This window comes from Rhinolophus ferrumequinum, chromosome X, assembly GCF_004115265.2.
Source record: "Rhinolophus ferrumequinum isolate MPI-CBG mRhiFer1 chromosome X, mRhiFer1_v1.p, whole genome shotgun sequence".
Classification (NCBI taxonomy): Eukaryota; Metazoa; Chordata; class Mammalia; order Chiroptera; family Rhinolophidae; genus Rhinolophus; species Rhinolophus ferrumequinum.
This window is the reverse complement of record NC_046284.1, coordinates 26,102,280-26,246,458: the sequence shown is the minus strand read 5'-3', so window position 1 is coordinate 26,246,458 and position 144,179 is coordinate 26,102,280. Positions and strand designations below refer to the sequence as shown.

Here is a 144,179-nt window from a genome sequence, read left to right as displayed (position 1 = left end):
CTTAATAAAAGACAGCTCAAAGGCTTTGTCTTCCTATTTCCTCTCTCATGAAGAGGGTGTCTGAGATACCACAAAGCACCCTGGGATGAAAGTTAAGAGGCCTGCCTGTTAATCTCTTCTCTACTTCCTGGAGTCTTCCCCTTTCTGAGACTCAGTGTCCCCATTTATATAGATCATGAGGCAGGACAGGTAGAGTGGAGTCATGGTTTTAAAACTTTTTCAGTTTGGAGCACTTTCTTTAAACAAAATCTGATGTAGCAGCTCAACATGTAAGACTGTTGAAAGTAAAACTGTTCTAGCCCCTCTCCCTTCTTCAGAGGTTCCCCCAGAACCACCCCTCGCGGCAGCTCAGATTCCCCTTTAAAGATCACTGGGTTAGAGCAGTGGTTTGCAAACAACTGTTCATTAGCATCCCCTTGGGGGGTTGATAAAATACAGATTGTTGAGCCCTACCCCCGAGTTTCTGATTGGGTATATATGGTGCCGAGGATTTGCATTTCTAACAAGTTCCCAGGTGATGTTGGTCCAGAGGCCACACTTTGAGAACCACTGGGTTATATTATACCTTTGGCCCTTTCTATGATTCATGCTCAGTGGTTCAATATTTACATTAATCTGCCTCAGGTAGATTATCTACAATATTCAAGCACGGGAGAGCAGCTGCCACTGTGTCTGGCACATAGTAGGAACTCAAAGATGGTGAGTGGGATCTAATTCTAAATGCCCTGCCTATAAGTCTCTTTAGGCGTAAAGTCATGCTAGCAACTGACTGGACAAGGGATTGACGGAAGCATAAGCCTTTCCTTTAATGAATCTACCATGGGCCCTTCACCCCCCAGGAAATAACACCCCCACTACTTCCACCAATAAAGGTTATTCCATGTTAAGCATTATCTTTTCCAGACATTTTCTTTCTAGGTAAACTCCCTAGGAGGGAGTTGGCCATTTGGTCCCTGATCCCTTAGTGTTTCTCAGATGTATTCCCCGTATGTAGGGAGCACAGCCTCTATCCTCTGTGAGTTCTTCCAGGGCAAGGACCTTATCTGTGTCATTCGTCCCAGTATTTGTCATGGCGCCTAGTCCAGTGCCTGGCACAGAGTGGGCACTCAATATAAGTTGGCTGAATAGAATAAAGAAAGCATGAAAGCCCCAACTGGACCCAGCCCATGCAGGTCACCAATCACCCTATCATGTCTGGCTCAGAGCACCCATCCCCAGCCTCTGGTCAAGACTGCTCACTTGGGAACTTTGGAAAGGCATATGGGTAGGGGATTTTCCAGCCACATTCACCTGGGATGGCTGCCCCAGAGGTCTTACAAACCAGCTTCAGGGATGTGTGGGGCCTCCCATCCCCACATCTCCCTTTTCAGCCTCGCCACTTTGTTAAATAAATTGGCCAGCCAGGTGCCTCAGGCGGTTGGAGCTCGGTGTTCCTAACTCCGAAGGCTGCCTGTTCGATTCCCACATGGGCCAGTGGGCTCTCAACCACAAGGTTGCCAGTTCAATTCCTCGAGTCCTGCAAGGGATGGTGGGCAGCGCCCCCTGCAACTAAGATTGAACACGGCACCTTGAGCTGAGCTGCCACTGAGCTCCCAGATGGCTCAGTTGGTTGGAGCTTGTCCTCTCAATCACAAGGTTGCTGGTTTGACTCCCGCAAGGTATGGTGGGCTGTGCCCCCTGCGACTAACAACAGCAACTGGAGCTGAGCTGCGCCCTCCACAACTAAGATCGAAAGGACAACAACTTGACTTGGAAAAAAAAGTCCTGAAAGTACACACTGTTCCCCAATAAAGTCCTGTTCCCCTTCCCCAATAAAAATCTTTAAATTTTTTTTTTAATTAAAAAATTGGCACTGACCCTGGTGACAGACTTGATCATTGCCCTTTGCTTCGTGATTGTATTAAGTGACTGCCAAAGGCCTGTTCCTGAATAGTCAGCACATTCCTCAGGACTGTGAGTGGGAGCCCATCTGCTCTGGGAGCACTTCCTTTCTTTTACTGTGCTATTTTGGCTTCAATTTCCCATTTGGACAGCAGCATCTTCTAGCCGGTGGCAAAAGGAGAGGGTGGAGAGGAGTGCTACAGTCTTCCTTCATTTCTCACTCATTTCCCTGGTCGCTCTGGAAATAAATCAACAATAATCAGACTATGTGCTAGGCACTGCGGTAAGCTCTTTATATGTTTACATGCACTTAATCCTTCTAACACCCCTGTGAGGAAGGTACATATACTACCTCCATTTTCCAGATGGGGAAACAGGCGCAGAGAGGTGAAGCGACTTATCCAAGGTCACAAAATATGTGATAGAGCTGGCATTGAACCCAGGCAGGGATTTAACTCTGGAGGCTGAGATCTTCCCCATTGGTTCTATCACCTTGCAGGGCTTGGATTCCTGAGTCTTTAGATCTGGGCCCCGTGGTATCTGTGGCCATGGCCTCTTTCCCCTTTCACTGTCTGCCAGCAAGACCTAAAGTCACTTGCATTAAAAATGGGATTCCTTGCATAGCAAAAGGTGTTTCCCGTCCCTTGCCAATGACCCATTCATTTAATGTTTGAACTCCCAGATCCTAGGCCAGCAGGAGAATGTGGGCTTTACCATATGGGTAGTTGCAAGGAGCTTATGTAATAATGCAAAACAGCTGCTGGGAATAGAGTACTCACTCTATGCTCTACTCTTAATGCATTGCCTCATTTAAGTCTCACAGGAACCCTTAAACAGGTTTCAGGGAGAAACTGAGACTCAAAGAGCTCCCAGCCAACCACAGACCTAGCACTTGTGTACTTCATTGCTACACTAGATGTTAAATAGCTAGGTAGCCTTCATTCAGTGTCAGGCATTGTCTAAACACTTTCCTGCATTGATTCATTCAATCCTCACAACCCGATGAAGTTGGTTCTATTAGTAGTTCTATGTCTCCATTTCACAGATGAAACTGAGATATGGAGAATTCAAGTAACTTGCCCAAAGTCAAACAGCCAGGAAGTAAAAGATCTGGGATTTGAACCCAGAATCTTAACTTAGAATGTTGGATCCCTGGTGTATGCACTTAACCACTAAGCTGTGCTACCTCTGAGCATTAAGGTCACCTCAGGGCTCTGGAGGTGTCATGTTACCATAACCCCCTCTACCGCTTCTTCTTCATATCTCCCTGCTATTCCAGGTGGACTTGATCTTCCCAGTAACCATAACTGGAGCCTCTGGAGTCAGACAGTCTTGAGTTCAAATTACAGCTCTGCAACTCACTAGCCATATGACTTCTGTTTCTCTCTGTGCCTCAATTCCCTGATCTGTAAAGTGGGGATGATAATGGCAATGACCTCATAGGGTGGTTGTAAGGATTTATATCAAGCAGGGTAGATTCCCCCATTTCCACCACTACCACCTTTTCTCCAGACCAGCCCCAGCATCCTGCAGGGGGAAATGATGCTTCACGCCCTTGCACTTATCAGTCTTGCCCTCAGTGTCTGTCTTTTCCTGTCCCAAATGAAAGGCAACCTTCAGTTACAGATTCTTTAGGCTTTTCAACACTTGGTGATTACAATTCCTCCCAGGAGATCAGAGAAACCCATTTCCCTAGCATTCTAAGCCAGGAATTCTATTGTCATTTGGTAACTCAAACATTACCAAGGTGACCCAGCCCATCTCCTTTCTTCCCCACCCATAGTATAGGCAGAGAAGACTCAGCTTCACTGAAACATACTCCAGCAGCACCCCATAACCAGAGTCTCCCAGAGAGAAATTCAGATCAAAGAAAATCAGCCAATTCAAACAGCATTTGTTTGGAATCTGAGAATTCCTTGCTATACCAGTAACTGTGGAAATGAGACTATTTTTCTTGTCTTCTTTACAGAAAGTGTTTAAGTACTGGGCAGGGAATATAAATTATTCAGTATCTTTCCCCACCTTCTCATAATTCCAGTCTCTTCCAGTTGTATAGTGTCTTAAGCTCAGTGGGATAGGATAGAGTATAGGGCTACCTATAAGCAGGCAGTCAGGACTAGAAAAAGAAGGCCCTTTGCTAAATTCTTCATTCATAGGCTAAGCCATAACCCTGGCCACTGACTGCCCTTAATCTCGTTCACAGGCTGAGTATACAATTGCAGAATTAGGTAACTTGAACCTAGAGAGATAAATCAACTTGAACTGCATCGCACAGAACCAATGGATTCTCCATCCTAGCCACATACTGACCATGAACTTCAGCCCATATTTTTAGCCACAAAGGACAAGACTACAAGCATGTGGATACATCAGTGCAAAGGAATCTCTATGGTATTAGTAAGGTTTCAACTCAAGGACAGGTGATTGGGCAGCACAACTTTGTCTCTGAGGGAGAGCCCACTCTACCGGTCTTCCCTGAGTGCTGGGGCTGTTAAAAAGAATTCTTGCCTATGGAGAGTGATTTGAACGATGAGAGAAATCGATAAATTGCTCTCGAATGCAGTTCAACCTCACTTACTCAAACTAATTGGAGGTAGCCCTTCAAATTAGTAAACTATTTGTATTGTAGGTTATTTGTAAAGAAATGAAGCTTTATTGCTTTGAATACTTCACAGTAACTCCAAGTAGACTAACAAATTATAGCCTAATCAAGGTCTTAGGAGACTTAACTCAATGAAATTAAAAGAATCCCCAGCATCACCCACTTATATATAAAAGGTGCTGCCAAAGGAGTGACAACATTTGCTGCCTTGAAGTATGGAAGCTCAATGCATGGAGCCCATTTATGTATATTCACATGACTCTGCCAGGAGTGGACGAATTAAAGCCAGGTAAGACCCAAGCCATCCCCATTTTGTACTCATGGAGTGTCTTCTCATGAGCTTTTACTGTAAAGGAAACAATCGAAGTGACCATAGAAGTAGCAGGTGCAATTTTTCCACTGATGGCATAAAAGATAGTTTTTAAATACTGTCACTTCCTTTCATTTTCTTTCCTAAGAAGACATTAGGAAAAATGTTACCATCTCAAGTCAAGTACCTCAGTGCTTTGTCAAAACCCGGAACAAACATTAAGGGGAAAAAAATCTGAAGGTTGAGGAAGGGAAATAAACAAGAAGAGTAAGTAAAGCATGAATCATTCATTACCACCTGATGGCTCTTTAAAAATAAAAATAAAACGTGGAAGGAAATAGAGTCTGTGCCACAGTCTGACATTTTTCTAGAAAACCTGGCATGACTCTGCCCTTTTATTTCACAGAAAGAACTGACCTGTAGCTTCTGACTTGGATTACCTTTTCCTTAAGCCCTCACAGAGCTCAGGGCTGGGTGACGATGTTCACCCAGCACCAGTGCCCACTTTTCTGCTGGACACTGGCAGTGGGGACTGAATAAGTACATTTTATTTGCACAGATTTAATTACTTACATCGTGTTTCTGAAAGATTTTGAGGTGGCTTACAACAATAAAATAATAATAAAATAGAAACAGAGAGCCAGATCAAGGGAAATATCAATACAACTTTTAAAACTCCAGTGTAGAAAAGACCCTCAAAGGCCATATAGAGCTAATTACAAGAAGTTGGAAAGAGCAGAGTTAAGATTCAAATTAGCTCAATCCAATGGACCATCTCCTGAAAGAGCACAGGTTTCCCAGATGCACCTCTCTATAAGTGTGATCTTGGGCCTGATATCTAATGTCTGTGAGCCTCAGTTTCCTCATCTGGATGATTAACCTAATAAATAGTATCTATTTCATAAAGTGTTATAAGGATTAATTGAGATGATGTCTGTAAACCACTGAGCCCCAGTGTCTGGCAGAAGACACATGCTCAATAAATGGTAGATATGAGAACCAATATGAAAACAGCTTCACATTGTGCAATACAAAGCATTTGCCCATACTGGGATCACATTTGATCCTCACACCAGCCAGGACTTGGGCCCAGGATCACAGAGAAGAGAGAGCAAAGAAAGTGGGGAGTCTTTAGGGAAAGTTTTCTGCAGGAGGTGGATCTTCTTCCATTGGATCTTCTTAAGGCCAGGTAGGATTTGAGGAGATAGAACTGAAGTACAGATGAGGAATGAGATGGAAGTGTATAAGAACAGTAAGAAGACCCTTCCTACTAGAGCAGAGGGACACGTAGGAAATAAGAGTAGGGAGGGGAGAATAAGGCAGGATTGACTCGTGGAATTGCTTGACTCTGGCCAGATGGTGAAGGAATTTGGACCTCATTTAACAGGAAATGGGGAGTCATTGAAAGATTTTGAGCAGGTTGAGTAGGGGAAGGATATGACATGTTGAAAGGGATGTTTTCAAAGGTGGAGGCTGTTTGCTATTGCTTGCTATGTGCAGGCTGTGGTTGGAGGTTGGGAGGAGGCAGAGACTGGCATTCCAGCTGCAATGACCCAAGGAAGAGACAGATGGTGAGAGCTCAAGCTAAGCCAGTGGGAATGGAGACAATAAGCAATTCCCAATTCCAGTTAAGGGCACTTGAGAGGGAATGCTTGGCAATCAACATATTTCCCTTCTAGACTCAAAATTCCATGAGGATAGGGACCACGCACACCTTGTCCATCACTTTATCCCCCAGAATCTAGTATAGTGCTTGGTACACAGTAGGTGCTCAGCAAGTGTTGAATGAATGCGTTCATGTATGCCTCCATACAGACAGACGCTGAATAACAGTTAAGAATAGTTGCTGGGTCAACAATAAGCAATGGGGCGGGGGGGGGAGGGAGCAGACGTCTCAGTTGGGTAGAGCGCGAGCTCCTAACAACAAGGTTGCTGGTTTGATTCCCACATGGGCCAGTGAACTGCGCCCTCCACAACTAGATTGAAAACAACGGCTTCAGTTGAGCCGCCGGTGGGTGACCAGTTCACTCAGTGGTTAGAGCGTGGTGCTCATAACCCCAAGGTCACCAGTTCGAGTCCCACGTGGGCCAGTGAGCTGCGCCCTCCACAACTAGATGGAAAACAACAACTTGACTTGGAGCTGAGCTGCACCCCCCCACAACCAGATTGAAAAACGACTTGACATGGAGCTGATGGGTCCTGGAAAAATACACTGTTCCCCAATATTCCCCAATTAAAAACAAAACAAAACGAAAACAATAAGCAATAGTACAAGGAAAATAAAATAGAAGATTACCCAAAAAGTCCCACTGCTTTAACTGACTTTCTTTTACTGTCTCTGGACAAATACTGACAGTCTGGTGTAGGAAGATAGCCCAGGAGAGAGCCAGAGCACGTTGGGAAAGATGCCACCTAAAGTAGAAGACATATCGGCATGCATGCTCTGTAGGTAGCACACCAACCACACAACCCCAAACAGTTCACACAATATATGGACATCACGAAGAAAGTAAATTATGGATGAGAGATATTTTAAATGGGGATATTTGCCTCAGTTAAAAGAATTAACTGAGAATTTATATAAAGTAGCAGATAGCCTTGCTATTACACTTAATTTAAGACTAGGATATGACTTACTAAAATTGGATTTCCATCCAAGACAATGTAAAATAATGATAAAAGCCCTGACTTGGGAGTCTAGAGGCCCAACCCTTGGTCTAGGTGAGTAGCAGAATGTGGTGGTTAATAGCACAGGTGCTGGAGTCAGGCTGCCTGGGTTTTTCATCCTGGCTGTACCTTGGGCAAATGGCTTAGCTTTTCTGAGCTGCAGGTTCATTATCTATAAAATGTGATAATAAAACAACTGATTCTACCTCATAAAGTATTGTGAGGGTATGTAATGTGCTCAGCAGTGCCTCTAGGGTCTCAGTAAGTGTCGACTTTTACTTTGAATCCTAACTATATGACCTTAAGCAAGTCATTTCCCTACTCTGGGCCTTGGTTTCCTCATGAACCTGAGGCTTCTTTCATCTATACCTTAGGGATGTTGTCCCTACCTGTACTACAAATTCATCATTGAACACACATAAGGGTTCCTCTAACCTCTAGGGTCCCCATTGATAACTTTGGCCTTACAAGGACAAAAGTTATTGGGACTCTGAGATAAGTGAGAAGGCCCAAATACATACAAGACTAGGATAGATGCACTTTTGTTAATATAGTTTGTAAAGATCCCAACTCATTCACACAGCTCCCACCCTTACATTCTAGCCCCTTTTGCCCCTTGCAAGCTGCCCTATTTCCTTAACCATGTTCATCCCAGATCCTAAGGAAGAGCTATCCCAAGAGCGCTTCTCTCCTCTGGACAGCTTCCGCAGCCCACTCTGTATTTGGAATTAGAACCCCAAATTCTTCCTTTAGGTTTCTCTTCCCTATGACTCCAGCCCGGAAACTGCAATTGCATCAACCTCTGCTGCCCTCTGCTGTGTGGCTCCAGACATGCTGACTCCAGTTGGGCAGGTTACTTCAGCTTCCAAGCATCTGTCAGTTTCTCCAGTCCCTAGGTGCCACCCTGACCTCAAGAATACAATGCAGATGTCTTCTGCAACATCTACGTTCAACTCTAATCAATATAAACACAAAAGTAATCTTTCCTATTCAGACCCGACATACCCAAGCTACAGCTGGTGTGGTCCATGAGTTTAGAGCTGCTGTCTTCAGCAAAGAAGAACTGCTAGAGTCATCCATGAAGGAGGCATCCATCTAAGCCTCCTTCTTGAAAATTCAACAGTTGTTTTTGTTTGTTTGTTTGTTTGTTTGAGCATTTGCTGTGCACAGGGCACTATGCTAAATGTTGCTCTTGCATTATCTTATTGAATCCTGGCAAAAACCTTGCAAATAGATAAAATTATTGTTATCTGTATTTTACAGATGAAGAAACTGAGACTCAGAGAAGTGAATGTCTTGTCTAAGGTCACAGAGCCACTAAGTGTCAGAAGTATGGCAATAGCCATAGACACTAACTGATTTGTCTTCCCTCCAAACTAGCTCCCGCACCATGGCCAGTGGTTGAGAACACAGACTTTGGAGTGAGCTCTGAATGGCTCTAGCAGCTTACTTTCTTTGCTGAAGAAAACAGCTCTAAACTCATAGACCACACCAGCTGTGGCTTGGGTATGTCAAATATTAATATAGAAGACTGTGTGTGCATTTGTGCTGATTAGGGGAGAGTACAGATGTTGCAGAAGACAACCACAATGATCTTTAAATGTATTTAGGAGGTGGATTTGACAAAATACGGTGACTGCATGTGAAGGCAGTGGAGAGGTAAGGGTTAGAAATTACTCTCAGCATTCTGGCTTGGACAACTGGGTGTACAGGGTTGCTAATTGTTGAAATAGGAACATTGAAGATAATTGGATGAGGAACATGTTGGGGGTGTGGGAAAAATTAAGAGATCCATTTTGAACGTGGTGGGTGTGAGCTAACTAGGTGGAGAAGGTCAGTGGGCAATTAGTTTTATGAGTCTAGAGATCAAGAAGGAGGTCTGGATAGCATCAACTTATAGATGGGTGATATTTTTTTTCAGGGAGAGTGAGATGCAAGAGTAAAGATGGGGGTGACACTGGAGCATCAATATTTAAAGGGAAGGCAGAACCAAAGGAGTGTAGATACTAGATGACTAAGAAGGAAACATGGATACAGGAGGAAAACCAGAAAAAAAATATCAAGGAAGTCAAAGGAAAGGAACAGTTCTACCAAATCAACTACCACAGAGAGGTCTGTGCTTTTAAAATGATCCTTTAGATTTTGTCATTAGAAGGCTGTTCTGGTTATTTACTGTTATGTTTTTAAAAGTCACCCTAGGGTCAAGATGGTGAAACAGATAAACGCTGTGCTTACCTTCTCTCACACGCACATCAAAATTACAACTAAACTACAAAACAACCATCATTGAAAATCGCCTGAAATTTTGCTGAACCAAAGTTGTACAACTAAGGACATACAGACAGACACCTATAGACTGGTAGGAGGGGCAGACACACAGAATGGGCTGGTCCGACACCCACGTGTGACCATTTAAAATAGGGAGGGATATCTCGGCTGCAGAGGTCCCTGCCAAAGGAGCAAGGGGTCCCAGCACCACATCAGGTTCGCCAGTCCATGGTTCCAGTGTGAGGAAGAGAAGTCACAATAATTTCTGGTTGTGAAAACAAGCAGAGATTGTGGCTGAGTGAGACGGAAGGCGGCGGGAGTCCCAGGCGTTGCACTTAAAGGAACCACGCATGGAATTACTCACTGACAGAATCACTGGCTCTAAGCTCTAGCATTGTGGCAGCAGCTGGAGAGGTGACAGAAACATACGGTGGGGGGTAGGGGGTGGAACTGAGTTGTCTGGCTTCAGTAGGAGGGCTGGAGGGGCAACCTTCTTCTGAACGGAGGAGCTGGTGGAAGCCATTATTCCTTTGTTGAGCCTGCCCCTCTCCCTGCATGCATATGCAGGCAGACACCATATCTGAGTCTCCATCAAGCTGGCTGAAACCATTGGTTCACCATGCTCTGGTGATTCTAAGACCATGCCCTACCCAACTTTCAGGCACAACCAAGCTGCTTCCAGTGGTTTTTTTCATGCAAACCACCTGCCTTGGCTCATGATGCAGACATTCCTAGGGTCTTTCAAAGGTTCAAGGAACCTAGATAAGCAGTTTCTGGCTTGAACATATCCCATAACTCTGGCTGAGCAACGCTAAGCCCGGCACTAGCAGCAGCCAGCCTTCGTTCACAGATTGGCCTCTCAGTGCACTTCCAAGAACAGAGCAGGCAGTGGTCATCTGTGGATTGCTCTGTGGCTTCTGCTGGGTGGCCCCAGTGCGACACGAGCTGCAGCTGAACTTGACTGCAGCTGGTCCCCTCCCAGGTGACTCTGGGGCTGGCGTGCCCAGTGGCCAGCTTTGAAATGAGCTGGAGCATCACCCAGTCACCTCTGAGGAAGACACACCCAAGGGGCTGACTGGGCAGGCACCAGAGCACTGCTGAGACAGATCCTGCTCTGTAGGGTAAGACCCTGTACCACAACTCCTCCACTGTAGTCACTGCCAGTTTTCGTAACCAATAAACTGAAGGGTCAATCCCTCCCACTGATGTGCAAACAGAAACCAAGACTCAACTACAAGAGGAAGGCATACAACCCACATAAGGGACAAACCTGGAATGTATGGCTCAGGTGACCAGGAAGACCATGCTACTGAACTCCACAGCACACCTACTACATAAGGCCACTCTACTAAGATCAGGAGACATAGCAGCCCTACCTAATACCTACAAACAAACACAGGGAGGCAGCCAAAGTGGGAAGACAAACAAGCATGTCCCAAATAAAAGAACAGAACAGGCCATGACGTCATAGGAATGGCGGCAGCGGGGCGCACTTTCTGAGTTCTCCTCCGGATCTTATTACAAACGGGACCTACAACCCATCAAAGAACTCTTTGCTCATCACACAGAACAGCTAAGAGACTCGGGGATTACTGGAAGCTAAGGATTACTTGAAGGTGCACTAATTGAGTGAGCAGGGGAAGGAAGGAAGGGAGCAGAGTGAAAACTCGCGGGCTGCGGTGGCATCTGGGCCCGCGGCGGAGGCGGCGGCGGAGAAAACCGCAGTGGCACCGGCAGTTCCAGGCACGCAAGGGATCCCAGGGCAGAACGGAGAGCACGGAGACCAGGAGAACAGCTAAGAGACTCGTGGAAGGATTACTTGAAGGTGCGCTAATTGGGCGAGCAGGGGAAGGAAGGAAGGGAGCAGAGTGAAAACGTGCGGGCCTGCGGCAGGGTCCCGGCCGGCAGCGGCGACGGCGGCAGCGAAAACCGCAGTGGCACCCGCAGTTCCGGGCACGCACGGAATCCCAGGGCGGAACGGAGAGCACAGAGACCAGGAGGTGGGCTCTTTCCCTGCGTCCCACGGCTGATTTCTCCCGCCGGGAGGGCGGATAGTGGGCCCTAGGGCGGACAAAGAACACAGACTCCATACCTGGGCCCCTTCCCCCCGCTCTTCCAATCCTACCCCCGCCCTTCGAGAGACTTAAACTGGCCCCTGAACTGAGGAGTAGTGTCAGATTACAGAGGAGCCGTAGTAGTGCTCAGGCTCTGGGAAGACTGACAGGCAGCCCTGACCCAGGGAAGAGGCTGGGAAGAGTGTGATTTTGGCTGGGCTAGGAGAGAAGAGTCTCTTCCACCCCTAGCCACCAACTTTTCTGGCCTGCGGGAAGAGGGTGACGCGTGGCTGGGCTGGGAGAGAGAAGACCCCTCCATCCCCAGCCCCCACCCTTTCTGGCCTGCCTAGGGCGGGGCAAATGCAACGGCCGAGACACTCCCAGGGATCAGCAGTAAGTCAGACACAGCTCTGGGCTTTCAGCAGCTCAGAAATCTCCCACCCGCACCCCCCCCCCATACACACACACACTGAAGAAGTGCCCTAAGACTCAGGAGTACTGGACACGGGGCTGGTGGTGCTACTCTCAGTGTGCATATGTGCAGGCAAGGGCAGAAACTGCACTGACTTTGTAAAAACTATCATCCAGACCCCTCAGGCCCACGCATTTAAATCTACAGTCCCAAAGTTACTCTGGGCACCAGGTGACCAGCTCTGCCTGCGCAATAAGCAGGGGGCACTTTGGTACAGCACAGGACAACCTGGACATTATACTTGGTGGGCTTAAGCCAAGACTGTCACTGCTTTTTGTTTTGCTTTGTTTTGTTTTGTTTTGCTTTGTCTTTATATCTTTGATATCTTTGCCTGTGTCGAGTGGGGGATATCGGGTGTTTTTACATGGGAATGTATTTGATTTTTTTTCTTTGTTGTTGTTGTTGCTGTTGTGCTTGGTGATTTGCTTTGTTCTGAAACTGCCCTACCAGGGCCCAGCTTAAGAGGCACAAGATTCGACATATCCAGAGGCCAACTCCAGACCAAACCAGAGTACTACCGGGTTTGACCTACAAGTCATACACCCAGAGGGAATTCTCTGCAGGCACTAGAGCCCATAGAGGCCAAACCACATTTAAGTGGTCAACCCTCACGCAGCAGAACGCCCTGCGGTGGGCAGAGCCAAATCTCACAACCAGTCAGCCTAGGAGTTAACCCCTCCTACTCACAAGCAAAAAGCAATTAAAGATCTTCTTGAACAGGACAATATACACAACACAAGAGTCACCTTTGGAGCACACACAGAGGAGAAGAACGACATAGTGCAGGTAAAATATAAAGGACACATCCTACATAGATAACCTAGCAAGAACTAAGAACTGTGGGGGATCTACCTAATACATCATAACAAACACAGAGTCAGCCAGAATGGGGAAACAAAGATACACGTCCCAAATAAAAGAACAGAAGAAACCTCCACAACTGGAACCAAATGAAGCAGAGGTAACCAACCTTTCAGAGACAGAGTTCAGAACACTGGTGATAAGAATGTTTAAGGAGCTTAGAGAAGACATAAAGAAGGATGTAGAAATCATAACGAACAACCAGTTAGAACTACAGAACACAATTACTGAAATTAAGAACTCACTTGAAGGAATTACCAGCAGGTTAGATGAAGCAGAGGATCGAATCAGCAACTTAGAAGACAAGGTAGCAGAGATCACCCAAACGGAACAACAGAAAGAAAAAAGAATAAAAAACAATGAGGATGGCTTAAGAGACCTCTGGGATAACATCAATCGTAACAACATGCGCATCATAGGAATACCAGAAGGTGAAGAGAGGAAGCAAGGGATTGAGAACATATTTGAAGTAATAATGTCCGAAAACTTCCCCAACCTGATGAAGGAAACCAACATACAAGCCCAGGAAGTGCAGAGAGTTCCAACCAGGATAAACCCAAACAGGTCCACACCAAGACACATTATAGTTAAAATGGCAAAGCTTAAAGACAAAGAGAGAATCCTAAAAGCAGCAAGAGAAAGACAGAGGGTTACATACAAGGGAACTCCCATAAGACTATCAAATGATTTTTCTACAGAAACATTGAAGGCCAGGAGGGAGTGGCAGGAGACACTCAAAGTGATGGAAAACAAAGGACTACAACCTAGATTGCTTTATCCAGCAAGGCTATCATTTAAAGTTGATGGAGAGATAAAGAGCTTTCCAGAAAAAAAATAAGCTAAAGGAATTTATTACCACCAAGCCAGCATTGCAAGAAATACTAAAAGGACTTCTGTAAATAGAAGAAAGATCAAAACAACCTAACTACAAATTTAAAAATGGCAATAACTATGTACCTATCAATAATCACTTTAAATGTAAACGGATTAAATGCTCCAATGAAGAGACATAGGGTGGCTGACTGCATAAGAAAGCAAGACCCTTGTATATGCTCTATACAAGAGATTCACCTCAGAACAAAAGACACACACAGGCTGAAAGTGAAGGGTTGGAGTAAGATATTTCAGGCAAATGGAAATGAGAAAAAAGCTGGAGTTGCAATACTTATATCTGACAAAATAGAGTTTAAAACGAAGAACATAGTAAAAGATAAAGATGGGCACTATATAATAATAAAGGGATCGATCCGACAAGAGGACATAACCCTAGTAAACATCTATGCACCCAACATAGGAGCACCTAAATATATAAAACAGGTACTGACTGACATAAAGGCAGAGATCAACAGTAACACTATCATAGTAGGGGACTTCAACACACCTCTGACAACAAGGGACAGGTCTTCCAGACCTGTCAATCAATATGGAAACAACAGCCTTAAATGATACATTGGACCACTTGGATCTAATCGATATTTTCAGAACATTTCACCCCAATGCTGCAAAATACACGTTTTTCTCAAGCGCACATGGAACATTTTCCAAGATAGACCATATGTTAGGCCACAAAACAAGTCTTGATAAATTTAAGAAAATTGAAATCATACCAATTGTCTTCTCTGATCACAATGCTATGAAATTAGAAATGAACTACAGGAAAAAAACTGGAAGACACACCAATTCATGGAGGCTGAATAACTTATTACTAAATAATGAATGGGTCAAGCAGGAGATCAAGGAAGAAATCAAAAGATATCTCGAGACAAACGAAAATGAAAACACGACGACCCAAAATCTATGGGATGCCACGAAAGCAGTCCTAAGAGGGAAATTCATAGCTTTGCAGGCCTACCTAAAGAAACAAGAAACATCACTAATCAACCATTTATCTTCACACTTAAGGGATCTGGAAAAAGAACAGCAAAATAAGCCCAAAGGGAGCACAAGGAAGGCGATAATAAAAATCAGAGCAGAAATAAATGAAATAGAAACCAGAAAAACAATACAAAAGATCAATGAATCCAAGAGTTGGTTCTTAGAGAAGATAAACAAAATTGACACACCTTTAGCCAGACTCATTAAAAAAAAGAGAGAGAGGACCCAAATTAATAAAATCAGAAATGAAAGAGGAGAAGTGACAACAGACACCGCAGAAATACAAAAAGTTTTAAGAAATTAGTATGAGCAACTATATGCCAACAAATTTGACAATCTTGAAGAAATGGACAATTTTCTAGAGTCGTACAACCTTCCAAGGCTAACTCAAGAAGAAACAGAAAACCTGAATAGACTGATTACCACCACGGAAATTGAATCAGTAATCAACAATCTCCCAACCCTGGACCAGATGGCTTTACAGGTGAATTTTACAAAACGTTCAAAAAAGAAGTATCACCTATTCTCCTCAAGCTCTTCCAAAAAGTCCAGAAGGAGGGAAGACTCCCAAACACTTTTTACGAAGCCACTATCACCCTGATCCCAAAATCAGACAAAAACACCACAAACAAAGAAAACTACAGGCCGATATCTCTAATGAAAATAGATGCAAAAAATCCTCAACAAAATATTAGCGAACAGAATTCAGCAATACATTAAAAAGATCATACAGCATAATCAAGTGGGATTCATCCCTGGTATGCAAGGATGGTTCAACATCAACAAATTAATTGTGATACACCACATTAACAAAATAAAAAATAAAAATCACATGACCATATCAATAGATGCAGAAAAAGCATTTGATAAAATCCAACAGCCATTTATGATAAAAACCCTTAAGAAAGTGGTAATAGAGGGATCATATCTCAACATAATAAAGGCCATATATGACAAACCCACAGCTAACATCATATTCAATGGGGAAAAGCTAAAACCATTCCCCCTAAGATCAGGAACAAGGCAAGGTTGCCCACTATCTCCGCTTCTATTCAACATAGCGCTGGAAGTTCTAGCCACAGCAATCAGACAAGAAAAAGAAATAAAAGGCATCCAAATTGGTAGGGAGGAAGTAAATTTATCATTATATGCAGATGATATAATACTATATAGAGAGAACCCTAAAGACTCCACCAAGAAGCTACTAGAGCTGATAGATGAATTTAGGAAAGTAGCAGGATACAAAATTAATATTCAGAAATCAGTTGCATTTGTATATACCAATAATAAAACATCAGAAGGAGAAATTAAAAAAACAATCCCATTTACAATTGCTCCAAAGACTATAAAATACCTGGGAATAAATTTAACCAAAGAAGTAAAAGATCTGTACTCAGAAAATTATAAGACACTGAAGAAAGGAATGAAGGAAGATATAAATAGATGGAAACACATATCATGTTCATGGATAGGAAGAATTAATATAGTTAAAATGTCCATACTGCCTAAGGCAATATACATATTCAACGCAATTCCTATCAAACTACCAATGGCGTTTTTCACAGAAATAGAACATATAATCCTAAAATTTATATGGGACCATAAAAGACCCCATATAGCGTCAGCAATCTTGAGAAATAAGAACAAAGTGGGAGGTATAACAATACCTGACTTCAAATTATACTACAAGGCTACAGTAATCAAAACAGCATGGTACTGGCATAAAAACAGACACATAGATCAATGGAACAGAATAGAGTCCAGAAATAAATCCATGCCTATATGGCCATTTAATCTACGACAATGGAAGCAAGAATGTACGATGGGGTAAAGACAGTCTATTCAATAAATGGTGCTGGGAAACCTGGACAGACACATGCAAAAAAATGAAGCTGGACCACCTCCTTACACCATATACAAAAATAAATTCAAAATGGCTTAAAGACTTAAATGTAAGATCTGAAACCATAAAATACCTGGAAGAAAATATAGGAAGAAACTTCTCAGACATTACCCGGAGTAAGATTTTTACTGATATATCCCCTCGCGTGAGGGAATTAAGAGAAAAAATAAACGTGGGATTATATCAATCTAAAAAGTTTTTTCACAGCAAAGGAAACCATCAATAAAACAAAAAGGGATCCTACTTAATGGGAAAAGATATTTGCCAATGATATATCTGATAAGGGATTAATATCACAAATCTATGAAAAACTCACTCAACTCAACTCCAAAAAAACAAACGACCCAATTAAGAAATGGGCAGAGGACTTGAAGAGACGTTTTTCTAAAAAGGACATACAGATGGCAAACAGACATATGAAGAAATGCTCGACCTCACTAACCATCAGAGAAATGCAAATGAAAACCACAATGAGATACCACCTCACCCCAGTCAAAATGGCTATCATCAATAAATCAACAAACAACAAGTGCTGGCGTGGATGTGGAGAAAAGGGAACGCTTGTGCACTGTTGGTGGGATTGCAGATTGGTGCAGCCACTATGGAAAACAGTATGGAGGTATTTCAAAAATCTGAAAATGGAACTACCCTATGATCCAGTAATTCCTCTCCGAGGTATCTATCCGGAGAAATCCAAAACTCCAATTCAAAAATCTTTATGCACTCCTATGTTTATTGCAGCACTATACACAATAGCTAAGACATGGAAACACCTGAAATGCCCGTCGGTAGATGAGTGGATTAAGAAACTGTGGTACATTTATACAATGGAGTATTACGCAGCCATAAAGAAGAAAGAAATCTTACCATTTGCAACAACATGGATGGACCTAGAGAACATTATGTTAAGTGAAATAAGTCAGACAGAGAAAGATAAGTACCATATGATCTCACTTATATGCGGAATCTAAAGAAAAGAATAAGTGAATGAACTAATCAGAAACAGTTTTGGAGACAAAGAGGAAAAACTGAGGGTTGCTAGATGGGCGGGGGTGTGTGGTGGTAAGGGGGAAGTTGAGGGGATTAGAAAACAATCAGTAACCACAAGATGGCCACGGGGTTTTGAAAATTAATCTGGGGAACGTAATTTAGTGGTTACCAGAGGGTAAGGGGGGGTGGGGGGTGGGAGATGAGGGTAAGGGGGATCAAATATATGGTGATGGAAGGAGAACTGACTCCGGGTGGTGAACACACAATGGGATTTATAGATGATGTAATACAGAATTGTACACCTGAAATCTATGTAATTTTACTAACAATTGTCACCCCAATAAATTTTAAAAAATAAAAAGTGATGGTTCAAATGCCCTGGCGTTTACTCATTCATCCAACAAATATTATGAGTGCCTAGAAAGTGCCAGGTAGTGTCCTAGGCTCTGTAATACAGCAGTGAACAAAATAAATAGTGTACCTGCTTTAATGGAGCTTGCATACTAGTGAGAGAGATTCACAAAAAACATACAAACAGATATATAATATAGTATCAGGTAAATGTTCTGAACAATAAGTAAAACAGAATAAGGGGATAAAAATGACACAGGTTCTGTTTAAATAATGAGATCAAGAAAGGCCTCTCTGAAGAGGTGACATTTGAACAGAGATCTGAATGAAGTAAGATGAGCTATGTTGATATCTGGACAAAAGAGCATTCTTATTAGTGGGAACAGTATGTGCAAAGGCTCTGGGGTGTGAGCATGCTTCACCTGAAGATGGAGATTAGCAGGATCGTTATAGTGGAAGGACAAAGGGACAGGAGAGTGCTAGTAAAAGAGAGGTTGAATGATGGGTTTTGTAGTTTGGACCAAATAGGGAAGGAAATGAGACCAAGGGATGCTGATAAATGGAGAGGAGGAGCATAGGGTAAGTGACAGGAAATTTCAGTGAAGTGAAAAAGCAGGTGTAATATGAGTGAGGGAGAGAAGACTATCACCACAAGGAAAAGAGGATGTGATGAGAGAATGAGAGACTGGGGTTCATATTATATCAGAGAACCATGATCCCAGCAATGATGAGGCCCAAGATGCTGTTTGTGGTATAAGAGGTTAAGGAAGAGTGGAGAAAGGGCTTTGAACTGAGGGACTTTGAACGTGAAGAACTAGAACATGATATGAATCTATTGGGGAGAAACAGCTCTGAGCTGGTCTCCATGGTCCTCTACATGACTGGGAAAGTGTCAGGAGGCAGATAATGGGAACTGTGACAAAGGCAGTAAAAGAACTAATAGGGAGATTCCACCTAGCAGGGGGAGGGATTCAGGGAAAGCTTCCCAGATGCAGTGACACTTAAGGAGACTTGAAGAAGAAGGAGTATGGAGAGTAAATGTTTCTAAAAGAAGGGCAGTGTGGCTGGAGTGACAATGGTGAGGAGAGAGGCATAAGATGAAGGAGAAGTAAAAGGATTAGGCTACCAAAGAGATCAGATGGTTGGGAGAGTACTCAAGAACCACGAAATGGAGGTTTGAATAGAATCGACTGGAACCTTGGTGAGCCACAATGCTGCTCTAGCCACTCATAATGCAAGGTTTTTCTGGGGGCAGCACAGGTTTGTGACATGACTGACTGGGCTTAGGACTCAGCCAGGGCTCAGGGTCTGACTCAGTCTATGCCCACAGAACCAAACCAAGCTAACTGAGGCTTCAGCCTGGTCCACTATGTCTCCCTAACAAAGTTCCTGGGCCGTAACTACCAACTTATTCCATGAGTAGGAGCCATAGGCAGCTGGGAGCTGCTTAAAGGAGCTACTCACTGGTCCCACCAATCACAGCAAAGAGAAGTCCAACCCTCATTGTGAGGGGATAATCCTGCTTCCTGCTGCCTGGCTGGCTGGGTGGGGAGGTCCTGGGTCACATCTCAACAAAGACCAGCTTCCATGTTCCATGAAAGGAACTCTTGCCTCTACCCCTTGGCCACCCCCTACACACACACACACACACACACACACACACACACACACACACACACGACCAATATAGACTTTTTGTCAAAGTGGGGCAGATGTGAGGGAAGGGGTACCCAATAGCACCATGGCAGCCTTCTGGAGGCTGAACAATTGCCCTTCCCCTCACCCCCCATCAAGGGTATTAAGGACATTTCTTTCAAGTTAGAGGCTGTTGAGGTTTATTGTCAATTCTCCACACTTGTGTTGAGCCCACTCTTCACTGGGCTCTGACCTGTATGCTTTGGTGCATGCAAAGATTTATAAAATCAAGCTCCTGAGGTGGCCAGATGGCTCAGTTGGTTAGAGCGTGAGCTCTGAACAACAGGGTTGCCGGTTCAATTCCCACATGAGCCAGTGAGCTGCGCCCTCCACAACTAAACTGAAGACAATGAGCTGCCACTGATCTTCGGGAGGGGCAGCCGGATGGCTCAGTTGGTTAGAGCGCGGGGCTCTCAACAATAAGGTTGATGGTTCGATTCCCGCATGTGATGGTAGGCTGTGCCCACTGCAACTAAAGATTGAAAAAAAAAAAAAAAAAACGGCAACTGGACTTGGAGCTGAGCAGCGCCCTCCACAACTAGATTGAAGGACAATGACTTGGAGCTGATGGAGAAGCACACTGTTCCCCAATACTCCCCAATAAAAAATTGAAAAATAAAGTAAAATAAAAGTAATAAAATAAAAGCAGGGCCGGCCTGTGGCCCAAGTGGTTGGAGCGCCATGCTCCTAAAGCTGAGGTTGCCGGTTCGATTCCCACATGAGCCAGTGAGCTGTGCCCTCTACAACTAAGTTGTGAACAACGGCTCTCCCTAGAGCTGGGCTGCCGTGGGCTACCATGTGCCACCATGAGCGGCCGGTGGCCAGCATGAGTGGCCGTGAGCTGCTGTGAGCGGCCAACCAACGACTGGCGACCGACTGCCTCAGCCGTGGGGAGCACAATGCTCATAAGTGCAAGGCTCATAATACCAGCATGGGCCAGAGAGCTGTGTCCTACACAACTAAACTGAGAAACAACGCTTAAACCAGAGTGCGGAGGGAAGTGGAAGAAAGGGGGGAAAAATAAATAAATAAAAGCTCCTGCACGCAAGGACAGGTGGCATAGGAGGGGAGAGTCAAGAAAGCAGAGGGTTATGGCAAAGCTTTTAAAATAGAATTTCACACAAAATGCTATGGGAGCCTCCATGATGGAAGGATGAATTTGAGATGGAGGTCAGGGCTTGGTGGACGAGGTGACTTTTGAGCTAGTCTCTGATGGATGGAGAGAATATAGACAAGAAGAGATGGGTGATGGGACAAATCAGAGAGGGAGACCTTGACCACTGGGATGAAGAGATTGACTTCAATCCTGATGACAGTGGAAGCCACAGAAGAACTTCAGATGGGAGCAACAGTGAGGCCCAATGGAGGGATTAGGGGCTCTGAAAGCCCCCACACCCAGATTTGAGTCCCAGCTCTGCCACTGGTCAGCTTGGACCTGGGCCAAGCCACTATCCTTCTCCAGCCTGTCTCCTCTTCTGCAGGGGAGGATCCTACCTGTCTCCCAACATAGTTAACAAACCTGATGGAAGGGTGGGAAGGGGTTTTAGAAGTAGCGATAACATGATATGCCACCAGGCTGTACAGTCTCTCAGCCTCTGAGGTCACATCAACAGTTAGATCAGATGCCCCTTTCCCATCTACATAACTGCAGCACCTCAGGCCTCCTTTCAAGATTTCATCCTCAGTATCTTGGGACATCCCCAAGGAGGTGTTTTGCAGCTCTCAGAGCTCTGATTTTCCCGCTGCCACAGGCAGCTCCAGGACATGGTGCTGCCTGCCCATGCCTTCTTGGGCTGCTGTTTACGTCACTGCTGCCAATCTGCCCCGACTGCTGACCTTCCCCTTGACTACTGCCTTCAGTGCCATTTCTGTACCTCTCCTGCCAATGATCACCCCCTGCTGCTCCCCAAGGCTGCCAGAATGCCCTCTGCCATTCTGGCCTGCTGGCTGTCACTTTGTTTCTCAGGCCTCCCTTGGGTTCCTCTCCTCCAGAGGGTCCCACAGCAGAGCTGCTTGGAAGCTGGTCACTTTCCGTGCATTTTCTCAGTCACTCATGAAATGGTTTGTTATCGTGATCTGAACTGTGATTCGCCTACTGTCTGTGAACTGTGGACCCTCACTATCACTGAGTGGGAGAAAATGCCAGTCAGGTAGGTACATTGTGACAGTAGGCATTGGTGCCTGGAGAGGGTAGGCCCAGATCGGAAGGCAGGGTGACAAGCCTGGGGAGGGATCAGGGTGCAAAAAAAGAGACATGAACAGGACATATCCTGAAAAGAACTTCTCCAATTTCAGAATATGACCTTGGGCCAAAAAGTGAGGCAAGCAGACATGGGCTGCCTGTGCAGACTACAGCAAGACTCCAGTGACTTTCCAAACATCTTTAATACAGGAACTCTTGACCATTAACCCTCCCCACCCTGAATCATTGCTTTCCACTTTAGGCCTGTTGCCAACTTGGGTTCAAGTACCCCAAACTGATGACTAAAGACATTGGTTTCGAGATAAGGAGATAAGGGAGGAGCTGAGTGGGAAGGCAGGTGAGGTCATTATTGCCACCCTGGCCAAGACAGGGACCCTGGGGACAGAAACAGAGGGCTGACTACAGTGCAGAGCCTTGGTAGCCTCCGAGACCACCCCCAGGCGGAGTCCGAAAGATGGGGGAGGGATGGATGCCTATAGGTTTATTTGCTTTGACTTGGCACTTCAGCCCAGCTGATCTTGGTATAACATTAACTGCCGTTTCAGCAGTGTTGGATGCCAGGGGCAGAAAGAACAAAGTATAGATGAGATACCTTTGATTTCTAGTTAGGTATTTGGCTCAATATACACTTATATAGCATTGACTCCTCATGGCAAGTATATTCTGAGAGCTTCAAAGACATTAACACACTTAATCCTCATCACACCTCTAAGAAGTTAGTACTACTATTATTACTCCATTTCACAGGTGAGGAAATTGTAGGCTCACAGAAGTAAAGTCGCTTGCTCAGGACCATGCAGCTAGTGGGTGACAGAGCTGAGATTGAAACCCTGGCAGTCCGGCTTCTAGGCTTACTGGTAAAAGCAGGGCTGTTTGTCCTAGACAGCTGTCTTCAGGGTCATCTGCCCCCTGACTGTCTCCCACATGATCCCATCAAGTCGACCTGCTTGCCCTTCAGGATGGCTAATATGGTGCAGAGGGGGAGGGAAGGGCCTTTGAGGGGGGCATTTCCCCAGTTCTCTGGTCTCTGGGAATAACTTCATTCTCAACCTGGAGTGGAGTGAGGAGGAGGCAGGGAAAAGACAGCGGGAGTGTCAGCAGTCCCAGAATCACACAGGGCCCTTGCAGTGCTTGTCCCCAGTCTATCCTGTGAGGCCCTGTGCCTGCCCTCAGCTTTTATTCCTGGAAGTGGAGTTCACTGAAACTCCTCTCTCATTTAGATTCCTCTCCTTCAGGGAGTCCCATGAAGGCCCCCTTTCCTTCTTCAAAATGGTCTATTTTATTGTATTTGGATGGATCCTTTGAAAGCTGCCTTAAACTTGTGGACATAAGCAGAGTGTAAATACGTTTAAAATAAAATAAAAAAGGAATGGGTAGTTTGCTTCTGTGGCCCTCCAGGCTAGGTTAGCACATGTCCATTGGGTCTGTTTGTCTCTTGGAAGTATTCCTTTCTGGCTGAGGATTCTAGAGGGCATTTACTGGGAGCTGCTTTGACACTGGTGCAATGAGCTGTCCTCTGATGCAAAGTGTGTGGTGACAAGCCTGGCCTCAGTTTCTCCACTTCCTCCGTAGGAAGTCATGCTGGTTAGGAGTGACTGCAGGGAAACCAAAGCCCTGTTCTAGAAGCTATGGCAAAAAGTCCATGTCTAGTTAACCAAATTTGTCTTCTGGAGCCCCCAAATTCCCCTTTCTGGGTCTTCTTCCCTCTTCAGTGGCGTCTCTTTATCCCTCCAAATAAACCTTTGGGCCTTGTTTCTTTTCAGGGGTGAATGGCACTAACAGCCCCAAGAGAAGGACAGTCTTCCTCTCTGCCAGTGGCTGGCAGCACTTTTACAGAGTGGGCTCTTCTGAGGGGATCTCATCCCAGCTCAAGAAAGTAACTCTCCAGCTAAACTCATCTTCCCCAAGGGCTGCAGTGGGGCTTCCCAGGAACCAGGGAGAGAGGACGCTGGCTTTTTCTGAGACAGGCCAGCTCGGAAGAGGAGGAACAATAAACATCCATCTTGAAAGAAGAGTGGAACTGTAGCCAGAGCCCAGAGTGGGGGAGCTAATGGGAAACAGCTTGCCAGATGGAGGGGGACAGAATTCAGTAATAGCTGAGGTTGGCTGCTACACAGGGAGCTGGTAGAAGCGGGCTGATTGAGACCAGCTGCTGCTCCTTTGTCTCAGAGATCTTTGGACTCTGCCCGGAGCAGGCCACACCTTACTCCAGGTGACTGGAAGCCAGCAGAGAATTCTCTGCCCATTTTGACTCCTGGAGCCTTCAGAAAGAACAGATCAAAAGGGGACTTTCCATCCATCAGCCTGACACCTCCTCCCTAACGCCAGTCCCCACCCCCTTGCTGTTCCTGTCCCGGAAAGCACTGGAGGGAGAGGCCAGGGAAGGAAGAGACCTGCCCACTCTCCATTGTTCTTCTATTCACTCAGCACCAGCATCTGGAGACTCCATGGCTCTGGCTTCCTGGCGCTGCTGCTCCTGGCTTATTCTCCTCTGTGGTATGTGCATCCCCGTCTCAACCTCCCCTTGTATGCTGGGAAGGCAGGTCCAGCAGGAAAGCAGCTCTGGCCTCCCCTACTGGGCTTGGGAAGGTTTGGAGTGAGGGCTGGGGCCCAGATTATCTCTTTATTTCTTGTTCCCCCTCTCCATCTTGAGGAAGAAGAACCCCAGGGCCAGTCCTTGGGGCCCTCAAGACTCAGGTCAAGTCTGGTTTGGCATGTTTCCATTCCTATCTATTAAAGAAAAAGTGATTCTAGCACTTGTTAAAAAAATAAGGAAGATTTTATTCAAGACTATTGTAATAGGTGCACTGCAACAGGGGAGAAAGATCAGGCTCATCTCCGAATACAGCAAAGATGGCCAGTGAGCAGAGTGAGGGGGTCAGAGGATAGAAACTTCCTAAGAGGAGACATCAAGGGTAGGGAGAATCTTGCTACACTGACTTAATAGGATTCTTGTTGAAGGCAAGCCAAGGTGATCAGATATCAAGGGTAGGGTGTGGGGAATTTGATCAGATATTAAGGGTTGGGGATTCTCTCTAAACTGACTTAGCAAGATTCTTGCTAAGACTGGGCAATGCAGGCCCAGCAAAAACAGGATTGATATGAAGGCCAAAGTCAAGGCCTAATCAAGAAGAGGGCTCGGAGGAGCCTAATTAACTTTGGTCTTCATTACCCCTATGGTGCCCTGCTTGTCCTCTTTGGTCACAACTAAGTGCCCAGCTTAGCATCCTCCACACCCTCTCCACCTCCAGCCTTAGGGAAGCCTCCCTTCCCTTTGCTCTCTGTCAGGAGGACCCTGCTCAGCACCCAGTTCCTGAGCACCTCTCAAGTGCCAGGGCCTGTGCCAGGGACCATAGAATGATTCAGCTGCTGAGCCTGACCCTTGGAACCACAGCTCAGGCCTCAGAGAAAAGCAATCTGGGTGTCCAGAGGACATAGGTTGGCTAAGTTTTGCTTCTCATGTTGGTGTGTTAGCACCTTTTGCCAGAGATCTGTTCATGCAGTAATAAGGATTCATTTTCTTAAATCAACAGTATGCATCTTATCTCCCCCTGGATTTTATGAGACCAAGACAGCCAAGCAGGGCATTCATGATGTTACACCCCTATCCACCCTCCTTCCTCCTGTAGCTCAACCTACTCAGAAAGTAAAAGTATAGTACCTCCCCATACTCAGTCCCTCATTACCCTCTGGAGAGATCCTCCCTAAAAGTTGGGGGGCTAGGCTAAAAGAAAGGACTATCAGAAACCACTGGAGATTCAGGGTACAGAGCCTGTCGGACTTAGTCCAGTACCTAGCATAGAGTAGGTACTTGGGCAATGATCAATGAATACTGGATGACTCTTTGGGTCACACCAAATTTGGGGTAAAGCCCTACCTGGGCCTTAGCTTCCTCCTCTATAGAAAGTAGACAATAATACCCACTTCACAGAGTTGTTGCAAGTATCAAATGAGATGCTATAGATAAATCACTGACTTCAGGGTCTGGCACATAGTAGGAGTTCTTTAATGCTAACCCACCTTTCCCCATCAGGTGACAATGTCTGACTGAGATTGCCTGTCTTATATATTTAAAAATACCAGAGATTTGGATTATAAATGGTACAAGTGGGCCTTGAATTTAAGTTAACCTAATATATAATATGTGATAAAAAACTATGGTGAATGTTTAATTTTTTTTAAATTATTACAGTAAAAGACACATTGGCATTAATCCCCCTCAAAATACTTCCCCTCGTGATAGGGGGACAACCAAGATGGCACAGTAGGTAAACGTTGCGTTTACCTTCTCTCACAACCACATCAAAATAACAACTAATCTACAAAACAACCATTATTGAGACGCACCTAAAATCAAGCTGAACTGAAGCCTTTCAACTAAGGACATGCAGAAGGAGCCACCTCCAGACTGGTGGGAAGGTCAGAGATGCAGAATGGTCTGGTCCCACACCCGCGTGTGACCATTAAAGATTGGAGGGCTATTTCGGCTATAGGTGTCCCTGCCACCCCTTAAAGGAGCTAGAAGTCCCAGCCCCACCCCAGCCCAGGGTTCCACTTCTGGGGAGAGAAGTCCCCATAATTTCTGGTTGTGAAAACCAGAGGACATTGTGACTGAGTGAGACTGAGTGCGGTTGCACTCACAGGCGCTCCTCTTTTTTTTTTTTTTTTTTTAAGATTTTATTGGGGAAGGGGAACGGGACTTTTATTGGGGAACAGTGCGTACTTCCAGGACTTTTTCCAAGTCAAGTTGTTGTACTTTCAATCTTAGTTGTGAAGGGTGCCATTCAGCTTCAAGTTGTTGTCCTTTCAGTCTTAGTTGTGGAGGGCGCAGCTCAGCTCCAGGTCCAGTTGCCGTTGCTAGTTGCAGGGGGCACAGCCCACCATCCCTTGCGGGAGTCGAAACCAGCAAGCTTGTGGTTGAGAGGACGCACTCCAACCGAGCCATCGGGAGGCAGCTCAGCTCAAGGTGCTGTGTTCAATCTTAGTTGCAGGGGGCGGAGTTCACCATCCCTTGTGGGACCCGAGGAATCGAACTGGCAACCTTGTGGTTGAGAGCCCACTGGCCCATGTGGGAATTGAACAGGCAGCCTTCGGAGTTAGGAGCTTGAAGCTCTAAACACCTGAGACACCGGGCCAGCCCCCAGGTGCTCCTCTTAAAGGGACTGCATGCAGACTTACCCACCAAAGAAATCACTTGCTCTGAGCTCCAGCGCTGGGGCAGTAGCTGGAAAAGAAGCAGGGACATATGGGGGTAGAAATGAGTTGTCTGGCTTGGGACAGGGGCTGGAGAGGAGGCTTTCTCCTGGACAGGGAAACTGGTGGAGACCATTGTTTCTTTGTTGAGCTCTCCCCTCTCCCAGCATGCAGACACAGGCTGCCACCATTTCTAAGTCTCCACCATTAGTTCGCCTCGCTCTAGTGATTTGAGACATGGCCCCGCCCAAATTTTGGGCACACCCAGGCTGCTTTCAGTGGTTTGTTCATGCAGACCACCTGCTTTGGCTCAAGCTGCACTTTCCTAGGGTCTCTCAAAGGTTCGCAGAACCCAGACAAGCAGCATCTGGCTTGAGCATGTCCTGTACCTCTGGCTGAGCAGCCCTAAGCCAGCACTAGCGGCAGCATCTTGGCCTCCCAAGGCTCTTCCAAGCACAGCATGGGCAGCAGCCATCTGTGGATTTCTTTCTGGCTCCTGCTCGGTGGCCCTGGGTAGAGCATGAGCTGTAGCTAAAGTAGACCTACAGTGGATCCCCTCCAAGGTGGTCCTGCGGCTGGCGCTCCCAGTGGCCAGCTTCAAAACAAGCTGGAGCATCACCCAGCTGCCTCCAACTACGACACACACAAGGGGTGGATTGGGCAGGCACCAGAGTCCTGCTGAGGCAGATCCTGCTCCATTGGATCAGCTCCTGCACAACAACTCTTCTTCTGTAGTCAAGGCCAGTCCTCACAACCAGCCAGCCCAAGGGTCAGTCCCTAACATTTATGTGTAATTATCAACCAAGGCTCAACGCACACAAGATACACACCTGGAGTGTGTGGCTCAAGTGACCAGAAAGACTATGCCACTGAACCTCATTGCACACCTACTACATAAGGCCATTCTACTAAAACCGGAAGACATAGCAGCCCTACCTAATGCACAGGAACAAACACAGGGAGGCAGCCAAAATGAGGAGACAAAGAAACATGTCCCAAATAAAAGAACAGAACAAAGCACCAGAAAAAGAACTAAGTGAAAAGGAGACAAGCAATCTGTCAGATGCAGAGTTCCAAACACTGGTTATAAGAATGCTCAATGATCTCAGGGAGAATTTCAACAGAGAGATAGGAAGCATAAAAATGGAGATAGAAACCATAAAAAAGAACCAGTCAGAAATAAAGGATACAATAATGGAAATGAAGAATATATTATAGGGAATCAACAATAGATTACATGAAGCAGAGGATCCAGCCAGCAATGTAGAAGATAAGGTAGCAGAAAACATCCAACCAGAAGGACAAAAAGAAAAAAAAATCCACAGGATGGCCACGGAGTTTGAAAATTAATCTGGGGAACGTAATTTAGTGGTTACCAGATGGTAAGGGGGTTGGGAGGTGGGAGATGAGGGTAAGGGGGATCAAATATATGGTGATGGAAGGGGAACTGACTCTGGGTGGTGAACACACAATGTAATTTATAGATGATGTGATACAGAATTGCACACCTGAAATCTATGTAATTTTACTAACAATTGTCACCCCGATAAATTTAAAAAATAAAATTAAAAAAAATTAAAAAAATAAAAAAAAATTTAAAAAAAAAGAAAAAAGAATCCAAAAAATTGAGAATAGTTTAAGGGGCCTCTGAGACAATATCAAGTGTACCAACATTCGCATTATAGGGGTACCAGAAGAAGAAGAGAGATAGAGCAAGGAATTGAAAATGTATTTGAAGAAATAATGACAGAAAACTTCCCTAATCTGGTGAAGGAAATGGACATACAAGCCCGGGAAGCACAGAGAGTCCCAAAAGATAAACCCAAAGAGACCAACACCAAGACACATTATAATTAAAATGCCAAAGGTTAAAGACAAAGAGAGAATCTTAAAAGCAGCAAGAGAAAAGCAGTTAGTTGCCTATAAGGGAGCCTCTATTAAGACTGTCAGTTTATTTCTCAACAGAAACTGCAGGCAAGAAGGGAATGGCAGGAAATATTCCAAGTGATAAAAAACAACAACATACAACCAAGTTTGCTCTACCCAGCAAGGCTGTCATTTAGCATTGAAAGACAGATAAGGAGCTTCCCAGACAAGAAAAAGCTGAAGGAGTTCATCACCACCAAACCAGTATTACAAGGAATCTTAGAGGGACTTCTTTAAGATGGGAGAGAGGTTAAGGATGGGTGAAAGGGGAAGGAATAAAGAAGTACAAGTTGGTTGTTATACAGTAGTCATGGGGATGTAGGGTATAGCATAAGGAATATAGTCAATAATACTGTAATAACTAGGCATGGTGCCAGATAGGTACTAGATCTATCAGGGTGATGGATGGGAATGGGGTTGGGGACAGGGTGAAAAAGATGAAGGCATGAAGAAATACAAATTGATAGTTAATACAGTATGTGGAATATAATCAACAATGCTGTAAAGATCATGTAAGGTGCCAGATGAGCACTGGACTTATCAGGGGGATCACGTCATAGACTCTGTAGATGCCGGACCAATGTGCGATACACTTGAAGAGCTGAAGTAGAATAATACTGAATGTCAACTATAACTAAATATATAGGTATATACAGCCACAGGATGTAGAATACAACATAGGGAAGATCGTCAATGGTATTATAACAACTACATAAGATGTCAAAGGGGTAGTAGCTTGGGGGGTGGGTTATCACTTTATGATGGGCTTAAATGTCTAATTATTATGTTGCTTTGTACACCTGAAACAAAAAATATATAAATAAATAATAAAACAAAAATCAATTATATTAAAAAAAAATACTTCCCCTCGCTTCAAACACACTTATCCCATCATTCTTGTCGTTTTCTGAAGCAGTTCTGGAAGTCCTGTTTCGTGAGTGTCTTTGGATGTGCTCTCGTGGCTGCCTCAATGTCCTGAATCAATTCAAAACATTTACCTTTGATGGTCATTTTGACTTTGGGGAAGAGCCAGAAGTTGCAAGGTGCTAGATCCAGTGAATAAGGTGGATGAAAACACACTGTAATTATTTTTCTGTGATAGAAATTGTCATACCAGAAGCAATGTGTGACATGGAGCCTTTCCGTTGTGGTCACAAAATACAGTCAATGCTGCTGCCACGTGCCGTCCAAGGGAAAGGCAGGGATCTTCAATACAAGAAGTGGTGAATCAAACTTTAGTATCAGTGTGTGACAAGTTTCAACTTGTTCCGTGCAGTCAGTCGGGTGTGAGCTACAGTTGAGAGAAGGTGTGTTTTAAACTGTGATGTAAATCATCCTCCATCATGACAACACTCCGTGTCACACATCGCTTCTGGTATACGGCAATTTCTGTCTAATAAAAACATGACAGTATGTCCACACCCACCTTATTCACTCGATCTGGCACAGTGCAACGTCTGGCTCTTCCCCAAAGTCAAAATGATTCAGGACATCAAGGCAGCCATGACAGTGCAACTAACGACACTCATGGAAAGGGACTTCCAGAACTGCTTCAGAAAGTGGCAAGAATGATGGGGAGTATTTTGAGGTGGATTAATGGCAATGTGTCTTTTACTGTAATAATTTTTTTTTATTTAAACATTCACCATATTGTTTGATCACACCTAAAATTAGATTTATATAAGAGTAAAATGCAGTTGTGGTGTTTACTTAGTGAGATCCTCTAGAGCATTTCTAATAAAATTTGATTACAAAAGTTTAATTTATACACGACTTTTCTAGTTGGGTAGACCCTGAAAAGACCCAATTGGATTAGAAGAAAAAAATTGATTTAATGATCACTAAAACCCATCTAAAAATGACAACCACTTGTCGATGCATCAGGTTTCTTTGATTGTAACCCAGGGTGCCATCCAATTCAGCCTGATTTCCTATGAAATGTAATTATTTTTATCCTCAAGAAGAGTTAGACAGCATCATGTGTTTCAAAGGATGGAGGCCCTGCAGGGATGGGGAAGAGGGTTGGGGAACATGTCCCTGTGCTCTTTAGAAACTATCTGATCTCCAAGTGACCCTGGATTTTTTTTCTGGTTTCTAGCTTATACCTGGGGCCATCCAAAGCCAGTGGACCTAAAAACAGAGGATGTAAGAAACTGTTCAACCAGCCCTCAGGTGAGGCCTTGGCTGGGCCCCGCCCTGGCCCCCATCCTGGCACCCCCACACCCCAACCTGCCCCAGCCCTGCCCCACAGCTCCCATCATCCTCCCCTTCTCCCACTGGCTCAGTTGCTACACTCTCCCTCTTCCAGCCTTTCTCCTGATTTCTGTACTCTGGGGTCACTGTTTCTGATTAACATCCCTCAGGGCAGGCAGCACATTCTTATGTGCCTAACATCCACCCCCATTCCTCCCTCCCACCCATTCTCAAAGCTGGTTATCTACTATAGTCCTCTCTTGGGCCTGGGCAGCCCTGCTAGAGGGAGGGAGGAGGAGCAAGAAGGAGGGCAGGAGACCCCTAACTAAACTTTGGCTGAGTCAGGCAGAGACCAGGAGGAGGATGGGAGAAAAGGAAAACAAAATTCTAAAGGAACAGTGAAGGGGAAGGCACAGAAGGGAGGAGAAAGGGAGACAGAAGGCTAGAAGAGGCAGCAGAAGGGAAAGAGAGGGAGGTCTAGGGTGTGAAGACCCGGAAAAGGCCCAATAGACTGAAGTTGAAAGGTCATCAGCTCCCTGGCTGGAGACCAAAGCGATTCTTTCCACCACCAGAGTATGGCAAAAGAGCTTCTCCAGGCAGGGGTGGGCCAAAAGGTGAGAGCTAGTGAGACCGCCAACAACAGCCACTAAGGCTCAGGAGTACATCTGCTTGCAATGTCAACTTTATGAGACTACTAAGGCAGGTAGGTGGTGGGCCAGCCACACTACCTTTACATTAAAACAAATATGGATGTATTGTGAACCAAAGGCAAAACAAAACAAACAAACAAAAATATGTTTTATATTTTAAAGATAAAGCAGCCTTTATCTCGGAGAGGATCTTTCTGGACAATGTCCCAAACTACTTCGGGTACTCATTTACTCTCCTCTGCCATTGGAGACCAGTGAGTGGAAACTTGAAAAAGTCTCTGGTTGCCAGATGAAATACAGGATGCCAAGTTACATCTGAATTTCAAATAATGCAAAATGTTTTATATAACTATACCCCAAATTGTTCATGGGACATACTTATACTAAAACATTATTCATTGTTTATCTGAAATTCAAATGTGACTGGGTGGTCATCTGTATTTTTATTTGCTAAATTGTCAACATCACCCCCAAGGTATCCAACGAGAGACGATTCCACCAGCCTGACCCAGTGCCAGTGCTCAGATCCCTGTAACTCACCCACACCCCATCCCAGACTCAGGTCCCATTATTATCACAAAGGACCCCTCTCTAAGCTCTTCAATACCTCCATCTCCACTCAGCGCAGGCAGCTTAACCTAGACCAACCTGTAACATCCCCTGCCACCCCATTTTCCTCTCCACACTGTCCCAGCCTACCCACCCAAACCCCTGCCTAAAGAGAAGCTGGTGGCTCCTCCAGCATTACTTTCTCTAAGCAATGTGTGTCTGTGTGTGTGTCTTGGTGTCTTCCTGTCACATGTCAGTACCTTCCAATGACTGCGGTCAATACCACAGCACAGCTTACAGCCCTCCGCGAGCAGATGTCCACCAGGAATCTCTCTGCTTACATCATCCCGGACACGGATGCTCACATGGTAAGGGAAGGCTTCGCCCCCACCCTTGCCCTCTGTGCTACACCTGGTCAGCCTATGAGAACAGGCCACAAACAGAAGGCTGTTAAGACTCCTGAAGGCAGAGACAGGATTTGACAGGCAAAAGGAAAGAAGTGGGGAGCTTAGACACAGGAGTTTGGGGCAGCCGAAAGAATGTAATCCTTTACACTGGAGAGAAGACATTGCCAAATCTTCTTGACCTCAGGCAATAAAACTATAAACAACTTCAGAGTCGATTCTGATCAATTCCTAGATGGCAGATACAGAATGAATGTTTAGGGTACCCTACCCTAGAATGTGGGCTGGGAATTGGACTGGAAGAATGCTAAGCTCCCTTCTAGCACAGCCCTTCCCATAACCTAATGGATGGAACATTGAAATTATCCAGAGCCCCAGACTACGTGAGTTTGGGGTGTAAGCTGAGGGAGAGAGAGCAGACAGGAAACAAGATGGTCTGAAGAAGAACTATTTTTCCCAAAGCAGTTCCCCTGCCTACCCATCCCACTCTTTCCCACCACTGGTTCCACTTCCACCCCATCCACCTTCCCAGCACCAGCCCAGTTGGAAGAGAAGGAATTTTCAGTGTCAGTAAGATTATTTGAATTAGTTTTCCCACCTGCTGGGAAAGGCTAAGAACCTTGGGTAAGTGTCTGAACTTCAGTTTCCTCTTCTGCAAGATGGGAATAATGCAGTCTGTCTCCGAGGATTATGAGGGTCAAAATACAATAATGTGTAAAGCCCTCTTCAGAAGTTATTTATGTTGTACTCAGTGTACTGTGCTAGACTGGGGAGGGAGGGGGACAGCTGGATGGGAGAACCCTTCCAAAAGACATGATCCCAGAACCAAAAGATATGATCCTCGACTGCACAGAATTTGCATTCTGGCTGGGTAGACAAGACTCCCTTGCAGAACAGTCCAGTGCTAGATTGTGGGGTTTAGACTCCAAGAGATACAGTTGCTTAAAGGAAGGGAAGATCCTGAGAACTGGGGGGAGTTCCAGAGGGCTTCCTGGAAGATATTACCCAGCATGCCTGGGCTTGTAGGACTGGATAAATCTGACCAGAAAGAACTGGGATATGGTTGGGAGCCTTCTATGTGGAGTCCGACTTCATGAAGAAGGCTAATGATGGTGTTGTTGATTTCCTAGAACGAGTACATTGGCGAACATGACAAGCGACGTGCGTGGATTACAGGCTTTACAGGGTCTGCAGGTGACAGCAATTACCCTGCTCTGATTGCTTCTATTGTTCGACCCAGAGGTGGTCACAGATACCCTGGCATAGCTGGTTATCAGGAGCCAAGGATCCCAAGACCTAGTGTCCATAGACCCCTTGTTATTCTTTCTGCCTCCTCTCCCCCATCAGGTTCCTCAAGGCAGTCTCATAGCCACACTTCTGCATGAGGCAGACGGCCTTCCTGGTTTCTCTCCCATGCTCACTGCCTCTGCTGCAGCCAGGCCCAGACTAGCCCTCCCTGGGCTCCTTTTCTGGGACAGTTGATACTTCTATGTCTAGCCACGAGGAGCCTGCTGATTTTCCTTCACACAATGGCTCACTTGCAGACAAAGTTTTACTTTGCTGCTCCTTTAAGAGACAGCATTACTCCATATAGCCAAATGAGACACAAATGTAGAAGCCCTTTATGGGGTCCCACCTTCTGAAAGAACCTCCCATCTTAATTCTGGCCCCTTGAATGAATCCAAGCTTCATTTGTTTGATCCTTAAACATTCCTCCCCTCGTCTTCAAGCTGCCTTGCCTTTCCCATCATGGGCCTTTCTCTTTGCCAAAGCTGCTGGGTTTATTTTCTCTGCCTATCCTCAGCTAAGCCACTAGCTTTGTGTCCATATAAGACACTGAGTCTTGATACTGACTACACCATATTTCCTGAGAGCATCTACATGCAGCATTGACCCTTTTGGACTGCCGAAAGCAGACCCCACTTCTCCTGCTAAAAGTCATAACGCTCCCCCTGGGAGAGGCTCTCAATACAAAGTAGAGATGCCTGACCCAGGACACCCTTTCTTCTGGTTTCCATCAAGACTTTCTAACATTTCCTGCCTCATTTCTTCCCAATGGATGAGAGAAACTCTTCCCAGAGACCTCTGTGACATTCTCAGACCCAGCATTGTATTGCACATGCACTAACTAAAACCACGACCCTCACCTTCACCCTTGCCTCCAAGTTTCTCTGTTCTGCCCCAGGAACCGCAGTGGTGACCATGGGGAAAGCAGGTCTCTGGACCGATAGTCGTTACTGGACCCAGGCTGAACGGGAGATGGACTGCAACTGGGAGCTCCATAAAGAAGGTAAAAGGACTCATGGATTTGTCCCCCAAGCCCTGGAACCTGGAGTAGGTTTGGGGACGTACAGGTAAGGGGTGCATGCAAGGCCATGCTGGGTCCCTATGGGAATCTGGGGAAATTCGAGGCCATCCCTAAACTTTGAGTCTGCTATCAAGGAGGACACACATGGCAGGACTCACAGACAGAAGCCTAGTTCGAGGGCCTAGGGCTGGCTCTGGAAGTAACCTCTGTTTTCCTTCCTGTCTTTCTCTCAGTTGGCACTTTTCCCATCGTCAACTGGCTCCTTACCAACATTTCTGCTGGGGGGCGTATAGGCTTTGACCCCTCCCTCTTCTCCATTGGTAAGTTCTTCCTTCAGTCCCTACATTTGTCCACACCAATGAAGGTGACTCAGCTTCCCTAGGATGTAGAAAAGCATATCTTGGTAGAAGAAGTGTCAGAGCGACTCTTTAGAGTATTTGAACTTGTGGTTACAGAATATTTTGCAATAAAAATATATTCATGGATTATGTAGTGAAAATATGTTTAAAAGAACGAATACAGATTTTAAGTCATGAGTGCAGAGATCCAACCTATAAGACTCAGGCAATCATTAAGATCTAGCGGATGAATAGACTAGGATGTACTTAAACCCAGAACCATCCTCTGTGACCTGGAACTCTATCAATTAGGGCACTAGAATCACTTGGTAGCCCTCTTCTGGAATGCAGCGTGGAAGGGTCAAAGGAGTTGAAAGCGATTCTGAGTAAAGAAGCACAGTCCCCTCCCCACAGGAATATAGCTTCATGAGCTCTGGAGCTCCAGCCAACTGGCCAGCCTGCCCCCAAGAATAGAAACATGTACTGAAAGGCTCCCACTTCAGAACTGGCTTCTTTGACAGCTTTTCCAATGGCCTAAACATTACCATTCCTTTGGGCTATGGCATTGAAGCTCAGTTAAAATGGATAGCACCAAAAGAGGGCCCCATAACCATTGGCATTTAATAAGATGAGCTTAGCCAATTGGCTGTGGACAGCATTGGAGTGGGCTAAGGAAATTAGGCTTTGAAAGTGGAAAGAGGAAGGTGAGAGGACATGACCCAGGAGGGCCAGACTGCTTTGACAGGCTCTGGGCAGCTGGGCCTACAGAAACTGAACAGGAGGCAGAGTGGACAAGGACTAGCTTTGCTTGAGTCACAATTTTTCCTGAGGTATAAATGGGCAGCAGACAAGTGACTCCTTCCTGTTTCTGCAGGCTCCTGGGAGAGTTATAACAAGTCCCTCCAAGACTCTGGCAGAGAGCTGGTGTCCATCACAGCCAACCTTGTCGACCTGGTGTGGGGGTCAGAGAGGCCTCCAGTTCCAAGTGAGCCCATTTATATCCTGCAGGAGGCATTCACAGGTGATTCCCCAAGCTAGTCTGTTGACATCATCTAAATACATCATAAAATAACAGCATGCTCTATGATTCTTGTAAGTAGTAACAAAAATCCTGGTAGGACCAAGCTACTGACTGTGAATCAGTGTCTTGGCCACCACCACCCCCTACCTTCCCGAGATTTCTGAATGAGCCCGTGGATTGGGGTTCCTAGGAATATTGGGCAATCTGAGAGGCCCCTTTTTTATATGCAGGTCCGTGCACATCTGTTGTTTGGAAAGGAGTCAAAAAAGCAGGAGAGAAATTTCAAAATAGCAGGTCTGATGAAACAAGTTAAAATTGTGTCCAATTTTCTTTATCTGTTCTGACATAACTTGCAGAATCATTTTTTCTGCATCTCGACACAGTTTTTAAAGAAACTTGCTATCCAAGACTGTTCAATCAAAAATAAAACTCATTTCATTGAGATAAGGAAGGGTGCAGTTATGTCGGGAAGGGGAGGGAATAAAGGGGAAAACCTTCCAGGGACTGGAAGACAATTTGTGTGAGTTTTGTCACAAGTGAGGGGAAGCTGAGCGTTCATGGGCTGCTAGTTGTGCCAGAACTGGGCCAGGAAACCCTTAAAGTTCTTGAGTCTCTAAAGTTATAAAGTTGAGAGAGACTGTCTCCCCAAGCAACTCATAGGTTTTAAAGGACAGAAAAAGTAAAGGGAAGAACATGAAAAGTTAGTTACTCAAAAATATTTTTGTGTATCAGACAATGTAAATTTGCTTTCATTAGCTGTCTCAAAAATGTATCATATCCATAAACCTTGAAAACATAATTCAAAGTGGAAGAAGCCAGTCAAGAAGGCCTCAGATTGTGTAATTCCATTTGTATGAAATTTCCAGCAGAGGCAAATCCATTAAGACCGAAAGCAGATTAGTGGTTTCCAAGGTCTGGAGGAAGGCGGGAATAGGGAGTGACTGTTTAAGGGCTACAGGGTTTCCTTTGGGGATGATGAAAATGTTATGGAATTAGATAGTCTTGGTAGCTGCATGATCTTGTGAATGTTCTTAAAGCCACTGAATTGTGCACTTTAAAATGGTTAAAATGATACATTTTGTGGTATGTGTATTTTATCACAGTAAAATAAAATAAACCTAAAAGTGTATCATATCCAAAGATTTGCTTCTTGTTGAATCATTTTACCTGACATAAAGTGCTTTTTAATGACATTAAGTTATTTATGCTAATCTCTGAGCCCAGCTAGGACTCTTAATTTCTGCCTATAAATTCCTAGCCCTGCCTAGAGGTAGACTCTACATGCATTACAGGGAGCAGGAATAAAAGATGGCAACTAAAGTCCTAGGACCAGGATACAAGCATCCCAGAAAGGGCAGCTCTGCGACACTGAGTTTAAGGACAGGTTTGGAGACTGACAATGTCACCAAGATAGTCCAGTATCTATACAGATTAAGAGTGTGAGCCATGTAGTTAAACAAACCTGGGTTCAAATTTCAGCTCCACCTTTTGTCAGCTATAAGACCCCAGGTAGGTCACTTTGCCTTCCCTAAGATTCAATTTCCTTCTCTGTAAAAAAGGCCAAGAAGAATTAAAACAATAATGTACATGAAGTGCTTTGCCCAGATCTGTGGCTTATTAAGCACTGGGGTTACTGCAGAGAAGAGGCTTAAACATGACCCAGCCCTATCCCTTTTCCCTTCAGCTAGGGCTGCTTTCCTGATCTCTGTTCTGCATGCATATTTGTTGATCAGAAAGTTATACCAGACTTACTATACTCCAAGACACCATCCTATGTGCATTACAAATGTTAATTCATTTGATTCCCCACAACAACCCTATTGAAGTAGATACTGTCATTATGATCCATTCTCATTTTACACATGTGCAAACTAAGACACAGAGGTGCTAACTAATTTGTCCAAGGTCACCCAGCTAGTAATGACAGAGCTAGGATTTGAACCCAGATAGTCTGGGTCCAGAGCCCATGACCCTAACGATTACACAAGTAAGAGTTTGTTCAAACAAAGAGTTCCAGTGCTTTTAAAGAAAAACTATTGCCCTAAGGGAGCACTCTCAGGAACAGAGTGTCAAAGACAAGGTATGTCACTTATGCTTTCTTTGGGCTTCTTTTCTTCTAGGGAGCACCTGGCAGGAGAAAGTATCTAGCATCCGTAGCCAGATGCAGAAGCATCACAAGGCCCCAACTGCTGTGCTTCTATCGGCGCTTGATGAGACAGCCTGTGAGTACATGTAGGCACCTGGGTCTCCCTAGCCCCCAAGCTTCCTGGGCCCTGCAGTGCAGGAATCCTCCCCAACCACCAGGTACCCACCAGTTCTGTGAGCTCTGTGGCCATGTCCTGTGAGAACTAAGAAGGGAGGGGACAGGAGATCATGTCTGCCAAAAAAGGCAACCAGGAAGCCCAGGGCAAGCTGGGCCAGCCCCCAGGCCCCAGGCCACCAGAGGGATGGCCTGACCACAGCAGCAAAGGCTTCAGTCTCATGAAAGGGAAGAGACCCAGCAAATACCCCCCAGCAGTCTGGCCAGGGCACTCACACACCCAGTGTACCTATTTTCAGATAATCTGGGAACCCATTGAAACTATCTGCATTTTTTGAGAGAAAGGGTCCATAGCTCTCATCCATGCCACAAAGACACCCCCACCCACCCAACGACTAAGAAACATGCAAAGGTAGATGAAGCAGGTGTGCTGCTTTCAATTTTGGGGCGGCCAAAGCAAACAGTGGGGCAAAGGTGTCAGATGGGCTGGTCTCACGCAGCTCAGTCTCATAAATAGCCTCCATCAATCCTCTTCTCCAGGGCTCTTCAATCTTCGCAGTAGTGACATCCCTTATAACCCCTTCTTCTATTCCTACACACTGCTCACGGACTCCTCCATCAGGTATGGCTTTTCCTTGGCTTGCTATGGCAGACTTCCTCCAATTTCCACCTCTCACTGAGGCACCACTTACCCTGTCTCAATGTGCAGCCTTCCCACAAGCTTGGAACTTTTCCTGACATCTTGACACCTGGTACCACTTACTCCAAATCAGGTCTGCTCAGCTCCCTGACCTCCAGCAACAAAGGGCCTCTGGTCCTTTGATTGTCCTTAGATACCCTCAGGACCTTTTCAATCTTGCCTCCCCACCCAGATTATTTGTAAACAAGAGTCGCTTTAACTCCGAGACCCTGCACTATCTGAACTCCAACTGCACAGGCTCCATGTGTGTGCAACTTGAAGATTACAGCCAAGTCCGTGACAGTGTCCAAACCTATGCCACAGGAGCTGTGAGGATCTGGATTGGGACCAGCTACACTATGTATGGGCTCTACAAAGTGATACCCAAGGTGGGTTTGCCATGCCCCAGCCCAGGCCAGGCACTGCCCCCACTCTAGCCCTGGTAAGTCTCACCTAAAGTGGGGCCACAGCTCCTCAGCCATTCAGGAAGTTGTTCAGTTGACAATGGTGCAGTGAATCCCCTTCTAGGCCTCCCTGGGAAGAGAAGGATGAAGAAGCCAGATGTCTGTCCACGGAGAGCTCAGAGATTGTCAAGGAAGCTAAAGGGAGTACAGCCTGTTAAAGCAGAGGCTTTGAGGTTGCCAAACCTGGGACTGAGTCCTGGCTCTGCCCCAAAATGGCTGTGCAACAACCTTAGACAACTGACTTAGCCAAGCTGGGCCTTTGTTTTCTCACCTGTAAATGGTGATAAGAATCCAGACCTCAGAGGAGTTGCTCTGAGGAGCTTTAGAGGAGATAGTGCATGTAAAACCGAGTGCTCAGTAAATGGCAAATGGTATGACATGTGCAGGAAACTCACACTGTCAGAACAGCCCATCAACTGGCTGGGGCCAAGCTCTTATCCGTCTCAGAGCACCGGTGGGATCCAGGGGCAGGAAGGAATGGAGGAAGGAAAGGAAGAAGGTTAAGCTGGGCTTGGAAGACTAGGAAAGACTTGTACAACCAGATATCACACAAGGAAAGGTCATTGCCACCTGTCGTGCAGGGTGTCATGCGGGGTCTCTGGTCCCGCTCCCCACACAAGAACGCAGGATATGGCTAGGCCAAAAAGGAACACCCAGAGAGCCATAGGTAGGGGAGTCATACCACTATAGTCTTGCTGGCAGCTGGGTTGGAGACACAGGAAGCAGGAGCCACACTGTCTGCAACCTGCTGTCCACTTCTCTGCAATCTGCAGCCCGCACTCGGCCGTGCTAACTACAATCCACGCTTGCCAGCCACCATCTTCTTGCTAGCTCCCATTTTCTTTCCTAGCCTAGCCACGGCAGTTATATTAGTGCCCAATGGCTCACTGGTTACAGCTGACGGCCAACTAGCCACAGCTGATGGCCATTTGATCACAGCTGATGGTATCTACTACCTGAGCCAGCACCTTTCTATGTGAGGCCGAGAGACTGGAAACTGCTTTTTGGGGCTCTGTCCCCACACCACCATAGGAACCAGCAAGTCTCCCCTCAGCCAGGCTTTCCTACTAATCCTTTTCAAACACTGCTGTGCCCTGGAGAGGGTTCACAAACCTCTTCCTCTCCGCCCTTGACAGGAGAAACTCGTAGCAGACACCTACTCCCCAGTGATGGTGACCAAGGCGGTGAAAAACAATAAGGAACAGGCCCTCCTCAGGGCCAGCCATGTAAGTCCATGGGTAGGCCTTTTTGGAGCTCCTGGTCTGATGGGTTAGAAAGGAAACCCTGCAGGAAGAGCCTGAAAAGCCCCCTCAATGAAACAGAGAAGTGGACACAGAAATCCTGGGTACCTACCTGTGCTTTACTTCCATACTCCCAGCATGGTACATTGGTTCAAAGCACCCTACCTGGAGCTAGGGTGTCTGAGATCAAGCCCCAGCTCCTCCATTCATCTCCTAGATGGGTGACCTTGGGCAAGTCACTTCACCTCCCTGTTACCTCATATGTAAAATGAGGATCATAATAGTAATCTATAGCACAGGGTTGTCTTGAGGATTAAGTAAATAAATATATATTATACAATATATAAGACACATATAACATTACAATATTAATAATACAGTTGTCCCTCAGTATCCACAGGGTATTGGTTCCAGGACCCCCTCGGACACCAAAATCTTCAGATCTCTTATGTAAAATGGTGTGGTATTTGCATATAACCTATGCACATCCTCCGTATACTTTAAATCATTTCTAGATTACTTATAATACTCAATGAAATGTAAACGTGGTATAAATAGTGATTATAATGTATTGTTTATATCTTGCCGTAGAATTAACCTGGTCATTCACAGAATGTAAAATAATTTATGAGACTCTACTAGAGTATCCAGACAAAAGATTTATTGAAAGTTAAAAAGGGAGAGAGTTCTGTTGGGAACTGGCAGAAGTTTTGCCAGGGCAGTTTGAGAGGGCGAGCGGCAGAGACAGAGGGATAAGATAGAGATACTGGCAAATGGAGTTGTGCCAGGGAAGAGTCCGATGGGGGACAGCTGCACCAATGAGAAGGAGTGCTGGGGTTTTATATTTTTCTAAGCAGGATGTAGGGTGCTTGTCATCTTGCAGGGAGGCACTGCCATTACAATTGTCTTCTCCTGGGAACAGTCCTGTTCCCATCTACCGTGTTTCCCAGAAAATAACAGGGTCTTATATTAAGGTTTGCTTCAAAAGACCCATTAGAGCTTATGTTCAGGGGATGTCCTCCTGAAAAATCATGCTAGGGCTTATTTTCCTGTTAGGTCTTATTTTCGGGGAAACACGGTACGATGGATGTTAGCTTGCAACGATTGGGAACTGTTCTGTTCTCACCTATGATGGATGTAAGGTGCTTGTCAGCTTGTAGGTGCAGTGCTAGCCAGGGGAGTTAGGGCCAAGCGATTGATGTTTAAGCTCACTCCTGTTAGCCCACAAGCCTACTCCTATTAACTCTTTACTTGTCTCATCAATTTAGAGATGAACTTTCTGAATTTGTTCTAATACTTTTTTTTTAATTTATTATTAATTTATTGGGGTGACAATTGTTAGTAAAATTACATAGATTTCAGGTGTACAATTCTGTATTACATCATCTATAAATCCATTGTGTGTTCACCACCCAGAGTCAGTTCTCCTTCCATTACCATATATTTGATCCCCCTTACCCTCATCTCCCACCCCCCTCTCCCCCTTACCCTCTGGTAACCACTAAACTATTGTCTGTGTCTATGAGTTTTTGTTTCTCATTGTTTATCTCGTTCTTTTGTTGTTTTGGGTTTATATACCACATATCAGTGAAATCATATGGTTCTCCACTTTTTCTGTCTGACTTACTTCGCTTAGCATCATACTCTCAAGATCCATCCATGTTGTCACAAATGGTCCTATGTCATCTTTTCTTACTGCTGAATAGTATTCCATTGTGTATATATAGAACAACTTCTTTATCCATTCATCTATCGAAGGACATTTTGGTTGTTTCCATGTTTTGGCCACTGTAAATAAAGCTGCAATGAACATTGGAGCACATGTGTCTTTATGGATAAATGTTTTCAGATTTTTTGGGTAGATACCCAGGAGAGGGATTGCTGGGTCTTATAGTAATTCTATTCATAATTTTTTGAGGAACCCCCACACTGCCTCCCATAGCAGCTGCACCAGTCTGCATTCCCACCAACAGTGTATGAGGGTTCCTTTTTCTCCAACACTTGTACTATTTGTCTTGTTGATGATAACCATTCTGACTGGGGTGAGGTGATATCTCATTGTGGTTGTTATTTGCATTTCTCTGATGATTAGTGATGTTGAGCATTTTTTCATATGTCTATTTGCCATTTGTATGTCCTCTTTGGAGAAATGTCTCTTCAGGTCCTCTGCCCATTTTTCAATTGGGTTGTTTGTTTTTTGTTGTTGTTGAGTTTCATGAGTTCCTTGTATATTTTGGATATTAGTCCCTTATCGGAGGCACTGTTTGCAAAAATCTTCTCCCATTCAGTTGGTTGCCTCTTTAGTTTGTCGATGATTTCTTTTGCTATACAGAAGCTTTTAAGTTTGATATAGTCCCATTCATTTATTTTTGCTTTTACTTCCCTTGCCTTTGGAGTCAAATTCATAAAATGCTCTTTGAACCCAAGGTCCATAGGTTTAGTACCTATGTTTTCTTCTATGCAGTTTATTGTGTCAGGTCTTATGCTTAAGTCTTTGATCCATTTTGAATTAATTTTGGTACCTGGTGACAGATAGCAGTCCAGTTTCATTCTTTGAAGGTGGCTTTCCAATTCTGCCAGCACCATTTATTGAAGAGGCTGTCTTTTCTCCATTATAGGTTTTTTGCTTCTTTGTCAAAAGTTATCTGTCCATATTTATGTGGTTTTATTTCTGGGTTCTCAATTCTATTCCATTGGTCTACGTGTCTGTTTCTCTGCCAATACCATGCTGTTTTGATTACTGTAGCCCTGTAGTACAAGCTACAGTCAGGGAGTGTGCTACCACCAGCAGTGTGTTTTTTTCTTAAGATCGCTTTGGCTATTCGGGGTCTTTTGTGGTTCCAAACAAATCTGACGATATTTTGTTCTATTTCTTTAAAAAATGCCATTGGGATTTTGATGGGGATTGCATTAAATCTGTATATTGCTTTGGGTAATATGGCCATTTTAACTATGTTGATTCTTCCAATCCATAAGCACGGAATGTCTTTCCGTTTCTTTGTGTCTTCTTCAATTTGTTTTAAAAATGTCTTATAGTTTTCAGCATATAGGTCTTTCACATCCTTGGTTAAGTTTATTCCTACGTATTTTATTCTTTTTGCTGCAGTTGCAAAAGGAATTGTTTTTTGTATTTCTTTTTCTGAGATTTCATTGTTAGTATATAGGAATGCAATGGACTTTTGTACATTGATTTCGTAGTCAGCTACATTACTGTATTCGTTGATTGTTTCTAATAGCTTTTTGGTGGAGTCTTTAGGGTTTTCTATATATAGCATCATGTCATTTGCAAAGAGTGACAATTTGATTCTTCATTCCCAATTTGGATGCCTTTTATGTCTTTCTCTTGCCTGATTTCTCTGGCAAAGACTTCCAACACTATGTTGAAAAGCAGAGGTGATAGGGGACAGCCCTGTCGTGTTCCTGAATGTAGAGCAAAGGGCTTCAGTTTTTCACCATTAAATATGAGATTAGCTGAGGGCTTGTCATATATGGCCTTTATTATGTTAAGGTATTTTCCTTCTATACCTATTTTATTAAGTGTTAATCATAAATGGATGTCGTATCTTGTCAAATGCTTCTTCTGCATCAATTGATATAATCATATGAATTTTGTCCTTTATTTTGTTTACATGATGTATCACATTGATGGATTTGCGAATGTTGAACCATCCTTGTGCCCCTTGGATGAACCCCACTTGGTCATGATGAATAGTCTTTGTAATGCATTGTTGTATTCGATTTGCTAGAATTTTGTTTAGGATTTTTGCATCTGTGTTCATCAGAGAAATTGGTTTGTAGTTTTCTTTTTTTGTGTTGTCCTTACCAGGTTTTGGTATCAGGGTAACGTTGGCCTCATAAAATGAATTAGGGAGTACTGTCTCTTCTTCAGTTTTTTGGAAGCATTTCTAAAACTTTTGACCCGTGATTGGTTGAATCCCTGGATATGCAACCTGTGCATACAGAGGACCAACTGTATATAATAAATATTCATAAATGATTAATATATGTTGAAATATTTTGACTATGTTTATTACAATGTATAATCAATATATAATCATATATTATATATATGCATGTATATACATTTACATACATATAATGTGTATAGACATATAAATATATACTTATGTAAATATGTAATAATCATTTTAATTATATAAATCTATAATTTTATATAAAATATTATTATATATATAATTCTTTTTTTATTGGGGTGACAATTGTTAGTAAAATTACATAGATTTCAGGTGTACAATTCTGTATTACATCATCTATAAATCCCATTGTGTGTTCACCACCCAGAGTCAGTTCTCCTTCCATCACCATATATTTGATCCCCCTTACCCTCATCTCCCACTCCCCACCCCCTTTACCCTCTGATAATTCTTATATTAATGATATATGTATTGCTTTGAGCACCACGTGGCACAATCCAAGTGTTAAATAAGTGTTTGCTGTAATGATTTCATCACCCTGGCAAGAGAATTACTCTCTCTTTTGCATAGTCCTGTTAAAATAAGGATAAAGCACCTCATTTTAGAAAACTTTCGTATGGAAAATTTTAAACATATATAAAGGTGGAGAAAATAGCATAATGACCCCCATGTGCCACTACCCAGCTTCAATTGTCATCAAGTCATGGCCAATCCCATTTAGTCTGAAAGCCCACATTCATTACCTCCACTCCCTACCCTCTGCTGCTATGTGAACTTAAAGCAAATCCCAGGTATTATATCTTTTCTTCTGACAACACATCAGTATCTCTGAAAGATAAAGACTCTTTTCAAAACATCACCACACTGTGATCATATAAATAAACATTAACAAGAATCCCTTAATATCATCCAATAACCCATGACACCCTCGGATTCTTAAAGCTCAGCTGATCTTGTCATGCCTGAGCCCTGTCGGAGACTGTTCCTCAGCGGGCTTCTCTGCTTGCCTCACTCCAGGTGCGGGATGCTGTGCCCATGATCCGCTACTTGGTCTGGCTGGAGAAGAACGTCCCCAAAGGCACAGTGGACGAGTTCTCAGGGGCAGAGCTGCTGGATAAGTTCCGAGGGTGAAGGACTACGGCTCCTTTTTGGCTACCTTTTCATGTGGGGTGGGGACAGGAAAGGGGACTTGGTCTCCTTACTTAGAGAGAAGGAAGACCCTCTTTGTATGGGGGGTGCCTCTCTGGAGCAAGAAGTAACAGATTCTTGAGTAGTCCCGGAGCTAGGCAGGGGGTGTTGGATGATATTCTCCAGCCCCTAAAACTTCAAAGGCAACAATGCAACTGCGCCCCCTCGTGTCTGCTTCAGGCATGGGCCCGTTCTCCCTGGGGGAGGCTGACTCAGGCCTGTTGGCGCCTGTACCACTTGAGGATATCAAATTGAGGAGGGGAGTTTCCTGAGGGCACGTTTGGCCCAGGCCATGGGCAAATTGTAGATTTGAGGTGCAGGATGCTGCTCCAGCGCTGGAGGAGTTTTTAAATACAGGGAGCTAAATTTCTTCACTCTTGTTTTACCACGAATACACTGTGAGTCATACAGACCTTGGTTTCCCCATCTGTAAAATGGATGTGGAAAGAGAATGACCTGTATCTACAGTCCCTCCTTCTCTAACCTTGAGTGATCTACAAGTGGCATGTCGGGGCTTGGGAGGATGGAACTAGGAGGTGGGGCTGGGAGAGTCTGGCTGAAGTAGAGGCAGCCATGACCTTCATTTGCCCTTGTTAGGTATTCTGGGCACAGCCCAGCCCATGAGCTCATTCCTGCCTTGTACTTTGCAGAGAGGAAAAGTTTTCCTCTGGACCCAGTTTCCAAACCATCTCTGCTAGTGGTCTGAACGCTGCCCTGGCCCACTACAGGTACTTCAGGAGAAACAATTTTCTAGGGCTCTGTGGGAGGATCCCAGTGTATGTGTAGGGAGAGAGGGTGTGGAGGAGGGAGTGCTCTGGGACCTGAGTCCATATTTAAGTTTTGAAGCGTTTAGCACTGTGGGGCCTGTGGGTGGGGAGTGGAGTTCAGTTGGGGCTTGGAAGTTTCTTTGGAATTAAAAGGCCTGAGCAATTTTTCCCCTAAGAGGCTGGGGCTTTGTGAGCGTTCAGGGCTGAGGGATCTGCAAGGGAGGCAGGGCTGCTGCTGGATGTTTTTCTTTGGCATCCTGTCAGTTATGTTAGTTAATTCTTAAAGTTCACAAGTGCATAAGGAGAAAGGCCCGTTCACTCAGCCTAAACCAACTAAGGCAGGCCCAAATGTAGGCTGGCCAGATGTTTGGCACCACAGAAAACAAACACCTGCAGACCTGCCTGATGAAACTTGTGGGACCAAGCTGACCAGATGCCTCTGCCTTGAATGGGCACAGCAGGCAGAAATCAGACACCCTCCATGGGCCGGCCTGGCCTATCCCAGAATTCCATCCCCGGCATCTCCAAAGCCTTCAGGTGCCTTGGCCCAGCCCTTTCTCCCCATTAGAGAATAGCAGTATAGGAGCTCCTTGGCCCTAACAAATCTTGTTCTCCATCCCTACCCTCAGGTATCCTTCCTTCCTGTTCCCTGGCTTCTCAGGGCTCTCTACTCTAGATGCAGCAGAAGTTAGAGAAAAAGCAGTGGACTAAGCATCGGGGTCCAGGCCCAGCTCTGTGCCAGCTTTACCACATGGCCTCATGCAAGCTCCTTGGCCTCTGCAGGCCTGTTTCTCCTTATGTAAAAGAAGGTGGCTGCACTGGGTGCTCTCTAAGGTTCTCCCAGCTCCCACGTTCTGGGCTCTTTCCTTTCTCTCCTCCTTGGGGACCAGGGCCTTGCTTGTGAAGTGCAAGATAAACAGATGCATGCTGAGGACATTAGTGATAGAAGCTGAGTATTCTCCCAGGGCCCTTTGGGAGATAATGACTTCCCCAAAGGAATCAGCCTGGAAGCCCAACCTCCAGGGGTAGGGGGTGTTCCTCTGTTTTCACTCAGAATCCCCACCCCACCCAATGCAGGGTTAGGCTGCTCCTTTTCTCAACATCTCTCCCCTTCTCAGCCCAACCAAGGAGCATCACCGCAAGCTATCCTCAGATGAAATGTACCTGGTGGATTCTGGGGGACAATACTGGTACGTAGCTTCTACCCCATCCTGGCCCAACTGTCTCAGCCCAAACACCCTGGGGCCAGCCAAGAACTGGCCAAAGCTGTCCCTTCCTGGGCATAGATTCCTCATCTGAGAAAGAAGAGGCCTGCATTGATTGAGCCTGAGCATCCTTCCCACTTTTACACTTGGGAGGAGGGGGATCTCTGCACAGTGGGAAACACACAGAGACCAAAACAGTGGGGCTGCCCATGCAACACCTCAGTGAGAATCAGTAAAAGACTCCCCTTGCTCAAATAAAATGTTTATAAGCCTACATATTATTACACAGTCTGAACAGCCATGCTTAACAGCCCTACCTAGCTGTACAAACACTACACCTATATTGTCACTCACTCAGGCACACACTGGACATGGCCCATACTCTATCAGCACCATGCATCCTCCTCAGCCCCCTTCCCACCGCCACTGTATGGGTGAGGTAATCATATCAGGTTGGGGGTGGGGGCAGGACCAGACCTCCAAAAGCAATAGGCAGGTAAGAGAAGCAATGTCAGAGGACACCCAGAGCACAGTTGAGACAGGGTACACCCATTAGCATAGGTATGTGTCTCTGAGTAGATATGTGTGCATGTTCTTCTAAGTGCATGCACAACCATGTGTAAGGCACTCTCCTATGTAAGAGGGTACTCTCCCCCTGCACCAGGACTCCACAATCCCTGTGTCCACCTGTGTGCTCTCATTGAAATTAGTACAGAACCATGAAGTGAATAGCATCCCTTTAGATGTGTTACCCTTATGCAGTGCACAACATGAACACCCAGATGTGATGGCCATGCAAAATAGGCTAACCCAATTCCTTCCAAATATGTGACCAATCATTCACTCAGGAGCTGAGCTGAGAATTGCTGGAATATTTTCCCTTCTCATCCAGGAAGCAAGTGGACTGTGGGAAGCTTGGAGTTGGGGAAGGAAGGGGTGTCGGAACTGATGGAGGAGTAAGGAGTAGTTTCAAACAGTTTGCCATCCTCTATACTGTGGAAATGGTGAATGCGCTAATGACAAAGGCATTCTGCATGTTCCAAGTACAGCTCTGGAAGCCAGCGCAGCAGGCACTCAGCCTGGCAGCCTTTCCTAGTCGCAATTGTGTCTCTGTGTGTACTAAAGACGGCCAATGTGCAAAGGGGAAGTGAATTTGTGGGGCGTTGCTGGATTGGGGCACACTCAGAGCAGGGCGAGGCCGGTGAAATGGTCACCTCACTTCCTCTTCTCTCCTAAAAAAGCCTGCCACGTCCTGTGACATGCTCCCAAGGAGGGGTTCCCAGGGCCCTGGGACCATTTATCTTCCCCCTCCCCTATCTGGGGTAGGGAGGTGACCACATGGGCCATCCTAGGGGAACAGTTGCAGCGGGTGGTTGGGAGTCAGAGGTTTTGGCTTCTGGCTTCAGTTTATTGGGACTCTGAACAAATTTCTTCGTCAGATCCATGTTTACAATGGAGAGAACTGTGGAGAGTGAGTGCTTGCTGCAGGCCTGGTTTTACTGAGGCTCAGAGAGGGAGATGGCCTCCTGGCCTCAATTGCCTCATCTGTGAAATGGGGATAATGAGATCTGCTCTACCACCTTTCCCAGGGAGCTGCCCAAAGTGTTATATAGATGGTAAATAATTATCTCAATGTGTGAGTGTTATGATTTCTCTGGACCTCAGTTTCCCCATCTGTAAAAAGGGGACAATCCCTCCTACTTCTCAGAAAGCCTGGAACAAGCCTTGCTTTTAGAGCCAGTCTGACCCAAACAAACCCAGGTTTGCAAACAGCCAAAATGGTAGGGGGCGTGGAGGTGGATACCTTGTGGGGAATCAGGATTGCCTGACAACATAATGATTTGAACTTGATAGCTTTGCAGAGCTTCTTCACACATAGATGCTGAAGATGGGCTTTTGATGATGGCAGCCGTTTTCTTCCTTTCACCCCCCTCCCCACCGCCATTCCATCCCTGCTGCTCAAACCCCAGTGGAAAGCACACAGGAAACACATCACCATGATCCCTACCCCCAGGTATTCAGCAGAGCTGCATATGTTGGTTTTCTTTTTCCACAGGGACGGAACCACAGATATTACCAGAACAGTCCACTGGGGCACCCCCTCTGCTTTCCAAAAGGTAAGTTTTGGATCCAGATTACACCTACCTACCCTCATTTAAGGGACACAAGAAATCACTCCACTAAGAGCCCTTTAATTTTACAGAGGCTAAAACTGAGGCCCTAAGAGGTTAAATAGTTTGCCCATGGTCACACAGTAAGTTAGTATCAGAAAACCCAGTCCTTCTAGCTACTTCTCCAGAGATGTTTCAGGCTACCAACAGAACTCCACAATCTTACCACCTGTGTGCTCTCATTGAAATTAGTACAGAACCATGAAGTGAATGGCATCCCTTTAGATGTGCCCAAGTTTATCATCATCCCATTTCAGTAAATCAATGAATATTTTTTGGTGCTATCTGTGTGCCTAGCCCCGTGCGCAACAGAAAGGAAGAAAAAAAGGCATTCCAAGAGGAGAAATGGCACAAGCAAAGTCTCAGAAGTGGAAAGGAGCTGGAAGTTCTCAGGAAGCAGTGAGGGCTGGTCCACCTAGTATAGAGGCTGAGACCTCACCTATGTGCACTGGTCTGCAGCTCAGACATTATGCTGAAAACAGAGAAAAAACAACACTGGTCAGGCCTCCAGGAGCTCATAGTTTAGCGGGTTGAGTTTGCTGCCCAAGATTGTTGTGCCTGAGATGACAAGAGGGCTAACACACATCACCACAGGGAGTGACCAGGAGAAGGCGTTTCTGTCAGCCCACCTTCCTTCCTCTTTCCACAAGTTAGCAGCCCCAACCAAGCAAGGCTGACCTGCCAGATTATCAGATTCCAACCTAAAGTTAATGCCTTAAGAAAACTAAAGGATGGTCATAATATTGATAATAAGGGCACTGACCTCCCTTTGGGCATTTACTCTGTTTGGAGCACCTTAGCTGCATGAGTCTACCTACTCCTCCCAGCAACATTATGAGCTGGTACTGGGATTGTCACATTAGAGACGAGAAAAGTGAGGTGCAGAGACATTAAAGTTGCTTGCTCAAGGTCTCAGAGTTTTTAGGTGACCAAGTCAGGATTCCAGCCCAGGGAATTTGTCTCCCAAGCTCCTGCTGTCACAGCCTTAGCTCACCGCCATCTACAAGCATCACTGTGAGCCAGCCAAAGAGAAGTACCTGGACTAAGCCCCAGCTTTGGACAGGTCCGCCTCAGCCTCCTCTGGCCTTCTTCCAGAACCTGGGTGACCACACATGAGCATACACCTCCCCCCAGTATCCCTCACAGACCAGGGCCCACACACCTGTGTGTACACAGGCCAAGCAGCTGGAAATGCCCAGGCTTCCCCTCTTGTGTACCACATTACTTCTCCCTCTCCCCATCAGGAGGCATATACCCGCGTGTTGATAGGAAATATCGATCTGTCCAGACTTGTCTTTCCTGCTGCTACATCAGGTAGGTTTCGGAGACCAAGCTGGACCCAGAGCATCATCCCATACATTGTATATATAGGAAAATCCAGACCAGAGAGAGAAAGTGATTTGCCCAAGGTTACACAGAGGGCTAGCAGGCGAGCCAGGCCTTGAACCCAGGTCTCCTGACTCCTAATCTAAGGGTAGCTCAGAGGTGGGGGAAGTTATTATGGGCTGTGGCAGTAATGGGAGGATTCCTGAAGGTAGGTGTCTTGACAGATGGGGAGAAATTGTATTAGAGTCATTGTCAGTCTGGGTAATGGGTACAATGTAAGGTGTGCTGGAGGCAGTGCACTCTCAGAAATCCCTCTTCATAGGCACAGTCCTGGTGGTTGGCTCTGAAATGAGAGATCAAGAAGGAGCAAGGCAAATAGTCTGGGGTCCAGCCACCTGATTGGGGCCATCTCTCTTCCAGGACTAGCAATGGAAGCCTTTGCCCGCAGAGCCCTGTGGGATGTTGGACTCAATTATGGTCATGGGACAGGCCATGGCATTGGCAACTTCCTAAGTGTGCACGAGTGTAGGTATCTCCTCAACACTCCCCCGGGATCCCCTCTCTTCTGAAGGTGGTAGAGCCTTTCACAGTTATGGGAATGACCGAGACCCTCAGAGAGGCAGTGACCCACCTAAGGTTACCCAACTGGTGAGAGGTGATGCTCTGTGAGGTAAGTGAGAAATGCTGGCATCTGGCCACTCCTGCTGCCTGCCTGGCAACTGGGAGGGCCCCAGAGAGAGGAGCAGGGTCAATGCCTAGGGCTGACTGGCATAGACCCTGCAGAAATAAAAGCCAGAGCCAATCTGGTCTGTACCAGCCCCAGGTGGACAATGATGTGGTGGACAAGTGCTGCTAGAGATGCCCAGGGACCCCCACTTACCTGCTATTCCCCTGAGCCTGCCAGTTTCCAAGCTGGTAAGTATAGGAAAGCTGATATTGTGCCTACATCTCCCTTTCCAGGGCCAGTAGGATTCCAGTCCAGCAGCATTACCATGGGCAAGGGCATGTTCACTTCCATCGGTATGACTCTCGGGCTCCTCCACCACTCCCTACCCCAAGACCAGCCCAGGATTGCAGTCTATGAAATATGACAGGCATAGGCACACCCAGCTTCCACTGCTGCCCTCCCTCACCTCCCCACTCCCAGCCCTAAATGGATTATTATCCCACCCTAACCCCAGGCCACCTGCAGCCCATACCCTCATTTTGCCCTTGGGAGTTTGTTCCCAGCTGTACATCCAAGCTCTAAAGTCTCCAATCAAATGCTGGAGTAACAGGACAGTGGCACACAGGGAGATGGGAGTACCTCCAGGACCCAAGTGCACCCTGAAATCTTTCCCGCTGGACTAGAAGGGAGGGTGAGGGAATTGAAGCCTGGCTGGTTGCCACTGGGTTATCAACGAGCATCTAACAAGTGGTGAGTCTGTCCCAGCCACCAGCCAAGGGCAGCTAGGCAGTTGTACCCTGTAGCCACTACTCAATTGATACAGGAAGTCCAGGCTCAAGTCCCCCCACCCTGCTTAATGCAACCAGCAACTCTGTGCCTCCCAGAACCTGGTTACTATCACGACAGAGAATTTGGGATCCGTCTTGAAGATGTGGCCGTCGTGGTAGAAGCAAAGACCAAGGTAAAGTGCCACCAAGATGGGCTAGAGGTTTGGACAGCATGGCAGTGACTTTGGGCTGTGTGTGGGTGGGAGGAGGGTAAAAGGTCAAAGGAGAATGTGTGGACAAGAGTTTATTTGGAGTCTTCCTTAGCTCCAGAAAAATTCCATAAATCAGATTTTCTCAAACCTATTTGCACATTAGAATATTAGAATCATCTGGAGAGCTTTTTTTTTTTTTTTTAATGCTAATACCCAGGTCCCACTCCAGACCAAATGAGTCAATATTCCTGCCCTAAATCATTGGTTTTCAGAACACATAATAAGCACCAAGGGAGCTTGTTAGAAGTAAAGATTCCATATAATAGCAACCAACAAGATAAAATACCTATATACAAACTTTAAAAGACATACATGGAGAAAACATGTACTAAAGGACATAAAAAAGAGCTAAGTAAGTGGTGCTCTCTGAAAAGAAACCTCAAAATTATGATGCCATTTCTCCCTAAATTAATCTATAAATTCAATTTCAACGGTGCTAACTGGATGCTTTTATAACTTCACAAAATGATAATAAAGTTTATTTGTAAAAATAAACATGTAAAAAAAATAATAAACATGTAAAGATAGCTACAGAGCTAGGAAAATTCCAGAAAAAAAAAGAGCAATAAGGGAAACTAGCCCTCTCAAATATTAGTGTGTGCTATGAAGCTACCATAACTAAAACACTGTAACATTGGAAATGGGAGAGACAGAAGTAACAGTGGAACAGAAGAGGTAGCCCAGAAATAGATCCTAAATAAAATGGGAATTTAGTTTATAATAAAGCTGGCATTTCAAAACAGTAAAGAAGAGACAGATTGTTTAATAAATGGACGGGGGAACAAATGGCTAATCATTTGGGGGTGGAGATTAAACTAAAGAACTTCATTATTACACCAAAATAAAATACCAAATGGATCAAGGTTTAAATGTGAAATCATAAAAGATCTAGAAGAAAACCTATGTGAATTCATTTATAATCTTAGGGTGGAAAAGGACCTTTCTATGCAAGACCCAGAAGCCATGAAGAAAAAGATTGATAATTCTGACTAAGATCTTTTTAAAAGACTATATGGAAACAATACCTTAAATAGTCAAAAGATGTATGACAAGTACAGCACATATGTCAAAGAAAGGGTAAACGTCCTTCTTTGTACCACGAGCTTTTACAAATCACTAAGATAAAAATAGGGAAAACAGAAAAAGACAAAGGACATGAAGAGGCAACTTAATAAGATCAACACAGATAGATGGTCCATAAACGTGAAAAGATGCAATTCATAAAGAAATACAAATCAAAACAACAATAGAATACCATGGTTCACCTATCCGATTGGCAAAAATGAGAGACTTTGGTGATACACAGTGCTGGTGAGTTTGTGGGGAAACAGGCACTCCCAAACACTGCTGGGAGAAGTACAAATTGGTACAAACTTAGTGGAGGGCAGTTTGACAATATTGAAATTCCTGTTAAAAATGCCTGTACTTTTTGTTTCATCTTTCCCTCTGCCAGATATATGCCTTCTGGATATAGTCCCAAAAGTTCACCAAGACATTTATACACAATGATGTTGATTATAGCATTCATAGTAATAGTTTAAAAAGTGGAAACAGCCTAAATATCCATCACTAGTTAAATAAATCATCATCCGCATACTATAGACCCTTGTGCAGCCTTAAAAAGAACGAGGTGCATTTCCCTGTGCTAATATGGAGTGCTCTCCTAGGTCACTATTGAGGTGGGGAAAGGGAGAGAATGTGCAGAAAAGTGTATGATAGGATCCATTTTGCATGAATTTTTAAAATATCTACATATATAATATATACTGTACATACCTAAAATTTTTTCAGGAAGGAATGTGGTCAGGGAAGAGACTTTCAATTTTTATTGGGTATATTTTTGTAGTTTGAATTTCCTAAGCACACACATGCAAGAGCTGTCTGGGAGATGAGAATTGTGGGCTATTTTTTCTTTTTTGTACTTATCTCTATAGATAGATCCATCGATAGATATGTAGTTAGAAATAGATAGATAGATAGATAGATAGATAGATAGATAGATAGATAGATAGATAAATAGATAGATAGATAGATAAATGATGGAGATATAGATACAGATTAAGTAGGTAGATAAATAGATAGACAGATAGACAGATAGATATAAAAACCTAATACTTATCTGAAAGTTATTTAAATGTAGGTTCCCTGCCCTGCCCTAGAGATTCTCACTCCAGTGGTCTGTGTGTTGGGCCCTAGAATCTACACATTTAACAAGCTCCCTACTATGTGCTGTGTGAATGCCCACACTTGGAGAAATACAGACCCAAGCCTAAATTTAGGAATCAGGAGGGAAGCACCAAATACAGGGTGCTAAGTGATAGAAAGGGGGGTGGCCAAGGGCATTGTGGGAGGCTCAGGCCTCCCCTGAGTCTTGGGTTTGACAAGATCAGTTCCCTGTGCCCATGGCTTCTGGATAGAATGTTGTAGCCTTTCCTTCAGCCTAGCTCTTCCTTGCTCACTTCCTGCTTTCCCACCTACCCTGTGGCTTCTCAGTACCCAGGGACCTACCTGACCTTTGATGTGGTGTCCTTGGTGCCCTATGACCGGAACCTCATTGATATCAGCCTGCTGTCCCCAGAGCAGGTGAGTGCCCCTCAGCACCGTCTAGCCTGCAGCCTCTGAACCACTGCCTGCCTTCTCTTCCACCCTGGGCCTCTCTTTCCTCTGCTCACCCTACCCCAAGACCTTCTGCCCCTTCCCTTCAGCTGGGAGGGTTCACACTGGTGGCACCTGTAGGCACACACTGGGGTATTCCTCTTCTGCTCACCAGAGATCCCGGAGCTTCTAGAAATCCCATCAGACCAGCATGCCCAACCCCAGGTAGTAAACTCTTGGGGAGTCTGAGACTGGGTCTCTGGACTCCGCCATCAATCCCTTCCCCTCTCTGGGCCACAGGCCCCTCTTCTGTAAAATGGTACAATAATGCCTGCCCTACTCACTCTCCTTCCTGGGCCTGACACCCACTTCCCACCCCCATTCCATGAAAGTGATTATGACATTAAACAGCTACTGTGGCACACTGCCTCTGAAAAGCGCTGGAGAATGCCTGTCGCTTGATGATGGCTGGGAACTTATGGGTATCTATGAGATACCTATGGGTACCTGGGCCAAGGTGGGCAGCTGGACTACCACAGCAGGGGACTGGATGGCACTAAGACCTCACTTCTTGGCAGCTCACCCTGAGGAAACCCTTACCCCTCCTACCCTTTGTAGCTCCAGTACCTGAACCACTACTACCAGACCATCCGAGAGAAGGTGGGCCCTGAGCTGCAGCAGCGCCAGCTACTGGAGGAGTTCGAGTGGTTGCAGAAACAAACAGAGCCCCTGTCCTCCAGGGCCCCATGCACCACCTCCTTGGCCTCTGTGTTGGCAGTCTCTACCCTTGCCATCCTCAACTGGAATGTCTAGGGGCCCAGGACTCCCCTGCTGACCTTCTCGCTCAGCTCCCCTCACCCTGCAGCACCCATGCCCCAAGAGCTTCTGCTGGCCCATTGCTTGGAAACCTTTGCCCTCAGTCTCCTTCTCCAGGACCAAGCCCCAGGGAAGCAGGGCTTCTTGGCCCTAGGCAGGCCCCCTCTGAGCTTGTACACCTCACTCTCGGTTCCTAACCCCCAGCCCCAGGATAGGAGAGCCAAGTAGTTCCTTTCCTCCTGTGAGCCCAGTAGGCCTAAACTATAACCTGGCAGAACCTGTTGCTACTGCCCCCACCCCACACACACACACACACACAAAAAAAAAAAACATTATAGGGCAGTGTCTTATCCCCAAGGACTCCATGGCCCTGGGAGAGCCCCACCCTATTACCACCTGATGGATATAATCAGAGCTGTTCCCACCCACACTGGCTCCTGACTCCCTGGTCTCCCCATGCCCTTGAGGCTGCCTCTGGCCACACCTATCTATCCCTGGCCCTGTAATGGACTCCTGGCTGCTGCCCTTGGGCTGAAGGAAAAAGATTGCCTCCAGGTTCCCTGTTGTGCCTGTCGAGGGAGGGGGAGGGTGGCTGAGCAGTCTGGTTGCATACTGCCACCCCAGATCAGGGAGGCCAGCCAGAGAAAGGGCACATACACCAGCCCCCGCACCCAACACGTGAGCCCATTGCTTCTAAACCCTGTGTGGGCTCCATGCCAAATGACAAGATAGGGAGTTAATCCATATGAATTTGGCCATGGGGTAGGAGGGACTGCAGGGAGTCCTCTGAAATACGGCCCTACTTGAACTTGGGAACAGCCTGAGCATTGATGCTGAGTCACTGTCCCATATTTCATAACATGTAGGAGCCCTTTTAACTTTCCAAAGTGCAGTCACAGTGACAAACCCTCCAGCATCATTGGATGACCTGTGTGGCTAGTGTCTGGTTTCCCCACTTTACAGATAAGAAAACTGAGCTTCAGATGGGGTGGGACATGCCCAAGGACACACAGTGTTTGGTTGGTATATGGTGAGACCAGAATGGGCTGGCAGTCCAGCTCTTTTGCCCTTTGGTACATGCAGAATCCCTTAGCCTACCTCCCAGCCCCCTCTTGGTTCACTGAGCCCGCTTTTGTTGGGGGAGGCGGAAGTTTTCTCCAGCCAACCCAGCCGTTAGCCACCTGGGCTCACATCCTGCTCGATGCTTAAAACAGCCTGGCAATGAAGACTGCCCCTGGGTTTTGCATTGTGTCTGCCGTGTTGCTGGGGACTGCTGTTACCTGTGGCTTTTGTGGTGGGGGAGGGCGGGGAGAGGATGAGATGGGGGCAGGGATGTGAGGCTCCCAGAAGCTCAGTTGGGGAGCACATGTCCTTGAGAATGTGCCTGTAAGCACGCGTACATGTACGTGTGTGAGTGTTCCTGTATTCATATACATGCCATGCCCGGCCAACCACCTCCTGTGTTAAAGGTCATGGAGCCTTGTGGAGGGGACGGGGGTGGGGGAGCTTCACACTGGGGGACTTGTCAAATGTGGTCCAGGGAAGTTGGGGCCACCACCTTTGCTCAGAGGAGCACAGTTAGGAGTTGGAGAGAACCAAGTCTCTGGGGCAGAGTGCTGGACAAAGGCACCAGGCAGAGGTGTCCCTCAGCCTGGGAGCACCAGGCCTAGACTGCCAAGTGAAAGGGTGACCTGTGACAGTTATCACCACTGATGCTCACATCCAAAGGCCCCAGCTCTGAGCCATCCTCACGGAGAGCCTCTAGCACCCAACAGTGGGCCTCTGTTGGCTGAGTCATTGCTCCCTCACATGCTCACCCTACAAAGATAGCTACTAATAATAAAATTAAAGGCACCACCACCATTGTCATCATCATCATCATCATCATCACTACCATTTACTAAGTGTTTCATATGTACCAGACACTGTGCTTTACGTGCATTCTTTTTAATTTTTATTTTATTTTATTGTGGTAAGAACACTAAATGTGAGATCTAGCCTTTTAATGTTTAAGTGTAATTATTGCATTTTCTCACTTAATCCCCACAACCTATGAAAAGGAACTTTTATTGTTCCCATTTTACAAGAGAGGCTCATAGAGATTAACCAACTCGCTCAAGGTCACTCATCAAGGAAATGAAAAAAGCAGGATTCAAACCAGTCAGATGACTCTAGAACTCACTCTCAGAAAAGGACAAGTGGTATGGTTTGCACCATTTTACAGATGAGAAAACTAAGGCTCAACCAGGATCACACTGCTGGTGAGCTAAGACTCAGATCCAACTGATGTTCTCTACACTATACTGTTTCCCCAGGGCCTTCCTGCCCAAGCCTTTATCTTTGGGTCCTGACACTTGCTCCTATGGTTCTGGCAGGCCATGGGCAGCAAGAGGGCCCTGGGTGCAAGACCCACTCACAGGCCTTTCAGCCCATGGTGGCTCACACATTCCCCTTTCCTCCCTTCAGTGTAAGACCAAGGGCTCCACCTCATCTCCTCCCCATAAAGTAACTGCTGCTTCCAATCCATCATCTTGAGATTGACAACCCCCGCCTCCGGAAGCATGGCTGCAGCGGGGCTGGGTGCTGCAACACACCCCCCCACTCCTCCCTTCCTGGGCCCCAGATAGCCGGAACACTGACCATCCTGCTTCAAGAGCTTCACTCTGGTTTGGGCAGGGAAACATCCAGGGTACATACAGAGGGGCTAACCTATGCAGGGGCATTTGAGACATCACTATGAACTGAAGATAAATAAATGCCCCCTTGGGCTCTGGTCCTTTTTCTTGAGGCTGGTGGAGGGGCTTACTAAACCTCTCTTTGCCTGCTGATTGCCACTGTGGAGTGAACCATGTGGAAAATCCCCTGTTCCTAAGAGTTAGGATTCTAGGGCTCTAGTCCAGGCTGTGTCAGCTATGTGCCCTTGGGCAAGTCCCTTCACCTCTCTGGTCTTCAGTTATCCTTCCTATAAACAACGTGTACCACCTGCCTCATGAGGTTACAGTGAGAGGCCCGGAAAATCCGGACATGACAGCACTCTATAAAACAGGAAGCCGTACAGGCAAGAGATGACAATGCTATTTGTTGGGCATGCATGACTTCATCCCTTGCCTTACCTTTGGAGGTAGGTAAGGAAAAGGATTGGGACGCAAATTTTATATATAAATTGTCAAAACTAGACAGACTTTTGAGCAAGTATCTAATTTGTGTTTTTCCAGCTCTGCTCCCTAGAGCCCAAGCTTCTTCAGAAATGCCGCAAGCTGCCATGGAAAGCACTCAAGCCAAAAGCAGCCCATGTGGGCTTCCCATCAAATTTTATTAGAAGCAGTTGCTGGGCCAGCTTCATGGGTCATCTACCTGTGCAGTCACACAACGTCCGGTGCTTAGAAGGGCCTGCTCTTAATTTAATGCTCTGCTGTCACCATCTTGAATTTCTTAATAATTTTTGAACAAGGGGCCCCACATTTTCATTTTACACCAGGCCTCGCAAATTCTATAGCCAGTCCTGACTAGCAGCTCCATGACCAAACAAACAAACAAAAAGTGGATCCAGTCCCTTCAGTGTATGATGAGGAAACATCAACAGCAGCCCCGAAATAGGAAGGGACTTGTCCAAGGTCACATTGCCTGTTGGGACCAGAGCTAGGACTGACTATGTGCTGGCTCCTCCCTCACTTTCAGTGGGTGCTTCTGTCACTCTCTTATTGCCTCTGATAAACAAACTAGGGCCCAAAGAGAGCTGTGTGAGGTCACACAGCTGTGACAACTGTGGTGATGATGACATTGAGATACATTTCTTAATGCTTTAAATCCTTTTTGGAATAGGAAAGAGCATGGGTAAGATGAAAGATACATACATACATACATACATACATACACAAAGAGTCTAAGTGGCTCATTTAAAAAATTATTATTAAGCCAGTCCTCTCATGTGCCAGCCAGCTGGCTCCAGGTCTTCATGAGCTGGGACCACAGAAGGGGCAAGGTGGCTACTCTTCACCGAGATAAACCACGTCAGCAGTGAATTTTACCAAGTCACTGGTCACTTCCTCAAATCAGTGATTGGGCACTCTTGGTTCAAAAGAAAAAAAAATAGAAATATGAAAGATTTAATAGAAACTGTTCCCTCCCTCTCTATCCAACCCTGCCCTCCAAGGCTGTCTCAGTTGGGAGTGGGAGGCGCTCTCCAACCCTGCCCAGCCAGCCCTTGCCCTGAGGCCACCCATCTTCTCACTTCCTTGTTTCTTTGTGAAACAGGAACTGAGCGGGTAGTGTAAAATAGGTAGTTGAGAAAGCCTCAGTGGTCCATGGCAAGGCCATGAAGCTGAAAAGCTAATTTCCCTCCCAGCAGTCCCACATAACTAGTTCTAGACCCTCTTGCATATCACACCTCCTGTGTTCTAGAATAGCTTGGGCTGGGGGGACGCTGCCCTTGACAAGGTAGAGACACAAGGCCAGAGGGTCATGCAGAAGATTCAGATGGAGCCCGGATGAGATGTAGAAACAAGTGTCAAGGCAAAAGAAGAAACTCCGAGTGTAAACTGATGTAGTCACCTACCAGGTACCAAGCACTTTCCATGAACACGGCACTAGGCTGAGACTGCTCTCGCTGTATAGGTCATCTGGGTAACTCTGGTTACTTACACACACACACACACACACACACACACACATAGACACCATTCCTCCTCCCCAAGCAAGGCTCACATTATCACTGGTACTGTCTTCACTAGAGCTCATTGCCCAAGGTTACTTGCCCAAAGTCATATAGCCAGTAGGTGATGTATGGCAATTTAATTCCAGTTGTACCTGACTCCATCTCTGTGAGGTCTTCTCCTGCTCTTCTCTTTCCCTAGAGTCCTCGACAATTATCCCCTAGACTGTTGAGCAACATTTGTCCTTGTAACCTTGGGACAGAGGCCTAGGCAAAGCAGCCTAGTCCCTCCCAGTCTCCCATAGAAAGGGCCTCCAGCGAGTTTTTATCTGCAAACCAAAACTTAGCCTCTTCTGATGGTAACTGCCACAGCTACCTGAAGGTGTTTTTTTATTGTTTTGCTTTGTTTTTAAACCAAGAACTTATCGCACTGAAGCCTATGTAACTTTACTAAACAATTGTCACCCCAATAAACTCTAATTTAAAAAAAGGAACTTATCACAAATTCAGAGATAACCGTCTCTCCCTCCCATCAGACCCTGTTACCAGGGTCTCCCCAGTGTCCCCAGAGCTGCAGGCTCTGTGTGTACTCTCTGTGTGCATGAGGAATGGATGCTTTTCACCTGGATCCCTTGCTTGCCTCTCCAAGCAAACACCATTCTTTTGGTGTTTTTCATCCGCTTTTGCTTTTTTCATCCTCCTTGCCTAAGATTATCACCATGGTGATGGAAGGAGAACTGTCTCTGGGTGGTGAACACACAATGGGATTTATAGATGATGTAATACAGAATTGTACACCTGAAATCTATGTAACTTTACTAACAATTGTCACCCCAATAAACTTTAATTAAAAAAAAAATGATTATCACCATGAAATCAGGTCAGGCTATTAACTTCACCTTGGAAATGCCCAAGTATTTTCAAGAGACTATGTGGTCTCTGCTTGAACATTTCTGGAGACAGGATGATCACTATTTACCAGGGTTGAGCTGGTATGATCTGAATATTAAAAATGTCTTCCTTGGAATTAATGCAAACCTTTTATTTATCTGTTCCCTACCATTCCTAGCAACCCGGAACACATCTTCCTCCCATACACGAAAGCTGTTTGAAGTCAACTTGCTTTCCCACCCAACCCTCTAGACCAAATACTACAGGTAGGTGACTACATCAGTTTACACTCAGAGTTTCCCGATTGACAAGAACTCTGCTATAAGTCATCACTTAATCAGCCCTAGCTAGCCAGTTGTTGTGCATATGATGTAACTTCCAGACACCCATCCCATCCTCTTCATTCCGCACTAGGCCTGCTTCAAGATGGCCCTGTGGCACCTAGTCTGGCACGTGACCAGTGTAGGGTACCAATTCTCTCACCTTCTCTCTCAGGAAGTCTGCATCAGAGGCACTTGAGCCTAGTGGTTAATAGCATGGGCTGTGGACCAAGACCAGACCTGTGTTTAAAACTCAGCTCCTACCACTTCCTAGTTGTGTCTTACACTGTTTGCTGAACCCCTATAAGCGTCACCTTGTTCTCTGGAAAATGGGGATAACAATGGTGCCTGCTTCATAGGATTGTTGTAAAGCCTACTGCCTGCTACGTAGTGTTATTATTTTCAACTGGATGTGTGGGGGTGGGGGGCAGGGACAGGTGAGAATAAGAATCATTCGGGAAGTTTTTCCAAATATAGGTACCCCTCACTATTCAAACTCTCACTCTCTCAAATCAGCACTGTAGCCATTCAGAGAGTAAGGGATGCTTTCACACATGTCAAGGTCCCTCTGAGCCCAATATCCCAGCTATGAACTTAACACTAAATTAGGATCTTTTGGGGGGCTCACGTGGGGGTTTCTTTATATGAATGCAGCCTATGATGACCTTTGTGTCTTTGGCAGCCCTGTGTCTACCCTCTGAGGGTTCAGATGGATCTCACTTTCAGTAGAACACCCCCAACACACACACATACACACACACAACTGCAATATTGCTGCTAAATCAAGGCTCTCCTGCCCCAGATTTATACTGGGCACGTCTTTGCAATAATAATCCCAATTTAAACTACAGTTGGCCCTCTATATCCTCGGATGCTGAACCGGAAGATACGGGGGACCAGCTAAGGGACTTGAGCATCTGCAGATTTTGGTATCTGCAGGGGAGGTGAGTCCTGGAACCAATCACCCTCAGACAATAAGGGACAACTGTACTTAGCTCAGGGGGTTGTGGTGGGATTAATGTAGTGCTTGGCAAAGAACAAGTACTAGGCAAATGTAGGCTTGCTGCCCACCTAGTATGCAAGCTCCCAGGTGCAAAGGACCTTGACAGCTATTTATCACACATCTTTTCAAGGTGCCTAGCACAGGCTCTGCCTACAGTTAACTCCCAGATTCTGTATGCCAGCCCATTATGAAGTTTGAGGTGGCTTTGTTCAGTGAACTACTGACCTGCATCACTTCTTTAGCTGAGGGCTCTGTGTATCTGGAATACAACCTATAAAATGCAAATGTTGCCCAGAGGGGAAACCCATTAAAAGCGTGTTTAGGACCATTTAGCTAGCTGGAGCCTGACCTAATGGGCCAGGACAATCTGCTAGGAGAGAAAAGTTGAGGGAAGGCCAAGTCGGGATGAGGGAGCCATGGACGCTCACTCAGTACAAGGTCTGCTGACCAGAGGAAACAGATACGAAAAGGAGATAGAAGAAGGGCGGGGCTGAAAACCTTCACTCACTTCTGTCCTGAAAGCTGTACTTCTCTAGGAGGTAACACACACACACACACACACACACACACACACTGCCTTTTCTCAGGCAGCCTGGTTAGGTGGCTGCCTTTGAAGGCTCTGCGGTTAGAGTGTGAGCTCCGCTCGATGCCTGGGCTGCGCAAACAGGAAGCGGTGCACATCCTGCGCGCAGGCCCACGCGACACGGAAGGTTCTGTTAGTGGCTCCCTTCCTGCCCCAGCTGCCCCGAGGCCATGCAGCCTTGTCCCTCATCCAGCACCCTAAGAGCCTACCCTCCTGGCCCTGATCACACCGCTGGGCACCAAAGGCCTGCTAGGTCCTCCACACCGCTGCCGGGCTCCTTCCCACGCAGTGCAGCCTCAGCAGTTTCCATGCTCAGTTTCCACGCGGCCTGTGAGAGACTTTAAGGCTGGAAAGAAAGCGCAGGCCCAGGTCTGCGAGGAAGCAAACTAGGGGCGCCCAGCTGGGGGCACCGATCTTTTCAAGGTTCTGCCAGGCAGGCTGAGCCAATGAAGTGTGGTTTCAGCTTGGGGAAGAAGGACCTTGTCTTTCCTGAGCTTACTGATGGATGGATGGTTGGAGGGCATCAGGCAGGCTGGGAGGTAGGAGGGAGGAAGTCACGACAACATCTTGGGAACAGGGGAAGGCCAGCCAGGATTTCTCAAGTATCACAGTAGAGAGCTTTAAAAAGATGTGTACTTTTTACTCCAGGATTCCCCTTCTGGAAATCTATCCCAAGGGGAAGACTGTGGATGTGAATATTTACCTTAAGGATATGCAATGAAGATTTTTTAAAAATTAGGCCAACCTAAGTTCATCGTTAGGGGCTTGGTGAAATAATCACAGTACAGTCATATAATGGGCTGCTCGGCAGCCATTAAAATCACACAATTGAAGAATATTTCAAAGCATGAGAAAAATTTTAATGTGTTCAGTGTAACAAGCAGTACCAACACAGTTTGTGAAGTATGATTTTTTTTAATTTCTAAAAAGATTAATATTAACCAATGTCACCCCAATAAATTTAATTAAAAAACAAAATAAAAATATATTAAAACAGCTTTATTTAGGTATAATTGACAGACAATAAATTGCATGCTTTTAAAGTGTACAACATGAGTTTTGACATGTATACACCAATGAAACCATCACCACAACCAAGATAGTGAACATATCCATCACCCCCAAAATGGTCTTTGTATTACTCCTGATCTCTCTCTCCTCTCCCCATTCCCCCAACCACTGATCTGCTTTCTGTGCAGTATGATTTTGGGGGCGAAAATAACACATACACATAGCTAAATGCTCAAAAACAGAAAAAGATATCCATTCAAACATTATGGAAGATAATTATGGAGGATATCTGAATTTTCTTTTTTGTGTGTATCTATTAGCTAAATTGTATATGATGAATACGAATTGCTTTTTAATAACAATAAGTCATTAGAATTATCAAAATATCTGCCACAGATAATTCACAAAGTGAACATAGTATACTTAGCACATAGGATCGAGAAATGCCTGTTGAATGGGACATTTTTTGGTGGTGTGGAGTTGCTTGCAAATGCATTTGTTTTTCATGGTGATGTCTATGGTGATGATAAATATATGGGTGACAGCCAGGGGGCTTTGACTCTAAGGTGTGACTTCTCTGGTGAGGATGACTGTAGATGTGGTAGTGGCAATGGGGATAATAGTTGTAGGGTGATGACTGAGAGGCGATGGCTGTAGGAGTGATGGTCATAAAGGTAAGGGCATCAGTGAGGGTGAGTGGCTCTAGTAATAGTGTTTATAAGGCTAATGACTGTGAGCATGATGGCTGTGCAGTTCATAGTAGCAGTAGTGAGGCAGATAGAGGAAGATGGCTGAGGGGTGTTGACTGTAGGGTAGTTGCTCTAACGCTGATGGCAGTGAAGATAACTGCAAGGGTGATTGTTGTAGGGGTGATGGCTATAGGGGATGATGGTTGTAGGGGTAAGAGAATTGTGGGGGTAATGGCTGTAATGTCCATAAGGGTGACAGCTGTAAGGATAATTATTGTAAGGTTGAGAGAGGCAATGATGATGACTGGAGGGATGATGGTTGTAGAGGTGATGGCTGTAAGGTGATGGCTATAAATGGGAGTGATGGTTGTAGGGGTGATGTAGTGGTAATGATGGCAGTGATGACTTTGGTGATGCAAAGTGACCAGGAGCATTGGCCCAATAGGCAGAGAGATGGTTCAGATTCTGGTCAGTGAGATAAGAGGCCTGAGTAAGCTATATGATGTCAAGTTGATTGGCTACCTCTGAAGAAACAGAGCAGATGAATTGCTGATGATGGACATGAGATGGCAGGATAGGGACTTTTCTCTGCTTGTTCAACCCAAGAGCCGTCTGCATCAGAATCTCTGGAGACTGAAGCTGGGACTTCCTTCCTCCCTAGGGGCCGACAGAGGCTGCGATTGCTGTAACAGCAGGTCACGTGGCAGGGTTTCCTGTATGCTGCCGCTGCAGGGTGTACATGGCCCTCACCCCTAAGCTGCCAGCACAGCAGTCAGAGTGCCAGCCAGAGGCTCAGTCCATGCTGTGCCCCCTGGACGGTGCAGACGAAGCAGAGCAAGAGGCCTCTGCATCTCAACACCTAGGAGAGTAAGGACAGAGTGTCACCAGGGCAGAGGACAATGTTGCGCCGCAAGCCCTCCAACGCCAGCGAGAAGGAGCCCACTCAGAAGAAAAAGGTGAGGACCATCTCTGGGAACTCACTTCTTTGTTCCTTCTGCTCATTCAATCCTTCCTCTCCAGGACTTGTAGAAGTGGGAAGAGCCAAAGGCCACATGTTGAGTCTGTAGGCAAGGGCCTTTCTTCTAAGGACAATGGGACAGGGGCCCAAAGGTTTCTAAAATAACAGAAGTACAGAGGATACTTCCAAAATTCTAGAGAAATAGAGTTACAGAGTAGACTCTTAAAATTCTAGAGTTATAGAACTCAACCCTACAATGATGGGATAGAGACTTAAAATTAGGGGCTAGAAACTTAGATTAGAATTTGAGAATCACAAAATACAATTCTCAAGTTGAATACTAAGACTACTTCATTGTAGCTCCCCTACACTGGTCCTGCCACCGCTTCTGCCTGTGCATGGCCTCTCAGGACCTATCTCACTCAAAGGGTCCTGCTGGGCCACCCCGCTTGGAGCCGCGATGCTCCTAGGTCCCCTGCCCTTTGACTGTAGCCGGGACTCTGTTCACTTGGTTCAGCTCTGTTGCAGCTCCCCTGGCACACGGGCAATGGGACCAAACTGGACATGGGGAGGAGGGCCTCCAAACCTGCAGTGGGATGCAGGGGGCATACAGGCTCTTCCCAGGTGGGGAGAAATTATTGTGAAGAATGAAAAATGAAGCTGGTGAGATGGGGAGTAGGAGTGAGGGCTAAGGAGGAAAAATTTAGGGAGGATATTTTAAAGGCCAGGAAGCAAAGTAGCTGCCATGGACAGCAGAAGTATTCATCTTCCTGGAGCAGAGGCTGGACTAGAAGATTCCTTGAAGGTTATGCCAGATCTAGGTTTCTTTATTTGGATTTTAGGATTTCTAGACTTAATCTTTTATTTGATTGTAGAATTCTCCCAGGCAATTAGGAACAACATCCCACAAATCCAGCGGGATCCCAGGACCATCCCAAAGCAGGCCTGAACCACATCCAAGAGGCCCAGGCCTAGCCTCAGGCCAAGGTCTGGGGCCTCCAGGCTCCCACTGTTTCCCCTAGAGCTCAGTCCAGGTGCCTTATGGGGGAACCCCCTTGTCAAGTGAGCAACTCCCAGGCCGAGGCTGAGACAGCTGAGAGGCTGAGCTTCAGGTCATTGGCGTGTGCATCTTGCCTCATCTCAGTTCCTGGGGTGGCTGCTACTTCCAGCTGTACTCTCCCCACCCCAGCTGCTTCTCTAAGGTTGCAGTGGAGGTGGGTGGGGGTGGGGGAGAGATTTATGAGTTTTCACACAGGCTCTGTCACCTGCCTGTCCAAGCCCTGCGTGGCACTGGGCCGAGCAGATTTGCCATTGGCTGTCTCTCCTTGGCCAGCAGTCTGCTTCCCCTTGTTCTCCACCTAACGGGGGTGAGAAGCCAAGACTGCTCTAGACACTGCTGGGCCCCAAACCACATGGGAGCTGAGCTGGAGGAAAGAGTCTGAGAAAGAGCTGACACTTTGACACTGGGACCTTGTGCCACCACAAGCAGAGGTGTCAGGGGCACACAGAAGGCAGAAAAGTTCCCATCATGTTTCTTCACCTCCATTATTCCAATTCTGTGCTTGGTGGCTGTAATTTCCCCAGGGCCTCTCCCAGGAGAGGCAAGGCCCATGTGGTCCTCTAAGGGAGGGTGGTCCAGGGAAAGCTCACTCGTTCCTGCCAGAACCTGGGCCAGCCTCCAGAGTCACTCTCCAAGCCTCAAACCTTGGAAGTGCCCTTAGAAAAGCCAAGGTGTGCTTCCAGAAGGTGGAGACAGTAACTTCCCTGGGCCTGAAGGCAGCAAGCAGCCAGCTCGAGCATTGTGACCCTGGGCAAGTTCCTTCCCCTCAGAGGGTAAGGTGACATGGTGGAGGGAAAAGCACAAAGGTAAACAAGGCTTCTCTCCCTCCTGCCCTTACTCTTCTTCCCAGTCCTGCCAAATGGTGAAAGTGCTGTGCAGGGAGCAGGAAAGCAGAATTGAAATACTACCAAGTTCTACGTAGCTGTAGGACCTGTACGACAGTTCATTGACCTTCTTTGGGCCTCAGTTTCCCCATCTCGGAAAATGGGGATAGCTTCTGATCTGTCCACTCAGGAGATTGAGGTCGCATGGATCATCTGGAACAATAAATATGAGAGTCGTCTGTCAAGTTTGTGCATGTGCACACAAGGAGGTGCATGTTGTAGGCATGAGTGGGGGTGGGGAGCAAAAGGAATAGAAGAACAAGCATGGGTCCCAGCCCTGAAATGGAAAAAAACAGGACTTAGTAGCACTAAGAGCCAGAACTGAGTGAGAGCTCATCAGGTGCCAGGTGTTGCGCTGTGCGCCCCACCCATCTCTGAGCTGCTTGGCTCCTCACGACAACCTTGTGAGTTAGGGACAGATATTGCCTTTATCACTATTTTATGCCCAAGGCTCAGAGGCTTACCCAAGTTCACATAGCTGGTAAGCTGAAGAGCAGAAATCCAAGCCAAGAATGGTCAGTCTCCAAAGTGTTAAACCTTTCTCCCTCTATGCTCTTGTCCCCTATTGATCTCAAAAGCACTAAAAAAATCTGATGAGCATGAAAGACTCGACATATCAGTAGGAGAGCTCTGCAGGGCAGATCCAGATGGCTGTGGAGTGAGGGACCTTCCAGGCAGCAAAGCAGAGGCAGGAGCAAGCCCTCCAAGATGGTGGGGTCAGGATGTGGCACCTATTTGTCATCATGGAAGATTGGGAAGGCCCCTGAGTAGAGGGTGAGGACATACCCCTTGGCTGCCCTTTGCAGAGTTTTGCCTCAATCGAGGTCTTTCTCTGTACTCCCTTTGATCTGTTAGGATGTAGGAAGTGGACAGGGGTTTGTCCTGGGACCTGCCTCCCCAAAGGATTGTCCTACCCCACCGCACCCCTAATTTCCACCATACCCCAAACTTCCTACCCAGGGAAATGGAGAGGAATCTGGGCTCCCACTCAAGTGCTCAACTGTTCCCTCCTTCCAGTCTCTCCCTTCCCCTTTCTACCCCAGTCCCAGAACACTACATGCCCTGGGCTCCCGTCCTACAGAATGCCTCTAGCAGAACACCACCACCAGTATGCACTTTGTGTTACCAGTGGCTCTTCATTTCCAACAGGCTAATGCCCAAGTTCCTTGGCATTGCTGGCAAAGGCCTACCATGGCCTTTTCTGCTCTACTTCCCACCACATGCACAGGCATACCCACCATTCCATCACCACACTGGAACATCCCTAACTCTCACTGTCGTTTAAACCCTTCCCAGAAACTCCTGGAGAAATCCTGGCTCCCCTGCGTGGCCCAGCTCAAATTCACCTCCTCCTCCATGAAGCACTCCTGAACACTTCCTCCTCCATGCTTCCACCGCTCTCCCGGTAGCTCCCTGCAAATGCCACGTGAAGTAACCATTGCACTCAATCCATTTCTATAGTGGGGGTGATGTTGTAAGCTCTGAGCACAGCAACATGCACAAGTCTCAGTAGTCACAAACATGGGTTTGAACCCCTGCTCTTTCTGAAGTGCTGGCACTTCAGAGGGTGCCAGGCACAAGGGAGGTATTTAACCCCTGTTTACTGGATTCCCATGCATGCACGAGCCAGTGTCTGGAGCCCAGAGAGTGCTAGGTATATGACTGGTAAAGAAATGAGTTGAGAGTGTAGTTGTGGAGACACCTGAGGAAAGCAAGCTTGCTTAGGAAACAAGGTAAGATGTTGTCAATGGGGCACTGTGAGGCTCTGAGGGGGTAATTGGGGGAGGCTTCCTGCAGGGGACAGTGCCTTCAAAACTGGATTTGAAAAACCTGTTTATCGAAGTATAATATTCGTACAAAGTGCATAAATCATAAGTGCACCACTCAATGAATTTCCACAATGAACATCCCCATGTAAACAGCACCTAGATCAAGAAATAGATCACTTTCAACATTCTAGAAGCTTCCCTCATGCCCCTGCAGTCCCTACACACTCCCTTTCCCCAAGGGTAACCACTATCTTGACTTCCAATAGCACAGATTAGTTTTGCCAGGTTTTGAACTTTCTATATGAAGAACCATATAGTACACTATGGTGGCTGGTCCCTTCTGCTCAGCAGTGTATCTGTGAGATTCATCCATATTGTTGGGGATAGTTGTACTAAGCTCATCACTATGTCCTAGCCTCTTGTATGTTTCTGCCACAATTCATGTATCTGTTCTACAGTTGATGGGCATGTGGGTTGTTTCCAGTTAAATTGGATTTTGAAGGAGGGAAGAAACTGTGGTTCATAGAAGCGTAGAGTGTTCCAGGTGGGGAATACCCTGGGTAAGAGCCTGGAAGTGGGTCATAGGAAAAGCTAAGCCATTCACAGACATTTGGACATTCGCTGAGGGGTGGCTGTGTCAGGCACTCACTCCCATCCTCACAAAAACCCAGTGAGGTTGGTGCTCTTGCCTTCATTTTACCCATGAGGAAATGGAAGCCCAGAGAAGCTGAGGAACTAACCCAGCTTTACACAGCTGGTCAATGGCAGAACCAAGATTTGAACATTTGTCGGTTGACACCAAATGAAGAGATTGAGGTTCAGGGAGATTAAATAACTTGCCCAAGGTCACACATTCCAGAATTGAACTTAGCAACATCTGATACCAGAAAAGTAGTTCTTTCCAAGAGGCTCACATGTTCCCCTTAAACATGAAAAATTATGGTTTGTTCTACCACCCCCCTGGGCAGGACCCCCAGGGAGGCCTCACCCCAAACAGAGGCCAGGCAGAAAAATCCAAAGGGGCTCAAAGATTTCAACTCATACCTGGTTGGGAGTTCACTTCAGAGACACCAGAAGGTATTCAGGATATTTGGGGCTGCCCCTGAGGTTGGAAGTATGCTGAGCAAAATGCCACTCTGGCCAGCCCTGACCATGGTCACCAAAAGAACTTGTGTAGCCCTTTCCATGTCCCTGGGCTAAGGATGGGCAAGCTGAGCCCAAGTCCCAACACCACCCCCATGGCCCTTTTGAATGGTTTCCTCCATTTTGGGCTAAAGCTGTGACAGAGAGTCCATAACACAAGGTCCCAAGAGTCAAAAGTCCCCCTTCCAGCCCCCAGACTGCAGATTAATGACAGGAAAAGGAAAGAACTGCGATTAGAGGGCAGCCTGGCAGTGAGTTTACTCTGCCCCAACAAAGCTCACTCCCGGCCCCATGCTTGCCCTCCTGCTTGCTTTCCAGGCTTGTCAGTCCCTCGGGCTTTAGGGGCGACTCTCAGCCTCCTGTTCTTAAGGTGATGGAGGGAAGGTCACGATAGGTTCCATTGGCCTATAAATAGCAGGCTAGCCTGCCCTCCTTGGGCCCGAGCCAGCCTGGTGCCCACCCTCTCTCTGTTCCCTCTTTTCCAGGCAGTAAGAGGAGGAAGTTATCCAGGCAGCTGCATCCTAGTCATACAAGAGGAGGAAATAAATGGAAAGTGGAGGAGAGAAGGGGGATAAAAGGGAGAAAAAGAGGAAAGAATAGTAGGTGGGGAAAACCAAGGAAGGAGGACAGAGGGAATGCATGGGAACCAGAGCAACCACCGCATGCTTTTTCCCCTCCCCACTCATGCCTCTCTTTTCCAGCTCCCCAGCATAGCACAGAAGAAGCTTTCTGACAGAGGCTGCAGGTGCCTCACCCAGGAGGCCCTTGTGGCGGTCGTGTCTGCTTGGCCTGATTGCTGACCTAATTTCTGGTCAGCTAGCTTGCTGCAACCTCTAGGAAGGTGTGGCCCCTGACCCTGATTGCTGACGTACCTTTGGTTAAGACTACAATAAAAGTACTCCATTGCAGTCCCCAGTAGTTGGGGCCAAATATGTGTGTGTTGGGGGGCAGGTGATATTGCCCCTGCCCTGAGAGGTTGTCACTGGACCCCCCTTTCATAGGAAAGAGGATGTGAAACTTTCAGCTTTGTGCGGGTTGAGGCTTCAGTTCCTCAAGCCCTTATCTCCTCCTGTGTCTGCAGTCTATCCCCCTCTATCTGTCTGGTCATCTGTGAACCCTGGTTCCTGTGTGTATCTGTGGACTTGACTGTTGATCTTGATTCAGGTTCAGCCTCCACTCCTTGTGTCTAAAGCCTGCCCTCTTACCTGCCTGGCCCTGCTTTCTGCTGCTGTCTTGGCATGTGCATGCATATCCAGTTAACAGAGCTCATTTCCTGAAAACAGTCTTGTTAGTGCAAACAGTAGGGCAAGCCTAAAATTCCAAACACCGGCACACAAAAACAGTAGCCAGCTCATCACATTAGTAGCTAAGGATAAAAGCTGAGATGAAGAAAAAGAAAATGGCAACTTTTACTAAATTACCACCAATCACTTGTGTGTCAAATCTGTGGGCACGTTCTCTAATTGCCTCTGCTGTTGTTTTCCAGAAAGCCTAATGCCAGGTCTTACTGACTCCTGGAGGGAATGTTTTCTCTTCTCCGGACACATATTCACCAGGGTTGGGGCTCTAATGTGTTTACCACCATTACTGTGATGGGAGACCATGCTTGGAACAGGCCCAGAGCATGGAGGCCGGGCTGTGGGGTTTGGGAGGACTTGCTCTGTTACATAAAGTAGATGCTATTGTTTGTGCAGAGGTATGCCTCTAGGAGGAGATACGAGGTCGGACAATTAAGTTCGCGAACTCATCCTAGAAAAAGTGCTCCATACCTCATTGCTGAACATCACTAGGGTCACCTTCGAAGTACTCCCCCTGGGAAGCTATGCATTGACGCCAGCGCCTAGTCCACCCTTCAAAGCAATGTTGGAACTCTTTTTCTGGAATGGCCATAAGAGCTGTCATCATATTACCCTTGATGTCCTGAATGTCATCAAAATGTCTTCCTTTCAATATTTACTTTATCTTTGGGTAAAGAAAGAAGTCATTGGGGGCCAGATCAGGTGAGTAGGGAAGGTGTTCCGATACAGTTATTTGTTTACTGGCTAAAAACTCCCTCACAGACAGTGCCATGTGAGCTGGTGCATTGTCGTGATGCAAGAGCCATGAATTGTTGGCGAAAAGTTCAGGTCGTCTAACTTTTTTATTCAGCCTTTTCAGCACTTCCAAATAGTAAACTTGGTTAGCTGTTTGTCCAGTTGGTACAAATTCATAATGAATAAACCCTCTCATATCAAAAAAAAGTTAGCAATATCATTGTAACAAGTTCGCGAACTTAATTGTCATAGCTCGTATATGTTTACTCTGACTAGTTTAGCCTTTCACTCCAGGGTTCTGGAGCCCAAACTTTAAGTACTGATGGAAATGTGGGTCTAGTCTGAGGCCTAACAGAGGTCAGAGGCTCCTGAGGTCAGGAGCTTGCTCTGGAGCCAGCATTAGGGTCCATTCTCTGCTGAAGTACAGATGAAGTCAGGTAGCTCCAAGGATACCTTGGCGCTTCACCTCATTAGCCCTGGGACCTCAGGTTTCTGCCCAGGAATAGCTCCTTACTCAACCGGCCATTTTAGTACCACTGATTGCAACTCCTCTGCTTCTTCCAGCTCTCACTTCAGCGCTCCAGCAGTTTCAAGGATTTTGCCAAATCCAAACCCAGCTCGCCAGTGGTGAGCGAGAAGGAATTTAATCTGGATGATAATGTAAGTTTCAGAGACTCCTAGGGGGAGTCTGGCAGGAGGGAGTGGGGAGGGGAAAGAAGAGTTTTAGGACTGGTGGGGCAAAGTCTGCTTAAGTACAGAAAGTCCACCTCTCCCACCCACCAAAATCCTGGGCCCCTAGAACTCACCTGCATTGTTTTCAGTTACAAATTAATAAGGCCGAGGATAGAACTGGTGCTAAGAGAGAAAGGGATGGGAGCTTCTCATTCCCACCCTTCCATCCTCTGCCGGGATCTGAAGGCCTCTTTCTGCCCCCAAGTCTTGGACCCAGGCAGAGTCACCAGGGTCCCGGGACTTACTTGTTTTTTTAATCACAGATTCCAGAAGATGACTCAGGTGTCCCTACCCCAGAGGATGCTGGGAAGAGTGGCAAAAAGCTGGGGAAGAAGTGGAGGGCTGTGATTTCCCGAACCATGAACAGGAAGATGGGCAAGATGATGGTGAAGGCTCTGTCAGAGGAGATGGTGAGACTTGGGATTCAGGGAAGGGGGTGGGGACAGGGAGGACAGGCATCACTCTGAAAGTGCATGAATGTGGCCACCTTGATAGCCACTGCTCAGGTACCACACCTGAAGCCCCGATTCCATACAATAAGGAAGGTCACATGGGAAGGGAGTTCACTCAGCCATGGACATGGCTGCAAGACACCATGGTCCTGAGGGTCCAGGGGTGGGGTCTGAAGAGGGATGAAAGTTGGGGTAACAGAAGCTTCCTAAGAAGGCAAGCCTGAGGAGAGTGTGCAGTTGAAAAGATGAGACAGCCTGAGGCAAAAATCATCGACCTCAAAGCTTTGCTTGGAACTAGCCCCTGGGATTGGACAGGCTTGATTTGAAGATGGGCCCCTATGAGAGAAAATTAGAGAAGGCTGGCTTTGCCCAAGCGGGAGGACCGGACAGACAGATATGGGACAGGCACAGCCAAGTAGCTGAAGTCACACAGTCTGGTGTGCTCATGGTTCTTACAGGAGGCTCCGAGGCAGTGGTGTGCTACAGTCAGCTCGTACGGGCTCATACCAGCTCAGGACAGCAATTGGTCCAATTTTCAGGAATTTTGTGAGTCAGGTGTGAAACACAACATTATTGAAAATTAAATTATATGAACTTAGAATTAAATACATTATATTAAAAATAAAAAGAATATAGTCAATCCTCAAAACTCATCACTTCTTAATTCTTGGACTGCCTTTCATTATTCTCTATACCTCTGAGGTTATTTGCATCTATAGTCTCTGTGTGGAGGAAATAGCCTATGATGGTGTGCTGCTTGGTCACAATGGTAGAATGACATTGGCAATGGTGGGGAGTATTTACAACACAGGAATTGGTGAGTGCTACACGTCAGGCTTTTTATTCCCAGAGAGGCAGTTGTGAAAGAGTTCCCTCTACACTGCGGTGTGGTGAGGTGGGAGAGCTCTGGAGGCTCATGCATTGCCTTGCCCCTCTCATCTGGAAACTTGGAATGATCAAGCATTTATCCTCAAGTGAGGATTGAATGAAATGACAAGCGTGCCTGTCACATGGGAGCACAGTCAAAAGTAGTAACTCTCCAGCACCATTGTCTGTCTGTGTCCTACCAACAGCTGGGACCCAAGCTCTGCATGTACATTGGCACTCTAAGCTGACAAAGCACATTGACACCACACTCCAACTGAGCCTCATTCTGTGAGGTGGGCAGGGCAAAGACTGTCATTCCCGCCTTACAGAAGAGGAAACTAGGGCTCTAAGAGTACCATGCAGCCTGTAAATGACAGAGCTAGGGCTGGAGCCAGGCCCCAGTCCTCTGCCAAGCCCAGGCCCATTTCCTCTGCACCCAGGGCTGCCACATGTCCACTCCAGTCAAGGCTCCTTAGAGCTTCCTGCCTCCCCTCCCCTGCAGGCAGACACTCTGGAGGAGGGCTCACCCTCCTCAACATCTCCAGACTGCAACCTGGATAGCCCTGGCCCTGAGAAGATGGCGCTGGCTTTTTCTGAGCAGGAGGAGCGTGAGCTCCTGGCACTCAGCCGCCAGGCATCCACAGGTGAGTAAAGGAGGTGAGGGGACACCTGCTGAGTCTGGAGAAAAGGACTGTGTTAGGGCCAGGCAGGTTGCTGTCTGGGAGGCAGGGAGGTAAGATAAATGAACCTTTATGGTTTTCCTGCTGGGAACTTTCTCAGCCCTTTTCACATTAAACCTTCACAACATCCTCATGGGTCCCGTACTATTATTATCCTCTCTTCATTGATGTGAAAACTGAGACTCAGGGAGGTTAAGTGACTCGCCCAAGGTGATGCAGTCTTGAACTCATGTCTGCCTTAGAAGAGCCTCCACTTGCTGTCCCCAGGCCCTGGAAGGCCCAAGGGCAGAGGAAGGGCTGCATTACCTTCTTGGACCAGCCCACCATCACTCTTCCAAGGGGAGCTAAAGGCTATAGCTGCCTGGGCCTCTGACATTCCGGGCTCGGGTGGGAGTAATAGGTCTCCAGCTGTGAAGACTCAGCCTCTTTGACCGCAGACCTTGGTTTGCTGGGCTCAGGGTACCACTTGGCACCTTCTAATTGTCCATGGGGCTGGACAAGAGGTTTTGGCAGCCCTGCCTGGAGGAAGGCCTTTGGCCTCTGGGCTACAGACTTGCAGAGGCATTTTCTCATGCTTCAGGCTAGTTCCAAGTTCCCCGTTCTTTCTCTCATTCCTCAAACACCTCCCTGCCCCCCGACTGAAAGCCATTTAAAATGTGCCTCATCCTGCCCTTCCCAGACAGAAAGAGCTCATCTGAGTTTCCGGGTGACATTGTAACTAGACACGGAGTCTTACTAAGTAGAGAAAGTAAAGTATTAATGCAGGGTGTGGCTTCTTGGTTAGGAGGAACACTGGAGTAGAAGTCAGGAGACCTGGAGTGTAATAGACCCAGAACTGCCAATTACAAGATGAGAGGACTTGAGCAGGTCACTTGGCCTGTCTAGCCTCAGTGTTCCCCTGTTCATTGGGGTGTTGGCACAGTTGGTCTCTAGAGGCCCTCCCAATGTGCCCATCTTTGGTCTATGAGCTGTTTCTCCTTCTGTGGTCAAGTCTTCTCATGTGTGAAGCTCCAGAGGTGAAGCTGTACTTCGGCAGGATGGTCCAGGGGACAGGTCAGAATCCCTGCCACAGTGTGAGACTGGACAGCACCCAGCTTTCTTCTCCAGCACGTAGCCCTGGGACTTATAGACCCTCTGGAAGTCACCAGCTGGACATAACCCCAACTATCTTAGGACAAAGGTGACCTTCCTCCTTGCCCGATCTCCTGCAGGCAGTGAGATCTGCAGCCCCAGCCAAGGCTCTGACAGCTTCAGGGAGGAAGCACCTGCCCCCCAGTACACAGGGCCCTTCTGTGGCCGGGCCCGAGTCCACACCGACTTCACTCCCAGTCCCTATGACCACGACTCGCTGAAACTGCAGGTAAGATTGGCATCCGGGCCCCACTTGAGCCTGGCAGTCTGCACCCATAAAGGAGTCTGGACTTAGCCAGGGTAGGACGGTGTAAGTGGAGGCCGAGGGACCAGCCCTCGTCTCTCTGCTAATCTGCTCTGCTCTCCTCTCCTCCCACAGAAAGGAGATATGATCCAGATTATTGAAAAACCACCCGTGGGCACATGGTTGGGCCTGCTCAATGGCAGGCTGGGCTCTTTCAAGTTCATCTACGTGGATGTGCTGCCTGAGGAGGCCGTGGGGCCTGCCCGCCCCAGCCGCCGACAGAGCAAGGGCAAGAGGCCCAAACCCAAGACTCTGCATGAGCTGTTGGAACGCATCGGCCTGGAGGTTTGAGCTTAGGCTTGCACTTGCGTCTAGAATCAAGGGAGGCACCCTTGCCCCAGGGATGGGAGAAAGGGCAAGTTATCTATGTAGGGAAGGAAGGATCCCAGGCAGGGGTGGCTTGTAAGCGGCCACACTGGTAGTCTGCCTCTGCCCACAGGAGCACACATCCACTCTGCTTCTCAATGGCTACCAGACACTGGAGGACTTCAAAGAGCTGCGGGAAACACACCTCAATGAGCTGAACATCACAGACCCTCAGCACCGGGCCAAGCTGCTCACGGCTGCCGAGCTGCTGCTGGATTACGACAGTGAGTTGATATAGGAGCTGGGTGGGGGTGTCCACTAGTAGTCAAGGGAGGGGAGGCCTCTGCTCAAGGGCCCTGTGCAGTGGGGAGACACTTTCCACACTTGAATTCCAGTCTCAGGCAAAGTTTGTAGGGAGAAGGGATGTAAGGGATGAGTGGGCCCCATTCTCTTTGGGATCTACGGGGAGACTTAAGGCCAGAGAAGGTAAGGCATGGACTTGAGGCCTCAAAACTAGGTAATGATAGAGCCAGGATTCAGGGGCAGATTTCTTGGCTCCTGCCTTACTGCTGAAGACGTTTGAACTCCTGTGCCTGAAAACCACAAGAAGAGCAGAGGTGGTGGTGGGTGCCCGGAGGGAGAGACTGCCTACAGTGTCCCTACCCCCAGGGTCCCTATCCCCACACAGAGCTCCCTGGGGTTTCTGACTCCCTCCCTGTTAAGGCCCAAGACCCTATATTCTGTCTCCCACCCTTTCCCATGGCAGCGGGAAGCGAGGAGGCAGAAGAGGGCGCCGAGAGCAGCCAGGAGCCAGCTGCGCACACCGCGTCAGACCTCAAAGGGGACATTCCGCGTGACTCGGGCTGCTTCGAGGGCTCAGAGAGTGGAAGAGATGAGGCGGAGCTGGCAGGTGCTGAGGAGCAGCTACAGGGCCTCTCCCTGGCTGGGGAGCCTTAAGTGGAGGTGGCAGCGGGCCGAGGCTGGGCCCGAGCAGCACAGGCCATGGGGATGGGCCTGGCCTCCCGCAGTAGCCCGCACTGGAGGACTCTCACTGAGCCAGACCCGGCTGCCCCCACCCCCAGCGCCTAGGGCCACAGAGACTGGCCAGGGCCTTACAGGCTTGGCTGGAGTGGATGAGGAGACGCTGAGGGCACATCCCACCTGCCTGCTCCCTCCCTCCACCAGCTACTGACAGCACAGCCCTCTCTGGCCACTGCCACAACAAGTGGGGCACAGAGGAGCCTCCCCACCCATGTCTTCATCACCAAGGCCTCCAAATTCTCCTCGACCCCACACCACCTTCCCCTGTGGTACTGCTCATGTAAAGGGGGCAAATCAGTATTTCAGCTCAATCTTCAGCTCAATACTAGGGAAGCTGGCCATTTAAAAGGATTCCAATTAATCATGGGTAAATTCAGATTGCCCTCAATAGGTTTGAAGAAAGCCACATGTACCTTTCCTACTTTCCTTCTTAACTTTGTGAGAGGTTTAGCCACTAAATCACTATGTAACTTGAACCAAGTGCCTTCCCCAGTCTGGGTCTAGGACTGGCTGGGATTAGAATGGATAGATGCTGAGGGCCTTGCCAACTCTCATATTCTGTAACAGTAAATGTCTGCTCTCCTGTTACCTGTGGCCCAAGACACCAGTGGGGTTTACTGAGGGGGTTGGAGGAACCTTGGGCTTGCAAATAAAAGGGCTCCTCCTGCTCATCCATTCCATACCTTCCCACATAACTCAGGCTAAAGTGCAACGTCCCCAAGCTGAAAACAATTCCCATACCTCATACAATGTGCACCTTCCCCTTCCACTCCTGGCTTTCTCAAATGACTCTTCCCCCAAGGCCAATGGAAGATGGTCAGAACATTGTTTCCATGGACAGAATGGCCCCTAAGAAGCTAGATGCGAGTCTGGACTAACTGGACCTACTTGACCTTTTGTGTGGGCCTTCACAAGCAAAGAAAGCACCTACCTGACAATGGAAAATCCGCTATCCCAACGTTGCTAAAGGTTTTGACATACCCTGAGCTCCACAAGGGGAGGGAAAGTATCTATTGGTGCAAACCTCCCTTGACCCCAGTACCAAATCTGTGCCCTGATTTCCAGAATAACCCTTCCCCTGGGACCAACTGACCCAGGGACAAACAGTGCCCACTACATTTAGGACTGCCAGCTTAGTGGACACACTTCTAGACCTACTACCAGGAACTTTGGTAAAGCTAGCATAGGGGGAAGGGTTTGGTGTAAATATGAAGGGGGTGGAGGGAGATAGGTTGGCAGCAATAAACATAAATAGAATGAAATTACTGTCTCCAGTTATCTTTCCTATGGAGAGAGGGTTGGGGGAGGGACAGACCAGTCTTCTTCAAAGCTGGACACAGCAAAATGTCTTCTATTGTCCTTTCAGGGCCATCTGTCCCTTCCCTAAAGATGCTCAGTGCCCTTGACCCTGCTGACCTAAAGCTCCAGTTTTAAGCCTTAGCTGGTTCTGCCTTTCCCGGTAATCAGCCCCCCTCAGAGCTCAGGCTCCCAAGGCCACAGCCTTGCTGGGGTCTGAGAGCAAAGAGTAGCTCTTTCTCTCTTCCTAGAACTATTCATTTAACAAGAGCCCTGAAGACCTCTACCCCAGTGATGAAGGGCCAGCGCTGGGGGCTGTCCAGGGTCCAAGAGGGGGAGATTTGGATTCAGCTAGGCCTTTTCTCTGAGGCTGCCTCTTCCTGGGCCCCATCCTGTGCCCACTGCAGCTACACCATCTCCTGGGAGGTGCGACGGAGACAAGACCCCTGGTTTCCTTTGTTTCTGCCAGCATTAACTGCATTAAGGAGGGCAAATTGGAATGAGATCTGCCACCAAAGTAAAGACAAGTCCACTCTGCATCCAGGCTTTGTTCTGAGCTGCACTTGTCCCACTGCCGTTAGTGGCTGCTGTCAGGAAACTGTTAGCATTATCCTCATCAAAGAAACAAGGTGGAGCCCAAAGAGCCTCAAAGCCCCAAAGGTACTGAATAATGGCTGTCATTTAGTGAGCACAACACGTGTGTCAGGCACTAAGCACTTTGCATTTTTTCTCTCATATAATCTTAATGGTATCCCTGAGGTAGGTACTGTCATCTTCCCAATTTACAGAGGAGAAACTTGAGGCTCAGACAAGTTGAAGAAGTTGAGTAAGAAGTGCAACAAGCTTTCAGAGGACCCCCGGCCATCTGGAGGGCAATCTGACCCTCTGTACTGTGCCTTTGACACCCTTTGACCTAGCCATTCCCCTCCAAGGATTCGATCCACAGAAAGAGCCATACGAGTGCACACAGATATATGGACAAAAATATTTGTGACAGCTTTGTCTGTAAGACACTGGAAACAACACAAATGGAGAATTAGTTAGAGACATTATGGTCCATTCACAAAATACCATGCAGCCATTAAAGACGATGTTGTAGAAAAATATTTAATGACATAGGGAAAAATCTTTGTGATTTTTTACTGTTTACTTTTAAATCTTAAAATTATATAAATAATGTACAAATATTCTTGTTGTAAAAAAAGGCTGTGCTATAGAATGGGGAAGAAGTGAGTGCTGAAACATTATTTATAGGGTGATTCCATTTTTATTTAAGAAAAAGAAAACGTACACAAGAGAGGTCTGGACCAAATGGTTACCGGTGGTAATCTTGTGAAGCAAGCGGGGTGGAATTGGGGGAGTGATGGGGAGAAGTGTTCACTTGCTACATTCTTGTTTTATTTCAATTGCAAAGGTATTATTTTAATATATATTTTAAAAGGGACAATATTTTAATGCCAAAAAAAAAAAAAAAAACCTAAATGAATCAATAGGTCCAAGCCTCTGGTTTCCAATTTGGGGTAGTAGCAAAGTCATTATCCTGCTGCCTTTTAAAACAAGCTTCTGGAAATATGGGGGTGGGGGGGTGGTGAATAATGCCCAAAGTGCTTAAAATCCACATACACCAAGGAGACCTTATCAGAGGAGACTCCTAAACTTTTTAAAACCCCTGTGTAATGCCTATCTATTAAGTCTAAGCTGGGGAAAAGAAAATATCAGAAAAAGAGAAATCAGACTGAGAAAAGGATGCTTTGAACTCCTCCCCTGCCCTGGGGAGAGGGTGGGAGGTGTCTTAGAGCTACTGGGCTCGTTTGGTCTATAGGTTGAATACAGGCTGAAAGTAGATAGTTGTGCGATGATTGCAGGACTTTGGGAGGGGCAACAAGGAAATGTAGAGTGCAGGCCAGAGCCTGAATGGCCAAAAAGGCAAAGCCAGGCGGGGCTATAGCCTAGGGCCCAATGCTCTTTCTCCAGGGCTGCTGGAACCTCCTCCAGCCTCATGGACATCTAGAAGATGCCAAGTGGCTCCCTAAGCCCAACAAACCAAGGTCTGGAGTCCAAGAGACTGAGTCTTCACAGATGGAGACCCTATACCCCCACCCCCAGCCCAGGATGTCAGAGGATCAGGAAGCTGTAGATTTTAGCTCCCCTTGGAAGGGTGGAGGTAGGCTGGTCCAAGAAGACAACAGGGCTCTTCCTCTGCCCTTGAGTCCTCCAGACCCTGGGGACAGCAAGTGGAGCTCCTCTGTGGCAGGTAAGGCCTACCAGGTAGGAGTTAGGGCCTACCTGAATTCAAGTCTTGGCTTTGTCACTCAATTAGGTGGATCATCTTGGACAAATCACTTAATCTCCTTGAGCCTCACTTTCCACATCAGCAAAGTTGCGATAACAATACTAGTAGCCACATGGGGTTGTTACGAAAATTGAATGAACTAGTGTATGTAAAATACCCATAAAATCAATGTTCAGTGAATCCCTAAGTCTGCACCATGCTGCTACCTGCTTTTCACTCCCTTCAAGACCCATTTCACCTCAGACCCCTAGTTAGTGTAGTGACCAAGAGCCAAGGCTTTGGAGTTAAAGTGTCTTCAAATCTTGGCTCCACCACTTACTAGTTACCTGACTTCAGGTAATTATATATATATATATATATATATATATATATATATATATATATATATATATACAGATTTCTTTTCTGTAAAATAAAAATAATGATCTATATTACAATATATAAATGTATCAAGTTAACACATTGCACACCTTATACAGTGTTATATGTTAATTACATCTCAATTTAAAATATTTTTTAAAATAAAAATTAAATTTAAAAAGAATAATGGTCTAATAATACCTACCTCTTTGGTTTGTTAGAGAAATAAATTAGGTAATGCTAATAAAGTTCCTGGCACATAGTGACAATAAATGGTGGCTTTTGACTTTTTGTTACCTCCAGGGTACTAAGCTCAAGACTGAGCACAAAAGCCTGTCGATGTGTACTTGTCTGCAGACTAACTGCTATAGCCCAGAGACAAATTGATATCCAAGGTCCTGGAATTCAGGGTAGAGCCTGCCAGCTTTGGCGCCCAGAGAGGCTGGTAATAGAGAGAAAGCCCACCTGAGGAGCCTGGAGCAGCCTGGCTCTCCCCAGCTCAGAGCACAATGATCAGCCCTGGGCATTAGACTTGTTTTAGGCAACTCCCTTGGACATCCATGGGCTGCTAGAAGAAAGAGGATAAAGGCCAGATTAAGAAGAAAGAGTTGGAGTCCAGCCAGCTCCTCCCCAATTCAGGGTTAGAGGCACCTTCTCCCCACTGAACCATCAGGGGAAGAAGCTGAGGGCATCGGCACATTCTAGCTAAACTATCTCCCATTTCACTTGCTGCCTCTAATTCTCATGACCTTCCCTTAGACTTCCACAAGTAGGTTCTGATCAGCACCCCTAAAATCCTGCAAAGAAGACTCTCAACTCCACAAATTCCCTCTCCTTCGCCCCAAACCATATAGCAGTGTCATCTGACACAAGTTCCTGCCACTGCTTCCTACTCTCACTCCTGGAGACCCCCGCCCAGGTTTTTCACATAAGTGGAGGCTGCAGTGGGGCCATTAGAGATCAAAGGCATTAAAACCAAAGCAAAAACAAGGTTTCTAAAGGGAAGAAAGGGCGCTGATCACTGTAGTCTCAGTGAGATCCAACACCTTCCCCCCTGCCAAGTCAGGAAATTGAGGATGAGGTATGAGGTTTCCCAGCTGGGGAAAAGAAGTAGCTCTCCCACCTCCTTCACAATAGAGGCTACCTTAGCTTCTCACACAACGTTGGCCTCATTCTATATTATTCAGCCAACAACACAATCAACAGGGAAGGAACTACCTCCCCTCTAGACCCAGCCAAGGCTCCTCCTCTAGGAAGGCCTTAAATACACGGAATTCTATAGTACTTGATATGTAGGCTTCACCTTTTCCTATAACTTCACAGTTACCAATATAGTATTTGTATACCATTGCCTCTGGGACCTGCCAGGGATAGCGTCAGCAAGAGCCCAGGGCAATGGACCTCACAAAGAGACAGCCAACTTGACTGTGGGAACCCGACAAGGCAACTTCCTGACTTCCTGTGCTAAAGAAACCCCACCATCAGTTCAACTTAAGTGCAGGGGTCTGGATAGAGAGTTAAGAGATTTAAGTTTAAAACAAAAACCCAACAATCACCTCCATATCAGCCCGACTATTTCCCTCTGTATGCCTAAAATGGAGACAGCATTGGTCAAATTCACACAAAATAGAAAAAAAAAAATCCTAAAATCATTGCTCATTCTCATCTCACAAGAGAATGGGGTTAGCAATGCCATTTCTCCTAAAGTTAACTCTAGTACATGGTCAGTTTTTAACAAGCATTTACTGAATGTTAAATACATGAAAAGCTCACTTAATTCAAGTGACACTTGGAGTTATTGAAACCTCCTTTATCTGTCTTTACCTGGGTTATGTCGCAAAGCTCACTGGACTGGGTGTCAGGGCTTCTGGGTTCTGGTCTTGGCTCTACCAGTAACTGTCTGTGTGACCTATGGTAAAGTCACAGTACTTAATTCAATGAGAGAAAGAGCAAGAGCAAGTGAAAGTGGTATGGACTACGTAATCAGTATGTTTCTTACAGTGATGTCATTCAGCAGAGTCTGGGTTTTGTGGCAAATAATCATCATGTCTCTAATTTGCACACAAAACTACAACACTTTTAGCCACTCTGGAACAGCCAAGTAGCTGAAGATGGGCAGTGGCTGGCAGAAAAGGCAGTGAGGTGGCAGGCTTGAAGAAAGTGAAGGGGCATGGAATGTTAGAAAGGTAATTCTACTCTGGGTTCCAGGGTTGTAAAACCACTTCTAAATCATGGCCTCCTCATTTTCTGGCCCATGGTGGAGTATCCGCTATCAAGCTTTCATTTATTAACTAAGTAGAAAACCCTCTAATACCAGAAGAAAAATAAACACAGGACTTGGACAGCCAGGTCACAGAATACAAATGGCAAGAAACATAAGGCAGAGGGGAGGTGTGGAAAACATTTAACCTCATTATTAATGGAAAAAAATAGAAATTAAGTGACACTAAGATACCAGTTTACTACTATCAAATTACCACGTTTAAATGAGATGTATTGAAGCAGGTTCTCTGAAACACTGCTGGCAGGACAAACCGGGACACACTTTCTGTTAAATAATTTGGCCATATTTGTCAAAAGCCTTTAAAACAGCATTCACTTTGACTCAGTAATTCCACTTCTAAGAATCTATCCTAAGGAAATAATCACAGATATGCCCATTAAAAAAAGTTCATCACAGCATTATTTATAATGATGAAAAACTGGAATCTCCTAAATGTCTGACAATAGGGGAAGGTTTATGTACATACCTTGTTTCCCCGAAAATAAGACCTAGCCAAACCATCAGCTCTAATGCGTCTTTTGAAGCAAAAATTAATATAAGACCCGGTGTTATTTTAATATAAGACCAGTACTCTAATATAACACAATATAATATAATAAATATAATATAATATAATATAATATAATATAATATAATATAATATAATATAATAAATATAATACCGGGACTTATATTAATTTTTGCTCCAGAAGACGCATTAGAGCTGATGGTCCAACTACGTCTTATTTTTGCGAAAACACGGTATTATGGAGTCATTATGAAATATTTTCAAATAATTTCTAACAATATGAAAAATTCTAAGTAAAAAAAAGCAGGATTACAAAACTATATTTATACTTGAATTCCAGTTATGTTTAAAAATATACATGTACAAAAAAAAGACTAGAAAGAAATACATCAAAATATTAACAGTGATTATTATACCTTGGTAATGAGTTTACAGGTGATTTTTAAAAATCTTCTTACTTTCCTAATTTTCAATACTGGGCATGTGTTACGTTTAAAATTAAAAAGGACATCAAATGTGTGAGGGAGAAGGTTTGTTTATTTTCTAAGTTTTCCAGATATTTAGAGGTAGATAGGGACATTTGAGATAATCTAGTCCAATGGTTCTGGACCCTATCAGCTCCAATCTTCCCTTGGTATATACAATATTTTGTAATGCACCTTTTGCCACCTTGAAATGAATTTCATAGTTAATATAACCTGCTTATACACATCATTTCCAAAACAGAAATATAATACACGAACTATAATATAAAGGAGAAATAAAAGGAAGGTAGTTTATTATAAGATAATGTGTATTTCAATATGCAAACACCTGGGCAAGACTGTACTAAAAGATATAAAAAAGTAGTCAGATGCTTCCACTTACATATGTAGACTCACTGTGAATTCAACTGCTAGAAAGGAAGACTAATACAGGTACAGTGGTACCTCGGTTTTCTAACGTAATCTGTTCCAGAAGACAGTTCGAGTTTTGAAATGTTTGAAAACAGCAGACAGCTAGGCCTCAGGAGCTTGCACTCAGCGGAAGCCGTGTAACATGTTTGACTTCTGAGGCATGTTCGAAAACCGAAGCATTTACTTCCGGTTTGTAAACCGAAATGATCCTCAATGGAGACGATCGAAAACCAAGGTACTGCTGTACGTTGTATTGGCAACTTAAAAATCCATGAATGATGGCCAATACAGGGAAACAACTAAAGTGTCCTTTGCTAGATGATTGGATAAAGAAGATGTAGTATATATACACAATGGAATACTACTCTGCCATAAGAAAAGATGAAATACTGTCATTTGTGACAACATGGATGGATCTTGAGATTATTATGCTAAGCAAAATAAGTCAGAAAAAGTCGAGAACCACATGACTTCGCTCATATGTGGGATATAAAACTGAAAGCAACAAAGGAACAAGACAAACAAATAAAGAAACAAAAACTCATAGACACAGACAATAGTTTAGTGGTTACCAGAGGGTAAAGGGGGTGGGGGGTGGGAGATGAGGGTAAGGGGGATCAAATATACAATAATGGAAGGAGAACTGACTCTGGGTGGTGAGCACACAATGTGATATATAGATGATGTATTATAGAATTGTATACTTGACTGAAAACTGTCTAAAAATGGATTTATCTGAGTGGCAGGTTTACTGGAAAAATCTAATTTTATGTAATTTTACTAACCATTGTCACCCCAATAAATTTAGTTTTTAAAAAAAACAAATCCATGAATGGCATTACTATTGGTGACATGATTTTCAAAAGTCATAACACTTGGCAAAATTCTGAAAAAAATACAGTATCCCCTTCCCTCAATTTATACAATGGTTGCATTCCTGGAAATTCAGTGTATATATTAAAACTGTAAAAACATATTTTGTGCTTAGTTGTGTAATAACTAGGTCCAGTCAACTACGCTAGGCTTTTCAATGTATATTAATGTCCTATAGGCCATTTGAAAGTCTACGAATACAGATTTCTAGTTGTCATTCCTTTTTCATATTTATCCAAAATATGAAATCTACAATGACTTCCTGGGCTTGCATCCTTTAAAGCTAATGATATTCAGTTTTCAGCCTTTGATTCTATTTCTAAAACCTGTCACCTAAGAACAGCAAGTGATTCCTAGAATGTATTCTCAAAACTGACACAAATGTTTTTTGTTTGTTTTTTGTTTGTTTTAATTACTGGAAGCATTGCTCTTCTTTAATAGCACCAAGGCACAAGAGCAAATTATCATTTTTTAAAAAATATTTACTGTGGTTCTTAGGTGATTTTCCTTAGCCTGGCCCCAGCCTCAGGAGTACAAAATAAACTGAGCAGGAAGAAAAGAACTAACAGGGCAAGGCCATGGGGAAAGGGAGGAGGGCTAGGTTGCTAGGTTACCACTTGAGCCAAGAGGTCCCAGACATAGGACAGGTCCCTCTATCTGCCCCACTAGTTTGAGGGGCCTCTCAAAGGAAGGGGGTCAAAAGGTGGGGAGGATGCCAGTCACTCATGCTAGGCACAAGTAAAGAAATGAGGTAGAAGCACAAAGAAACAGACATCCCTGTATTTCTGAAAACATTCAAGTCTCCTTCATTAATTGGCTTCCCCCAAAAAGAAAGATTTCTTTATTAAGACATACCAGACAGTGAAAAACCCACCACACATACACATTTGTAGGCTCACACAAAAGTGCAGAGGTTTACATATTAAATTGCATTTAAGTCAGAAAATAGATTTAAAAATAAAATACTTTTTCTTTCCCCAAGGTAAAGTGATTTGGTCAGTAGGAAAAGGGGCCTTACAGGTAAAGGCAGGATGGTTAGGGCAGGAAGAATGGAATTTAGCTGCGAAAGAATTAAAATGCACCTCCACCACTGAGGAAAAAGAGCAAAGGTGAGTGGATGCTCTCTGCTAGGGTAAGAAGGATCCCAGAGCCAAATGGTGATGAAGAAACGACCCCAAATAGCCGAATCCCACCAACCCCCCAAAAGAATGTCAGTCATTGAAAAGAGCAAACAATTTAAGGTCTATTCCTCTGGAAAGGACCAATTCTTCAATCTCCGCTCTGATGAGAACTCAGACAAAGGACAGTCCCGGCTGGTGCATGGTATGAATGGGTTAGATCTTCAAGCCAACATCTTAAATACAGAAGATTTATAAAGGAAAATAAAGAATGCAGGGTGTATGAAAAAGCAGAAACCTAAATAATAATCATTTCACACTGAAGAGATTTCCATGCTGACCCTTCACCTCAGAAAAAGAAAGCTTGTCTGATTGACCTAAGAGTTAGCATAAGAGTCATTGAGGTAAGTTGAGGGAGGAGAGACATCCACCCTAACCCAGGAGAGGAGATGGGCTGAGATAGGATAGGCTGAAAACTGTCTAAAAATGGATTTATCTGAGTGGCAGGTTTACTGGAAAAATCTAATAGCTTCCAAACGCTCCAGGCTTGACCTTATTTTAAACTAACTAAAATGTAACTAGAAGCACAAACTGAGAGAGCCAGAAAAAGAATGGTAGAGGCAGTTAGGAGAGGAATCCAAGTCAGTCAGAGTGTCTCTCTCTCTCTCTCCTCTCTCTCTCTCTCTCTCTCTCTCTCTCTCTCTCTCTCTCTCTCTCTCTCTCTCTTTCTCTCTCTCTCTCTCTCTCTCTCTCTCTCTCTCTCTCTCTCTCTCTCTCGTTGCTAAACTCAAATCCTGTTATCAGGAAAACAGGAAGACATAGAGAAAAATCTGGGAGCAGCCAAATTTCACTAAATCTGATTAACTGGGAAGAGTGAAATAAGAATTGGTAAGGAGTCTTGATTATAGACTGCTTAAAAAGAAATATATACTTTTTTAAGGTATATATACCTTTTCAAAGTATATATTTGTAAAAGATCACTAACAAAATATTTCGCAGGGAAGGCCCTGATGAGCCTGCTTTAATAACCAAGACTCATTTACAATTAACAGCCTCCAACTGCATAAACACAATATCCTAATAAAGAACTTTTCTCTTAAGTTAATATACCCCTACCCCAACCCTCCTCATCTTGCTGACACTGTATATTGCCTTGAAAGCCCTTGCTTCATAGTCCAGAATAAGGTAAACTTCAGCCTAGAATGTAGTAGAGATCAGTGGAGAGTTTAGGAGCTATCTCTCCAACCCAAGTGTCCCCTGGAAAATGGAACTATGGGTAGTAACAAGCAACACATTCAACCCCAACCCCAACGCCACACATCCCCACACAGACACTCACACCCACATGGTGATCCTTGAAATGGAAGGGGGAAGGAGGAGGCAGGCAATTTGCATTAGACACAGTTTAATCACCTTCAAATAGATTAAAAGTTCTGGTTTACACTTCCCCCCTCCCCATTAAGTCATCCAGACAGGACCCTGGCTTAGAAAGAGAAAAACACAGGTGCTCTAGGAAATATAGCCACATATAATACATAAATCTTCTTCCCTGAAATAGAGCAGGTCCTGAGCAGAGTTGACTGAGGGACACAGCCCACCCACAGGGTGAAGTGACTCTGGGACTTTGCCGGTGGAAGTGCTGGAAGAGTGAGGCTTGGAGGAAGCCCCCTGGTGTGGTTACCAAGCCCAAGGTGGGCCAAGGCCTTGGAGTGGGTTACCTGGGAGGGCGGCAGTACTGGGCTTCCCTCCTCACTCAGCTGAGGCCTAATGGAAGTACTAGTGGTCGTTTTTTGTTTCTTTTTTCTTTTTTGAGGGGACATAGGGGGAGAGGAGAGGAGAGCCTCTCTGTGCCTTGGTTTCCCCATTTGTGCATTCAAGGCCTTTGTAGGCCTCACACAAGGAGTCTGAGGGGGTAGTGTTTAAGTGAGCACTCAGGCTTCCTCTGAGGAAAAGGAACCACCAAAGTGCAGACTTTTATTACTGCTATTCCTGCTCTTAATGGGAGCAAGAGTCAGAAGAAAACAAATTAAAAGGGGCTAATGAGAAAGGAGTAGAGATGAGACAGAGTGCAAGGGACCGTGACGTTGGTATCTCATAAATTCTTATTGAGAATGGCATAGATATTAAAAAGTTTCTCGGTAGTCTATGAGAAATGTAAATTATTATCTATACTACAACTACTTACATATATCTAATTGGAAAAGAGTGGGGCTTGGGGGTTAGATAGTGGATGGGGGACAAAGGAGAAGCTACATGAATAAATACAACAAGTGGAAGCTACCTGCCCCATTCCTAAAAGGATTTGCTGGCAATGTTGGCACTTTGTAGCCAGGACAATCCTCCAACCCCATTCTCCATTCTCTTCAATTCAGAAGGCCCCAAGAATCCAGATAGGATTCCCTGGCCAGAGGTCTCTGTGACTGCCTCTGGACTAATGCCATGCAGCAGCTGGAGAGGATTTGAGCCAATCTCAAGAAACTTTAACCCCAGAATTGGACCAATCACCCCAAGCAGAAGAGCTGGGATCTGGAGAGAAGAGAGGGGAGTCCAAGGAGACTCCATGGCTGAGGCCGTAAAAAACCAGTGCCAGGGCCCAAGAAACCCATAGTTCTAGTTATCAGAGGTCACTGACATCTTCTGTGACTGCCTTGAGTCCAGGAAGAAAAAAAAAAAAAAAAACTTGCAGCAAGAAAATGCCAATGTGCAATTGGGTGAACAAAGACCAAAGAAAAACCAGTAGAGTGGACAGCTTACTTGCTCTCTGTCTCAGGTTTCTCTTCTCCCCTTAAATCTCTTATAGCCCTAATTAAACACAAACAAAAGTCTCTTCCATAGATGGGCTACTTGTCAGCTTCAGCCACCTCCTGTGGTGGCTCTGGGGGTTCCGGGGGTGGCATCTTTGCAGGAGTGCTGGTATCCTCTGGCATCTTGTTTGTGCTCAGATGTTCTGTTAGGGCCTGAGAAGAAAACATATCAAACTCAATACAAAGCTCACTCTCAAAATCCACATGGAGATAATCAGTAGACACTGAGCTCTTCCTCTGAACCCATCACCACACCTATGCAACCACCGACACTAAACTAAGACCAGCCTATCGTCATCTTCTCAGCAGAATGTAACTGGCATTTATTTGAGTTCTGGTCTTAACTGCTGTGGAGATATGCTTCCATTATTATTCATGATAATAATAATTGGACAACAAATAATTACACAGGCCCCTCTCATTTACAACAGAATGTTATAACGTACTTGTCTAACAAGGTCTGATCCAGTGGTCCTCAGTCTTGTTTCTGCTCTAACACGCAGCTCACTAGAATAGTGAAAAACCTTCACAAAACCTCTTTCTAAACCAAAGAGGGTGGGGTGGCAAAATTTGGGGGTGATATATGTCTCCAGAGTAATTCTAAAATACCACTCTTCCCCACATTCAACTGAGAATCAATAACCTAAATTGTTATGATTTAAGACCAGATTCATCAGAAAAGTGATATTCAAAATGATAATAATATATAAAAATAGTTTTGCTGTACTTCAAAAAAGAAAATTCAAAATTTAGGAAAGGCAAAGAAAAGAGCAATTATCTACCTTACAAAAAGCATTCACTTAAAGGTAGGATTCATTTACAATAACTTCAAAAAGAACAAAATAGTTATGAATAAATGTAACAAAAGAAGTGTAAAACTTATCCTCTGAACACTAAAAACATTGTTGAAAGAAAGTAAATAAGACCTAAATAAATGAAAAGACAACCTATGTTAATGGCTTGGAAGACTTAATTTTCTTAGGATGGCTATACTCCACAAATTGATCCATAGATCCGATGTGATCCCCACCAAAATTAAAGCTGACTTCTTTGCAAAAATTAAGAAACTGATTCTAAGTTTCATGTGGAAATTCAAGGGACCAAGAATATCCATAACAATTAAATAAATAAATAATATTGTTGGAGGACTCACACTTCCAAATTTCAAAACTTACTACAACACCATAGATACAAAGACAGTACAGCACTGGCATAAGAATAGACCTATCGATCAACAGAATAGAAACAAACTCTCACATTTATGGTCTATTGATTTTTGACAAGGGTGCCAAGACAATTCAAAGGAGAAAGAAGAGTCTTTTAACAAATGGTGCTGAGACAACTGGATAGCCACATGCAAAAGAAAGAATTTGGACCCCCTACTACACCATATATAAAATTTAACTGAAAATGGATTGAAGACCTAAATGTAAGAGCTAAAACTATAAAACTATTAGAAGAAAACAGAGGCATAAATTTTTACAACCTTGGATTAGGCAATGGTCTCTTAGATCTGACCACAAAAGCACAGCCACAACAATAAAAAAGACAAATTGGACTACATCAAAATTTAAACCTTTTAAAGGGCACCATAAAAAAAGGGAAAAGATGATTCACAGAATGGGAGAAAATATTTGCAAATCATATAAGGGTCTTGTATATAAAATATATAAAGAATTCTTACAACTCAACAATAAAAAATTGACAAAGGATCTTAACAGACACTTCTCCAAAGAAGATATATATATGACCAATATGCTTATGAAAAGATGTTCAACATCATTAGTAGTCATCAGAGAAATGCAAGTTAAAACCACAATGACTTAAAAAACCCACAATGATTACAACTAAACAACAGAACAATCATCATTAAGAATCACTTGAAGTCTAGCTGAACGGAAGTCCTATAACTAAGGATATATAGAAGAATCCACGTTGAGCCTGGCAGGAAGGATGGAGATGTGAAACGGGCTGGTCCCCACACCCACTTATGGCTGTTAAAAATCAGGAGGGATATCTCGGCTGCAGAGGTCCCCCCTGAGGAGTGAGGGGTCCCAGTCCCACACCAGGTTCCCCAGCTCAGGGTTCCACTGCCAGGAAGAGAAGTCCCCACAACTTGTAGCTGTGAAAACCAGAGGAAATTGTGACTGAGTGAGACAGAGGGCTGCTAGAGTCTCAGGCATTCCTCTTAAAGGGCCTGCACACGGACTTACTCACTGATAGACTCACTCATTCTGAGCTCCAACTCTGGGGCAGCACCTTGAAAGGCACCAGGGACATATAGGGAGGAACTGAATCATCTGGCTTCAGGATGAGGGCTGGAAAGGCAGCTTTCTCCCAGACAGAAGTGCTAGCAGATGCCATTGTTTCTTTGTTGAGCCCTCCCCTCTCCCAGCATGCAGACAAAGGGAGCCACCACATCTGAGTCTTCATCAACCTGCCTAAAACTGTTGGCCCCACCCTGGTGATTCCCTGAGACCCCACCCCACACAACTTTCTAGCCCACCCAAGTCACTTCTAGTTGCTTTTCCATACAAATAGCCTGATTTGGTTCATGCTGTGGACCTTCCAAAAATCTCTCAAAGGTTCACAACCCCCAAATAAGCAGCATCTGGCCTCGGAATGCCCTCTACCTCTTGCTGAACATCCCCAAGTCTGGCACCGGTGGCAGCCAGCCTCAATTTGCAGCTTAGCCTTTCCCAGGCACCTCCAAGCATAATGTGGGTGGAAGACATCTGCAAATCTGCCCCAGGAAGGGCACAGGCAGCAATTGAACTTGGCCTAGGGCAGGGCCCCTCCCAGGAGGCCCCAGGGCTAAGGCCAGCACACCCAGTGACCGGCTTCCAACTGTGCTGGAGCACCTCCTGGCTCCCTCTACAGATGTCACACCCAAACAGCAGATTGGGCACACCAGAGCCCTGCTAAAGTGAATCCCACTCTGTAGGGTCAGCCCCTGCACAACAGCTCCTCCACTGCAGTCACGGCCAGTCCTCATAACCAATTAGCCTGACGGTCAGTCCCTCCCATTGACGAACAAAAAGTAACCAAGGCTCAACCACAACAGTAGAGTACACACAACCCACAAAAGGGACACACCTGGAGCACCCACCCAGGTGACAAAGGAGACTGTACCACTAGGCCCCACAGGACACCTATTACATAAGGCCACTCTCCTATAACTGGGAGATACAGCAGCTCTACCGAATAGATAGAAACAAACACAAGGAGGTAGCCAAAATGGGGAGACAAAGAAACATGCCCCAAATGAAATAACAGAAAAAGTTCCAGAGAAAGAACTAAATAATATGGAGACAAGCAATCTACCAGATGCAGAGTTCACAACACTGGTTATAAGGATGCTCAATGATCTCAAAGAGCACTTCAACAACAAGATAGGAAACAACAAAACGGATATAGAAAACATAACAAAAAAAGTCAGAAATGAAGACTAAAATAACTGAAATGAAGAATAGATTAGAGAGAACCAATAGTAGATTAGATGAAGCAGATGAAGCAGCAAGTTAGAAGATAAGGGAGCAGAAAACACCCAATCAGGATAGCAAAAAAAGAAAAAAGAATCCAAAAAAATCAGGATAGTTTAAGGGGCCTCTGGGATAATATCAAGCATACCAACATTCACATTATTGGGGTGCCAGACAGAAAAGAGAGAGAGCAAGGAATTGAAAACCTATTTGAAGAAATAATCACAGAAAACTTCCCTAACTTGGCAAAGGAAATAGACATAAAAGCCCAGGAAGCACAGATAGTCCCAAACAAGATCAACCCAAAGAGGCCCACACCAAGACACATCATAATTAAAATGCCAAAGGTTAAAGACAAAGAGAGAATTTTAAAAGCAGCAAGAGAAAAACAGTTACTTACAAGGGAGCTCCCTTAAGACTGTCAGCTGATTTCTCAACAGAAACTATGCAGGCCAGAAGAGACTGGCATGAAATATTCCAAATGATGACAAGCAAGGACCTATAACCAAGATTACTCTAGCCAGCAAAGCTATCATTTAGAATCAAAGGACAGATAAAAGCCTCCCAGACAAGAAAATGCTAAAAGAGTTCATCACCACCAAACCACTATTACAAGAAATGTTAACGAACTTCTTTAAGAAGATGGGGGGGAAAAGAGATCAGAAATATCAATAATAAAATTGCAATAACTATGTATCTATCAGCATTTACTTTAAATATAAATGGCTTAAATGTTCCAATCAACAGACATAGAATGGCTGAATGGATAAGAAAACAAGACCCTTACATATGCTGCCTACAAGAGACTCGCTTCAGATCAAAAGGCACACAGAGACTAAAAGCAAAGGGATGGAAAGAGATATTTCATGAAAATGGAAATGAAAAAATAAAGTTGGGTTAGTAATACTTATACCAGACAAATCGAATTTTAAAACAAAGGCTATAACAAGAGACAAAGAAGGAACCAGCAATTCCACTTCTGGGTATTTACCCAGAGAAACCCAAAACACTAGTTCAAAGGGACACATGTATCCACATGTTCACTGCAGCATTATTTACAATAGCCAAGATATGGAGGCAACCTGGGTGTCCGTCAGTGGATGAATGGATAAAGAGTTGGTACATGTATACAATGGAATATGGAATATTATTCAGCCATAAAAAAGTAATGAAATCTTTGAAACCTATGTAATTTTACTAACCATTGTCACCCCAATAAATTTTAATAAAAAAAAAAAAGAATGAAATCTTGCCATCTGCAACATGGATGGACCTAGAGGGTATTATGCTGAGTGGAGCAAGTCAGACAAAGAAAGACAAAAGCCATATGATTTCACTTATTGTTGAATGTAAAGAACAAAACAGATAAACAAACAAAACAGAAAAAAAACATAGATAAAGAAAAAAAACTGATGGTTGCTGGATGGATAGGAGGTTGGGGGAATGGGTGAAAATGGTGAAGGAGGTAAGAAGTACCAATTGATAGTTACAAAATACTCACAGGGATGTAAAATACAGCATAGGGAATATAGTCAATAATATTGTAATAACTATGTATAGTGCCAGGTGGGTACCAGGCTAATCGGTGGGGTCGGGGGGAGGGGAAATCACTTCCTAAATTATATAAATGTCTAATCACTATGTTATACACCTGAAACTAATATAATATTGTATGTCAACTGTAATTGAAAAATTAAAAAACATATATATTAAAAAAACACAATGAGAAACCACTTCACACCCACTAGAATGGCTAGAATCAAAATGTCAGATAATAAGTGACGCCGAGGATATGGCAAAATTTGAACCTTCATACACTACTGGTGGGGAAGAAAAATGGTGTAGCTGCACCACTTTGGAAAACAGTCCAGCAGTTCCTCAAAAGGCATATAAGTCCATGCAAAAACTTGTACATGAATATTTATAGCAGCATTATTCATAGTAACCAAAAGGTGGAAACAACCCAAATATCCACTGATTGATGAATGGATAAATAAAATGTGGTCTATTCATACAATGGAATATTATTTGGCCATATAAAAGAATGAAGTACTGCTGCTACATGCCACAACATGGATGAACCTTGAAAATATTATGCTAAATGAAAGAAGCTAGTCACAAAAGACCACATATTGTATGATTCCATTTATATGACGTGTATAGATGAGGCAAATCTATAGTGAAAGAAAGTAAATTACTAGTTGCCAAGGGATGGGGCTGGGGGAACTGATGGGAAAAGGTGAGTAACTGCTAAAGGGTACAGACTTTTTTGCAGGGGATAATGAAATGATTTAAAATTGATTATTGGGATGCTTGAACAACTCTGTAAATACACTACAATCTAGTGAATCATACATTTTAAACAGGGATTTTATGGTATGTGAATTATATTTCAATAAAGCTATTACAAAAAAAAGAAATTTCAGATAATAAAATTTTAAGAACAGACTTTGTAAAGTATATCTTGAGCCGGACAGCTGGGAGACATCTGCATATTCCAGTGGAATATTCCAGAGGAAGCTTCTTTCTACCAAGGTAATCACACCACTAACTCCAACCCACTCCCCAACCCCTATCTTTGCTCCCATAGCATTTTATGCTTCCCTCATCAAGGCACTTTGCATGACATCAAGCTATAGCCTGTTTTCTGGTCTCTTGTCCCTATCAGACAACGAACTCCTTGAGAGCAGGGACATCATTTGCCTTGTTCATTGGCATATCCCACACCTAGTACAGTGGCTGGTGCAAAATGTCAAAGAAATGACTAGATCTTAATCTACCTCAAGGACACAAAGATCTGTGGCCATGTCAGGGCAGAAGCAGAGACAGGGAAGCTGGAGAGATTGGACATGAAATTGCATAATTTTATCTCTAAAGCATAAATTTAGCCTACATCCTCTATCATCAACTCAGCCTTCAAGTCTTAAAGTCAGGAACACTTACTGGGCTCTGTGGCAAGAGGCTGCTACTGGTCTCTTGAGTACTGGGAGGTCGACTTCCACTTTCCTCCAGTGGCAAAATACCCCTTCGATCCAGGACACTGAAGAAGATAAGACAGTTAATAAAGCACTTTACATTCACCCTTCCACCCACCCACCCACTCACTGAATCTTGCTGTGTGTACTGGAAAACATAAACCTGTCCTTTGGCAGTCTAGCCTGATCCTAGCACATGCCTCCTGTCTTCCATTCACTTTGTCTTCCACAAACCAGGGAATACTTCATTAACCAGGGAACAAACAAATGAAATAAGAATGAAAGGTCATCCCTTCAACAAGCCTGTGGTCTATGGTCCATGTAGCACCAAGGGACAATCCCTGGGAAGACCTATTTGACACCAAGAGGCCACATTCAGAAGAAGGCATCAGACTAGGTAACAGGATCAGGTTGAGTTGCTCATCCCAAGAATCCCAGGCACCTTCTAGTCCCCTGAGTACCTGGGAGGCAAGGGGCCACAAAGCACTTCACAGCAGTTCTTCACAATGTTGCCATGGCTGTAGGGATTCTGGACACGATTCTTCCCTGTCCATGAGCCTTTGATCTGCAAAAATAAAAGCTAAGGCTTACTTTAAAGATTATGTTGAAGATGAAAAAATTCTGGAGATGGATGGTGATGATGGTTGCACAACAACATGAATGTACGTAATGCCATTGAATTATACTTACAAAATGGTTAACACAGTACATTTTATATAATGTGTATCTTACCACAATAGGAAAAAAAAAACTACATGCATAGCCATGGAAAAATGTTCATAGTAGAGTGAAAAAGGCCGATAACGGAATGATATGTATTATTTTCACTTAAAAACACAAAATATATAGTCACATAAACAAAGGTGGGAACAAGTCTAAAGTCTAGAAGAGAATATATATCATACCATTAACAATGATGATGTTTAGGAGGTAAAGTTACAGGGACTTATTTACTATTTTTTGTTCATCTGTATTTTCTGATTTTCTACAATGAACGTGGATTAAGTGATAACTTTTAAAAAGCAAGAATTTATTCAGTGCATCTGTCCCTGTCCATTCCAAATCCAGAGGTATCAACTAGCCTTTAAAGACCTACGAACAGCTAAAGACCGTGTACCCACCCAACCATTCAACCTCTTCCTAATTCTCTACAGGCATTCAGCTCCAAACAAAGCTGTCTGCTTTCTCTTTCACACATCAGATTTAACAATCTCCCACACCAGGTTTCTGCCTGCCTCGACCTCCCAGGCCCTGGACACTCAGTTCTCTAGCAGGTAATGAGAGAACAGGCTTTTGGGTGAAGAATATGTGATCAGAAGAAGGGAAAGTTGACTCACGTCTTCATTGGTTGTCTGGTTGAGAGCCACGAGGAAAGTGTGAAATCCAGTCAGTCCCACGACGGACCAGAGAGTGAAGAAGCAAATGAGTACTTCTAGAACAGTGAGGTGATGTTAAGGAATGTTGAAGATGCCACATCAGGGGGCTTGATGCCTCAGCTCATACTCATGGCACCAATCACATCATCTTTACCTCTTGGAACATATATCACAAATGGCCAAGTATCCACATATAACAACAGACGAATTCTAAACTCGCTGAGCATATCCCTTATGACAGGTAAAGGACTCCTGTTTGTTCACTATTAGGAGCTCTCTAATATCTCTAGTGTATCTAATTATCTGTTTATGCATCACTAGTTCTTTGAAGAGGACACTTAGGAGGGGGCCAAAGTTAAACAATGTTGGCCATCACTGTCAATGGAAAATACATCAAAAAATAAACTTTACAAATGAAAAATTGGTGGGAAAAACAGGATGTGGTTTATATAAATCCCATCTGAATCTCCTTTTCAGAAATGCACCTGGTGTTCAAAATAAGCCTTAGCCTTAACAGGAAAGTGGAACTTCCAGCAAATGACTTAAGAGATGTATTGAGGCAAAGATAGCCCACTAAAAGAGGCAGGGCTGAGCATAGGATCAGAATGCCTTAGGAGGGAGACAGTAGAGGATAGGGTATAGGAAAGAGCTCCCTTTACATACTGGCCACCTTCCATTCTGGTTGCTACCACTAAGACTAGATTTTCTTCTTTTTTCTTTTTTTTTTCTTTCTTATTTTAGACTTTGGCACTCTGACATCTGAGAAATGAGATGATGCAAAAACTGCAGAGAAAAAGCATGCTGGAAAATAATTTAAGAGGGATTCACAGGGACATACTGCCAGGGGAGGATATGTTCCAGGAGTTTCTTTCAACGTCTCTAGGAAGCCAATTTTCAAAGATTCTGTGAAATTGTGAGGGGGAGTAAAGAGAAAAATTAGTGACTTTAGTAAAAAATGCACACTTATCTTAGTACTTACTCACTTCCTTTCCTCCCTATCCCTTGTTATGAGCTGGCATGAAATAAGCCCTCACTCAGACAAGGGACTCTCACCTCCAAGCCAGTAGTTTCCTGACCAAAGGGTTCACATCTCCAGTGTGGGACCCAGCACTGGACTAGGGAGTCAGGCAGAAGCCAAGCATTTGCCTCCCTTCCCCATTCCCTAGCCCCCAACTATGGGCATGGAGAGGGATACTCATTCACAGATGAAAAAAATCAGAAATATCTAAGAAAAATCCTCTCTCCTCATCAATCCATGCCCTCTCTTGTTCAAAATCCTGAGAACTCATCTCTTCCCAGAAAGCTGTCTTGATTAAGACCACTCCTTTAACTCCACATCCCATCCTCCCTTATTTGTTATCTGTTGATGTGTGTGTGTGTGTGTGTGCGCGCGCGCATACACATGGGTGTGTATTTTCTATCTCCCAAAGTAAACCACGAGCTACTAAAAGGCATTTCTCTAGTATAACCCCTTCTACCACCTGGCACAGGGTAGGTCTTACAAAGCAGAAGAAGGGAGGATACAGACAGCCAAAATACATCCCCAACCTTTGTGATCACCTCAGAAATGCCCAGTACTCTGGATACAAACCAGTTATTATGGCCCCAGTCCCCAGCAGAAGGCCAGTGAAAAGGCCAACACACTTAGTAAATACTGATTGATGTGACCTGAGGTTTGGAGCCCTGCTCAAGATCAGACAGTAGTGCTCATTTCTAACTGGTCCTAAGGTGCCTTCGCAATGGTAAAGTCCCGCCAGGAAACCCAACTATTCCCCTAAGTTGTCCTCAAGTCCTCTTCCAACCTGCCCCCCACAACTCCAAAAACAGGCACTGCCCTGCATACTCACTGAGGGCCACATAGACGATGTTGAAGGCGAAGACATAGATGGTGAGGAGGGAGAGAGAAAGGATGAAGAGGTAGAAGTAGCGGTAGTTCCTCTTTCCAACACAATTCCCCACCCAGGGGCAGTGATGGTCGAAGCGCTCTGTGGAAGAAAGACAGAGTCTAGTGCCAAAGCCTCCAAAACCCAGTGCAACCCCACCATCCACATAATAACTAATTCAAAGACCCCAGGATCATTGCCTATTTCAATTGTAAAAAAATGGTGCCTGTTTTTCACAATGTTTTCATAGCCATCTCATTTGATCCCCACAATCACCCTGGAAGTTGAGCAAAAGAAGATATTCTTTTTCCCATTTTACAGATAAGGCACTGAGGGGTTGAGTGATCTGTTTCACTACCAGTTAACAGCAGAAACCTTGCTTTTCCAAAGAAAAATCTTAGTAGGTGGGCCTACGAAGTTGAGAAAGAATGAATAGATGAAAATTGCCAAGGAAATTTTCAACCATGAGTAATGTGGTTTTTCTTAACCTCCAGTTAGTAAAAGACTATAAAACTACAATACTTAAAATGGTGTGGCATAGCTCAATGGAATGGAAAGTGCCCAGAAACAGACTCTACAATATATTATAAGAACTTATTGTCTAATAAAGGCAGCATTACAAAACTAGTAGGAAAAGGAAGTATTTGTCCATAAACAACTCTGAAACAACTGTCTATTTGGTTAAAGTTAGATTACTTGGTTAAAGTTAGATTGGCTATTTGGTTAAAGAAAATAAAGTTAGATTTTTTTTTCCCCTCACACTATCAAAATTAATTCCAGATGAATTATAGAGTTAAATGGAAAAACAAAGTGAAACCATAAAATAACCATAAATAATAGATGGACACTTATCCCCCATATAGAGAAGGACTTTCTGAACATAAAAGTAATGGGGGAGAACACAGATCGGGGGCGGACGGGTGGCTCTGTTGGTAAGAGTGCGAGCTCTGGGCTAGGGGGCTGTTGGTTGGATTCCCACATGGGCCAGTGAGCTGCACCCTCCACAACTAGAATGAAGTCAATGAGCTGCCGCGCAGCTCCCGGGTGGCCAGATGGCTCAGTTGGTTGGAGCGCAGGCTCTCAACCACAAGGTTGCCGGTTCAACTCCTTGACTCCTGGACTCCCACAAGCGATGGTGGGCTCCGCCCCCCGCAACTAAGATTGAACACGGCACCTTGAGCTGAGCTGCTGCTGAGCTCCCAGATGGCTCAGTTGGTTGGAGCACGTCCTCTCAACCACAAGGTTGCCGGCAACTAACAACGGCAACTGGACCTGGAGCTGAGCTGCGCCCTCCACACCTAAGATTGAAAGGACAACAACTTGACTTGGAAAAAGTCCCAGAAGTACACACTGTTCCCCAGTAAAGTCCTGTTCCCCTTCCCCAATAAAAAAATCTTTAAAAAAAAAACCACAGATGACAAAAATAGATTTGATTCCATAAACTTTAAAAATATTTTACATATGTTAAAAATACTATAAAGAAAATTAAAAAGAAAGAAAAACACAACAGGAATGTGTGTAAATTTTGTACCTTAGTAAATGGGAAGTCCTTACAAATCAATAACAAAATACTCCTTCAAGAAAATAGTCAAAAGGCCAAAAACAGTTAATAAATACCAGATAAATATATATTTAAATGTTCTCATATTCACTAATAATTCTGTGCAACACTAGTACAACAATAAGATACTTTTTGCCTCTCAAAATAAGAACATGAAAAATAATATCCAATGCCAGTAAAGAGGGTAAAATGGACACTCTAATATACTGTTTGTGGGAGTATAAACTGAGAGAACCAGTCTGGAAAGCAAATTAGCAGTATGTAGCAAGAGCCTTAATAATGCTCATGGCTCTTTAGCAGAATAAATTCATTTTCAGTAATTTCTCATAAGGAAATAGAGATATGCCCAGAAATTTAAGTTCAATAATTTTTATTAAATTTTTGTTGTGGTAAAATATATGTAACATACAATTTGCTGTTTTAACCATATTTTAAGTGTACAATTAAGTGGCATTAAATACATTCACAATGTTGTGCAACCATCACCACTACCTATTTCCAAAAACTTTCACCACCCCCAAAGAGAAACTGTACCCATTAAACAGTAACTCTCCATTTTCCCCTTCTCCCAGCCCTTGGTAACCTCTAATTTTCTTTCTATCTTTATGAATTCACCTACTTTAGGTATTTCATATAAGAGGAATCGTACAATATTCCTCGTACAATACAATATTTGTATCTGGCTTCTTTCAGTTAGCATTATGTTTTCAAAGTTCATCTATGTTGCAGCATGTATCAATACCTAATTCCTCCTCAAGGCTGAATAATGTTCCATTGTATGGATATACCACATTTTGTTTATCCATTCATCTATTGATGGACACTTGGGTTGTGAACAATGTTATGGACACTGATGTACAAAAATGTTTGAATCTCTCTCTGTTTTCAATTCTCTTTGGTATTATTATGAACAGAATTTTCACCCCAAAATTTATATGTTGAAGCCCTAACCCTCAACGTGACTATATTTGGAGATAGGGCTTCTAAGGAGGTAACTAAGGTTAAATGAGGCCGTAAGGGTGGGGCCCTAATCCTATAAGACTGGTGTCCTCATAAGAAGAGGATGAGACACCAGGAGTGCACAAGCACAGAAAAAAAGGCCATGGAGGACACAGCAAGAAGGTGGCCACTTGCAAGCCAGAGAGAGAGGCCTCACCAGAAATCAACCCTGTCAACACCTTGATCTTGGACTTCTAAACTCCAGAACTGTGAGAAAATTAACTTCTATTATTTAAGCCACCTAGTCTGTGGTATTTTGTTATGGCAGCCCAAGCAGGATAATACAGGTATATACCCAGGAGTGGAATTGCTGAGTCATATGATAATTCTGTGCTGAACTTTTTGAGGAACTGCCAAACTGTTTTCCACAGTGGCTGAACCATTTTACATCCCCACCAGAAATGTATGAAGGTTCTAATTTCACCACATCCATAAATTTAATAATTTTGATTGCAGTATTATAATAATGAATAAAATGGAATCGTGAATAAGATCTGATAGGAGACTGCCTAAATAAACTAGAGTATAGCCAGATGATGGATTATGCAGTCGTTAAAATAATATATTCAAAAACATGTATTAAAGATGTATTAAAAATGCTCAGGATATAACGTTAAGTGAAAAAGGCAGGATTAAAAACTCATGTGTGATCTAATTTTGCAAACAAGAGTGAGACTGGAAGGAAATACAGCAAAATGGAGAGTGAGTTAGGGATTAAGTTTTACTTATTTACACTTTCTGTACTTCCCATGTTTTTTACAATGAACATACATTATTTTAATGAACAAAAAAAGTACAAACAATAAAATATATAATTTCTAAAGAACAATGAGCTGTGTAGTAATCAAAAAATAAGGCTGTAAGAATGGTACATCTCCCAGTTAAAGGGCTACAATTTATCTTTCCAGAAAAAGGAAAGAAGATGGAGAGAAAAATGACATGTTCAAGTCTTACTCTAAGAAAACCTGCCATATAAAAACATTGGAAATGCAGATTTATACAAATACAGTTTACTGTATTTTAAATCACACTTTTTTTTCTGATAATACAAGCAATAAATGCTCATTATAGAAAATCTGAAAAATATATATTTTAAAGATTTTATTGGGGAAGGGGAACAGGACTTTATTGGGGAACAGTGTGTACTTCCAGGACTTTTTTCCAAGTCAAGTCGTTGTCCTTTCAATCTTAGTTGTGGAAGGTGTCGTTCAGCTTCAAATTGTTGTCCTTTCAGTCTTAGTTGTGGAGGGCGCAGCTCAACTCCAGGTTCCGTTGCTGTTGCTAGTTGTAGGAGGCGCAGCCCACCATCCCTTGCGGGAGTCGAGGAATCGAACTGGCAACCTTGTGGTTGAGAGGACGCACTCCAACCAACTGAGCCATCCGGGAGCTCAGCGGCAGCTCAGCTCAAGGTGCCGTGTTCAATTTTAGTTGCAGGGGGCACTGCCCACCATCCCTTGTGGGAGTCGAGGAATTGAACTGGCAACCTCGGTGGTTGAGAGCCTGCTGGCCCATGTGGGAATCGAACCGGCAGCCTTCGGAGTTAGGAGCATGGAGCTCTAACCGCCTGAGCCACTGGCCCGGCCGAAAAATATTTTTTTAAATGAAGGAAACAAAATCACTCAAAATCCCACAACCTATAAATAACAAACTATAAGCATTCTGGAGTATTTTCTTGCATATCTCATAAAAGAAGAAATATACAAACTTACATTTTTAAAATGTGTAACTGAAGTCACACTATACATGTAACTACCTTCTGTTTTATTTCATTTTGCTTTCTGGTATGAGGTTTTTCCATAAAAGTCTATTGTCCCACAATTTATTCGACCATTTATCTACCGGTGGACAATTAGGTTTATAAATTTTTATTATTATTATTATTATTATTATTATCCTGAGGTAAATATTTCCATACCTAAATCTTTTACCACATTCCTAATTATTTTCTTAGGATAAATCCCTAGAAAGGGAATCACTGGCATCAAAGGGTACGCATGTTTTAACGCTTTTATGAATCTTAGTAGGTTGCTTCCCAATTTTTTGTTTTCCAATTTGCCCTCCTACGCATGTAAGACTAAGCATTATCAGGTTCTCCTTGCTTATTTTCTAGATTTAAAAGATCCTGTTTTAATTTTTATTTCTTTGATTTTTAATAGGGATAAACTTTTTTCATGTTAACTAGCTAATTGTATTTCCTGTTTTATGAACTGTCTGAAGTGTCATTTCTACTGAAATGTTAGTGCTTCTTTTTAAAAAATGAATTTGTATTAGTTCTTTATATTTAAGAATATTAATAAGGAGAAGGAATTCCTATGAAAACCTTCACATCAGACCTTCTTGAAATATCAAGTTTCCTGGTTCATTTCACATCAGTTTCAATTTATAAAAATCCTATTTACATACAGCCTTTTACCATATAAAATAAGATACAGCTCAACCTTTGCCTAAAGTATTGACTAATAATAAGAAGAAAGCAATGTACTCAGGCCTGTTCCATGGCACATATAAAGAATGCTGGGAGTATGCCTATTGATACTATAAGGAATTGCATATATGCCTACCAATAGACATATTTACTCCCTGTTTCTGATCTTTCCCATGGCTCAGCACACACTAGGAAGTGATTACAATTAAGCCACATACATGCAAATAGAAGCACAGACCCCTGTATTATGCACACATATGCCCTCCATCCTTGCAGCAGCAGCAGAGAAAGAAGAAATAAGGGTTTTGGAATCAGACCTGTTCCAGCTTCATCTCTTACTCATTTTATGAACCTACACAAAGGTGCTTCCCTTGTGTCTTCATCTGTAAAATGGGGTAATGCCTATCTCATAGGGTTCTTACAGGTCATAAATGAGAGAAAGGGAAAGTACTTTGCACAGTGCCTAGTATATAGTAGGAACTCAACAAATGCTAGCAACTTGCTTTGGACCACTTCTTCTTACATAGCCCTTCCTTCCCCGATGCTGCCCTCCAGTGGACTAGGGTTCTCCTCCCACTATGTAAGGCAGATTCTACTTGAAACAGGTCTAGTAGAGGAAAATCTAGATTTGAAAAACAAGTCAATTATTTCCTCATTTACCAAAGAGGTGTTTGTGTGTGTGTGTTTTAATTTTAGACTGGAAGACATTTAAATTCCAATTTAATCTACAGAAGTACAGTTGATTTACAGTTGTTCAAAAGCTTATTTCCTATCTAAATCTATCTTCCCACTCCTACTGAGTTTTCCTGAGAAAAATCACCCTGACCCTCTCCTTCAACTCAGCCTTTTCCCCCAGACAAAGTCCTAGTGGTTTTACTTACCCACACAGTTGTCACAGATGCTGCAGTGGGAGGCGCGGGGAGGTCGGAAGATCTTGCATGTATAACAGTATTTCAGCTTCACAATCTGGTTGTTTATCTGGAAATTCTTGATACGAGGGGGTGGTCGCTGGCCCTGAGGCACGGTACCATTGGTAGCTTCTGTAGATCAGTAAAGACAGTTAACATCACTGCTTCCCATCATTTGAAGCCAAAAGTCTCACCACCTCTCCAAAACCAATGGGAGTAATCCCTAGGCCCACTGCCTTCAACAGACTAGCATTTCCAGACTAGACTCTCAACATCAGTGTCCCCCCAAAATTCCACTGAGTGCCATGCAATTCTTCTTTTGTACATATGAAAAAGTGCTTCTTCAAGTTTTTTTTAGATGATTACAAAGAAAAACAGTCATAAAAGAAGAAATAAAACTGGCCAAAAAACATATGAAATGAAAACATCCAACCTCAGTCATAATCAAAGAAATAAAAATTAACACAAAGATAACATTTCCACCTACATTAACAAATATTAAAAAGAATAAAAACACTCAGTGCTCACAAGGATGGGGAGTAGGCATTTTTATACATTACCAGTAAGCAATGTGGCAGTGGCTACCAAAATTTTAAATGTGCTTATTTTTTGACCCAGAAATTCTACTTTTAGGAACTTATCAAAATTACAAAGAGATGTACAAAACATGTTGACACAAGGATATTTGTCACAGAGTCCCTTTTAATGGTGAAAAACTGAAAATAACTTCAATGTCACAGTAGGAGGTTGGTTAAGTGAATTGTGATACATGCATAGGATGGAATATTACACAGCCATTTAAAATGTTTTAGACAAGCGAATGATGACAGGAAAATTTTCACAATATACTGAAAAATGAAAATGTATGCCAAAAAGCAACACGTATAAAAGGATATTACCTTGCAAAAATAAAATATATGCATGAAAAAAAGACTACTAATACTTAGAATCAGAAAAACGATTATTTTAAAATAAGAGTAATACATGCTTATTGTAAAAATTTTGGAAAAAGCAGAAAATATAAATAAGTAAAACCAAAAATCACTGACAGTCTCTCAACTCAAGGGTATTCATGCATTTTGGTGTATTTTCTTTTATCTTCTCTTAACACATAAACATTCATAATTTTTTAAAATTTGAGATATTATAAATACCACATTGTATCCTGTGTTTTTCACTTAAGATTATATAGTAAACATTTTTCCCATGCTTGTTAATTTTTTCTCAAAACGTTATTATTGGCAATATAATATTCCATCATATGCATGTACTATTATTTATTTAACCATTCCATATAGTTAGGCATTTCAGTTGGCTCTGGATATTTACTATTTAAATTATGCTGCATGCAAAAATTTAAAATATTACTGATAAAGCTAAATCCCCTTTGATCACCACCCCAATCCCAATCTCCTCCTCCTTTCTTCAAGAATATATACACGTGTTAAAATTAATTTTTGAAACATAAAAAAAGAAAAATATGTTGAAGTCTGAGCAGTAATATTTGAAGTTGCCAACATTAAAAGAGCTAGGCCTTATGCAGACTGGTGCAGACTTTATGGAAGGCAGTGTGGAGGTTCCTCAAAAAATTACGAATAGAATTACCATATGACCCAGCAATCCCTCTCCTGGGTATCTACCCAAAAACTGTGAAAACATTTATACTTAAAGACACGTATGCTCCAATGTTCATCGCAGCTTTGTTTACGGTGGCCAAGACATGGAAACAACCAAAATGCCCTTCGATAGATGAATGGATAAAGAAGTTGCGGTATATATACACAATGGAATACTATTCAGCGGTAAGAAAAGATGATATAGGAACATTTGTGACAACATGGATGGATCTTGAGAGTATGATGCTAAGCGAAATAAGTCAGACAGAAAAAGCAGAGAACCATATGATTTCACTGATATGTGGTATATAAACCAAAAACAACAAAAGAACAAGACAAACAAATGAGAAACAAGAATTCATAGACACAGACAATAGTTTAGTGGTTACCAGAGGGTAAGGGGAGTAGGGGGTGGGAGATGAGGGTAAAGGGGATCAAATATATGGTGATGGAAGGAGAACTGACTCTGGGTGGTAAACACACAATGGGATTTATAGATGATGTGATACAGAATTGTACACCTGAAATCTATGTAATTTTACTAACAATTGTCACCCCAATAAATTTAAAAAAAAAATAGCTGGGCCTATATTAAAAAGAAAAGAAAAAGAAAAAAAAAAGATGCACTAAAATTCCTTCTACAGTAATTCATTTAAATCTGTTTATTTCCATTAGCTAAACCCTGAGAGAATTGGAATTACTGGGTCAAAGAGTATGAACCTAAAGCCCATAATATTACTGCCAAACTGCTTCCCAGAGAGATTGTATAAATTTGCATGCCCGCCCATCTGCAGCATATGTGAGTGCCTGTCTTATTGCACGCTCGCTGTACAGAATAATTCTAAAAACAGAATATTCTTTTCAATTCACTTTGATTTTTAGACTACCTGCCTTATGGAATGTTTTTCCTTTTTTTTGCAGAGTAGGGTGAATGCTGTGAAATCAAACAATAGCAGTGTGTCAAAAGTCTTAAAACAATGGGGATGGCTATTCATTAGAGAATGATATGAGCACCAACATGCCACCTTAATATTTTTTTTCCATGTGCATTATATGAGGGCACCTGGGAGAGTTCATGGTTCATCCTCCCCATGAAGTGCTATGACACAAGGAAATCATCCATCTTCTTCTCTCTGTTCCCCCCACATACACACAGCATATGCAATACAGTAAGTCCTCACTTATTGTCATCAATAGATTCTGCAACGTTAAGCAGAATGATGTATAATGAAACCAAGTTTACCATAGGCTAATTGATATAAATAAGAGTTAAGTTCTTACGGCATCTCATCCACATTATAACAAAACTATGTTGAACAAAATGATGTTATCTGAGGACTTGCTATACAGGGCTGAATGCTAAGTGTAGGTTGACAAAAACTTGCCAGAATAAAAATAAACATATGTATGAACTCAAGAACATACTCTTCTATCAAGAGAAATATGCTAAATGCAGAGATCACAACATGACGGCTCAATCCTGGACCTCAGGCCCAGTGATCTGGCAAAACAGAGCTAACCTTGTTAACAATCTGCTGTGAGGTGCAAGAGACAAGTCAAGGCATTCCAGCTATGCCAACAAACCTCACTTCTGCTTTCTTCCCACTATTTCCATCCTCACCCCATCCCTAAGCAGTTCAAGCTCAGATGTGCACAAATCTATGTCCCCATAGACCAACTAAAACAGGCCAGAATTTTTCAAAAAGAAATTCACTAACAAGTGAATAGGAAACACAGCTAAAATAAAAGAAAAAAATACAAAAGTTTGGACACTTTCAAAGCACCCTAAAAGAGTATCAAATCAACAAGTTCTACACCTTAAAATTACACAGTGTTATACGTCAATTATATCTCAACAAAGCTGGAGGGGAAAAAAGAAATCAAGTGGAAATGGGAGGAAATATTTCACTGACAATACTATGCATATAAACATTAGGAATAAACTCAATATGAGAAGTACAGAAACTAGATAAAGAAAACTATAAAATTTTTATTAATGGGCATAAAATTCAATCTGAAAATATAGAAAGACATACTATCCTCTTGGATAGGTAGATAATAGTATAAAAATAACATGTAAATGTAAAGCAATACCTATTAGAATCCAAATAGATTTGTGTTTTTAATTAAATAATATTAAAATCCAAAAAAACAAACAAACACACACCCTAAAAGAATTAAAGGCGATCCAAGATGGTGGAGTAGATAAATGCTGTGCTTGCCTCCTCCCGTGACCACATTAAAATTACAAATAGGGGCGTTCCGATGGCTCAGTTCGTTAGAGCGCAAGCTCTGAATGAGGGTTGCCGGTTCAATTCCCACATGGGCCAGTGAGCTGCGCCCTCCACAAATAGATTGAAGGACAACTACTTGGAGCTGATGGGCCCTGGAGAAACACACTGTTCCCCAATATTCCCCAATAAAATATTTAAAAAATAAAATAAAATAAATAAAATTACAAATAAATTATGGAACAATCAACCTGGAGATACATCTGAAGTCTAGCTGAATAGAAGTTTTATAACTAAGGACATAAAGAAGCCACATCAAGACTGGCAGGAGGGGCAGAGACATGGAACAGACTTGCCCACACTTGTGTGTGGCAGTTGAGAATCGGAATGGATATCTCAGGCACAAAGGTCACCCCCAGAGGAGTGAGGGACTCTAGCCCCACACCAGGCTCCCCAGCCCTGAGTACAAAGCTAGGAAGAGGAGCCCCCAAATCTGCTGTGAAAAACAGTGGGTATTCTGATCTTTCTGCTGGGAAACAAGACTGTGGGAGACACAGACATCCGCTTAAAGGGCCCATGCACAAGTTCACTTGCTCACAGACACTCACCCTGGGCTCTGGCAGAGGGACAGTGACTCAGGAGGCATCAGAGACTCAGGAGAGAGAGAGACTGAGTTGTGTGGTTTCAGAGCAAGAACTGGAGGGGCAGTCACCATTTTCTCTGTGTAGAATGCTCCTCCCATGCAATGGGCAGGCAGGAGCCATCTTTCCTGTGTTACACACACACACACACACACACACACACACACACACACACACATGCGAGCGCCCAATTTTGAATCTGCATTGGCCTGGTGAACTCCGCTTGCTCTACCCACTCACTCCACCTTGGTGACTCCCTGGGACCCAGCCCCACCAAATTCGCTTAACACCTGAGGCACTGTCTCAGTGAGCAGCCAGCCCACTGCAGTAGCCACACTGTACTCTTTCTGGGGAAACACTCAGGAGTCCGTGGGAACCAGGCTGGTAGTAGCATCTGCTCTCAGTGTGCTCTGAGAATTTTGGTGAGTAGCCCCAGGCCCATCATTGGCACCAAACAAGAATCTACATTAATGTGGTGAAAACGTGTCCCTTCCTGGTGACTCCGTAACTCCCCAGAGCATCCAACTAGCATAACACAAAAGGCTCTAACAGCAGCTGAGGCTAAAGGGAGCTGGCAGGCAGCAGCAGGACTCGACGTGTCCTGGGCTTTGTGTGGAGCTACTCCAGGCCCAGAAATGGTGGCAGCCATCCTAGGTTTGAAACGTTGCCTCCAAAACATACCTCCAGGTCCAGCACAAGCAGCAACCAACCATGGATCACTTTGTAGCCACTATTCCCCAGTTGGTCAAAGACAGTGGGTGACCTGGGCCTGCACTGGAGCCCCTCCCAAAAGGCTCTTGAACCAACATACCTGGAGGACAGCATCAGACCACAGCAGAGTACCACCCAATTAGCCCCACAAGTGGCATGATCAAACGGTGGTCTCAACAAGCACCAGGGCACACTGGGGCAAATTCTGCTCTGTGCGTTAAGCCCACACACACAGCAGACTGTAAGCTGTGGGTGTGGCCAAACCCCACAGCCAGCCAGCCTAAGGGTCAATCCCACCCACTGATGTGCCAATAGCAATCAAGGCTCAACTATAATAGGACGCCATGTAAAACCCATACAAGGGACACTCCTGGAGCACCCAGTGCAGGTGACCACAGAGACTGTGCCACTGGGTCCCACAGTTCACCAACTACATAAGGCCACCCAGCCAAGCCTGGGAGACATAGGAGATGTACATAATACATGGAAACAAACACAAAGAGTCAGCCAAAATGGAGAAATAAAGAAATGTGTCCCAAATGAAAGAACAGGAGAAAAATCCTGAAAAAGAACTAAATGAGAGAGGGAAGTGACGTCATAGGAATGGCAGCAGCAAGGTGGTCTCCTTGAGTTCTCCTCGGAAATTACCACAAATTGAACATCTATAACCCATCAAAGGACTCTCTGCTCATCACACAGAACAGCTAAGAGACTCATACGAGGATTACTTGAAGGTGGACAAACTGAGCAAGCAGGGGAAGAGGGAAGGGAGCAGTGTGGAGATGCAGCCAGCATCCTGGCTGCTGAGACGCAGGGGGTCCCAGAACAGAACAGAGACCACAAGAGCCAGGAGGTGGACTCTTTCCCTGCATCTCATAGCTGATCTCTCCTGCTGAGAGAGCCCCATATCCAACTTTTCAGGCAGTAACCTCAGCTGAGACCTCCAGCTGGGACATAGGCAGGACAAAGGAAGTAAACACCATACCTGGGCCCCTCCCCCCACTCTCCCAATCCTACCCCCACCCTTCCAGAGACTCAAGCTGTCCCCTGAACTGAGGAGTAGTGTCAGATTACAGAGGAGCAGTAGTACTCAGGATCTGGGAAGACCTGGTTTGCAGCTGCTGTGACCCAGGGAAGAGGCTGGGAAGAGTGTGACACTGCTGGGCTGGGAGAGAAGACTCCTCCATCCCCAGCCTCCACACTTTCTGGCCTGCCTAGTGCAGGGCAATTACAACTGCAGAGACACACCTAGGGGTCAACAGCAGATGGCAGAGGCAGCTCTAGGCTTTCAGTAGCTCAGAAATCTCAAACCCTCCACACACACACACTCACACACACACACACACACATACACACACAGAAGAAGTGCCCGAAGACTCAGGAGACCTGGACACAGGGATGGCTGTGTTACTCTCAGTGCGCATATGTGCAGGCAAGAGCAGAAACTGCACTGCCTTTGTAAAAACTACCATCCATACCCCATAGCCCCACTTATCTAGAACTGCATTGCCAGTGTCACTCTGGGCACCAGGTGGCCGGCTCTGCCTGCACAAGACGCAGAGGACTCTTTGGTACAGCAAAGGACAACCTGGAGACTACTTGGTGGGCTTAAGCCAAGACTGGTGCTGCTTTTTTTGTTTTGTTGTGTTTTTGCATTTTTGATATTTTTGCCTGTGTTGAGTGTGGGTTATCGGTTGTTTCTACATGTGAGTGTACTTGGTTTTTTCTTTTGTTGCTGTTGTTGTTGTGCTTGGTGATTTGCTTTGTTCTGAAATTGCCCTACACCAGGGCCCAGCCTAAGAGGCACAAGATTCAATACAACCAGAGGCCAACTCCAGAACAAACCAGAGTATTACCAGGTTTGACCTACAAGTGACATACCCAGAGGGAATTCTTTCAAGGCACAAGAGCCCATAGGGGCCAAGCCTCATTTGAGCAGTCAACCTTCATGCAGCAGATCATCCACTGTGGGCAGAGCCAAGTCTCACAACCAGTCAGCCTAGGAGTCAATCCCACCTACTGACAAGCCAAAAGCAATTAAAGCTCATAACCCTAGTAAACATCTATGCACCCAACATAGGAGAACCTAAATATATAAAACAGATATTGACTGACATAAAGACAGAGATCAACAGTAACACTACCATAGCAGGGGACATCAACACACCACTGACAACAAGGGACAGGTCCTACAGACAGAAAATAAATATGGAAAGAGTAGGCTTAAATGACACATTAGACCAGTAGGATTTAATCAATATTTTCAGAGCATTTCACCCCAAAGCTGCAGAATACACACTCTTCTCAAGTGCACATAGAACATTTTCCAAGATAGACCACGTTAGGCCACAAAACAAGTCTCAATAAATTTAAGAAAATTGAAATCATACCAAATGTCTTCTCTGACCACAGTGCTATGAAATTAGAAATCAACTACAGGAAAAAAATTGGAAGACACAGAAATACATGGAGGCTGAATAACATGTTACTAAATAATGTATGGGTCAACAATGAAATCAAGGAAGACATCAAAAGATATCTTGAGACAAACGAAAATGAAAACACAATGACCCAAAATCTATGGGATGTAGTCATTAGAGGGAAATTCATAGCAATGCAGGCCTTCCTACAGAAACAAGAAAAATCACAAATCAATGGGTTATCCTTACACTTAAGGAATTGGGAAAAATCACAGCAAAATAAGCCCAAAGGGAATACAAGGAAGGAGATAATAAAGAACAGAGCAGAAATAAATGAAATAGATACAAAAAAAGCAGTACAAAAGATCAGTAAATCCAAGAGCTGGTTTTTCGAGAAGATAAACAAAATCAACAAACATTTACCCCCGACACATCAAAAAAAAAAAAAAAGAGAGAGAGAGAGGATCCAAATTAATGAAATCAGAAATGAAAGAGAAGTGACGACACCACAGAAATACCAAAAATCTTTAAAAATTACTATGAGCAACTATATGCCAACAAATTAGACAATCTGGAAGAAATGGATAATTTCTAGAAGCATACAACCTTCCAAGGCTAACTCAAGAAGAAACGGAAAACCTGAGTAGACTGATTACTACCAGGGAAATTGAATCAGTAATCAACAAGCTCCCAACAAACAAAAGCTCTGGACCAGATAGTTTTACAGGTGAATTTTACAAAACATTCAAAAAAGCATTATCACCTATTCTCCTCAAACTCTTCCAAAAAATCTATTAGGAGGGAAGGTTCCCAAACTCTTTTTACAAGGCCACTATAACCCTGATCCCAAAATCAGAGAAAGACATTACAAAAAAGAAAACTACAGGCCAATATCCCTAATGAACATAGATACAGAAATCCTCAAGAAAATATTAGCAAACAGAATTCAACAATACATCAAAAAGATCATACACCACAATCAAGTGGGATTCATTCCTGGTATGCAAGGGTGGTTCAATATCCACTAATCAATTAATGTGATACACCACATTAACAAAATGAAAAATAAAAATCATATGACTATATCAATAGATGCAGAAAAAGCATTTGACAAAATCCAGCAGCCATTTATGATAAAAACTCTTAAGAAAGTAGGAATAGAGAGACCATATCTCAACATAATAAAGGCCATATATGATAAATCCACAGTTAACATCATACTCAATGCGGAAAAGCTAAAAACCATTCCCCTTAAGATCAGGAACAAGGCAAGGTTGCCCAATTTCTCCACTTCTATTCAACATAGTGCTGGAAGTTCTAGCCACAGCAATCAGACAAGAAAAAGAAATAAAAGGCATCCTAATTGGTAAGGAGGAAGTAAAATTGTCATTATATGCAGATGACATGATACTATGTAGAGAGATCCCTAAAAACTTCACGAAAAAACCATTAGAACTTATAAATTAATTTAGTAAAGCAGCAGGATACAAAGTTAATATTCAGAAATCAGTTGCATTTCTATATACCGATAATAAAATATCAGAAGGAGAAATTAAGAAAACAATCCCTTTTACAATTGCTTCAAAGACTATAAAATACCTAGGAATAAATTTAACCAAAGAAGTAAAAGATGTGTACTCAGAAAATTATAAAACACTGAAGAAAGAAATTAAAAAAGATACAAATAGATGGAAACACATACCATGCTCATGGATAGGAAGAATTAATATAGTTAAAATGTCCATACTGCCTAGGGCAATATACAGATTCAACACAATTCCTATCAAACTACCAAGGACATTTTTCACAGAAATAGAACATATAATCTTAAAATTTATATGGAGCCATAAAAGACCCCAGATAGCCTAGAGAATCTTGAGAAATAAGAACAAAATGGGAGGTATAATGATACCTGACATCAAATTATACAAGGCTACAGTAATCAAACAGCATGGTACTGGCATAAAACCAGATACATAGATCAATGGAACAGAATAGAGAGCCCAGAATAAATCCATGCACATATGGTCATTTAATCTACGACAATGGAAGCAAGAATTTATGATGTGGTAAAGACAGTCTATTCAATAAATGGTGCTGGGAAATCTGGACAGACACATGCAAAAAAATGAAGCTGGACCACCTCCTTACACCATATACAAGAATAAATTCAAAATGGATTAAAGACTTAAATGTAAGATCTTTAGCTATAAAACTCCTAGAAGAAAATATAGGAAGAAAGTTTGCAGACATTACCCGGAGTAAGATTTTTACTGCTGTATCTCCTCGGGCAGGGAAAGTAAGAGAAAAAATAAACACGTGGGATTATATCAAACTAAAAAGGTTTTTCAGAGCAAAGGAAACCATCAATAAAACAAAAAGGGATCCTACCGAATGGGAGAAGATATTCGCATATGACATGTCCGATAAGGGGTTAATATCCAAAATTTACAAAAAATTCACTCAACTCAACTCCAAAAAAAACAAACAACCCAATTAAAAATGGGCAGAGGACATGCAGAGACATTTTTCTAAAGAGGACATACAAATGGCAAACAGACATATGAAGAAATGCTCAACCTCACTAATCATTAGAGAAATGCAAATAAAAACCACAATGGGATGCCACCTCACCACAGTCAAAATGGTTATCATCAATAAATCAACAAACAAGTGCTGGTGAGGATGTGGAGAAAAGGGAACCCTTGTGCACTGCTGGTGGGATTGCAGATTGGTGCAGCCACTATGGAAAACAGTATGGAGGTATCTCAAAAAACTGAAAATGGAACTACCTTATGACCCAGCAATTCCATTCCTAGGTATCTATCCAGAGAAATCCAAAACTCTAATTCGAAAAAATTTATGCACCCTATGTTTATTGCAGCACTGTATACAATAGCTAAGACATGGAAACAACCAAAATGCCCATCGGTAGACAACTGAATTAAGAAACTGTGGTACATTTATACAATGGAGTATTACGCATCCATAAAGAAGAATGAAATCTTACCATTTGCAACCATAAGGATGAACCTAGAGAACATTATGCTAAGTGAAATAAGTCATACAGAGAAAGACAAATACCATATGATCTCACTTACATGTGGAATCTAAAGAAAAGAGTAAATGAACGAACTAATCAGAAACAGTCTCAGAGACATAGAGGAAAAACTGAGGGTTGCTAGATGGGGTCGGTGGGGATAAGGGGAAGATGAGGGTATTAGAAAGCATAGTTGGTAACCACAATATTGCCACGGGAATACGAAAGTCAATTTGAAGAATGTAATCAATAATGTTGTAAAGATGTTTCTTCCTATATTTTCTTCTAGGTATTTTATGGTTTCAGATCTTACATTTAAGTCTTTAAGCCATTTTGAATTTATTTTTATATATGGTGTAAGGAGGTGGTCCAGCTTCATTTTTTTGCATGTGTCTGTCCAGGTTTCCCAGCACCATTTATTGAATAGACTGTCTTTACCCCATCGTACATTCTTGCTTCCATTGTCGTAGATTAAATGGCCATATAGGCATGGATTTATTTCTGGACTCTCTATTCTGTTCCATTGATCTATGTGTCTGTTTTTATGCCAGTACCATGCTGTTTTGATTGCTGTAACCTTGTAGTATAATTGATTTTGTAGGGTATCTGATAGACATGTGTCCCATTACGGAGACCATCTCAGGGAAGATGTAGATGCCTGATCACTGCACTGTACACCTGAAGCTGAACAATAATGAATGCCAACTATAATATTTTATATATATATATATGTATATATAGGTATGTATACATTTACAAGAAGCAGAGTACAGCATTGGGAGTGGAGATAGTGGAAATGGGATGGCTCGGTGCGATGTCAGAGAGATAGTGGATGGGGGGAGGGGGGTCCACAGTGTGAGGGATATAAATGATAAACGTCTAAGGGAAAAAAAAAAAACCTCATAGACAAGACAGACAATAGTTTAGTGGTTACCAGAGGGTAAGGGGGGTGGGGGGTGGGAGATGAGGGTAAGGGGGATCAAATATAAGGTGATGGAAGGAGAACTGACTCTGGGTGGTGAACACACAATGTAATTTATAGATGATGTGACACAGAATTGTACACCTGAAATCGATGTAATTTTACTAACAATTGTCACCGCAAAAAATTTAAAAAAAAATTAAAACAATAATGTTGTAAAGATTTTGCAGGGTATCAGATGGACACTTGTCTCATTAGGGAGACCACGTCAGGGATGATGTAGATGCCTGATCACTGCACTGTACACCTGAAGCTGAACAATAATGAATGTCATCTCCCTCTCTCTCTCTCTCTCTCTCTCTCTCTCTCTCTCTATATATATATATATATATATATATATATATATATATATAATATCTCTCTATATATCTATATATATTATAGATATATATATCTCTATATTATAGATATATATATCTCTATATATATTATATCTCTCTCTATATATATATATTTACGAGAAGTGGAGTACAGCATTAGGAATAGAGACAGTGGAAACATAATGGCTGTATGCAACGTCAGAAGGGTAGTAGATTGGGGGAGGGGGGTTATCACTGTGTGAGGGATATAAATGATAAACGTCTAACTATTACATTGTTTTGCACACCTGAAACTAATAAAAACTAACTAAATAAATAAAAATAAATTTAAAAAAGAACTAAACAAAATGGAGGCAATAACTTACCAGATAAAGAGTTCAAAATGATGGTTATAAGGAATCTCAAGGAACATAGTGAGAACTCCCAACAAAGAGATAAGAAACATAAATAAGGATATAAAAACCATAAAAATAACCAGTCAGAAGTGAAGAATACAATAACTGAAATGAAGAATGCACTAGAAGGAATCACCAGTGGACTAGATGAAGGAGAGAATCAAATAAGCAATTTGGAAAACAAGGTAGCAGAAAACACCCAATTGGAACAGCAAAAAGAAAAAAAAATCAAGAAAAATGAGGCTAGTTTAAGAGACCTCTGGGACAACAACAAGTGTAAGAACATTCTCCTCATAGGAGTAACAGAAGGTGAAGAGAGAAAGCAAGGGATTGAGAACCTATTAGAAGAAATAATGAATGGAAACTTTCCTAACCTGGCAAAGGAAATAGACATACAAGCCCAGGGAGCACAGAGAGTCTCAAACAAAATGAATTGAAAGAGGCCCACACCAAGATACATCATAATTAAAATGGTAAATGTTAACAAAGAGAGAATCCTAAAAACAGCAAGAGAAAGGCAACTAGTTACTTACAAGGGAGCTCCCAAAAGATTGTCAGATGATTTCTCAACAGAAACTTTGTAAGAAAAAAGGGATTGATATGAAATATCCAAAGTTATATATACCAAGACTACTCTACACAGGAAGGCTATTATTTAATATTGAAGGAGAGATAAAGAGCTTCTCAGACAGGAAAAATCTGAAGCAGTTCATCACCAGACCAGTATTACAAGAAACGTTAAAGGGACTTCTTTAAGAAGAATGGGGAAAAACAACATAAAGATGAATAATGACGTGGCAGTAATTATGTATCTATCAATAATTATCATTTTAAATGTAAATGGCTTAAATGCTACTATCAAAACTCACAGGGTAGCTGAATGGATAAGAAACAAGATCCATATATACTGTCTCCACACACCCACTTCAGATGGAGACACACACAGACTGAAAGTAAAGGGATGGAAAAAGATATTTCATGTGAATAGAAACCAAAACAGCTAGGGTAGTACCAATACTTACATCAGACAAAATAGACTTTAAAACAAAGGCTCTAATAAGAGACAAAAAGGGACATGACATAATGATAAAAGGATCAATCCAACAAGAGGATATAACCTTTCTAGACATTTAAGCACCCAACATAGGAGCACCTAAATATATAAAGCACATATTGACTGACATAAAGGGAGAGATCAATAGTAATTCAATCATACTAAGGGTACTTTAACACCCCATTGACTCCAATAGAAACATCTTTCAGATAGAAAATCAACAAGGTAACAGCAGCCTTAAATGACACACTAGACCAGATGGATTTAATTGATATTTTTAGAGCATTTCACCCTAAAGCAGCAGAATATACCTTCTTCTCAAGTGCACAGGGAACATTTTCCAAGATAGACTTGTTACTACATGTTAGTCCTCAAAACAAGTCTCAATAAAGTTTAAAAGATTGAAATCATATCAGGCGTCTTCTCTGACCACAATGGTATAAAACTGGAAATCAATCACAAGAAAAACTGAAAAACACACAAACACGTGGAGGCTAAATACCATGCTATTAAACAATGAATCGGTCAAGAATTAGATCAAGAGAAAAAATCAAAAGATACCTTGAGACAAATGAAAATGAAAACACAACGACCCAAAATCTATGGGATACAGCAAAAGCAGTCCTATGAGGAAAATTCATAGCAATACAGGCCTACAGTAAGAAACAAGAAAAATCTCAAATAAACAATCTAACTTTACACTTAAAGGAACTAGAGAAAGAACAGCAAACAAAGCCCTGAGTAAAAGGAAAAAAAAATAATAAAGATCAGAGTGGAAATAAATGAAATGGAACCTAAACAAGCAACACAAAAGATCAATGAAAGCAACAGCAGGTTCTTTGAAAAGATAAGCAAAACTGATAAACATTTAGTCAGACACTTCAAGAAAAACAGAGAGAGGACACACATAAATAAAATCAGATATGAAAAAGGAGAAGTCACAACTGACACCACAGAAATACAAAGAATTATGAGAAAATATTATGAACAATTATATGCTAACAAATTGGACAATCTGGAAGAAATGGATAAATTCCTAGAATCATATAATCTTCCAAGATTGAATCAAGAAAAAACAGAAAATCTGAACTGACCAATTATTATGAACAAAATCAAATCAGTAATCAAAAAACTCCTAACAAACAAAAGTCCTAAACCAGATGGCTTCACAGGTGAATTTTACAAAATATTCAAAGAAGACTTAACACCTGTCCTTCTGAAACTAGTCCAAAAAATTCAGGAGGAGAGAAAGCTCCCAAGCTCATTTTACAAAGCCATCATTACCCTGATCCTAAAAACAGACAGACATTACAAAAACATAAAATTATAAGCCGATATCCCTGATGAACATAGATGCAAAAATCCTCAACAAAATATTAGCGAATCGAATACAGCAATACATTAAAAAGGTCATATACCATGATCAAGTGGGATTTATTCCTGGGATGCAAGGTTGGTTCAGTATTCACAAATCAATTAATGTGATAGACAATGAAAACAAAATGAAAAATAAAAATCATATGATCATATCAATAGATGCAGAAAAAGCATTTGATAGAATCCAGCATCCATTTATGATAAAAATTCTCAGCAAAATGGGAATAGACGGAACATACATCAACATAAGAAAGGCCATATATGACAAACCCACAGCTAAGCTCATATTCAATGGGGAAAAGCTAAAAGCATTCTTAAGATCAGGAACAAGATAAGATGCCCACTTTCACCACTATTTTTGTTTTTTTGTGTTTAATTTATTGGGGTGACAATTGTTAGTAAAATTACATAGATTTCAGGTGTACAATTCTGTATTACATCATCTATAAATCCCATTGTGTGTACTTTTGTTCAACATAGTATTGGAAGTCCTAGCCACAGCAATCAGACAAGAAAAAGAAATAAAAGGCATCCAAATTGGAAAAGTAGAACTGTCATTATTTGCAGATGGCATGATACTATATAGAGAAAACCTCAAAGATTCCACCAAAAAACTATTAGAACTGATAAATGAATTCAGTAACGTGGCAGGATACAAAATTAATAATCAGAAATCATTTGCATTTTTATACACCAATAATGAACTGTCAGAAAGAAAAATTAAGAAACAATCCCACTTACACTGACATCAAAAAAATAAATTAATTAAATACCTAGGAATAAATTTAACAGAGGAGGTTGTACTCAGAAAACTATAAGACACTGAACAAGAAATTGAAGAGCATACAAATAAATGGAAGCACATACTGTGTGCTCATGGATAGGAAGAATTAACATCATTAAAATGTCCATACTACCCAAAGCAATTTATAGATTCAATGCAATGTCTGTCAAAATACCAATGGCATTTTTCACCAAACTAGAACAAATAATCTTAAAATTTATATGGAACCACAAAAGATTCTGAATAGCCACAGCAATCTTGAGAAAGAACAACAAAATTGGAGGTATCGCGCTGCCTGATATCAAACTATACTTCAAGGCTAGCAATCAAAACAGCATGGTACTGGCATAAAACCAGACACACACATCAATAGAACAGAATGAAAAGCCCAGAAATAAACCCACACCTATATGATCATTTAATCTATGGCAAAGGAGACAAGAACATACAGTGGGGTAATGACAGTCTACTCAATAAATGGTCTTGGGAAAACTGGACAGATACATGCAAAAAAATGAAACTGGACCACCTTCTTACACCATATACAAATGTAAACTCAAAACGAATTAAAGACTTAAATGTAAGACCCGAAACCATAAAACTCCTTGAAGAAAACATAGGCAGTAAACTCTCTGACATTGCCCTTAGTGGTATTTTTTCTGGTGTATCTCCTCGGGCAAGGGAAACAAAAGAAAAAATAAACAAATGGGACTACATCAAACTAAAAAGTTTTTGCACAGCAAAGGAAACTATCAACAAAATGAAAAGACATCCTACTGAATGGTAGAAGATATTTGCCAATGACACATCTGATAAGGGGTTAATATCCACAATTTATTAAAATGCATACAACTCAACCCCAAGAAAACAAACAATCCAATTAAAAAATGGGCAAAAAATCTAAACAGATATTTCCCTAAAGAGGACATACAGATGGCCGATAGACATATGAAAAGATGCTCAACATCACTAATCATCAGAGAAACTCAAGTTAAAACCACAGTGAGATATCACCTCACACCTGTCAGGATGGCTGTGATCAATAAATGAACAAACAAGTGTTGGCAAAGATGTGGTGAAAAAGGAACCTTCATACACTGTTGGTGTGATTGCAAATTGATGCAGCCACTACATAAAACGTTTTGGAGGTTCCTCAAAACATTAAAAATAGAACTACTTTATGACCCAGCAAATCCAGTTCTGGGTATTTATCTAAAGAAATCCAAAACATTAATTCAAAAAGATATGTGCACCCCTATGTTCACTGCAGCACTATTTACAATAGCCAAGATATGGAATCAACCCAAGTGCCCATCAATGGATGTCTGGAAAAAGAAGAGGTGGTACATGTATACAAAGGAATATTACTGAGCCACAAAAAAGAATGAAATCTTACCATTTGCAACAATATGGATGGACCTAGAGGGTATCATGCTAAGTAAAATAAGTCAGACAGAGAAAGACAAATACTATATGTTCTCACTTATATGTGGAATATAAAGAACAAAATAAACAAACAAAATAGAAACAGATTCATAGATACAAAGAACAAACTGACGGTTCCCAGAGGGGAGGAAGGCTGGGAAGCTAGATGAAAAAGGTGGGAGGATTAAGAAATACCAATTGGTAGTTACAAAATAGTCACGGGGATGTAAAGTACAGCATAGAGAATATAGTCAATTATGTCCAAACAAGAATATATCATGCCATGCCAAGGGTGTACTACACCAATCGGAGGTTCATTGTGTAAATTACATAAATGTGCAACCACAATGCTGTAAACCTGAAACTAATATAAATAATAGTGAATGTCAACTGTAACTGGAAAAAAAATAATTTTTAAAAAAGAACCAAAGGCTAACCACAGACTGATGCTCCATTGGCATAGCTTTTAGTCTTACAAGTCCTCAGTCCCTTTCTTCAACTCTATCCAGCTTGGATGCTGACTCAAGCTACTGGGATACCGGACTTGAGAACAATTTAGGCAGGTACTGCTGTTGGGTCTGTTGGGCTCCCAGTCCCTACTAGCACTGACATCATAGCCTTCTTTCCCAATGTGAGCTCCCAGAACATCCCCTCCTCTAGTCCTGGGATGTTCTGCTTCAGTTCTCGAAGCCACCCTGGCTCCTGGATAATGGTAGTACTTTATCTCTGACCCAAAGAAGTTCTACCTTGAGCTGCAGACTGCTCTGTAATGAGCCTGTAACTGCTCTCATACCATACGTAGACCTCTCAATGGTTCCTGGCACCAGAGCTGTCTCCTCTCACCTTATGTGTTCACCTAAAGCAGGAATTCTTGGTCAGGGGCCCATGAATGTGCTTCAAAAGGTCTATGAATCTCTGGAATTGTATCCAAAATTGTATATATGGGCACACATACAAAAATATTTTTATGAAGATAAGGTTTATAGCTTTCAAAAAGAAATCCTTTTGGAAACAGTGCATCGGACCTTGGTAACAAATGCCTTCTGAAATGCAACCCAACACAGGGAAGAAGGAAGCATATGACTTTCAAATCTTGCTACACCTGCCTAACCAAATTCATAGGGTGGTCATGATCTTAGATTCAGGATTTTAGAGGGAAAAGCCTAAAAGTGATTGTTAATCTGCAACTATTATTATGATTCCCTTCCCTTGCTGATTAAAACTACCCACTGCAGTGTCTTGCCAGCCAGTTATTAAACTCACCTATCTCCATTTCTATGAAAGCTGCTTCATCTGGTAGGGCACGAGGGATCACTCCAGGGTCACTAAAGCTGGTCCTCAACAGTGTAGCCATGGAGAAAAGGAAGAGCATGGCAGCAAACACAGGGATGGCAGGAGACAGCTGGACAGCCAGGTAGCGACATCTGAAAAAAGCAGGCAATTGAACATTTAGTTATACCTACCCTATGCTGACCTTGAATCGTTACCAGTATGTCAATCTGATCTCCACGACAAAATCATCAGTACCTCGGGGGCAAGGACCACACGTTTTACTTCTCTTGAATAACCCAAAACTCCTAACATATGGTTCTGTACATAGTAGGGACTCAACAAATAAATAATTGATACTACCTATAACATACAGAGGACAGTCTCAAGGGATCTCTTACCCCCAAGCCCAGTCCCTCTTGCCAGCCTGCCAGGAGCCGCATTTCCCCTGTGCCTCAGGAACGGTCAGGGAAGCAACTGAGCCTGGACTTGCAAGTACCACAAGCTGCTTTCATTCTAGGAATGTCTACAGCTTTTCGTATCCACTGGGAATGTCAAGAGCTGTTCATACCCATTCATCTGGCATTAGGCCTGAGCTAGAGGAGGAGGAAGAAAAGATGAGGACTAGTCATGAAGCAGGGTCCCAGTGTCAGACAGAGAGTATGTCCAGTTTGCTTCTAGGCCAATGAAAATCTTCAAGGCTGCCAATTGACTTTGCAACATCCATTCCTCTGCTCTCAATTAGCTCAGCTAGTAGGTGACTAGTGACCATAAGGAAATAAGAAAATTGTATCTCCTAAGTACCCCTTCCCAACATCATGTTTGCTTCCCTCTTTCCTCATAATTCACCTGGAATTCACTATTCCTCTTCCTCTTTGGATATCCCCAGTCCTACTCATCTTTCAGGTCCCAGAGACATCAATGCCATCATTGTCATCATCACAACCATAATTTATTGAGCGCTCACCATATGCCAAGCACTGCACTAAGCTCTTCTCATGCTTCATCTCATCCAACTCTCACACTAAATCTATGAGGCAGAGTCTACTATACCCATTTGATAGATGAAAATCTGGGATTGAGAGGTCTTGCCTCCTCCAAAATGCCTATCCTAAACTGCATTAATCTCTCCCTTCTCTGCCCCTGTCATCCTCACTGCTAAAGCCTTGTATTGTTTCCTAGTTGTTTTTCACTATGTTAACCTCATCTCCCCCAACTGGACTTCATAAGAGCAAGAAACTTGTCTTTTTGGAGCAGGAATGCTTGTATTTGAATTCTGGCTCTACCGGTTCCTTGTTGGAAAACTTAGTTAACTTTGGTCTCTTTATCTGTGAAATGAGAATAATAGTATTTCATGGGTTCATTGTATCAATCAAATGCATGGATATAAATAAAGTGCTTAGAACTGCACTTGCCACACAGCAAACGTTAATGTCAGCTATTAACATTATCTGCATGGTTTTCTATCTCCCGGAGCCTAAAACAAGAATGGGAATAAAGAAGCTATCATCTTTTCTTATCTTACTGCCGAATAGTATTCCATTGTGTATATATACCACAACTTCTTTATCCATTCATCTATCGAAGGACGTTTTGGTTGTAGGAACATTTGTGACAACATGGATGGATCTTGGGAGTACAATGCTAAGTGAAATAAGTCAGACAGAAAAAGCAGAGAACCATATGATTTCACTGGTATGTGGTATATAAACCAAAAACAACAAGAGAACAAGACAATCAAATGAGAAACAAAAACTCATAGACACAGACAATAGTTTAGTGGTTACCAGATGGTAAGGGGGGTGGGGGTGGGAGATGAGGGTAAAGGGGGATCAAATATATGGTGATGGAAGGAGAACTGACTCTGGGTGGTGAACACACAATGGGATTTATAGACGATGTAATGCAGAATTGTACACCTGAAATCTATGTGATTTCATTAACAATTGTCACCCCAATAAACTAAAAAAAAAAAAGAAGCTATCAACAAATACTTGTTGAGTTGAACTGAATTTCAAACCAAATAGGAATATGTGATGAGAATTATCACTGACCTATTTTTATTCTCCTCTTCCTGAGGCACATTTTCTCCTTCAACACAGAGACCTTCTCTTGCATTCAGACTATAAGTGGATGAGCAAGGGCCAGAAGGAGAGCAGAGAAAAGTAAGCTAAGGAAGAAAAAGGCTTACCTCATGGGCATGGGGATCAAGCAAACCTTTAACCTGGGTTCTACATTCACTGCAGTTTTATTTTTGTTTTTTATTTTTAACTTTTATTTTATTTAAGTGTATTTTTCCAGGACCCATCAGCTCCAAGTCAAGTAGTTGTTTCAGTCTAGCTGTAGAGGGCACAGCTCACAGTGGCCCATGAGGGGATCGAACAGGCAACCTTGTTAAGAGCACCATGCTCTAACCAACTGAGCTAACCAGCCGCCCCCTCGCTGCAGTTTTAGAACAATCCCTATGAGATCCTCCCCTGAGTCCCCACCCCACACACAACTGATGGCGATGCAAATCAACTGTAATATTAGGCTGAACCATCTGTCATGAACAAGAACATATGTAGTGAACTTGCAAAATGATTTTTGTGGCTTTTTTTCTTTTTTTGCTTGCCTGCTTGTATGTTTTAACAAAATCCTTGGTCTTAGCTTGCTTTTGTATGATTTACTTCCTTCTCCTAAACATCAAGGGCAGGGGAAACCATTTGGAGAACTAAAGATCTGGCTGAGTTCAGGGTAATTAAGGTCCTTGTGTGGATTACCCTCTTTTCCATTGTTCCCCTTCACTGGTACACATAATCAAGAAGTGAATTCAGAAACGAAAGTCACCTCCACTTATCAGGGACCCAAAGGCCACAGGAGAAACACGAGGCTCCATTTCATGAACAAGTGAAGTTACCACATTAACAGAAAACAGAACAAAGAAGTAATGTCTCCAGGACTCAAACTGCACCCATGTGTAGTCTCCAATCAAAAGCCTTAGAAAAATTAGAGCCATCTGACTAGACACCAAAGGGAATTTAAATTGTTTTATTATGGGGAAAAGATACAGAGAGAGTTGGACAACCACACGCACGCACACACACAATTTAATGTTGCCCCCATGCACAGAAGGGCCTGCCGAGCTTAACTAAGGCCTGTTCCAGCACCTGCTTGTCAATCGGACAAAGGACAACTTAGATTTGAATTACACTATGCCATCACAGATAAAGATCTCTGTAATCTCCACACAGACTATATTCTGCACCTGCTAAAACAATCCACTCTGTATGTCAACAAGTACACAACAGGCCCATTGTATTGTTCTACAGAGATGAGGCTACTGGCAGCCAGTTGTTGCAAGTGAGTGGGCGTGGCTGGAAAGGCAGATGTGGGACCAACAGGGCCTTTCTACTCCAAGTAAGAGGAAACTTAGAGAGCCAGCAGCTAAAACTGTTGTGAACTACAACCCATCGTGCCTATCTTTAATAGTTATGATCAAAAATACCCCCCCAGGTTAGTCCCATCATTGCAGTAAGCTAGAGATCTGTCTCTGACAGGAATAAGCTATGTGAAGATTTAGTGGTAATTCCCAATATCGACCTCAAAAGTCAGGAGTATCCTCAGACATCACTAGTTTTTCTTAAAGAAAAACTGGATCTATCATCCACGAATATAAGCTGTTTTTGAAACTCCCTACTGCTTTCCATCAATATCACTTCTTAGAATAATGATATCCATACACTTCTAGAAACACAACTCTCCTTTGTTTTCAAAGTACCAAGAAGCCTTCCCTTTTACAGGGGGTTAGAAGTTACTTTTCTCCCTTATGAATTTTATAAATGTAACCATGTCCCATTTAGTCTTCATTTCTGCCATCTCAAGAGGCACTGTCATTTGAAGTCATCCTCTACCAACTTCTTGACTGGCCTCAGGCTTCCATAGCTGGGTTAGATGACTGGACTCCCATATGTCCCATGATCCACATGGTGGTACTGACCAGCGGTAACTAGCACTGCCAGGCTGAGCTGGTGTGTCATGTCCCATCCCCCACCCCCTAGCATGCTAGTTCATTGGAGGGACAATGATAATGCCACAGACTTCAATTCACACGAAAAATCTCAAAAGAGATTCCTGAGTGGAGCTGGTAAGAACCAGACAGATTCCATGGCAGGCCTCTACCTCACAGACTGGTAATATGGACTGGTTATCTATACAATGCTCTTCTTCTAAATCTTTCTTGTAGCTTTCTTGCTATGTTTTTCATTGTTGCTCTTTGATCAGTACAATCAATCAGCCAACAAGTGTTTGTGGGTCTAACGAATGAAGAACAGAGAAATAGGAGTTAATGTTGTTGGGAAAAACATAACTAACATATGAAACAGCTAAAGAATAAGGTAAGACCAATAATCAAGTGTTAAGATGGTGATTCAGATTCTAAGGAGTATTTAAGTGGTCAGAGAAGAGCTCCCTGGGGAAGCTGGTGGCTGCTTGAAACTGCTCCCATAGCAGTTGTTAAGGATCACTTTAAGGAAGAGCTGTGCTTGGAACAACAGAAACACCCAAGGATTAGAGCCACACAATAGCCCTTGGTACCATATAATAGAAATAAACCTTTGCTATAAGTCCTCCCTGATATGGACGGCTGTCTGTCTCCCTCTTACATAGTACCTACCTCTAGAGCACAGTAAACATGTAGAACCACCCATAAGAGTGGTTCAAGGTTCTTCTGATAACATTCAGAGTTTTCTGAGAGGGAAAAATTTTCCTAAAAACATAATTTAAAACCAGTCTCTGATGTGGGATGGTCAGAGGAAAATGTATAACTCTGTTTTGCACCAGTAGCAATGGGGAAAATTAACCAAGTGGACATTTTCAATCCTGGTATGATGCGCCATCCTCTCACTAAGGAGGGCCAAAGTCTCTATTCAGGCAAACCTACTAAGTACCGTGTTTCCCCGAATATAAGACCTAGCTGGACAATCAGCTCTAATGCGTCGTTTGGAGCAAAAATTAATATAAGACCCAGTCTTATTTTACTATAATATAAGACTGGGTCTTATATTATATAATATAATATAAAGTAATGTAATGTAATGTAATGTAATGTAATATAATACCGGGTCTTATATTAATTTTTGCTCCAAAAGACACATTAGAGCTGATTGTCCAGCTAGGTCTTATTTTCGGGGAAACAGGGTAGTTGCCAAATTTCAGTTATAATAACAAATTTTACATTTCAATTATAACAAATATAACAAATTTCAAATATAACAAATTTCAATTTTAATATACTCCTGCTCGAGAACTTAGAACAATTTCCTGCTGCCTATAATATTAAGACCCAAACTCCACAGGACAGTATTCTGATGCCCTCTAGTAACTGACCTTAGCTAATCATCATCATGAGGTTCATGTCTTCTCATTGCTCAGATCCAGACGCATCCCCCCAATTACCCTGTATTTACTAGCTTCTTGTTGTTGCAAGCGTAAGGTGCCTCCTTTGTTCTTAAACACAATATCCTCTGAGGAAAAAGATTTAGTTCTCTTCTCTCCTTCAATAAACATCTCAACTGATATCAGCATGCTGGGGGACATCCCTGTTCTTTGTGCTCAGTTTCTCAAAATAGAAGATCACTATACTCAATTAAGAGATTCTGAAAAGATGAGAGATGTATTCAGCGGAGATTGACAGTGTGAAACTTGTTACCACAAAAGGTAGTAAAAGCTGAAATATACAGATAAATTCTGAATGACAGAAACACAAAGAATTGTTAAAGGAAAGCACACTGTTCAGGAGACATATAACTCAACCCTTCTCCAGGAACATGCTTTATCATGAAGTTCAACTTAGCTAAGTACTGTAACGGATTGATATCAAAGAAGCAACTATACCTTTCTAAAACTGTCCTTTGGTTGGCCAAGTCACAGACAGAATCTTGGGCTGAATGAAGCATAAGACTGAACTCCCACAAAGCAATTCTCCAGAGAATTATCTCTTGGTTAGAGATCATGATAAAGTCACTTTTTCCTCTTCCCAAACTCACCTAAGGAACTTCAGGAACCTAGACCTCATCATTATAAGCACAGATATTCTGCGACATCAGAGTTTGGCTTTGGTCTGCATAACCCTATGTCTCCTCAAACCTGGTAACTCTGTGTTGTCAGATTGCCTTTTCTCTTCCACCTGCCTTCAGGGACATGGTGCCCTTTCATCAGGATTATCCACAGAGTAACAAGGCAGGGAGCACGCATGACTTATTTTTCCTCTGAACCATCCTCACTCTGGCAGCAGAGACTAGGAGTGGCCAAAGAGGTGATGGTCCCTCATAACTCACAAACCTTACTTTCAGATGGGCTTCCCTGTTCATTCCAGAATGCTGTCAGTGTTCCACAAAGATGCCTTCATTTTCTACAAGCATGAGCTGGGAGGCCCAAATAACCTAGATGCCACTATGTAACAAACACTAGCCAGAAAGGACATATAAGATAATGGTCTAGCATTGGGCACTATGTACAGCTTTAGTAATCTGAATATCTTCAGGATTCCATATTCAAAAGCTAACAATGAGATGAAAGGTAGTGTCATATAGAGGCACCGGCTGACCAACCAATCTTAACGTAACTTCACTTTGTGGGCCTGGTTTCCTCACCTGCAAGAGGGTGGGGATAGTCTCCAAGGCCCCTTCCAGCTCTAGCATTCTATGATTCTATAAGTAAAGACTGTTACATTTTAAGTGCATCCAGAATGTATTAATTCTGCAACATTTATTGACTACCTACTTTATATAAGGCCTGGTGGAGGGCACTGTGGAGGCCACATGACATAGTCCCTGACATTGAACTAGCTCAAAGTATAATAACCATAGAATTCAGAAATATAAGAAATGTCAAATGATTATATGTTAAATGAGTGGTATGTACATTTAGTTCCACGAATGCAGAAATTACTGGAAAGTTTTCATGAAGATTCAAGAAAGGGCTTGAAAGAGGTAGAATTTGGATAGGCTAGGACTGAGACAATGACTAAGCAGCGCTACAAAGCTTTTTTCGGTTCATTCAATTCAATTACTCCTCTGTACATCACAAGCACCTATGAGGGTCAGTGCAACAGGGTCTGATAGTACCTTGATAAGATTTCCTCTATATACAGCACAGTGAGGCATAAGCACTGATCATAGCAGCAAATAGCTTCTTCTACTTCAGGGGTCAAGAGTCACATAGTCATTCTTGTCAGAAGAGAAGTCTGGGGACTTTGACTCCACTAGCAATCTGGTCACAAAGTTAAAAGTGGCAACTAGGGAGCCAACTCCAGAAAACAGTGCACTTGGTCATTTCCCCAAGCTTTATCAGGAAGTGGAGTTTGCTAAATAGCACATTCGCCTTTCAGTAGCTGGATAGTTCACAGGTTGTCACTGTTATTCTATTACAGTGTCCTGATATTTCCGGCCAAGCTGGTGGCTATGTGTTCATCACATAAGCTGACAGGGTTTGAGCAGAAAGGACTGAGTAGGGTTCCTGTGCTCACAGCTGAAACTGGCAGATACACTCACATTGCCAAAATACCTAAGAATAAATTAGGAAATTTTTTAAGCACTGTATAATTTTGACTCTGTTTTTAAATTCAAATACATTCACCATAGATACAATTACATTTAAATGCATAAATATATTTAAATACAGCTACCTACTGGCAATCTTCTCTCCTTTTCTATGTGTGTATTTGACTCTTTGAGATAGATACAAGAATTATACAGAATTTTGGACTCTCCGAGTTGCAAGAGGTTTAGTGATCTAGTCCAATTTCCCATCCTGGGCAGGAATCTACTCTGTGACAGCAATCCTGAGAGATGGCCACCCAGTTTCTTTAGAGGCACTTGTAACAATACAGAGATAACTATTACCTGGATGGACAACCTTTTTCATTCTATGTATTCAACCTACTGTCTGTCCACTGAAAATTACAAGTCCCTCCTTTGAGACGTCTAAACATGTAAAGGCAAGATCTAAAAATAAAAAGATGTCCATTGGCACTACTAACACTGCATGTTTTTCATCAAGGGGCAACCACACGCCTGACCAGATTTCCCAAGCCATCTGGCTGACCCAGGGCTATACCACATGCAGCTATAAATCAACTCGCACTGGTTCCTAAGCACTTGCTGCAAGCAGGACCCTGTTACTAAAATGCAGGTCTAGATATGCCTCAGGATCTGAACTCTCTTCCCCAGGGCAAAAATGCAACAGCCAGATGAGGTGACGTCTATGCTCCTGGACCATCTGAGGATGAAAATAGACAGCTCTTTGTCACTGATCGTTCAGACACCCTTACCTGCCTGAAAGCAGGGGGCTAGATCAGCTAACTTCCTGAGGTCTCGCTAAGTTCTAATTCTAATGAAGGAGCCCATATTCTGCCTCCCAGAAACTATCCTCAACTGGTGGTTGGGAGTAAATTACAGACTCCAGAGAAAAAGGTTGACCATTAAATGACTTCACTCTTCAGAGGTATGCTGGATTGCCTTGTACAGCCTGTCATTGGCTAGGCACAAGGCAGCCAGCACCTAATGTGTCTCTCTCCCTCTCTCCCTCTCTCTCTCTCTCTCTCTCTCTCTCTCTCTCTCTCTCTCTCTCTCTCTCTCACACACACACACACACGCACATTCACAAACATATTCCACCATTCTCAGTAAAAAAGATTCATCACCAGTGTCCTCTCCCCTTAGGTCAGAGTTATACTTCCCCATTCCACTCTTCAGCTAATACATTTACTTCCTTCTCCCCCTTGCCTTCTCCCTCCCCCAGGCCTACCCCCCAAAAAATATTCATTCTATTGCTGAAACTCGAGGCAGTTTAAAAACAACCTCACCCTTCATATCTGGGGGCAAAGCATGAGAAATAACTTGGGGGGAAAAGTCATCTTGGTAGAGAACTCAACCTGCCTCTGTCAAACAGTAACTTGGCTAATTATAAGCTTTATCCCACAGGCAGTTTTCTTCAGAGGCCTTCGGGGCCTAAGTGGAACAGATGAAAATCAGACTCTGTCTGGCTCCCAGATACAAGAAGGGCCAAGCACAAATACCTCCCAATTTCAAGTTCCCTTGGCCAGTCAAACCAGAGGTTTCCTGGACCCAGAATTGCCAGCTCCCTCAGGGCCTAGAAACAAATATTTCTGTTTTGAATGGTTCCAATCACACACAAAAAAATAACCATGGAATACTATTCGGCGGTAAGAAAAGATGAAATAGGTCCATTTGTGACAACATGGATGGATCTTGAGATTGTAATGCTAAGTGAAATAAGTCAGACAGAAAAAGCAGAGAACCATATGATTTCACTGATATGTAGTATATAAACCAAAAACAACAAAAGAACAAGACAAACAAATGAGAAACAAGAACTCATAGACATAGACAATAGTTTAGTGGTTACCAGAGGGTAAGGGGGGTGGGGGGTGGGAGATGAGGGTAAAGGGGATCAAATATATGGTGATGGAAGGAGAACTGACTCTGGGTGGTGAACACACAATGGGATTTATAGATGATGTAATACAGAATTGTACACCTGAAATCTATGTAACTTTACTAACAATTGTCACCCCAATAAACTTCAATTTAAATAAATAAATAAATAAATAAATATCCAGAAGGCAGAGGGGTGGGGGGGCAAAAAGAGCTAGTGATTTGGTAGCGGATGGAGTGAAAAGAGAGGAGGGATGATAGACAGCAGAGTTCAACTCTGAACTTCCAAAAAGAAGCAAGACAGGAATAAAACAAAGAAAACTTGGAGAGAAGGGTCAGGAACAGGGGGAAATTTTCAACGTTATACATATGCATGCCTAACTGAAAATAATCACTTGTACTACACACAAGTACACACACACACACACACACACACACACACATACACACACACACACACAGCCATGAAACTCAGACTGGGATGCAGCTAAGAAGCCATAATCAAACTGGTTGACTTCATGAAATACTTCACAAAGTCGGCAGCAGCAGCAACCAAAGTGCATTTAACAATGCACTTTTCCTAACCTTGTCATAAACTGGGTCTCCCTCCTCTCCCTACTGTTACTCAAGCCAGCTGCAACCATCAAGAAGTCTGGCAAAGAAGCCCAAAAAATTGCTCTTGATGCACTGGGAAATCCTGAGTCCCTTACAGAAGAAGGACAGAAATGAGCCCAAAGAGACCAGAGCTCATTTTAACTGCCCATGAAGGCTAGCCAAAGAGCCTCCTCCTCCCTGCTATGGCCATGCTGCAGCATGGGAGCTCTAGTTCCAGGTCATCTGCATACAACAATTACAGCAGGCTCACAGTCTAACACATCTCTTGGCTCCTCAAGGCTCTCTTCATAATAATCCCAAACCAATTAGCATTGCTCCCATCCCTAGAGTGTACAGCATTCTCAGCATACCCAGAAGTCAAGTCACCGTACCCTAGAATCCACCTGGACACCTCCCTAGCACGGTGGCCTACACAGACTTCAAACGGTGGCTCTAGTACTGGCTATTACATTATATCACACACACAGGCATAGACACACACACATACAAATAACTCCAACGTTGGTTTCAAGAACACACAAAATAGTGTTGTTTATGTTGAGTGAGTTTGAGTGAAAGAGAGAGCAACTCACTTAATAAGCACATATGTAACACACACACAGCTAATTTGTGGCACAGCTGAGGCTGGAACCAATCTGCACATTCCCAGTTCAGGTGGCTTTTCAATTTAATAGTTAGCTGAGAGCTGAGCCCTAAGGAAACAGGACCCAGAATAACAGAATAGGTGAGTATAGTGGGTGGACTTATGACCACAAAGGGTGCCTCTGGGCTCCGGAGGCAGTCTGTCACTAAGCACCTAAGGAGACCACTGAAAAGGGGAGTTGAGAAACAAAGACAAACTCGTTTATTTCCCAAATGTGCCTGGGATAGCCCCAAATCTATGCTATAAAATTGATCAAAAGTCTTGGTCTTTTTAGGCAACACATACTCTGCTATAAGCATACAACAATGAATTCACTTGGCATGATCTATAGACACTGCTCAGGAGGACAGTGACAACCATCCAAGGACCATCCACAAACTCCCCAGAAAGAAGGTTCTTCCCCTAGACCCAGAGCAACCATTATCAGGCAATTCCGCTCAATGGAAACTCACTCGAAGGCGAAGAAGAGTGTACATGTCCCCAGGATGAGGAAGAGGGTCAAGTAGAAGATGCCCTTTTGCCGGGCCATCATGACGCGGCCATCGCAGCAGAAGGTATTCCTGCCTGGGAGTTTCTCCCATTTCCGTGTCACCTTCTTTCTCACCACGATCACAGACATGATTGGAATTCCGGGTCCAAATGGGCTTTGTGATTACAAGAGGGAAGAAACAGAAGCTGAGCCCAGCTTTGAAATCACGTTGCCTGCTATTGCTTCCACTGGGTCAAGCATCATCAAAAGTCCAATTTTTAGCCCTAAGAAAAAGCACACACACACGAAAATGAGGCAGGAACATAAAAATGCAGTTCAATCCTCCTTTCCCGGAGGCAGAAGATAAGCACTACCTGAAAGGGCGGGGGGTAAGGAAGCGGGAAAAGTTTATTTCCAATCTATGTTTGCCCTCTAAAGGAAAAAAGGTTAAAGGTTCTCAAAAAAAAGAAGGCGGCTAGTATAGCTTCTTAAAGAAACCCCTATGCTTCCAATTCAATATTGATGATTTGTTCATCATAGATCCTTGGAGTTAGAAGGGTTTTTATAGGTGATAGCCCCAATTATTTTGTGTTGGAAATGAGTAAAGTGAAGACCAGCAAGAGGAAATAACTTAGCCAGGGTCACACAGCCACGAAGCTAAGGCAAGAAAATGCATGTGCAGACTTTCAGTCCAGGGCACTTTCCATTATACCACATTGTTTTATAATCATCAGTAAAAGGATTCTAAAAATAATAGTAGAGCTTCTGTCCTCGGAGCCATTCCCTCCCTCCTTCTGCATCTTCACCTTTTTTCTTCAATAAGCCACTCAAATATGAATCACATCAGGGAACAAGTCGTCCTCTGGCAGGGCTAAGTGGTTCTGGACACTTTGGATACATACTCAGGTTGTGTTTACTCAAAACAGATTTCCCCTAATCAAACCCTAGGTAACTCCCTGAATCTGGGAAATAAACCAATCTTGCTGGTCTAGCCTAACATTTGTAGGAATCTTAATGAAACCACATCAAAGACCTGTAGGTGGAAGGCTGACTTAAGCAGGAAAGGTTCTGGAAGGGTTGGAGGGGAGGTGCAGAGGGAGACGACAGCAGTTAACAACAGTCATAAAGGTGCTTTCTGGGACGTTTCATAAGTACCATCTCTACTTAGCATCCTGAATCCCCAGGCCAGCCTTTCTCAGCCACTGCCACCCTTTCTCCTCCCCTCAGGTGTGGTGCTGTGGCTCTCTATTTACTGACACTACATGCCCCACGCTGGCAAGACTGAAGCGGAAGCCTGCAGCCCGACTGACTGATGAGAAAAACACCAACTTGAAATCATTCCTGGGTCAGAGAGGGCAAGGGTCCAAACAGAGACTAGACGATGAGCCGAGGAATGAGACTGTGGAGGGCTTGGGAAAGGGGAGGAGACACCAAGGTGCAGAGAACACTTCCTTTGTGTAAAACTAACCTGGAAAACAATTTCCTGATAACCTGGCCCAGCGGGAGGAGAGACCAGGAAGGGGAGCCGGGCCTGAGAGAACAAAGATCAAAATCCGTCCAAAACCAGCGACCCGCCCACCAGCCAGGGATCGAGGCCTGAGTCTGCGACTGGCAGCGGGCGCGGCCTCAAGAGGCCGGCCCTGCCTCCGCCACGCAGCGGACCACCGCCCCAGGCAGCTTGGGACGTGCGCCACCTCCACAAGCTCGTACACACTCACACACGCCCCGCCACGTGTAGTCACCCACGGCTGGGGGGCTAGGCTGCTGGCGACTTGAACAGAGCAGTGCCAAGGTTCGCGCGTCCCGACGCAGCAGAGGGGTTGGCAGCCCACCACGCGGCCAAGCCCCAGGGCCCCCACCCCCACTCCCACCCCTTGTTACCTGAACCCGGGAGCCCGAACTCCGCGGGGCACTGAGGGCAGGAAGTGAACTGTCCTAGGGGACCGCGTCGGCCGCCCGAGGTGGCAGCGACGTCTCCTCCCCAGCCCGGAGGCTACCTCCTCCTGACAAGGGACCCCTACAGTCGGGGCCCTAAAACAGCTGTGGCGACCGCCCACCGCTGGCAGAATGGAACGCTCCTCACGTCACCAAGTCGTTCCAGTAGTTGCTCGCCTTCCATTGGCTGATCGGCCTTCGCGTCTAAGCCTCTGCCACCCCTGCCCCGAACTACCATTGGCTACTCCAACCGCCAGTCAACGATGCCTCCACCCCACTCCACCACCCATCTCCAGGCTTCGTGCCCACCTGCCAAGCCACTACCAGCCTCCCTTTGGCTTCCGAGCGCCAGTACGTGAAGTGTCGCCTTCTATTAATATAGCTACACAGAGACAGAGGCGAAGGGCAGTGCCTATGGGACAAGGAAGGACCAGGACCAGGACCAGCCTCCCCCACCAACCCACCTCCCCAACCCACCCCCCCACACACACACACACGGTGAGATGCTGAAGCAGCACTGGCTCACAGATCCGGGTGCTCACCCCAAACTGGGTCCGCCCTTGGGTCTCCTGCCCTACTTGCACGAAAGCAACCGCGACTCAGGATTTTACTCTTTAATGGCATAAAAACAAGTCCTCTGCCTCCCAAGTTCCATTCACTAGTTAGAGACCCCATCTCTGTCCCAGTCACCCTGGCCTGCATCTCTAAGCCTTTCAGAACAAAACAAACAAATATCAAAAGGAACTTGAAAGGGATAGCTGTCCCCAAGAATATAGAATCATTTTGCAGTACTGAGAACAAATAATTGACAGTGAGGAAGTTAGAAAATCTACTGACGGGACATAAATTGTTCCAGGTCGGTAACGAAGCAAAGATTTCCAAAAAGATTAGAAATTCCTATTAGCTTTGGAGAGCTTAAGATAATTGGGGAGTGGGGAGCTGGGATCCCAGGCAGAATCCCCACCCACCAACCACATTGATTCTTTTTTTCTGTCACCCCTCTCTGAAGTTACTGCCACAATGAGCCACTGCTACTGATCCCAGTGAGTTGCATCCTTGAGAAATTCAAGATTAGAGTGGGAAAAACAGTTCAGAACTATGGCATTAATATTATATAGTGGACTTTAAGAAGCACTGGGTCTTTTTTCACTGGTATGACTCTAGGCTTCCAAATATAAGGGGGAATATGAGAAAGGGCTGAAAGTGGCATTTCCTTACCTGTCACACTGTGGGGAGAGTGTCTAGGTTGTCACCTATTTTCCTGAGCTTGAATAAAGTTTCTCTGGGGTGAGGATATTTTAATTAATACAGAAGAAACTGACAAAGGTCTTCCCAAGGCAGTTTTTTGTGTTAGTTGAAGAACCATGTACATGGTCAAGAACTATTTCTCTTTTACACTGTTTGGGTCCTACATGATATGAAGCAGAAAGCTACCTAATGATAATTACATTTGACACTTTCATAACACCCTTCAATCAAAAATTTAAAATAATAAAAAAAATCACTAGATAATTTTCTTATGAATAATGTGTTCTAATTAATTTGTAGTGGAAAGTACATTTTATATAAAGCTTCTATTGTTCCTTAGCACTCATGCTGATTATAATCATCAGTTTATTCCTGATAAACCATATGATCAATATCATTTCCTCCAATTCTCCCCACACCCTTTGAGTCTTGGAGGGTGCTAGTATTGCACACACTTGGAATGAAAGGGAGAGGAACTTCCCTTAGCCCCATCAGACCCCTGGATTCCTGAGCCTGTGTACACCAGATGCCCTTAGTAATAGCAAGGTCACCCCAGCTGCCATTCTCCTGACTGTGGAGCTGTCAAAAATAAACTTCTGCACATCCAAACATACTTTGTCCATATCTCAGGTGCAGGTGAAGCCCAGGGAGTCCTGAAATCAATGTGTCACGGCAACACATTCCTGAGCACTGCCCCTCCCTGCTCTGGGTCACATTCCCGCTGGGATTAAGTGGCTGTGTAGGTCAGGCTTCTTTTAGGTCAGGCTGTTTTAATACAACCTATAATTATTTGTGTTCACCACTAAAAGGAAAGTTTATGTGGACAAACATTCCATAGCACTTCCTTCTATGTAATTACATCATTTTACACAATCCTCAAGTCTTAATATTCACACAACTAAATTGTGACTATAAACTGAGATTGTTTCTTTTCTTCTCTTTTCTGTTCTTTTCTTCCTCTTCTCTTTTCAATAGACCTCCCAGACTTCATGCTTCGTGTTGGCTCCTTTGAAGGGGAGTTGCAGTCACACTCTAGGCTGCAGTGTTCCAGTACTAGACATACCACTGGAATAAAGGTACAGGCTTCCATTCCAGCCTAGGCATACATTCTGGTGTGCTTATTTAAAAATGCCTGTGTCCGTATTTAGGGTTCCTATATGAGTGTGTTTGTTGCTGTGTGGATGTAAAGAGCTGTTTGAACGGCCGCAGATCCTGAGTACCACCATGGGGTTGCCACTTCCCAGTTAGTGTTGCTCCAGATATCTCTTCTACAAAAACCCAGAGACCCATTCAATACTGCATGCAAGAACAGACCCATGAAATCAGCCCCCATCCTGCATGCAAGCTCATGATGGCCTTTTCTTTCCCCTTCAATTTATCTAGCCTCAACCCTCCTATGTCCCCTTGCCCTACCCTCTATACATGTGTCCTGTCCCACCTTACCTACCTGACCTGCACTCCTCTCCCTGGTTATAAATAAATATATATTTGTAGAATGAATTGATAAGCAAAATAACCACAGGACACCCTGCCCACACGTGACCAACTAGTATTCTTAACTAACAGCTGTTTCCCTTGATGATTGGACTGCTATTACTGACTTAGAGGAGGCAGGATGGTATCCATAGCAGAAAGCACAAAAGCTTTATAGCCAGAGAGACCTAGATTCAAATCCTGGCTCTGCTACTTGATAGTTTGTGTAAACTTCCTCAAGTAATTGATCCTTTCTGAGCCTATTTCCTCATCTGTAAAATAGATCTGATATCTACTTCACAGAGTTATGAAGGGAATTAGAAATAATGTGTGCTAAATGTCTGGCATAGAGGAGAGATACAATCAATGAAGTATGTTAGGATGATGCTTATGTGTTAACTGTCCTCTCTCACCTCCCTCTTTTATCTATAGTGTCAACTGGGAGGAGAGCGATAAGAAGGAGACCCATTCTTCACTTTCTTGAACCTGTGTCATCCATGTGCCATCATGTTTTCATAGACCTTAAATTCATTATTGAAGTTAATCCTTCTCTAACTGACTGACCATTTGGCTTCTTAATCCTGAGGAACCCCACTCCCTGACTGGGAAAAGCCTGGGCAGTAATCCTGTTCTAGTCAAATGGCTGGCTGTTCTCTCACACCATCCTCTCAAGTGAATCCTCAACCATCACCACCACATTCTGTTCCAACAGGCAAGAGATGGATGGGATCTCTTTCATTACACACCTCCTATGTTCACAGCACTGTGTGGGGATGGTTGGCTCCTGTCAGAGACTGAAAAGTACCTTTCAGATGCCACCGAGTGAATGCCAAACATACAGAAAGCCCAATATAAAATGCCTACAGTGGCGTGGAAGATGATATCACAATGCAACTGAACTGTTCAAACCGAGCCTCTGTTTCTGCCTCTGATGCCTATCTGCTCCTGCTGGTTCTCAATCTTGTTTTGTCTCTAGACTGTGGATTCCTGTCTCTACCTGGAATGGTTTTAGGTGCTGTGCTTGAGCCCTCAACACTAGCCCTAAGACTACCCTCTAACTAAATAAGAGTCATCATAACACCATTTATTAAGGACCTCCTCCGAGCCAGGGGTTGTGCCAGGTGGCTTATATAAATCTGGTTCCAAGATTATGGTCTAAACTTAATGTCCAAGTGAAAGAATCTGATGCTGACCCATCACAGCCCTAGTCTCTGACTCTTCCCAGCCCTCTCATTCCAGGAGTTGATCTCAAGGGATTGTGTTGCCTCAAAATATAAACTGGTTTATCAGTCAATCATTAAGTATGTATTGAACACCCACAGATTGTTCACCCTGTACTAGGCACTATGGGAAATACCAACGAAATATTTAACATGATCCCAGCCTCTAAGGAACTTAAAATATTCTAAAAGAGAAAAAAGATTAGCAAGTGTGAGGTCACTAAAGATAAATAAAAAACAGTGCAGAGTCCAGGTCTCAACTATGCACAGCAGACTCTCCAAACTTTTTTAAAGAGAGCTTGCCTCAAAAGGTTGTACCCTCTCAAATACTGTTGGTAGAAGAGTAAATTGGTAAAATCTTTCAGTAGGGCTATTTGGTAGTATCTCAACGTTTTTACATTACACAACCATTGATTCGACAATCCTTCTTCTATCTAGAAATGCTCAAAGATATACGAGATCTGACAATTAGGTACTCAAACTCATTCTAGAAAAAGTGCTACACACCTCAGTGCTGAATATCACTACAGTCACCATTGAAGTACTCCCCTTGGGAAGCTATGCACTGATGCCAGTGCCTAGTCCACCCTTCAAAGCAATTTTGGAACTCTTTCTCTGGAATGGCCATCAGAACTGTCGTTATATTACACTTGATGTTTTGAATGTCATCAAAATGTCTTTCTTTCAGTATGTCCTTTATCTTTGGGTAAAGAAAGAAGTCATTGGGGACCAGATCAGGTGGGTAGGGAGGACATTCCAATACATTTATTTGTTTACTGGCTAAAAACTCTCTCACATGATAAATGTCTAACTATTACATTGTTTTGTACACCTGAAACTAATAAAAAATGATAAATAAATAAATAAATAAAATAAAAACTCTCTCACAGATAGTGCCGTGTGAGCTGGTGCATTCTCGTGATGCAAGAGCCATGAATTGTTGGCAAAAAGTTCAGATCGTCTAACTTTTTCATGCAGCCTTTTCAGCACTTCCAAATAGTAAACTTGGATAACTGTTTGTCCATTTGGTACAAATTCATAATGATATAAAAAGAAGTTAGCAACATCGTTGCAACAAGTTCGTGAACTTAATTGTCAGAACTTCGTATGTTCAAAGATGTTCACTATAACATTGATTGTCTTTGCAAAAGTTATCAAACAAAAAGTTCTTTAACTATTACACATCCATATAGAGGAGTTCTATGCAGCTATTAAGAGTAATAAGATATAGCATATACACAGAAAAAAGCAGATCTTT

At 43.8% G+C, this 144,179-nt stretch overlaps 3 protein-coding genes across 11 annotated transcripts; 2 read left to right on the top strand and 1 right to left on the bottom strand.

Annotated features, from left to right (window-relative positions):
* The first annotated feature begins 24,374 nt into the window (after window positions 1-24,374).
* Window positions 24,375-66,995, top strand: XPNPEP2 (X-prolyl aminopeptidase 2). Of its 8 annotated transcripts, XM_033108115.1 has the most exons (23): window positions 24,399-24,628; window positions 31,350-31,423; window positions 32,901-33,011; window positions 34,178-34,241; window positions 35,233-35,337; window positions 35,589-35,675; window positions 36,568-36,714; window positions 38,835-38,936; window positions 39,515-39,596; window positions 39,847-40,042; window positions 41,254-41,343; window positions 46,311-46,420; window positions 47,132-47,209; window positions 48,367-48,438; window positions 50,510-50,570; window positions 51,869-51,938; window positions 52,371-52,475; window positions 52,911-52,970; window positions 53,484-53,578; window positions 56,150-56,239; window positions 62,788-62,875; window positions 63,781-63,873; window positions 66,877-66,898. In XM_033108115.1, the coding sequence occupies exons 1-22, from the start codon at window positions 24,580-24,582 to the stop codon at window positions 63,831-63,833; spliced, it is 1,989 nt and encodes a 662-aa protein (XP_032964006.1). In that variant the 5' UTR covers window positions 24,399-24,579; the 3' UTR covers window positions 63,834-63,873; window positions 66,877-66,898. The 8 variants fall into 8 exon arrangements, 7 of the variants coding, with proteins under 7 accessions (XP_032963968.1, XP_032963996.1, XP_032964006.1 ...); XR_004423201.1 differs by lacking the exons at window positions 62,788-62,875; window positions 63,781-63,873; window positions 66,877-66,898 and adding exons at window positions 56,870-60,188; window positions 60,283-60,397; XM_033108096.1 differs by lacking the exon at window positions 63,781-63,873 and having other exon boundaries at window positions 66,877-66,995.
* Window positions 66,964-80,821, top strand: SASH3 (SAM and SH3 domain containing 3). The gene is made up of 8 exons (XM_033108133.1): window positions 66,964-67,171; window positions 74,627-74,722; window positions 75,058-75,204; window positions 76,616-76,757; window positions 78,005-78,153; window positions 78,304-78,513; window positions 78,668-78,818; window positions 79,301-80,821. Exons 1-8 carry the CDS (start codon window positions 67,115-67,117, stop codon window positions 79,489-79,491), a joined length of 1,143 nt encoding a protein of 380 aa, XP_032964024.1. The 5' UTR covers window positions 66,964-67,114; the 3' UTR covers window positions 79,492-80,821.
* A 9,497-nt stretch (window positions 80,822-90,318) lies between these two features.
* Window positions 90,319-139,150, bottom strand: ZDHHC9 (zinc finger DHHC-type palmitoyltransferase 9). 2 transcript variants are annotated; one of them, XM_033116972.1, is made up of 11 exons: window positions 138,927-139,150; window positions 138,514-138,576; window positions 137,029-137,329; window positions 125,876-126,036; window positions 107,590-107,748; window positions 101,688-101,825; window positions 100,695-100,743; window positions 99,802-99,904; window positions 98,926-99,029; window positions 98,433-98,529; window positions 90,592-92,160 (listed from the first exon to the last, which is right to left on the bottom strand). In XM_033116972.1, exons 3-11 carry the CDS (start codon window positions 137,193-137,195, stop codon window positions 92,044-92,046), a joined length of 1,095 nt encoding a protein of 364 aa, XP_032972863.1. In that variant the 5' UTR covers window positions 137,196-137,329; window positions 138,514-138,576; window positions 138,927-139,150; the 3' UTR covers window positions 90,592-92,043. The 2 variants fall into 2 exon arrangements, with proteins under 2 accessions (XP_032972852.1, XP_032972863.1); XM_033116961.1 differs by lacking the exon at window positions 138,514-138,576 and having other exon boundaries at window positions 90,319-92,160.
* Between the last annotated feature and the right edge of the window lie 5,029 nt (window positions 139,151-144,179).

Bases quoted from the DNA above. Each gene is read 5' to 3' on its own strand.
- XPNPEP2 (XM_033108069.1), top strand. From the start codon at position 24,580: ATGGCTCTGGCTTCCTGGCGCTGCTGCTCCTGGCTTATTCTCCTCTGT. The intron at 38,937-39,514 runs GTGAGTACATGT...CCTCTTCTCCAG, and splicing joins GGCGCTTGATGAGACAGCCT to GGCTCTTCAATCTTCGCAGT. The intron at 39,597-39,846 runs GTATGGCTTTTC...CTCCCCACCCAG, and splicing joins CTCACGGACTCCTCCATCAG to ATTATTTGTAAACAAGAGTC.
- SASH3 (XM_033108133.1), top strand. From the start codon at position 67,115: ATGTTGCGCCGCAAGCCCTCCAACGCCAGCGAGAAGGAGCCCACTCAG. The intron at 75,205-76,615 runs GTGAGACTTGGG...CCTCCCCTGCAG, and splicing joins AGGCTCTGTCAGAGGAGATG to GCAGACACTCTGGAGGAGGG. The intron at 78,819-79,300 runs GTGAGTTGATAT...TTCCCATGGCAG, and splicing joins GCTGCTGCTGGATTACGACA to CGGGAAGCGAGGAGGCAGAA.
- ZDHHC9 (XM_033116961.1), bottom strand. From the start codon at position 137,195: ATGTCTGTGATCGTGGTGAGAAAGAAGGTGACACGGAAATGGGAGAAA. The intron at 107,749-125,875 runs GTGAGTTTAATA...ACTGATCTACAG, and splicing joins TTTCATAGAAATGGAGATAG to AAGCTACCAATGGTACCGTG. The intron at 99,030-99,801 runs GTGAGTCAACTT...TTATTTTTGCAG, and splicing joins ACCAGACAACCAATGAAGAC to ATCAAAGGCTCATGGACAGG.